The following is a 144,179-nucleotide window of genomic DNA, read 5'->3' as shown; positions in this document are numbered from 1 at the left end:
GATGGCCAATCATGCTTTGTTTCTTTATGCTCCACCCACTACTGTGATAGCCCCAAAGGGGTCAGACTTGCATATTTTCTTGAGAAATATGTTCATTTAAGACCAATGAATAAGGCCAAAGCACTCCGACCAGAAACTTTTCTTCAGTAGCCATTATGTGTCTCAACTTAGCCATGAACCCAAATGGGCAGAGTCGACTTAACAAAGCAGAACAGAGTCATCAACTTGTTGGTTAATTCTTCATCCATTTCCGGACTACCTCCCCGCCCCCACCCCCCCACCCCAGTGTGTCAGGTATAGCACAAGGCTTCAGGGAGTTACTGGTGAACAAGAGAAATTCTTCCTGGATCTAAAAGAGCCTCTCTTTTAATGTGGAGGGTCCTGTTAGCTTCAACATAATATTGGCCTGAATAAGGGCAAAGATATATAAGACATAACAATATACATAACACACGGGGATATGTAATATATAACAATATATAACGCATGGGATACATGGAAGTGTGGTTTAGGGGCTTTTTCTGTGAGCATAGATGGGGAGGTCCTCCAAAGGAGGTCCTGTTGGAGACAGGGGACAATATTATTAAAGACAAAGAAATGAGGCTAAGGAAATAGTACTGTGGGCAGAGCATTTGCTTTGCATGCAGTGGACCAAGGTTAGATACCATCACTACATACAGTCTCCCAAGCCCTTCCAAAAGTGATCCCTGAACGAAGAGCTAAGAGTAAGCTCAGGGGCTGGAACACAGTACAGCAGGTAAGGCATTTATTTGCCTTGCACGCGGCCGACCCGGATTCAATTCCCAGCATCCCATATGGGCCCCCGAGCACCATCAGGAGTAATTCCTGAGTGCATGAGCCCGGAGTAACCCCTGTGCATAGCTGGGTATGACCCAAAAAGGAAAAAAAGTCTCAGAGCACTGCTAGGTGTGGCCTCAAAATAACAACAACAACAACAACAACAACAACAACAACAACCCAAAATACACACTACACGGCAGCACTGTCCTCCCGTTGTTCATGAATCTGCTTGAGCAGGCACCAGTAATGTCTCAATTGTGAGACTTGTTGTTACTGTTTTTGGCATATCAAATACACCACGGGAAGCTTGCCAGGCTCTCTGAGAAGGATGCAGGAATCAAACCCGGGTTGGACGCATGCAAGGCAAATGCCTTATCCGCTGTGCTATTGCTCCAGCCCCACCCCAAAAATAGGATCCAAAAAACAGAGAGGCTTCCGTGCTAAGATTTAAGAGAAGATCATTCTAAGCAGAAAAGCCTGGACAGGCTCTCAGAAAAGACTTCGCTGTGTCCAGAGACAGAGAGAAAGCCAGAGTGGTCAGAGAAACAAGAGGTAAGTGAGAAAAAAGGGCAGGTGTAGAGATGCTGAGGGAGTCGGGGAGAAGTAGGCGCCTGACCTAGACCCTGAGGTAGGGTTGGAAGTGGATTCCGTGTGCAAAGGTTGTGGGAGGGGTTAGGGCAGGGGGACAGTCTTCTCTGCTCTGGTTACCAGAGAAAGGGATAATCTAGAACCAGGTAAGAGGCGGCGCTATGATCTGGGTGAAGAAAGTGTGTCACGGCTCAGAGCAGAGATGAAAGAAGAGTCAGCTTACAGGTACATGCTTTACATTGAAGCAAAGAATTTACTGAAGACCTGGGACTAGGAATAGCAGGGAAACGAGATTCAGGGAAATCGACATCCCGGCACCTGGGCAGATGTTGGTACCATTTGCTGAGACAAGGGGGTGGGCTGGGGGAATAGGTTTGGAAGGTGTGGAGAATCAGCAGCATTATTTGGCCACTCAAAGTATGAGGTGTTAGATTTCCCAAGAGGACAGGCAGGGAGATTCTTAGTCTGAACCTCAGGGAAGAAGCTGGCATTGGCCATGTGAGTTGTCAGCATGTAGATGATGCACATGACTATGTTCACTTGCTTTAACATCTCTGTAGCTTCAGATAACATGTACTACCATCTGCCCCAGGTTTCATGGAAGCCCGTTTGCTTTTACAAGGATAGCAAGAAAAAAGATGGGATGCAATGAGAGGATATGGCCTTTCTAAAGAAAAGCAAATTCTGGGCATGTTTTATGATGTCAGGCATTGCAAGGGTTCTGCTCTAAACCCTTCATCATAGTGCGAGTAGCTTGTTGGAGAACAGAAGTGCCCAGTAGATATCACATAGCCCATACATGCACAGCAGAACCAGCCCTTAGATCCACATGCTTACTTCCAGTGCATGCCCCTCAGCTCTGCCTCCAGAAGCTAGGATGGCTCACTGGCTGATCAATCAGAGTCTGGGGAGAGGTGGGCAGGGGCTGTGAAAAATACAAACCCAGGTCAGCTTTGCAAGCTCACATCTCACAGATAATCTCAACTCTGTTTATGATCTTCATTCATTGTTGTTCAAGAATGAGCAGAAGTTCTAGGTACAGCTTAGAATACAAAATGTTTTGTATCTTTACACCCCACTTAGTTTTCTAGAACAAACAGCACCAAACTTTAAAAAATTTGAATAGCTGCTGAGGAGTCGTGGGTGTATTCCTTGAATGCTCAAGGACTGCAGTCAGATCTCAGCCCCCAGGTCCCAAGCAACATCTTTCCAGGCTGAACAGGGAACTGTTCATCCCGGATTGCCAAGGCTATCAACCTCCTCAGAACAAAACATTAATGCCTTCTGGGAACTCGTTCAAGCTTCTCTGAGCTCCATGCGGAAAGCCTGGTGCGGTGGATCTCTCGGCCCTTTGTCAATAAGGTCGAGGAAAGAAAAGGTCCCGCACCGGTCCTCAAATAGCCACTAGAGGGCAGCAGAGACTAGGCGTGACGGGCGCTGCGGGCCGCGGAGCGGGGACCAGGGGAAGCCGCGGGTCCAGGCCTCCATGGGAACCCGCGGGTTCAGATCTCGGCTTGTGGAAACGAAATGAGAGTCAGGAAGAGTCAGGGATTCGCAAAGCTACCTACCAGTGGCTAGGTGGCAACGCCCCAGTTCCGTCACAGGGGCTCAGATCCAAAATTCAGTGATGCGGTCCAGATGCTTTTTCCTGCACGCAATTGACTGGGGTTGCATTCCCCGCACCGCCTATGCCCACGTGAGCCGCCAGGAGAGATCCCTGAGCACCGAGGCTCAAGCAGGCCCTGAGCACCGCCCGGGTGGACCCCTCCAAAGCCCCCCAAATCCAAGGCGCAATGGCAGGCGCAAACGTTCTGAAGCTCAGAATCTTTTTTTTTTTTTTTTTTTTTTTTTTTTGGTCTCGTTTTCCAAGGCTAGTCCAGCTTTCTGCCTTATCTGAATTTCAGCGTCCTTCTCTGTCCTGGGCAGGGATGCGATGCGGGTACGCGAACTCCCAACAGCCAAAGCTCCACGTCTCTCCTGTCTCTGGGAGGTCCCAATTGCTCCCAGGACTCCAGTCCCACAGCCTAGTCTCAACGTAAGAGTCTGCTCAAAGAGGGGAATTTTGTCACTCTCCGAAGATCAGAGGACATGTACCTTTTCAGTACAACTGGGACTTGCGGCCCCTGAGTCTCTTCCCAGCCATCTCCGTCATGCATGTTGGTTGGGGGCCTTGAAAGGGTCAAAGAGTGTTACAGGGATTATGGATACACACATACACACATGCGCGTACATACACACATACACACACATGCGTGTACATATACACACAGACATGCACACATGAATGGATATACATACAATGCACATGCATGCACATGAGCATGCACATAGACAGGCACACGTATGTACACACATATACACATGTTTAAGCTATTAAAGAATTGTTGGCAGGAAACAGAGCTAAGAGCTAACATGGAAAATGCAAACCTGGAGTCAGAGTATCAGTGTACCTCATCACCAGCTCACCCAGAAAATTAATTTCATGTTGAGTTGTTTTACTTAAAAGCTTTGAATGAAGGGCTCCTATGCGGAAAGTGGTGTGGGGGGAGAGGGAGGGAAGTCCCCCTCCAAGGGACTTCTGAAGTGTTTAGCACAGTCAAAGACTGCCTGAACCTCACTGGCTCTGGGACATGTCCCCCGACCTCATCGGGGCACACCTGGCTGTGGCTTATCCGGGTCTGCCTTCTACCCAGCAGCACATGAATGCACACAGATGACCAGATTCTCTTGCAAAGTGATTCTAGAAACAGCAGCTCCTGCACCAGCATGTAACCCGACCCAGGAAACATCCTTCCATCCCCAGCAATTCTGAAGGACAGCAGCAAGAGGGAGTCATGATTAGAATCATTCCTGTATCTAGCAAAGCAAAGGCCCCAGCTCTGAGCCACATGAAACTCTCAGCCCTGGCTATGCGTCAACCATCATGAGGGAACTTTTAAAAACACCAACTCCGTCTCCATCCAAACCCAATTTCCTTGGAATATCTAGGAGTGGAGCCCAGACCTTGGAAATCTTTTAAAGCTCTCTGGTGATTCCTCTGTGGTTGAGGAAGCATTGCTTTAGAAATGATCACTTGATCATTTGACATCCCGTTACTCATCGACTTGCTCGAGTGGGCTCCAGTAACGTCTCCATTCATCCCTGTTGCATGCTAGTGTGGCACAATGGCGTCTGTTCGTTCTAGGAACACAAAGAGCCTCAAACGGATCGTTAAGGGTTTTGACGAAGAAGTCTGACCATCTTGTAAGTGGGCGGCACGCAATCTTTTGACGTCCCGTGGAATCCAGTCAGTAATGGCTCTAGTCCAGCGGTCGTCTCCAAATCTCATTACGTGTCCAGCCCATCTGATTTTCGACACCTTGGCAAACGAGACAGTGTCCCTGATTCTTGATCGTCAGCGGAGGTCGGAACTCTGGATTCTTTCTCTCATTTGAGTGAAGCGTGATATTCCAAGCATAGCTCTTTCGATTCCTCTTTGGGAGACCCGAATAGCGTTCTCATCCAGTTTGCGTAGGGCCCAGGTCTCTGAGGCGTATTTTAATGCAGGAAGAACAGTGGAATCAAAGAGATGTGCCCGGAGCTGGAGGTTCTTCGTCCTCTTAGCTATTTCTTCAACGCTCTTCTCGGCGTTCCAAGCCGCTCTCTTCCTCCTGTGCAACTCAGGTGCCAGGTCATTTGTCATGTTGACTTCTCGACCTAGGTACACATAGCTGTTGTATTCGGAGATGGTCGTTCTGTTGAGAGCAAATGGAGCATCAGGAACGAGGCTGTATCTCATAAACATTGTCTTCGTGAGATTCAGTTGTAGTCCTACCTTTCCACACTCACGGTCGAAGCCGGCCAGCATTTGTGCCGCTTGGTTAATGTTTGGTGTTTTTAGAACAATGTCATCAGCAAAGCGGGGGTAGTGTAGTTGCCGACCATCTATCTTCACTCCCATTCCTTCCCATTCCAGTTGTTGCATAATGTTCTTGAGGGTGGCACTGAAGAGTTTCGGTGAAATGGTATCACCCTGCCGAACCTCTCTCTTGACATCAATGATCACTTCTTTGTAGAATGGTGAGATCCTGGTAGTGAATCCATAATACAGCTCACAGAGGATCCTGATGTATTGAGTCTGAATGCCCTAATTGGCTAGGGCTTCAGTCACCACTTTCATCTCAACAGAATCAAAGACCTTCTTTAAATCAATGAACGTTAGACAGAGCAGCATCTTGAAATCCCGAGAAACCTCAATGAGCTTGTGTGGATGTGCTCGATTGTGCTGAATCCTTTTTGGAACCCGGCTTGCTCACATGGTTGTCCTTCATTTAGTGTTCTGCCAATCCTATTCAGGATGACTCGAGTGAACAGCTTGTAGACGACAGATAACAGGCAGATGGAGCGATTGTTGCCAATGTTGTGGATGTCTCCCTTCTTGTACAGTAGTACAGTCCTGCTGGTTTTCCACTGGGACAGAACCTTGCATTCAGACAGGTAGCATGAAGGCAGTCAGAGTCGAGCCAATCTATTGATGTGTACTGATGGCAGGTTCTTCAGGTGTTCGGGTCTGATCTTGTCTGGGTCAAGTGCTGTTCACTTCTTTACCGATGAAATGGCGTGTCAGATTTCGGAAGGGAGAACATTGGAAACGACATATCTATCCTGCGGAATTTGGTATGTGGGCAGGTGGACATGGCTATCAAAGAGATCGAGTAGAAGTCATGGAGAATCTTCTCCATTGCCCTTCTGGAAGATGTGATAGATCTATAAGGACGTTGGAGGGCAGTCATCTTGGCGAAGGACAGGTAGGCATTTCGATTGCTTTTCCCGGCTTCTGCCGCATCGGCCAGCACTGCTCCTCTTCTCTCTTTGAGGTCTTCCTCGGCACTGCTTTGCAAGCTCAGACGTTCGCTTGTAGTTGCCTGAGACTTGCATCAAGCCACGTTGGCGAATGAGCTCAAGAGTTTTCGGAGACAGGCGTCTTTTTGTGGCCATCTCTCTCTCGGCATTTCTCACACAATCATGGAGGTGCTGAACCAGTCGATCAGATTCCTCATCAATGTTGTCAACGACGACATTGTCCCATGTTGCTGCAATAGTGCCAAAGAGCTCCCAGTTGGTGGTCATTCTGGGAGTTCTCTCCTTAAACTTTGCAGCCCTTTCTTCCCACTCCGTGAAGTAGAATTTTGCACGAAGGAGATGGTGGTCCAATCCTGTTTGGAATTTTGGGGCAACAGCGACATTGGTCAGGCAAAACTATCGATTGAATATGATGTGGTCAATTTCATTGTGGAACCATCCACCAGGAGACTCCCATGTCCAACATTTAAATTCAGCCTTCTGGAACTGTGAGTTACCATGGATGGTCTTGGTCAACATGAGGAACTCAGATAGTCTCTCACCCTATTTGTTCCAGTCTAGGCCATGGGTCCCAATGTGGAGTTTTTTGACTGATATTCTCAGTCCTATCTTGGCATTAAAATCACCAACAGTGATCTTGTAGAAGGTGTGATCTTTTTTATAGAACTTCTCCAGCTCCATGTAGAACTTCTCAACTTCTCCTTCATCATAATTGGAATTGGTGCGTAGACAATGAAGACAGAAACTGCCGGCTGTCAACCACATCTATTCAAGTGTAATCATCTGATTCAGGTTGTTAGGCATTCGAATGAATCAATGCTCATGGCCAAGTTCATGTTGACAAGGACACCAACACCACCAATGCCTCTTTTGTCGCATGTTCCAAGGAACAGTTCTTCTCCAGTGTCAAAAACGGCGTGATGTGATTGATGTGTTCTCGTCTCAGTCAGACTAATGATGTCATACTTGATCTTTAGCTCTTGTACCATCAGGTCCTGGATGGATGCATCCGATGCCAGTGTATGTGCATTGAAAGTACGGACAGTCATTTTTGTCCTTCTTCATTTTTGCAGCCTAGTTTGGCCTTGAGATTTTATCAGCCTCTCCTTCCTCATTCTTCTTAACACTGCTGTATTGATGGCTCTTTCAGAGTCAGGGGAATGAGACTGGTTTTGGCATATTGAATACCAATACTACTACCCATCCACCACCACGTTCCAGGATGCTTTCTGAACTGCATCATAAGACACTTAATACCCATCTTCCAAGATTACTGCACCATATTTGATAGGGCTCAAATATGGTTTGAACCATGGGAACATCTGCAAGGGCAATTAGAGGCTGCCCTAAAAGCCTCTCAGAGAGCCTGGCAAGCAACCGAGAATATCCTGCTCACACGGCAGAGCCTGGCAAGCTATCCGTGGCGTATTTGATTCGGTATTAGAAATTATACAACAAATAAAGCAAAATCACCCTCCAGGCCTCAAGGAGTGGCTGGTGCCACAGAATCCTCCAGTTTGCAATCCTGTTTCCCTACTTATGACCGTGGCTGCTCTTCACCCTTGCCTGGGAGGGTGAGGCTGGTACCCACTTTGCAGATAAAGCAGATTAGTTCAGTGCTACCTTAGGTCATGGTTGCGCAGCATGTGAAACAGCAGCTGACCAGGGATCCAGGCTTTCTGATTTCAGGAAATCACACTCCTGAGCAGCATGCAGAAAAGTCAGATTGGAGAAAAGGCTCCAAGCACTTTCTATCTGCTCCTGGGCAAGGATCAAGAGCTGAAGGCACCAATCAGAGGTGAGGGCGACATCGTTAAGAGTCTCGGTCCTATTGCCATCATGCGTGTCCACCAAGCACCTGGTGCCTACATGGATCAACTGCTTATTTGTTTAACAGTTTTCATTAAGGACTTTTCTAGGCAACAGTGCCTTGTGGCCAGAATAGTAAGTAGATACTTAAAAGATCACCTTGCCAGACACAACAATTGGTTTTGGGATATGCTAACAACCCTTAAGAAGAAGACAATTTATTGCACAGATTCTTAGGGTGTAAATAGCAGGGCCAACCTGATTTGCTGGCCATTAATTAACAGTCAATAGATGTCTGAGGGGCAGCCTGCATTAATGGAAAGAGAGAGACAAGTGCAGTGCGTGGCTAAGTGCTGGACCCAAACGCTGGGCTTTGGAATCCAGTTCTCTCTCTGGGTGGCTGTTTGGCCTTGTAAAGGCCGTGTCTCTGCATGGCATGGGCAGTGCAGCCTGCTCAGGAGTGGGTTGGCTGTTCCCTAAGAGACCTAGAGACACTGAGTGTTTTCTCCAGAGCGAGGCCTTCTGGAAGGAGGAACTATCCCGCATATCCAGATGTCCTAGCCATGCGCTTCTCCCTGTCAGTTGCTGCAACTTGAGCCTCGGCCCTGCTCCCCTTCCACACACCTGTGTCTGTCACCAGCTACATGCACCCCTCAGGCTCAGAGGGTAGGACGCCTGCCTGGCAAGTGCTAGGCTGGATTTCAGCCCCACCACAGGGAGGCTCTAGAGCATCACTGTGCTTCATACCCAGCTCAGGCCCTGCATTGCTCCAGCAAGTATTTTTACCACCAACGTGGATCTCTCCCTGAGCTCATGAATTCTTGAGAATTGTATGAGAGACTTGCAGGCAAAACTCAGATGCTTAAGAAGTTATACTTTAGCAGTTGGAGCAATAGCACAGAGGGTAGGGTGTTTGCCTTGCACGCGGCCGACCCGGGTTCGATTCCCAGCATCCCATATGGTCCCCTGAGCACCGCTAGGAGTAATTCCTGACTGCAGAGCCAGGAGTAACCTCCGTGCATCGCCAGGTGTGACACAAAAAGAAAAAAAATAAGTTACACTTTATTACACAGTTCAAAGAGACGGGGATGGGTTCCCGGGGTAGGACATCTCTCATTTGGTCTCATTCTCTCTCTCTGGTCCTGATCCTGGCTACCTCCAGGTCTGATGATGTGGCCAGGCTTCTGCCTCATTCTGCCATCCTCCACTGCTTGGTAGCCTGCTCCTGGTCCTATGCCATTCTCTATTTAGTAAAAGTATTTCTAGCCTGAAATCCTGTTACTAGGCCTCTTTAAGACTGTACTAGTGGTGCTGGAGCGATAGTACAGTGGTAAGGCATTTGCCTTGCACGTGGCCGACCCGGGTTCGATTCCCAGCATCCCATATGGTCTCCCAAGCACCACCAGGAGTAATTCCTGAGTGCAAAGCTAGGAGTAACCTCTAAGCATTGACGGGTGTGACCCAAAAAGCAAAAAAAAAAAAAAAAAAAAAAAAAAAGAAACCACCACTAGTAACATATACTAGTGGCATGTTTCATGTATCAAATGTTCCATGTACTAATAACATGATCCAGCATGTTACTCAGGTCTTTTGTGTTGTTTGGAATTGAACCTGGACCTCCCACAGGCAAAGCATATGTGCCCCGTCTTGCCCATTAAACCATCTCTCTGGCTCTTAAATTACTATTTTTTGTATATGACTTACATTTGTCCTTACTACATTGTGTCCTATCAGCATGATGATGAGGAAAATGATGATGACAAAGACCACTATGATGATGAAAAAGACTTCTGTTGTTCCTCAGGAATGGAGAACTGCCTGGCTGCTTCTGAGAGGTTTGCTTCAGGTGACTGTGTCTCTTCTGTGTGTTTGAAGGGACTAGAGAGAAAGTCACCACATGTCTCTGTGATCACAGATGTGGGTGAAGGGACATACAGTGTTCTCAGGACAGGTCCTGCAGCTTATGGAGGGCCAGAATCCCAGTTACCACTAAAATTACTCAGGCCTCTCAATGCCAGTCACTGCACAGGAAGAACCTTAGTTTTTGCAGGAGTCCTGGGAGAAAGGCACCAGTTATCACCCCCTTTTCCTGGAGTTTAGAGACCTCAGGGAATTTATTCAGTTCAATTGGGCTAACTCCAAAGCTAAGCTCTGCTCTCAGCCACCCTCCCTGGATGGGCCTCAGTTTTAGGGCTCCAGTAAGAACTGGCACATGTCTGCACATACTCAGATCCCTCCTCCCTCTACCATGTTGGAAACTTCACATCCTTTTGGTTTTCATGTTCCTTTTCTCAGCCTCTCTGGGAGCTGCCTGACTGGCTACCTTTAAGAGCTTATTTGTGTGTATTATACTTAACTACTCTCAAAGGTTGGGGATGATGGAAGAAGGGAGGAAAGGAAGAACTGAAATCTGCAGCCGCTACAGTCATTCATTCATTCAACATCAGGTCTGAGCTGAATACATGCCAGCTACTGGGTGCTTAGGGCTGGCAACCAAATGATGGGCAGATGAGATGCCTCTCAGCTTCCAGCAGTAGAGTAGGGGTGGCTGTGAGTGGCCTCGCCTGATGCTTGGGTATTTTGGAATAAAAGAAAAATATCTGATCTCACCTTGCTGAAGTTTCTAGGCAGAGAAGTGAGGCTGGGAAATCTTTATGGTGCTTTTACAATTTTTTTGCATAATTTTTTATTGGTTCATAGCTAGCAGCTTGAGAGAAAGTGAAGAAATGCATTTATAATACCGTGCTTTTTCAAAAGCATCTTAATATGACAAGCAACTAGAAATATTGCCATGCAGATGAGCAATAACATACTGTCCTCCAGTTGTTCATCGATTTGCTCGAGCAGGCCTAGAAAGTCTCCATTTTGAGACTTGTTGATACTGTGTTTGGCATATTGAATACGTCACGGGTAGCTTGCCAGGCTTTGCTGTGCAGGCAAAATACTCTTGGTAGCTTGCTGGGCTCTCTGAGAGGGGCGGAGGAGTTGAACTTGGCTCGGCCGGACTGGCTATGCACAAGGCAAACGTCCTACCGCTGTGCTATCACTCCAGCCTTAGCAATAACATATATTGAGTAAAATAGTTTTTAATAATGTAATAGAATATTAATAAATTAATACTTTAACGCAAGTACATATGTAAACTCTTTAAACATATTAACTTATAAGCTTTCATCAGAACCTGACTAGGTAAATACTAATACTTTTCTCATATTACAGTCTGAAAAATTGAAACACAGATTATACAGATGGCCAAAGAATATTCATTATCTATGAAGTGCCAGGTACTGTGATGGGAGCCAGAGCAGTGGAAAGAAAACACATTTTAACTGGAATACACAGCCCTATCACATTCAATGAGCTCTGTTGATTTGGGTCATCATAAGCAAAGTGAGTGAACTGTTAGATGATATCTGAGATCTTTTCAATGACAACCACCCAAATATTCCTTAGCTTAATTATAATTATTGCTATTATTACTATTATTATTATTATTATGAGGGAAGAATGAGAGAGAAGGAAGGGAAGCAGATCAAGACTGCTGAAGATGCCCCAAGAATGCCCATTGCTAGTATCAGAAAATGTAGGAGAGAACCAAGAAGTACTAGTTGAACAAAATGAATGCATGAAGGAAGTAACTGGTAGAGGAACATCAGCTGCTAGATGGGAGACAGAGAAGATTGATGCCCTATGGTATAGCAGCAAGGGAGAGAACTTCTAGTTCGGAAAGAAGTCAGGAGACCCTGCCGAGGGGAAGCCGGTCGCAGAGTCATAGAACCAGGCTTCGTGGTGGGGTGTCCAGAAGACAACTCTGGCCCTGGACAACTTCAGCTTGAATCCAGGCTCTGTTGCTCTGTTATGTGACTGCGGGCGCATCCTGCCAGATCTCTGCCTCCTTTTCCCTAGCTGCAATTTGGTGCTAGTACCCATTGTGAACAACTAATTTAGCCATTGTTGGCAATTTGGTGCTAGTACCCATTGTGAACAGCTAATTTTGCCATTGTTGGCAATCCTAGTTGTGGTGGGAGTGAAATGGGCAGTAATCCAGTCATCCCATTGTACCCAGCCTGGTTACTCCCAAGCAGAAAGAGTGCCAGAGGAGGTAAACAGTACACAAAGGATGCCTGACACACACAAAGGGATGGGAGGCCAGCCTTGAAGGAGGACACAGGTCACAGGGCAAGGAGCACAGGCATGCAGCAGCAGCCCCCCTTTAAAAAAGCCAGAAAGCGTTGGAGAGATGTACAGCAGGGAAGGCACTTGCCTTGCACGCGGCCTACCTGGGTCCCATCCCTGAGGTATTAAACTCTTTAAAAAAGCTAACAAGGAGATACCTCTGTCTCATTTGAGAGCAGAACCTGAGGAAATGAGCTTGTTTGTAACAAAGGAGCAAAATCCTTAATAAGGGATTAAGCACTGACTTCCAAAGGGACTGGGGGTAGGAGGGAAGGGGTTGCCCCTTCCCCATTGCTTGGGTCAGTCCTTAACTCTGTGCTAGTGGGAATTAACTAATGCCCCCAAATGACTGGATGAGCCCCATCCCATCTTGGCATCAGAAGCACGTGCTCTCGGATGCCCAGGTTCTATTTGGTTCACATTCTCACTCACTGCTGAGCCCCTATGGTGGCACCAGGCAACCTTGGTCTCACGTCAGCATGGGACAGAAGGCACTGTGATCTTCGTCTCTCTGGCAAGGAAATGGAAGCCCCCACGTTAACCAAATCTGTTGTCTTATCTGGATTGAAAGGGTCAGAGAAGAGTCTGCCTCTGAAGTCTTCCTTGTGTGTGGATACATCTTTCCTATTCACATTGGATTGGGTCTCTCCTTGGATTTTCTTAAAATTTACACCAATGGGTACACAGCTTACACAGAATATCCAGATATTCTGAATTCTTTCCCCTCCAGCCTGCTCTTCTTTAAATCTCTGTCTATGTGTCTGTCTTTCTCTGTTCTCTCTCTCTGTTCTTGGTCTCATTCTGATACACACACACACACAGCACACACACACACACACACACACACACACACACTCACTCACTCACTCACTCACTTATACTCACCCACATGGAAACTGAGCCTGATGGAGAATGCACCCATTCTGCAGCTAGTTCTGAGGCAGCCTGTAGTTCTGAACTCTGCCCTCCTGCCCTCCCTTACCCCTGCCACCCCCAGTACTTGTTCCCCAGCCTGGTTCTTGTCACAGTTCCCATGCCCCTCAGTCCCTGTCCTCCTCACTGGCCCATTCCAGCTCCCTGGCACATGCAGTGTGGGATTCTGCCTTTCACTGGGGGAGACTCCCTTGGCAGGGGCTAAAGAAGCCTGCCCCCTCATTGCACACTACAATTCCTTTGTCAACAAATCATCTATTGCTTTGTGACCATTGTTGCCTTTCACAAGGGTGTAGCCTTAGATTGTGGGCGTGTTTATGTCTTGTTCCTGGAGGTGAGAGTTGTGGCTTACTTTTGTTTTACCAATGACCTCTCTGTGTTTAACTCGCAATATGCATTCAGTACCTACTGGTGAACTTTTATGTCCATTTTCTTCCCCTTCCTGGGAATGGGGCAGCCTCATTAGCCCTCTCAACACATTCTGAAAGAAACAATCAGGCACACTACATTCTGTTCGTCCCAGGAAACCCTCCCCACTCTCTCCCCACATCCCCTCTAATTTTCTCCTTCCATCCCCCTCCTCAGTCAACTCAGCACCAGTTGAGCAGTTGCTTCCTTGACTTATCCTTTTCAGGACTTGCAGATGAAGAGTGGATGGGCGTGAGAGGGCATCAGTTTGAGTCTCTACATGGCGGCATGCTTTGCTGACTGAATGACCATGGGTCAAGCCTCAGGGCTCTTCTGATCATCTATTTCTCCCACACTATTATCTCCTGGGCTTTTGCCTCTGGGGTCATGCAATTAAACACAGCATTCATGGGTTGTCCATGTCAGTCTTCTTGACACTTCAGTCTTCTTGACACTTCAGTCTTCTTGACACTTTCCTAAACACTCATTCCTCAACTTTCCTGTCCTCACCTCCCTCTGATACTCGTCTGAATACTCTGAGTGCCGAGTCGTTGCCTTATTTTCATGTATTCATCTGATTACACTGATTGGCGGTTGCTCCTATTCACTGATGACGCTGACAGTGTGCTAGGGTCATGCTCCTGCTAGCTAGTGTGACAGGTTTCATCATTGCCCCTATTTGAAAAGAGATGGAGATTCAAAAAGTCATGTGACTGGCCCAGAGACACAGGGTTGTCGAATTCCAACTTATGTCCTTCCTCCTCCTCAGCAAGTGTTCCTCAATATCCTTTAACATTTCCACACTCTGCTTTTCCCATTACTCTTAGCTTCTTGAAATTCTTTCCTGGGCCTTTCTCCTCTTTCGGCCTAACTCCTCTCACTGAGCAATCTCACCAGTTCTTTCCCTCCACATGGAAATGTTTGTTCTCCTGAATTCCATCTACTATATTGGGGATGGATACAGGGTGTTTCAAACATGACAGGTCCTTTTTCCTGCAAAACTTTCTCTTCCTTTCAGGTTTCCCATCTCGGTAGAATGGCAAGAATATCTACTAATTGCCAAGACAGAAAATTCGGTTCAGCTCTCTCACCTCCCATCCATTCCCCTCGCCCAGTTTCCAGGACCCTTGATGACTTGACTCTTCCTCTTCCTCTTTCCAGTCTCGTTTCTTTGTTTTTCAATTCCCTGCCTTGACCCCTCCCTTCCTTGATGCTCATGTTGTGGTGATCTGGGGTGGCACATGTCCAGCTGTGGTGCTCACTGGCATCATACTTCAGGCTGTGAGTCTCTCCTTCATGCACACAGCCACCTGCTCACTGAGGCTCACTCTAATTGTGGTCCTCACTCACATGCCCACCAGAGTTCATAGTTCCTGGCCATTCTGCTTACACATCTTTTTACACCAGGGGTTGGATACCTTTTTGTGATTGACACAAGCCAGATGTCCCTTGCAGCACCGGGGAGTGCAGATAGTAGAGCTGCTGGCTCCTAGCAGCAGAGCACTCAGTACGTGTGGGACAGCAGAGATTGGAACTCATGACCATATGTTTTCAAAGCAGGCACTTGAAGCCACTGTACCATTCCTCTGGACTCAGCTGCACTTCTTTTGATGTCTCTTTTGACATTCATTCGGCAGCAGTAGAATGCTAAAGTGATCCCCCACTATCCCTGGATCTTCTATAAACCATTCCTCTAACTCTACATTTTCCTGTTTCTTACCCTTCACCTTCGGCTGCCAGAGCCCTGGTCGGGGCGGGGAGGAAAGCTCAACCCGCTCCCCTCCAAGGGGCCCCGGGAAGGAACACCCAGGCGCGGGGGCAGAAGACTGCACTGTTCTCGTCCGGGATCTGGATTTTATAGTCTCTGAGTCTTGGCCGCTGATGGGATTACACGGCGCCAGGGGGCCAGGTGGTGGGTGTGACCCCTGCCTACTGGAATTTGGAGGATCTGGGTGGAAGATGCTCGACTCCAATCCGAGTAGGCTTGGAAGTCTCGGCCCCGGAACCCGCGTGGCTTTGTCCCTCTGCCAGTACCTTCATGTGTGCGGAGAGTGGTCTCAGCATGGTGGTGGCTGGTCCTGGAGGTCTTCGGCTGCCGGAGCCCTGGTCGGGGCGGGGAGGAAAGCTCAACTCGCTCCCCTCCAAGGGTCCCTGGGAAGGAACACCCAGGCGCGGGGGCAGAAGCCTGCACTGTTCTCGTCCGGGATCTGGATTTTATAGTCTCTGAGTCTTGGCCACTGATGGGATTACACGGCGCCAGGGGGCCAGGTGGTGGCTGGTCCTGGAGGGACAAAGCCACGCGGGTTCCGGGGCCGAGACCTCCAAGCCTACTCGGATTGGAGTCGAGCATCTTCCACCCAGATCCTCCAAATTCCAGTAGGCGGGGGTCACACCCACCACCCTTCACCTAACTCAACCTTATCAGCCATTTTATTCTCATCTTAATAGTCGTTTCTTTGAGACTACTTCCCTAGAATAAATGGAATCTTCCTATTGGCACTCTTGCTTGGTTGCCTCCAAGTTTAGCTTATTTCATTGCAATTGCTTTTCAACGATTGATATGTCTCCTGCTATAGTACCTTGAACATCTAAGTGGCACCAAAACATAAGAAGTCTCAAAATATATTGAATAAATGAATGAGCTGCAAAATAGAGTTTTAATTATGATTACTTCTCTAGGGAGTAATTGTGACAATTAAGTGAGATAGTATATGTGTTTGTTTTTTTCTAAGCTGCAAGATTATAGAACCCCAATAATAATTTAAAAAATTACATGATTGATCTCCCCTTCTCTTTCCAGAATCTTGTCTGGACCTACCATATCCTCCAGCACCAAGACATCATGATGAGTCAAAGTTCCCTTGGGTGACTCTAGCTGAGACTAGCTTCATGCTCTTTTCTTTGAAGGCTACTTTCTGGTCCAGGAACTGCTCAGGACATGCTCCATATTATCTATCAGTTCCAGTCACGGCCTTACTTCATTAATGGCCAAAGCCTTTTATTTGTCCTCCCTACAACAGCTTGAATCTTGTTCAATGCAATTCAGTTATTCAGGCTGACTTTCCCTATGCTAGGAGCTCTTAGGGACTGCCTGTGCCCTAAGAATTAACACCTCAATCTCAACTGTCCTAACAGGCCATCTTATCTTCACTCACTCCAGAAAATTTGGGAGATAGTAACCAGACCTAAGGTTTTCCTGACAGAAGCTGGTTAGTGATGGAATCAAATACGGAAAGAGTTTAAAGCAAACCTTCAATCAATAGGTCATGGGGAAGAAAGGTTGAAATGCACAGAAAAGAGAAATAAGGAGCATATGTGAGGGTAGAGGTTGCTGGGTGAACCAGAGAGAGAGTGAGTGAGTCCTTCCTGAATAACCTCTGTTTCCCTGACAATGGTCCATTCACTGAAGCCGGAAAGTGTCTCTCCCTACCTCCAGAGGTGAATATTACATTCTTATCTAGGTTTACCCCACTAGGGACACACATTCAATGGTTTTTAATAATTCTGCTTGGAAACAGAGTCATAAGAACCATGCCTGAGCTCAGATGCTCAGGGTTAATCTAGAGATTTTTTTTTCTTTTTTAGCACCACCAGGGATGTGTTGCAGGAAAGCCAATCATTTTATCAACTGGCAGTTTCAAATGGAAAAAGAAAACCAGTAACAACAATTACAGTCCAGTGGCTCATTTATACAGGAAAGGGTGCAGGCATGCCTTCCTCTCCATTTCAACACCCCCTCCTTTGACTAACATGCTTTGTGACTTCTTGAAAACTGCCCTGGATGTTTATTAACCTGATATTACCTGTATAAACATGTGAGAAAAAAACATTTAACGTGATCTGCCCTGGACCATCCATAAGGCAGGAATGAACAAGCTCTTAATACCATAGAAGAGTGTTTACCTAAAAGTCTGAACCCAGGAAGCGGGCAAAGTTTTGATAAATGCATGTACATATGCTAAATTTCACTGTTATGCTCATTTGGAATTGGCAGATGAAAACTCTAAATGATGATCTAGGAAACACTACCATCCTGAAATCACCAGAGTCCAGGCATCTGCTTCTGTCCCTTTGTGTGTCTCTTACCTTGTGCAACTTTCACTCCCTTCAGTCCCCATGCTGGGTGTGTGTGTGGGGGGGGGGGGGTCTCCTTCCTGCCCCAACTCCTCTGATCCTGGTCCCTGGAGTGCAAGGGACCCATCTGACACTCAGGGTGTGAAGCTTACCTGCACCTTTCTCTGTTTCCACTGCGCAGTTTGGGGAAATGACAGAATTGTCATAATGTGTATGTTTAAGTCTCTGAGTTTTCGATTCAACAGAGAAGAAAAGGAGGGGCTCGTGAAGAGCAGGGGGAGCAGATGCATTTTAGAATTTTTGTAGATATTAGTCTGAGAGCCTCCGTTTTGCACTACCCCTCCTCCTCCCCAAATCCCTGCATAACAACTAGATAGAATGATGGGCAAGACAGTCAGCCCCACAGCATTCTCAGGATAATATCATTTTTAGAACAGACCCCCACACCCAATTCAGTCCACTACACTCCTGTGGTGATAAGGAGTCACGGGCAAGGCTGAAGGTCATGTAGGGAGTTTGATCTAGAACTGATTGGGGCAGCCAAGCCCAAACCACCCAGACTGGGCTGTGGGGGAGGTGATGGTCAAGGAGGCAGGGTCTGGGGCTCTGGGAGAAAAGAAGCCAGGGCCACGGAGGAGGATGCTTATAAGCACAATTGCACAGCGACTGGTCAAACTGGAGACATCTGGGGCCCACGAGGACCAGATGGGCATGGAATTGGACAGCAATCAAGCCCTGCCAGATTCACTGGGAGTCAAGGCAACCGGAAGAAGCTGAGTCAAAGACGCTGATTTGCAAACAGTGCAGGGCTCTGCATACAGAAGCTGCAGCTGCAGACTCAAGGACAGCATTTAGATTTATGGGATATGGAGAGGACTTTTGGTCAGCATTAGTCACCTTAGCCTGGCCTGGGAATCACAGCCAAGTCTAGATGAGCTGTATTATTCACCCTGATGATGCCAAGATGAACGTGGCTGTGATTGTGCGGACTGAAATCCACTGGGTATTTTTTCCATTAAAAAAATTGCTGGTGGTGGAAGGGAAGTTGGACCACGCCTAGCAGTACTCAGGGGTCACTCCTGGTAATGCTGGGGAATCCAACCAGGGTTGGCCATTTGTAGGAGAAGAGCCTTACGCCCTGACTATCTCTCCAGCCTTAAGTGGTCTAGGAATTTTGATCTGCTTCTTGGGCCGGATAACATTGTATATGCATAACTTAGTCAATGTGAGCAGAAGCAGCTTCAGAGACAGGGACCGTGGTGCCCAGACCTGTGAAGAAGAAGCCCACTACATTGTGGGTCAGAGCCCAGGTAGACGTGTGTTCTGGGGGTCGGGGATGGATGTAGGAAGTGAGAGCAGTAAGGAGCTGGAGAAGGTGGAAACTGCAGACGCTCTTCGATTCCTGCTCTCAGTGAGGCAGTGACAGAACGTGGGCTGCTGGCACAAAAATGGCCAACCTTGAAGCAGTCACATTGCCAGTGAACTCGGAAGATGTGTTCACCACTCCTGAGCAAGTCTCTTAATTTTCCATGTGTCAGGCTCAATCCACACTCTGTAAAAACATCTGGTTGAACGGGAGCTGCCTCTGTCCATCATCGGCGTGTTCTACCTGACATCCAGCAGCTGGATTCCAGCAAACATTTGGATGACGCATGGGACTTTTCATTTTCCATTCCGATCACAGAATCGTAGTCTCTCCAACTTGGCAGGAATTTAAAGGTCATCTAATCTCTGATATTTGGCATTCCCTCAAATGACCTATTTAGTATTATCGTGCAAATCAAACATGCAGATATGGCTACGTGTTCTGTCTAATTATACATATTTTTCTATTTAAACACATGTTTATTTTAACATTTTGTTCTCCTTGCTGTTTAATTGAATTGTAAATGAATCGTTTACAGGGTAAACTAGATTATTATATGTATGAAAATACAATGAAATCCTGTAATTAGCCCAGGCTTGATTTGAAACACACACACACACACACACACACACACACACACACACACACAGAAATTGCAGGTGCATGAGGATGTTTGAATCTTAGAGTTGTGTACAGAAAGCAGCCAGGAGGCAGTGTCCCCTTTGCTTCTGCAGCCACCTGCTTAGGTGGGTTGGGAAAGAGGTTTGCAGAAAAGCTCGCCTTCTGGTCTTTTCTCTTCCTTAGACCTGCCATTTCACCAGCTCAAGCCAGGTATCTCTTCTGAGGCTGAGACCAAAACAAGGCAAGGACAAAGAACTGGAATTCATTCCCTCTGGAGGTCCCTCTCAGCATCTGAGTCCTTCCCACCCAGATGGCCAAGGTTTCCTCTCCCCCACCCCCTTCCTATGCATAAAATTCCTTTAAAGACGCCCAGCCTGATCCAACTTCACTGAAGAGATGAGCTAAGGAAGCTTTCTGGCCCATAGATTCAGCTTCTGGTCTAATGCATGTGTTTGATCTCCCTGACAGTCTGCATGGAGCTCTTCATTTTTAACCAGTTGCGCTTTGAGCCATTGTCTCATTTATACTGGTTGGCGCCTTAGAAATGGGTATGGCCAAATTAAGATGTAGGAGCAAATGGGTAACATTTTCCAATGCTGAATAATAAGCGCACTGAGTTAAAATGATGGTCTGGGGAGAAAAACGAAGTTAGAAGGTCCAGGAGAAGGGTGGGGGGTTGGAGGGAGGGCGAAATGAGATGGTGAATCAATGAGGCAGGGAGATCAAGGAAGATGTTCTGGATGGCGGGAGATGCAGATAAGAAGGTTTTTAGGTTTGCAGTGATGAAAGCTTATAATGGGATGGAGGAGAGGTGCTAGTCAATCAATCAGTCAGCCAGGCAGAAGCATTTGCTTGGTGCCTAAAGTGCACAAAGGATTTTTGCCACTAAGAACTGCGGGGAGTTAGCCAGGCTGTAAAAGACCTTCTTGCGAATGAGTGCCGGAGACCTCCATGGAAAAAACAGCTTCTCAGTGTGCTGGAGAGGAAATAGAATCAGACTGAATCAGGAGAGAGGGATCCCCTAAACAGGAAGCAAGGCAACCACCTGCACCAAAGCAAACTCAAGCAGTCTAGAGAGCTCGAGTCCACTGAACACAGAATTCTCACACCACCACCTACATTATGCTGAGCACTTCATACATACCCTATGTTTCATATGGGAAATGTGGGTGAACCCAGGGAGACGGAATGTTTGGTGATAGGCCCTTTGACTTTGACATGAACTGAAGTCAGTCAATAGGCATAGAGAAGAAATGGCTGGACAGACTTTAGTGTTGAAGAATTTGGCATAACTAGCTGTGACTTCCTGAGCAGACCTCAAGGTATAGGATGTGGATTAATTGGCCATATGCTCTGATACAGGAAAGGCATTCGATGGACAATGATGGCTGTGCACTGGATTTGTATCTCAATACACCATCATAGAGTTGTATAGTCATTGAATTTGTCATCATTCACTTGAAATTAGGCTTCCCTAAATCTTACAGGGGAGAGTTTAAGATGTTCAGATTTTGAGCATGTGTGTGAAAACCGTAAGAGGTAACATGCTTCCTTCACAAAGGCTGGGCTTTAGATCAGCTTATTCCCAATTCGTGAAGGCCTTCTAATATCAGAGAGTTACCAAGTACCCCGCTGGGTATAAGTAAATTCTTAAATATCTCTGTTCTGTTTTCGGACCATATCCAGCAGTGCTTAGGGCTTACTCCTGACTCTGTGCTCAAGAGATCACTCCCAGCAGAGCTAGGGGGACCCTATGTGATGCTGGGAATTGAACCCAGAGTCAGCTGCATGTAAGGTGAGGGCCTTACTTCTCTGCTATGTCTTCAACCCTGCCAAATGTTTCTCTTTAATAGGATAGGCGAGTGTGGCCTCAGAGGGTCTATATCTACATTTCCATTAAAGTTAGAGCAGTGAAGATTTTGTCCTTATATCTCCTAGGAACAAACACTCAGGGTTTTAGTGTGGAGAAAGGGGAAATGTATTTTGAACTGGCCAATCTTTTCTTCAAAGGACAAATAGCCTCCCTCCTCCTGAGCTGAGGAAAGAGACATGAGGCTGTTCCTCTTGGCGGGGGCGGGGGGGGGGGAGAGGGAGGGGAACACACCTGGCAGTGCCCAGGGTTTATTCATGACTCTGTGCTCAGGAATTACTTCTGTCAGTGCTCAGGGAACCATATGTGGTGCTGGGTATTGAACCTGAGTTGGCTACATGCAAGGCCAGCACCCTCCCTACTGTCCTATTACTCCAGCCCTGAACTGTTCCTTCAATGAGAGAAGCCACATCTATGCAACCAGAGTCTGTTCTGTTGCTGAGCAGATGTTTTGCTCACCCTGATGTCAGCGGGGTTTGAATTTTGACTGGTAACCCCTGTTGTGTGCATAGTTCCATAGAAGTAATGTTTAAATAAGATAATAAGGTACTTTAAGGAATTAAAATTTGGGAGGGGGAGTCCCAAGCAGTATTCAAGGGGCTTGAGGGTGACTTGTGATGAGTCTTGGTCAAGTGGGCTTGATGTTTAAATGTGAGCTACTGCTCTGCTCTCAGTGCCAGGGAAGCCCTGCCAGGCCACACCTGGTGATGTTCAGGGGCTGCTCGATGCCAGGAACCTGAGTCAGGAACAGTTGCCCTAACCTTTCCTGGATTCCTGGTCCCTAAAAAGATTTCATTTTTAACTGCAAAAAAGACCAAATTGACACAATGAAGAGCACTAGGAAGCTGAATATGAAAGAGCAGCTTAGAAGACAGTCCTGTCTTGTTGATAGTCATTGGACTAGATAGGATCAGTACTGTATTCAGGACACTTGTTCCCCACAGAGACAATTTGTATGCCCCCAGTGACGGAGGGAACCCCAGGGAGTAGCAGTGCCTGGGAAGCACCAGCTCCTCGGACTCAGAGCTGGCTAGGGGTCATCTGGTTAGTGCCACTAATCTAGTTACAGATTGTCTAGTTAGTGCCACTCAAAGTGTGGTGCACACACCACAGAAGCTACACTGTTCCACTGCTCCAGAATCAATCACTGTTCCTGTATCTGGAAGCCCAGACCGAAGCTAGGAGAAGCATGAAGAAACTCTAATGGGATTCAACTTTTCCCCCATTTTGTTTTTGATGAAACTAATAATAAAAGATTGATGTTTGTATCTTGTAAATCTAGGCTGGGTGTGTTGGGGGGAGGATAGGGTATTCACTTCTTTTTTTGGGTAATTAACTTGTGCTCACAGAAGAATCAGTATGCAACACAGTACCAAAGGTAGAGCACAGACCTCACGAATGTGAGACTCTGGGTTTGATCCCTGACACCAGCATCGCTACACACACAGACACACAGACACACAGACACACACCCACACAAGCCCACACACACACACACACTAATAAAGGATTCAATATTGTAAAAAATTTTAAAACTAGTCCTTTACAACAGATAGTTTGAGGAGCACTTATTTAGTGCCACTCTTTCCACCTGTGAATTCTTGATTCTCCCTTTTTGTGGGTGGAAGCCCATTAATGAGTGGAGAAATTAATTTGTGTGGGTAGCAGCACTCATAAAAAATCAAATACCAAATATCAGTGTGCATGGGTGGTAGTAGCATAGATGTAGTTTGTGAAATGTTTATTCCATTTCTTTTAAAAAATATTTATTTATTAATTTTAATTGAAGGAACTGTGATTTACAAAGTTGTTCAGACAAGAGTTTTGGATAAAAGTGTCTGCCATAGAGGCAGGCTGGGGGTGGGGGTGAGGGATGGTGGGAGGGAAACTGAGGACATTGATGCTGGGAAATGTACACTAGTGGAGGCATGGGCACTGGAACACTGACTGAAATCTAACCATGAACAGTTTTGTAAGGATCTATCTCACAGTGATTCAACAAAAAAAAAATCTTTAAAATTAATTAATTAATTTTAAAATTTTCGTGAGGGAGCACATTTTTTCCAACCTCAATCCCAACACCAGTGTGTCCTTCCTTCCATCAGTGTCCCCCAGGTTCTCTCCCCCTCCCGAATCTGCCTCTATGACCAACTAATTTTCATCAAAGGAACTGGGTCCATGAAGTGGAGTAGACTGTCTCTTCAACAAAATGAGAGATTGGGGAGATTGGATAGCTCCAGTTTACGGCAGAGGGCATTGAGGCTTTCTGAGAATAAGCTTTAGCTAAGGAAGCTGCGGAGTGCTCCGGCTGGAACTTGAGCCCTAATGCTGCGGCCCTGAACTACTGCAACATCGGTGCCATGTCCCTGTCACCTGCCTTGCCCCATTATCCTGTCACCCGCCTTGCCCCATTGTCCTTCCTCATTCTACAGCTGAGGACTTTTTTTTCTTCAAAAGACGAAATAGAAACTTTTATCATTACTCCTTCCCATAAAAACCTGCTTGGCTTTCCCTTTACCCTCGATGCAGTCCAAACTTGTTACTTGCTCACGAGTTCCTTCCTAATCTGAACCCCTTTGGGCTCTTTGCTTGCCACATCACCCTTGGCTTCTGTCAGATTAAATTGTGGGCAAGTCTGAGGGTATACTTTGTAACATCGCCCACAAGAACTTCCATCCTTCCTCTTGCTCCTCTGTCCCACGCCTCCTCTGCACATTCAGCTTCTCAGCTCAGAGCTGTTCCTCTGAAAGCCGCCTTCGGGCACGGCCGTGGCCAAAACAGACGCCAGCCCGCTCCTCTGCATTAGCCTGGTGTGCAACTCATGCCAAGCCACTCCACTGAAACAAGCCTGGAAGGAATCTATTTCTGACTTTCCAGGGCTGCACTTTGCCTCCAGGTTGGGTCGTTAGAGAGCAGAGCTTGGGATGAAAACTCTTAAACTGGTGACTTATTGAGGATACACTTTCAGGGCTGACATGCAGGCTTGAGGAAAACAGATCAGAGAGGGAGATGAACTGTGGGATCTGGGGAAGCCCAGTTGCTCCCTAACTGATCCCAGAGGAGCTCTGGATCTTGGCGATAGTCCCACTAAAGGGCGGGGTACTGAGTTTTCCCCCAGCAGTTGCTCAGAGGCTGCCCCAGAGTGTAGAGTGGTTAAAGGCACAAGATCCTGGCATCCTTGGGGGAACTCCTGGCTTCCTCCTCCAAGTGTCCAGGGAGGGTCACAGGTATCTTAGCAGCTGGCAGAGGGTGACACCCCCAGGTGGTAGGAATTTCCTATACATCTGGCACCTGGAGGTTTTCGGCTGCCAGGGCTCTGCTCAAGGCGGGGAGGGAAACTCAACCCACCCCCTTCCAAGGGGCCCCGGCGAGGACAGCCAGGCACAAGGGCAGGAGATTCTGCGCTGTTCTCTTCAGGAGCTGGGTTTTATAGTCTCTGGGTCTTGGCCGTTGATGGGATTACACAGAGCCCGGGGGAGGGGGGGGCAGTTGGTGGGTGTGACCCCTGCCTACTGGAAGATGGAGGATCTGGGCGGAGTATGCTCAGCCCCGATCCTAGCAGGCTTGGAGATCTCAGCCCCGGGACCCCCAGCGCTGTGTAATTCCATCAACGGCCAAGACCCAGAGACTATAAAACCCAGCTCCAGGAAGAGAACAGCACAGAATCTCCTGCCCCGTGCCTGGCTGTCCTCGCTGGGGCCCCTTGGAGGGAGGCAGGTTGAGTTTCCCTCCCTGCCCCAGGCAGAGCCCCGGCAGCCGAAGACCTCCAGAACCAGCCACAACCATGCTGAGACCACTCTCCACACGCATGAAGGTACCGGCAGAGGAACAAAGGCAGATCCTCCATCTTCCAGTAGGCAGGGGTCACACCCACTAACTGCCCCCCCTCCCCACCCCCGGCACCTTGTAATCCTATCAATGGCCAAGACCCAGAGACCATAAAATCCAGCTCCCGGAAGCGCACGGCTGCATTTGCGGCCCCGCAACATCTTACTATCTCATTTTTACTTTGGACAACCTGGCAGGCTACCGAATGTAACCTGCCCACACGGCAGAGTCTGGCAAACTCCCTGTAGTGTACCCAATATGCCAAATACCAGTAACAATGATGGATCTCATTCTCCTAACCCTGAAAGAGCCTTGAATATGGCACTTCTTAAAATCCCAGGGCTAGGGCGAAGGAGATATTACTGGTGCCTGCTCGAGGCAATCTACAAACAACAGGATGATTGTGATCGTGATCATGATCTGGCACCTGATAGGCATCCCACTATCACACACTCAGTGTCAATGACTCGATTTTTTTGGTCATTGCTTAACTCCTCACTTACTTTTGGTTTCGTGAGTTTTCCAGGGAATGAAATCTACCCAGTCTTCCTGATCTTGCTATTTTTAAAGCTCTCCAATGTTTTTCCCCCAGTTCTCTCTCTTTCTCTGTGTGTATTTGTCTCTTTCTGTCTGTCTCACTCTCTCTCACCACTTTTCAGATGCTCAGGGAATGTTTTGTTAAGTACTGCACGCACACACTCCTGACCATCAGGCTCTCTACAACTTAATTCATTCCAAAGGTCTGCCTGGTCCCCTGAGTACACATATCTTTTCAAGCCAAGTAGGATTCTCAAGGAGAAGGTGTCAGTCATACCAGCAATCATGGGCAAGATGCTAAACCATTTGTCGAGGACAATTTGCTCCAGAATTCTTACCTATATTTGTCCTGTTCTGGAGAGCATGGGATTCAAATATACCTGTAACTTCTCCGTACCCCGCATACACAACATTCATGTTGAGGATCCTGCCTGTCAGTAGCTGTTGGGCCAGGCAGGAGCCTCAGCTGATGGCCAGGACTCTGCCTGGCTAAAAGCTGGTGGGATTCCTGCAGAGGAAAGTAGAGTAATTCCCAAAAGATTTCCTTTTGCTCAAGTGGTCTGCTGCAAAGTCCAATCTTTCTCTTGGGCATAGATTTAAACCAGTCAGACTCAGTCTTGAAGCCAGAGACAAGGTCTTACTTATTTTTATGTAAAACTCATCATCAGTTTTACTTAAAACCTATGAACACTTCAAACTCAGATGTGTAAATGTCCTTTCACACACAGCATCTCCTATATTCTCATAGCATCCCAGAGATCAAAGAATTGTTTCACTTAATCCATGGGGTACTGAAAACATCTGGAGGTCAAGTGACTCATCCCAGGACACATGGATTAGGTGCAGAGCCACAATTTAAAGTCAGGATTTCTGAGATCAAGAGTGATGATTTTTTGGAGCCACCCTGACATGAAGGGAGGCTGGAAGCCCTCGTTTGCTGTTAGTGAGTTAGGCTACCTCTGGCTTTTTATGCATGTCCGGTGCTCGCTTTCCTTAGTGTAGACAGAAGAATGCTAACTGAGCTAGTCAGTTTCCTAATGCACTGTGCCCACGAGGCAAGGCCACTGGTTTAGTTCTAAAAGACAAGTTACCTTTGTAACTTTGTTCTAGAGATTCAAGCCAATCCCCCTGCCTTTGAGAGCAGTAGTAAGAGGCAGAGCTGAGGAAAAAAGAATTTGAAAAGGTGAGGGGAACCCCTCATTCTTTCTAGGAAGTGGGACACAAAATATTGCTTTTATTTTCCCCCAGGAGGTTCAGAGAGGACATCCTGGGAATTACTTGCAGGAGACTCTAACTTCAGACCCACTGAGTTGATTTCAGTGAGTTGAATAGCTCTAGTCCCCAAAGGCTTCATGCAGGAGAGTTCTGCTAGGCTGGAGTGAGAGTAAAAGAGAGCCCAGGAAGAAGGAACCAGAGGAGACGTCCTGTCCAGCATGTCAGCTGTTTGAAAGTCACAAGGCTATTATTATTATTATTATTATTATTATTATTATTATTATTATTATTTTGCTAGAGATAACTTGAAGACTTTAAGAGATTGAAAAGTGTCAAGGTTCCAGTTGGCAAATTTGAGACCCTGAACCTTGAGTCAAACCTTCGCTCAAGATTCACAACTTCCAATTCTACAACTCAGTCGATGTGGCACCAGAGAGCCAACACGTTTACTGCTGATGTTTGTGTGACTCAATTCAATGAATGCTGAATGGCAGGCCTGCTTTATACCTACCACCCTGCATGGCCCTCGAGTAGGATGTTTGTTATCCACCTCTAGTTATCATCTAACGAATGAAATCACTGCAGGAGATGTCACTAGTCAGGAAAAAAAAAGTAAAAAAAAGTAAAGGCCCTCCTGTTGATCATTGATTTGCTCGAGCGGGCCCAGTAACGTCTCCAGTGGAGACTTTTGTTGTTACTGTGTTTGGCATATCAAATACGTCATGGGGAGCTTGTCAGGCTCTGCTGTGCGGGCGAGATACTCTTGGTAGCTTGCCGGGGCTCTCCGAGTCAGGAAAAAACAAGTGTTTATTAGTGAAGACTTTCTGGAAGATAAAGGGGGAATGCAAACTTTGACCTGATTCCTTTGAGAAAAAAACTTCATAGGAGGGGATGGAACTGGACATAGAAGGGTCAGTGGGATCCGGATCTGAAAGGAGAGGAAAGGGATTCCTCTACTGAATCCATTGATAGCTGGACTGTATTCTTGGCCTGGCAGACTTTCTCACTTTGCAGCTGTGACCAGCTGTGAGTCTCTGAACTTCCGGTCACTGGTGTCTCTGCTCTCTGCTTCCAGGAAAGCCTGAAAGTGATTGGAAGCTCACACTGAACACAGCACAAGAGGCAGAAGCTGGAGGACGATGCTCCCTCTGGCCCCACATGCTGCCCTGGGGATGCTTCCCCCAGTGACTCTTCAAAGGCCTGCAGAGACCAGCTGAGCTCTGCTTGCCCAAAGCGATGTTCAGATAGAATTTCCATGGTTTAGAGCCTTTGTGCCACACTTTAAGTTTCACAAGTCCTGAACTCAGTCCTCACCCTTTTCCTCACTTTCCCACCTCAACTTTCTGCTTGGGTGAGGGGCTCTAGACTCCTGTGAAGAGTGAGGCCCATGAGGTTCACCATGAACATGTGAGGAATCTAGTCCTGGCACCCACTCACATCCCCAACACCACCTGGAATGTGGGCACAACCCCAGGGATCACAACAAGTGCAAGTCTTGGCAACCTAATGAAACAATGCACAATGACATACACACACATGTACACACGTATGCACATGCATGTACAGGTACACATTAGACATACATATACACATATGCATGCATGCATACACATACACACAGGCACATGGGCTGCAGTGGCAAGAAGAAAACGGACAAAAAACTTGGGGAGGGTGCAGAGGGATGGGGGCAGGACTTTCCTTACACTTTTCTTGCATGCAACCAATCTGGGCTTGCTGGTTTTCCTGATCCCTGCCAGGAGTGATCCCTGAGCACAAAGCCAGAAATAAGCAGAGTCAAATGTGGCCTCCAAACAACCCACAAACCAAAAAACAAAATGCTTGGAAACCTGAGTATGGCTCATCCTCATGGGGATGCACAAGCCTTGCTTGGGCCCTGAGTTTGATCCCCAGCAACGGAAAACAAACAAAGAAGAATGAGCTTGTAGCTTTTTCCTTACCTGCTACTCTGGGGACAGGAGAAAGTCCAGCAGCCTGACACAATGGGTCATGGGGATTCTCCCCCTCCTGCCACTCAGACTGACCCCCTCCAAGGCTGTAGTCTAAGGGGTCAGTGATACAAGTCTTTGCACAGCTTCTGGAGACCTGACTGGTGGGAATCCTGTGTCTGTGGTGCAGGACCTGGCACCACAGGGTCCTGAGGGTCGCAGAGCCCAGTCTTCCTGCTCTCAGCCAGCTGGGAACGTTGAAAGGGCCCAGAATTGAAATGGGGAGAAGGTTGAGTCTCAGCTGTGCAGTCCTCTACCCAGCACCTCTGCATTCCTTCCCTTCCACATCCCTTGCTATTAGGTCTCTAGGAAGAAAAAAAGACAGACCCAGGTGTCTCTGGTACTGCAGTGCAAGAGGGGCACCGCATCGTTGGGCCCTGGCCTGAATCTCTAGCTTGGTTAGCCTGGCAGGCAGAGAGTGGGGGACCTGAGGAAGGAAGGAAGGAAGAAAGGAAGGAAGGAAGGAAGGAAGGAAGGAAGGAAGGAAGGAAGGGAGGGAGGGAGGGAGGAAGAGGGAGGGAGGGGAGGGGAGGGGAGGAAGAGGGAGAGGAGGGAAGGGGGTGGAAGGGGAGGAGGAAAGAGGGGAGAGGGTAGGGATGGGGGAGAAGAAAGGAGGAAGGGAGAAGGAAGGAAGGAAGGAAGGAAGGAAGGAAGGAAGGAAGGAAGGAAGGGAAGGAGGGAGGGAGGGAGGGAGGGAGGGAGGAGAAAAAGAGAAGAGAAAGGGAGAGAAGAAAGAAAGAAAGAAAGAAAGGAAGGAAGGAAGGAAGAAAGAAAGAAAGAAAGAAAGAAAGAAAGAAAGAAAGAAAGAAAGAAAGAGGCTGACAGCCACCAGAACCCCCAGCTCACCCCTAGATCTGTGCTGGCCCTGGCTGCAGCCAGCAAGCAGACTCTGCTGCCGGCAGGCCAGCGGAGTGCACAGGCAAAGAGCAGGCTGGGAGTGGCTCCAGGCGGGTTTGCTTTGATCTTGGCACTAGGCCCGACCCTGGCTGAATGTGGATCGTGTTCAGTTTTGTGCCTCGCAAGTGAAGCGTGATAACGAGAGCTGGGAGAGGATCTAAAGCCGGCGCAGCGATCCTGCGGGCTGGAGAAACAGATCGAGGCTGTGTTGAGAAGCAGGGGAGGGGGTTAAACGTGGTGAAAAGGAAAAGAGGTGCTGGGCGTCAACAACCCTGTGACTGTGACTTGGGCAACTGACTCAGACCAGGAGCGGCACGTGGTAGGAGACCGGGGGCCTGGAACGCCCCTCATAGGGATTGTGTCCGCCTCGAATTCAGGGAGAGGTCAATGGCACTCGCTTGTGAGGCCTGCCCAGAGATTCACATGCAAGTGGTACTTTTTTTTTCCCTTTTGGTGTTTGGGCTGCATCCTGTGGTTCTCAGGGCTTATACCTGGCGGTGAGCTCAGGGCTCACTCCTGGAGGGCTCAGGGAATCATATGGGGTACCGGGCTATGTGCAAGGCAAACATCCTACCCACTGTATTATTGTCCCTTCATGCAAGTGGTTCTGGGTAGGACAAAGCAATGCCTGGCGTCAGTGGACATGATGGGCCTGTCCTTGACTTCCGGGACCCTGAGTGCCCCAGCACAGCAAAATTCTACCCTGGTGCCCTTAAAGATGCAGTCACAGCCTGAGAAAAATGAGGAGGTTGTGCCCCGCAGAAGAAGGAAGGTGGGCAAATGCCATTCTCACGTGAGGTCGAGTGGATCCCTTCATTGTCACTTTGGGGGTGTGCTTCTCCCCTAGAGTCTTTCCTACAAGGGCCCTGAAACGTGGGGTTCAGAGCACTGGCCCAGAGTTGGGGCGAAGAGCACGGGCCTGTGCCAGTGTGCTTCCTACAGGTGAGTGCCACCCCTCCTCTGGGATAGAGCCTCTGGAGAACAGGATGTGGCCTGACTCCACATGACTGCCCTGGAGCCTTGAGACACCTGCCAGCACCTCCTGGCTGGATGAACAAACACACTCATACAATGGGGAGAACGCCAGCTGCGCTCCCTGGCAGAGAAACTCAGTCGTGAACTGGAGAATGGTGGAGCTGGACTCCCTGTGCTAAAGCAGATCCCTGTCTCCTCCACCCTACCACTGCCGCGACCCAGGTCACAGACTCCTACTGCTCCTGTGCCTCATCTGTAAAACTGGGAACAGTAAAAGCCCCCCTCATGCCCGCCCGCCCGTATATCTCAACAGACTATAGAGCAGCTTGAAAAATACAGGTGAAGCAAACGAAATAGTGCCTGGCTCTGCCGACTTCTTCACTATCATGGTCAGAGGGACCCATTGGCAAAATTCGGAAAAGTACTCAGTACGTCAGATTTGATTTCGCCTATCTCTAATCACTCAGCTCTCAGCTGAGGGAATGTACCAGATATTGGACATTTTTAAAAGACGAAAAACTGAGGGCAGGGAAGTCACTCAGTGGCCAGCAGAGTACAGCCTTGCCTGGGCAAGGCCCTGGGTTCAATCCCCTGGCACTGCCAAATGCAATTCATCAATTGATATAATCAATTAATTGATTAAACTGGGAAAACAGTTCGGAAGCCGTTCCTGGCCTGCTGCACTGCAGGCTTTCCTTGCAGGTTGGCCGCCATAATTTTGCTGATGCTCTGAGAAATCATACTGATCTCACGAAACTCTTCAGCCGGAGGATAACGCCTACGGTTCATCTTCAGGATCAGGATCAGCTTAGAAAATGTGCTCATGGTGCAGGCCTTAGGGAAAGATGGAGCCTCCGGAGAACTGCCTTTAGCATTGACTGGGAAGAGCACGGAGGGCTGTCATCTGTAGCTGTGGGCTAGATAGATAGGCTTAAACAAAAACGCAACAGGAGAGAAACACAGTCCTGAAGAAGCACACACCAAGGAGAACCTGTCCCGCACCACACCGGTTCCTTCCTGTCCTTTGTTACTCCCATTACTACTCAAAGACCCTGGTATAATTCCTCAAGAAATACTGGGAAATCTCAATGATTTTTTTTTTCAGAGATTGGACTTGTAGGTACAGAAAAGCTCTATGAGGCACCCTTTGCCCCAGGGTTTATAATCTCTTGCAGAGAGAAGACATTGGGGAAAAAATAGTTTAGAGGAGGAAATCCCAAAGTAAACAAACTGGGGGATGATAGAAGAAAGTTAGGATGGGGGTAGGTGGGGTGGGGGTGGGGGTGGGGGAGGGAATCACTTTGTCTGTCCTTCCTTGCATATGTCCTTTTGCTAACTCATTGAAAAGACACTGAAGACATGAAGGAGACTGCAGGCCTGCCCCCCTGGGTGCTGGGCTTTGGGAGAGAACCGGCAGGGATCTGCCTGAGACCAGCTCCCATGCATAGCAGAGGAAGGAGGAGCCCAAAAGCTTGCTTGATCCTGATTCCTCGGTGCAGGATGGAGTGCCAGGTGAACTCCTTAATTTAATCATTCCCTTTAAAATCTCAACAAGGGTCTTCGGGAAAATAGTAAGAGAATGGCTGAGGGGGGAGACAGCAGGAGGTAAAAGGAAGCCTCCAGTCAGGCAGGCCCTCTTTGCCCCTCACCTCTGCTCAGACAGACAGTAGGCCAGCGGTGAGTGTCTCTCCCCACGCGCATGTGGCTGCAGTTAGACACTAAGGAAAAATGAGGGGCCAGGGTGCCACTGAGGCACAGTTCTAGAGAGGCCCAGCCACAGGACTGGATACAGAGCAGCAGGGGACACAGGTGACAGGATTCCGGCTGCAGATCCCAGATCAGGAACAATTACCCTGGATAAGGAATGGAAAAGCGACAGGACCGGGCCATGGTACCCTGGAGGTGAGCAGACAGAAAGAGATGGGACCCGGACTTTGTAATGTGAACCAGGCATTGAGGGACAGGGTGAGCACTGTGGTCCATAGGTAAAAGGAAAGGCCTGGACGTTGGGTAGATACTCAGACTGTGGCCACTGATAACTGTGCCACAGACTCTAACTTATCAAGCAGCTGAGTTTGTATGCAAATCTTCCAAACAGTTTTAAAGACTCCACAAGCTCAGGAGTAAATCCACTTTTCGCGCTCACAGCAGCATTTAACTCAATCTGACGTTTGGGTGGACTGGAAAGATATGGGTATGGATGGCAAGTCTGGCAGGAAGGCTCTGGGAGGCAGCTCACAGATATAGAGATGAACGGGACTTTTTAAACATTTTTATTTTATTTTTATAAAGTAGTTCACAGGGGGCTGGAGTGATAGCACAGTGGGTAGGGCGTTTGCCTTGCACTTGGCCGACCCGGGTTTGATTCCTCTTCTCCTCTCGGAGAGCCCGGCAAGCTCCCCATGGCGTATTGGATATGCCAAAAACAGTAACAAGTCTCACTGGTGCCCGCTCAAGCAAATTGATGAACAATGGGAGGACAGTGCTACAGTGCTAAAGTTCACAGTATTTGATTACATTCAATATTCAAACACCAATCCCACCACCATTACACCTACTACCATATTTTAGATTTTCCATCTTGAACCGCAACCCCTGCCCCAGAGCAGAACTGACATACTTTATTTGTATTGTTTGTTATGAATAAACCGCTGAAAATGCTCCAAAGGAGTTTCCTTAGAGGAAAGTATGTGAAGATTGTTGTGTTTCACCCAAGGGCCATTAAGCCCTTCTATAAGAGATCACTATCATGTTGTTAAAGGTTGAGGCTTGTGTGCTTATATTTATATTTGTGTGTATATATATCTGTAAAAATAATTTTTCCTCAAAGATTGGTTGCCTCCTACTTTAAACCCCATCAAATGTGGTGCACTACTCTTGGAATATGAGTAGGGTGAGGCTTGGTCCGAGTGTGTGGAAAGCAGCTGTGAGCATGGTGGCGTGAACATGACTTTTTTTTAAAAATTTTTTTTTATTAGTGAAACACCATGAGGTACAGTTGTAGATTTACAATTTTTTGTGCTTGGGTTTCGATTATACAATGATCAGATACCCATCCCTCCACCAGTGCCCATTTTCCACCACTATGGATAATATCCCCCCCACCCCCATCCCCCCATCCCCCACTGCCTCTGTGGCAGGGCAATCTCCTGTGTTCTCATTCTCCTTTTGGGTGTTGTGGTCTGCAAAAGAGGCATTGAGTGGCAAACATGTTCAGTCCATAGTCTACTTTCGACATGCATCTCCCCTCCTGGGAGGACCCTCCAAACACCCTTTATTTGGTGCTCCCTTCTCTATCTGAGCTACTCTTTCCTCTAGAATGCCCGACTGGCCACTAAGCTATGGAGTAATCCTCCTGGTGCTGATCTCAGCTATTCTTGGGTATTAATCTCATATTTTGCTACTTTATATCCCCCAGATGAATGCAATCTTTCTATGTCTATCCCTCTCTTTCTGACTCATTTTGCTTAGCATGATACTTTCCATGTTGTACCACTTGTATGTAAATTTCATGACTTCATCTTTTCTAACAGCTACATAGTACTCCATTGTGCAGATGTACCAAAGTTTCTTTAACCAGTCATCTGTTCTTGGGCATTCAGGTTTCTTCCAGTTTCTGGCTATTGTAAAGAGTGCTGCAATGAACAAACAAGTGCAGATGTCACTTCGACTATACATTTTTGCCTCTCTGGGATATATTCCCAGGAGTGGTATTGCTGGGTCAAATGGGAGCTCAATTTCTAATTTTTTGAGAATCGTTCATACTGTTTTCCAGAAGGGCTGAACCAGTCGACATTCCCACCAACAGTGAAGGAGTGTCCCTTTCTCGCCACATCCGCGCCAGCATTGGTTGCTTTTGTTCTTTTGAATGTGGGCCAGTCTCTGAGGTGTGAGATGGTATCTCATTGTGGTTTTGATCTGCATCTCCCTGATGATTAATGATGTAGAGTATTTTCTCATGTGCTTTTTTGCCATTCGGATTTCTTCTTTGAGAAAGTTTCTGTTCATTTCATTGCCCCATTTTTGGATGGGGTTGGATGTTTTCTTCTTGTGGAGTTTAACCAGTATTTTGTATATACTGGATATCTACCCCTTGTCAGATGTGTATTCGGCGAATATCCTTTCCCATTCTGTAGACTGTCTTTGTATTTTGGTCACTGTTTCTTTGGAGGTGCATAAGCTTCTTAGTTTAAGATAGTCCCATTTATCTATCTCTGTTTTCACTTGCTCGGCCAGTGGCGTGGCATCTTTGAAGATACCATTAGCTTCAATGTCACGGAGGGTTTTGCCAACTTTGTCTTCAATGTACCTTATGGTTTCTGGTCTGATGTTGAGGTCTTTAATCCATTTTGATCTTACTTTTGTACATGGTGTTAGGCAGAGTTCTGAGCCCATTTTTTTGCATGTAGCCGTCCAGTGATGCCAGCACAATTTGTTAAAGAGGCTTTCCTTACTCCGCTTCACATTACTTGCACCTTTATCAAAGATTAGATGATCATATGATTGAGGGGAGATGTCAGTGTATTCAACCCTGTTCCATTGGTCTGCAGTTCTGCCTTTGTTCCAGTACCATGCTGTTTTAATTATTACTGCTTTGTAGTACAGTTTGAAGTTCGGGAGGTTGATTCCTCCCATTTTCTTTTTCCCAAGAATTGCTTTAGCTATTCGTGGGGGCTTATTGGTGAACATGACTTTTATTTTATTAATTCTTGCATGCATTAGAGCAAACATTTTAGGTGAAGTATCTGTTACGTGCTTGAAAGATGAAGAAGGTGTCACACCTTCCCTCAGTCAGTTTGTAGTATAAGTGGGGAAGCAGTCACTGTATTTCCTGTGTGATAGGTGTCTGTATGAAGCGGCTTGCAGAAGGTTGTCATATTCCCCAGTAGGGAGTTTGGTTTTAGTGGGTGACAAAGAAGCCATGAGTGTCCAGGAACAATGGACCACAACATACAGGAAATACTCTAGAGGCCGTGTGCCTAGGCAGAGGGTAAGTGATTGTTAGGAATCAGATCTGAGAAGCAGTTAGAGGTCCTTCTCTGCACTCTGGAATTCACTCAGCGCCGGAAACCAGTGCAAAGTTTCAGGGGAAACAGCACACCATTCTTACATCTGGAAAGAGCGATAACAAAATCTGACATTTTTTAGAGCCAACTGTGCTTGGTAATCTCAGCCTCGCAGTAACCTTTCTCATCTCCAAAGAGGTGACTAAACTTGGGACTCAAGAACCAGGCTTGGGATTAAAATTCAGAAAAAGAATTTGTCTTCAAGGTCAAACTCTTAACCATAGACAGTGCTGCTTCCTGGGCTGTGGGACGGGAGGGACACAGCATCCTTTAAATAAGGGACAGTGAGAGGACAACACAGTGGGGGCCCAGAGAGAGAAAGAATCTCAAAGCTGTCCAGGAATTAGAACATCTTCTGGTGTTGGGATGGAATGACCCAGGCTTTCATTCCTATAACTGTACTTTTTTTTTATAAATTGAAATGAATTATTTTTATAAGAATTTTTATGTTTTATTTATTTTATTTTATTGTTTTTCAGGCCATATCCAGCAGTGCTCAGGGCTTACTCTAGGTTCTTTGCTCAGGGATCACTCCTGGAGGACTTTGGGATGCTGGGGATCAAACCCAGGTTGGCTGCTTGCAAGGCAAATGCTCTACCCACTCTACTATCACTCCAGCCAAGATTGCTGAATTTAAATAAGTAAAGTAATAAGTAAAGGCCCTCCCGTTGATCATCGATTTGCTTGAGCAGGCCCAGTAACGTCTCCATTGGAGACTTTGTTGTTACTGTGTTTGGCATATCGAATACATCACGGGGAGCTTGCCAGGCTCTGCCATGCGGGCGAGATACTCTCGGTAGCTTGCCGGGCTCTCCGAGAGGGGCGGAGGAATTGAACTCGGGTCGGCCAAGTTGGCTGCGTGCAAGGCAAACGCCCTACCGCTGTGCTATCGCTCCATCTGGCAATGCTCAGGGGTTACTCCTGGCTCTGCACTCAGGAATTATTTCTGGTGGTGCTCCGGGGACCTTGATATGGGATATCAAGGATCGAACATGGGTCGGCCGAGGCAAATGCCCTCCTTGCTGTATTATCCCGCTGTATTTTTGCTCAGGTCCTGCGCAAGAATGTTTATGTTTTAGATGTACAGTGTTACCTTTCTGTACCCACTGATTAAAGAGCCAAATTCCCTCCACCATTGTCTGTGTATCCCACTCTCTGCCCAGCCCACTTACCTCCTCAACTCAGTGGTGTTGTCCTAGTCTAAGAGGCAATGTACAGCAGAATTCTCTTGCTTCCTTTCTTCATACTCCACATTGGTGGTCATTGGCAGTGGTCTTTCTCCTTCTGACATTTTCTCACATCAGATGACACCAGTTCCATCCCTGTTGTAGCAAAACAGAAGACTTCATTTTCTCTTATAACTGAGTATAATTCTATTGTGAGCACATATATCATATTTTCTTTGTCCACTCATCTGTTGCTGGGCAATTGAGTTGTTTTCAGAGTTTGGCTATTGTGAACAGTGCTGCAATGAACATAAGTGTGCATCTATCTTTTCAAAACCACACTGTGTATTCTTGAGAATGCGGATTCTGGATCCTATGGTAGTTTCATTTACAGTTTCTTGAGCTGTCTCCACATTGTCTTCCACTGAGATTGAAACAATTTACATTCTTCCCCACCCTGAATGAGGACCCCCTTGATCTCACACCCTTGCCAAAACTTGATTCTGGACATCTTTTTGAGAGATGTCAGTCTCACTGGTCTGAGGTGATATCTCATATATTGTCTTGATTTGCACTTCTCCAATAATCAGTGATGGCTAATACCTTTTAATAAGCTCATTTACCATCTGTCTGTCTTCTTTGGGGGAAGTGTCTGTCCAGCTCATCTCCCCAGTCTTTGATTTTGATGAAGAACTCCATCTCTCTTGGAGACAGGGGCAGCAGGAGGAAGGACCAAAGTGAAGGAGTGGGATACAGAGATAGAGTTGAGGTAGTTTTGGGCTTTGTGATAGAGAGCTTAGCGATATAGAGATACACAGTTGGAACTCAGGAGCCACATCTGAGCCAGAGAAGACTAGAAAACCTGACTCTTGGCTGGGATCAGGGTGGCAGTGAAGGTAGCAGACAAAAGGAGCACTGAGTTCCTCAGATTGAGAAAGCAGAATGACCAGTACAGCTTTTTCAATGTCAGGACTCTAACATGCCTAGGTTTAAGTCAGAAATTCTTTTCAAGGGGCTGGAGAGCTAGTACAGTGGGTAGGACACTTGCTTTGCAAACGTGGCTGACCCAGGTCTGATCCCCATCATCCCCTATGGTCTCCCAAGCACCACCAGGAGTAATTCCCGAGTGCAGAGTCAGGAGTAAACCCTGAGCATTGCTGGGTGTGACCACCCCCTAACAAAAAGAAGTTCCTTTCAAGCCTCCTCTGCATTCTGTGGTGATAAAGACACGTCCGGGAAACTTGGTCTGCTCCCCTATGCATGTGAGAGCCTGGATTATTCTGTTAAGCTTTGCAAGCAGCAGGAAAGGGAACTGGTCCTAAACTACCGTCACTCTCTCTGCCCCCTGGATATCATCTTTCCTGGGACCTGAAAGTCTGCTTCTCTAGACTCTGGGGTCTCTGTCCATGTCAGGACCTCTAGGCCTTTGCTGGCCTCAGGTGGCGGTGGGCTGACACTCTGTCTCATCGCTTAGGCCATCTGGGAATGCCAGATGGGCAAAGGATAAGAAGAAATATGGAGACGTGAAGTGGGGTGGGAGATGCTGATAATTGACATTGTATCCTGCCACCTGATAAAAATAATAACTTGGAAACTCCAGTTCACACAACATGAGCCAGGGGCTAATGCAATGAGGAGGGTCAGCAGAACAGGAAGCCCAAGGAAGCCCATTATGGTCACCATTGGGTTCCGGGGTGGGGGAGGCAATATCATTTAAATGCACATTTACTGCTTATTGGACCCTCATCGTGGCTCTAACATTTCGCCTTCTTATCCCTGTTTCCCAAAAAGAAACCAAGAGAAATGACACAAAACTGATCACATTCTTTAGTTATAGCAAAGGGAAGAGCAAGGGCTTAAAAACCTTGATTTTCAGATAAAACTTTTAAGAAACAGAAAGATCCCCCTGGTGTATTCTTCACCCATGGCACATCTTCCCCCACCCCCCGTATCATGGTCCCTCTGGGGATAAGGTGCTTTAAACATCAGAGCCCAAAGGTGCTTTTTGGAAGCACTAGCTTGAAGAAGATCCCTCTGGGAAACAAGGTCTCTCTGTCTTAAAGCCTCCCTCTGGATCTGGGAAGAGACTTCCAACAGCTCCCCGTCAGCCTTCACTGGGTCCCTGTGCGCCTTCGCTGTCAAGGCTCCGTGGAAAGCGCCTCCGCCAACAGACACGCGGCCTGTGATTCATGCTGAATGAATCCCTCTCCGCAAGCACTGTCAGCACCGCAGAGTCAGGTGTAGCTCCCTGCGCTTTAAATAGGCACTTGTTCACATCCTGTAGGCTCTCTGGGAACTGGGTTTCAAAGGAGCGGTTTATCATTTCTCAGTAGCATGAGCGAGGGGGTGGATTTGCAGGAAGGAGGAGGAAGCACTGATGGGGGAGGCAGGGAAAGAGACACCTCCTGGAGCTGAGCAGTGATGATCAAAGGAGAAGGGTGATGCTCACTGTGGAGTGGAGATTTCCCTAAGAGGGAAATCGCAGAGAAGGAAAGGATGCGAAGGAGCAGTGGTGGGTGAGCACTCTCTGGGGAGCACCAGAAGCGTCTATGGCCACTGGAGAGCTGCTCTTTAGGCTCCTGGTCCTGCCCTCTTCTGCAGAGGTCCCTCACTATCTTTCTGCTCTGATTCCTCGTTTTTCTCCTTCCTTCCTCTTCCATCACAACACAAGCCATGCAGCAAGATTCACCAGCCACTAAGATCCTGTTTTCCAGAAATGTAAAATTAAGATCCACAAAAGTTTGTTGATCTGTATTTTCAATCAAACTGAGAACATTGTTCAGGGAAAACTCATTCGTGGAAAGAGAGTAGTAGGAGAGGAAGGAGGGTTAGCGGGAGAGAAAGTGAGAGAGAGGAAAGAAAGGAAGGGGAGAGGGAGAGACAGGGAAAGAAGGAGGAGAGAGAGGGAGAGAAAGTGAGAGAGAAAGAGAAAGGGAGAGAGAAAAATAGAAGGAGTGAGAAGGGGAGGAAGAGACAGGGAAAGAGGGAGGAGATAGAGGGGGAAATGGAGAGAGGAAGAGTAAGGAAGAGAGAGGGAGAGAGAGAAGGAGAGAGGAAGAGAGAGAAAGAGAAAGGGAAACAGAGAGAAGAAGATAGAGGGAGAGAGAGGGAGAGAGAGAAGAAGAGGGAGGGGAGAGAGGGAGAGGGAGACGAGGAGAGAGTGAAACAGAGCGGGAGAGAGAAAGGGAGAGAGAGAGAGGGAGAAGGAGGGGAGAGAGCAAAGGGAGAGAGAGGAGAGAGAGGGAGAACGAGGGAGACAGGGGAGAGAGGGAGAGAGGGAGAAAGGGAGAGAGAGGGAAAGAGAGGGAAAGAGAGGCGGAAAGAACAATTTCTTCTGGCTTTCCTAATCATAGTTCTAGCTCAGGAGGAGGCTTCCAGAACTATTCCCATCTCTGTGCTAGGGATGACCCCTGGCAGGGCTTGTGGTCTAAAGATTTGCACTCAGGCTGGTGGGCAGCAAGGCAGGCACCCTGACCCCTGGAGAGCCGTATGCAGCTCAAGAGGTCTTCCATTTCATCTAAATATAGGGAGAGATTTGATCTTCTTGAAATCCTGAAGCAAAGAAGTCAGCAGAGGCCATGATGTATGGCTTAGTGGGTGCAAGTGGGGCATCAGATGCATTGAGAAGGTTCAGCTTAGAGGGGGCCAGGAGCACTTCCCCTGGATATGGGAGAAGGAAAGAATGAGTTTGAATGAATGAACAATGAGGTATTAGACTCTAGGTGATATCTCTTATCACCCCGATGTCAGTAACATCATGCATCACCTGTTGTTTTGTTTTGTTTTGTTTTGTTTTGTGGCCATACTAGGTGATGCTCAAGGGTTACTACTGGCTCCACACTTGGGAATTACACCTGGTGGTGTTTGGGGGACCATATGAGATGCCAGGGATAAACCCAGGTTGACCACTTGCGAGGAGGCAAGCCCCTTACCTGCTGTATTATCATTCCAGCCCTCCTTGACAAAGCTTTAACCCAAAGATATGAGTCTTCATGAGAATCTCTGAGGCTGCAGTGGCCTTGAATTTCTCTGGCCCTGATACAAAAGTGGAATTGGGAAAATAGTAGCCTCTCATTCCAACCCTGGCAATGCAAGCTCTGAGGCAAGGCCATGGAGTTAATGTTTAAGTGGAGGAATCAGATGTACAGTCTTTCTCCTCTTCATATAAATAGCTATCCAGTCATTTCATCTATTGTCCATAATTCTTCATTCTCTTGCCACCCAGGAGGGCAAGAAATAGAAGTCACAGGTGGCACGATTACTTCCTCACCTTTGGATGGTGACTGGAATGCTATGCTCCATCACCTGTCTACACAGCCCCAACCCATCTCTGGAATTCTAGAAACACCGACAATGATAAGAATAATAACAGCAATAATAGCACATTAGCAAATGCCTCCCCAATTAAGTCAGCATGCACAGTGCCTAGGACACTGAGAGCCTGGATTATAGATGGACTTCAATAAACATGGGTGTCACCATTGTCTTCCTCCTTGCTCTTTATCAACACCATTATCACTGCTATGTGGTGAGGAATTATGCTATGTACTTTTATATTGATCTGTTTATTAAATATATTTTTCTGATAATAAAAGAGTTAATGTTAGTTATTTTTAAAATTTAAAGCAAGAAATGAATAAACTAAGAAAGATAAGTGTTACGTGGGGAAAGCACTGGATTCAGACTTCCTAGGTTCTGAGACTAGAGAGATAGGTCAGGGGGTAGGGCATTAGCCTTGCATGCAGCTGACCTAGATTAGATGTCCAACACCCAATATGACCCCTTGAGCTTGACAGGAGTGATCTCTGAGAGTAGAGCCAGAAGTAAGCCCTGAGCACCCCAGGTATGGCCCTCAAACAAACAAACAAATAAACAAACAAACAAGCAAACAAGCTTTCTGGGTTTACATTATGGCTCTCCTAACTGTGAGCTGATAGTATCAGTAAATAATTGATACTAACTGTGACTCCAGATAAGCTAGCAAACTCCTCTGTGCCCTTTGTGTCAGCATTTGTTTAATGGGTCCCCAAATAGTCCCTTTCCCTAAGTGTTCTTGGCAAAATTTTAATCAGATGATATGTGCATAAAGTATTAAACACAACGCTAAATACAAAATAAGTCATTGATAGAATATGTGGTCATTGTTGAAATTATTACTGCCTCTTTAGAAAATCCCCTGTGATTTACATCTTAGAGATGTAATGTTTATAGCTCTTGACATATTTTTGTGTACATGTAAAACATGGGATCTCAAATGTTTATTCCACATCTTCATATTCACTTGACAAATATTGAGCAAGTAAACTGAAGCAACCCTACAAATCACACAAAGGTGCTACATTTGCAGCCTCCCCAAAGGCTGTATTTCCATACTTAGTGGGCCGGAGAGATAGCATAGCGGGTAAGGCATTTGCCTTGCACGTGGCCGACCTGGGCTCGATTCCTCTGCCCCTCTCAGAGAGCCCGGCAAACTACCAAGAGTATTCTGCCTACCCGGCAAAGCCTGGTAAGCCACCTGTGACGTATCCAAAAAACAAAAAATAGTAACAAGTCTCACAATGGAGCCGTTACTGGTGCCCGCTTGAGCAAATCGATGAACAACAAGAAGACAATGCTACAGTGCAGACAGTGTTCAAAGACGCCCTCCCAAGGTTGGAGCAAAAAACATGGGTCAGCAACCTATTTTGCAGGACTCGATAGCAAAGAGTTCTAGAGAACCGTACAGAAGCTGTTGCAAAGACCTAACTACTACTTTTGTACTATTCCACCAGAGTAGTACAAAAGCAACTGTTGACAGCATGAGAAGGGATGAAATGACTGTGTTCCAATAAAACTTTATGCATGAAGACCAAACCTTGAATTTCAAATTATTTTCACATATCATGAAAGAATTTTATTTTCCATTTTTCAAGCACGATTTTTAAAATGTAAAGACCATTCTTAGTTTACAGACTGTATTGCACAAAAATGCTACAGGCGGGATCTGGCCTGCAGGCTGGAGAGTGCCAGCTAGCTTGTCATTCTGGAGCCTGGCTAAAAATTAGAGGGGCAATGAAGTGTAGAAGCAATATCTTAATCTAACCTTCCTGCCTTCTCAGTGGGAAGTACCTTCTCCTCTGTTTGAAGTGCATTATCCCACTAAATCTGTTGAAATTTTACCTAAGGTTTAGATCACATGCCATAGTCTCTGTGAAGCCAAATTCCCTTGAAGAAATAAATGCGCCTCCCTCCTCGAATTCTCTCCAAGCATCCTTTATAGTACCACCTACTGTCCTTTTTCTCTCTACCACAATCCCTACTGGGCCCCAAACTCCGTGTGAGTTCCACTTATTTGTTATACATCTGGCGCTAGTATAGCACTTGGCAACAGAGAAGCACTGAGCTGAGTAACTGAGTGTCTCTTTCACCCCATTGGGTACAAGGAAAGGAACCTACTAAAGCTAGTCAGGAGGAGGGAGGAAGGGCTTATTCAGAAGCAGGAATATCTTGAAATGTCTAAATTCAGGGGCCAGAGAGATAGAATAGGAACCAGGGTCCCTGCCTTACAGCCCACCAATCTGAGCTTAAATCTCTGACACTTTGTGTGATCCCCAAGCCCTGTCAGGGGTCATCCCTGAGCACAGCGTTGGAAATAGTTCTGGAAGTTTTCACCGGAGCTATAATTATGATTAGGAAAGCCAATAGCAAGTGTTCTCTCTCTCTCTCCCTCGCTCTCTCTCTCTCTCGTTCTTTCTCTCATCTACAACCTCTTTTTGTGGATCAGTTCTATGATTCCCCCTCCCCTCGGTTTGGGAGAAAACACAGATCAACAAATGTTGCTGTGGATCTTAGTTTTACATTTCTGGAAAAGAGGTCTTAGTGGCTGGAGAATCTGGCTGCATGGCTTGACGTTAAATGCCAAAATTTATGGTGAGCAGTCTTTGGAAATGGCGAGAATGTATCAGGCAGTCACTTCAAAGTGCCTCTGATACCCTGAGCTTCATTTCTCTCCTGAGGGTTGGAGCAGTGCCACTTGGGCTTAGCGCTATCTCCTTCACTCTCTAGATGGTTGTTTCTTTAGAGCAGGAACAGAATCTTGCTCCTTTGGTTTCTCAGCCTTAACACTGGGTCTTGTATACAACAGGTGAAAGCAAATGTTTACTGAACCCAGCTGGACCTCATCCCCCAGTGTCAGTGAAAATTTCATTTTCGCAAAAGGCACACATCCCATTGCTGGGCACCAAGACATGGGGCATAGAAAATGAATTTCTTTTCCCTGCTTTCATTTTATTTTCTGACAAAATTGTCTTTCATTCAGATAATTGCATTATTTCTATTTCAGGTTTACAGAGGTCAAGCAACCTTAGGTCCAGATGTACTGTGAATGCAGCAGTCATCATTTCGGTACAATTATCTTCTTCCAGCTCTGCAGGGCAGAACAACTCAAACTGTGGAGCCAGGCTAGTAAGGAAAAATCTTATATATTAGTGTTTCTCTCTGAATTAGTCTGACGAGAACTCAAGGCCAGTCTGTGCCGAGATGACCTTGCTGAGTTTAGTGGTCTTGGTACCTGCTGCCTAGCTGGTTTCTATGCAGACCCTCTGCCCACGAGCCAGCTCCAAGGAAGTCCAGCCAAGAGCAGTCAGGAGAAAGTGCTTCCCTGGCTTCTCCTCTAAGTCTGGGGCTTCCTCACATCGCTTATTACACCTCCTCTTACCTGTCCCCTTGGGGAAGAGTATGGCTCATTGTTTACCAGAACCCTGGTCCCTATGGTAGCTCTGCTGCTCTGCTGAGCTCCAAGCTTCACTCATAAGCAGCTCTCCGGAAAGGGCTGTTCCAGGCATGTCCCAAGCAAATGCACAGCATTCTAGTCTGCGCCTTCTCTACCTTGACTGACACCAATGCTTTAGACCTTGGATCAGTCAGTTCCATTCCCACGTTCCAATTCCATGGCAGGGAAGCAAGCAAAACGACTTCTCTACCCCTGTAAAATGCCAGTTGATTTTTTCTTTTTTCTTTTTTTAAAATTTTATTGAATCACCATGAGATAGTTACAAGCTTTCATGTTTGGGTTACAATCACACAATGATCAAACACCCATCCCTCTTACCAGTGTACATTTCCCACCACCAATATCCTCATTATACCCCCCCTCCTTTCCAACCCTTCCCCTGCCTTCATGGCAGACAATATTCTCCACACTCTCTCTCTAAATAAATAAAAACTGTTAAAACGTTGGGATCATTCAGCATAGTTATCCCTAAGTCTATCCACATGAGTCTATTTTTTTGATTTATTGTAGTCGGAAAAAAATGAAGAGGTTATATTTTGAAGGAAAAAGCACTCCAATTCTTACTACACTCATGGTCTATTTTGTTTTTGATTTTTGGGTCACACCTGGCAATGCACAGGTGTTACTCCTGGCTCTGCACTCAGGAGTTACTCCTGGCGGTGCTCAGGGGAACATATGGGACTCTGGGAGTTGAACCCGGGTTGGCCGCGTGCAAGGTAAACGCCCTACCCGCTGTGCTATCTCTCCAGTCCCACTCATGGTCTATTTTTATCTGTCACCTCTCACTAGAGTCCAACAATGTAAGTCTCTTTTTACTATATATATATATATATATATACATACATATACACACACATATATATTATTGAATCACCATGAGATAGTTATAAGCTTTCGTGTTTGGGTTACAATCACACAATGATCAAACATCCATCCCTCCACTAGTGCATATTCTCCACCACCAATATCCCCGATATAACCTCCTTTCCAACCCTCCCCCTGCCTCCATGGCAGACATGATTCCCCATAATCTCTCTCTACTTTGGGGCATTATGGTTTGCAATACAGACTCTGAGAGGTTATCATGTTCGGTCCTTTATCTACTGTCTCCACACATCTTTCATCCCAACCGATTCCTCCAGCCATCTTTTTCTTAGTGATCTCTTCTCTGTTCCAGCTGCCTTCTCCCCTTTGCTCATGAGGCAGGCTTCCAGCTATGGAGCAATCTATCTGTCCCGTTTATCTACTATCCTTAGGTGTCAGCCTCATGTTATGTTGTTTTATACTCCACAAATGAGTGCAGTCCTTCTATGTCTGTCCCTCTCTTTCTCATTCATTTCACTTAGCATGATACTCTCCATGTTTATCCATTTATAAGCAAAGTTCATGACTTCATCTCTCCTGACAGATGCATAGTATTCCATTGTGTAGATGCACCAAAATTTCTTTAACCAGTCATCTGTTCTAGGGCACTTGGGTTGTTTCCAGATTTTGGCTATTGTGGACAGTGCTGCAATGAGCATATAGGTACAGATGTCATTTCTACTGTGCTTTTTTGCATCCTCAGGATATATTACCAGAAGTTGTATTATGGGGTCATATGGAAACTCAATTTCTAGTTTTTGAAGGACTGTCCATATTGTTTTCCAGAAAGGCTGGACTAGTGGACATTCCACCAACAGTCAAAGAGTGTTCCTTTTCCCCCACATCCACACCAGCACTGGTTGCTTTTGTTCTTTTGAATGTGTGCCAGTCTCTGTGGTGTGAGATGATATCTCATTGCTGTTTTGATTTGCATCTCCTTGATGGCTAGCGATGTGAAGCATTTTTCATGTGCCTTTTGCCATTTTCTTTTTTTTGAGGAAACTTCTGTTCATTTCTTCTCCCCATTTTTTGATGGGGTTGGAGGTTTTTTTTTTCCTTGTAGAATTCTACTAGTGTCTTGTATATCCTGGATATTAATCCCTTATCAGATGGGTAAATATTCTTTCCCATTCTGTAGGCTCTTTCTGTATTTTGTTCACTGTATTTTGTTCTTTTGAAGTGCAGAAGCTTTTTAGTTTGATGTAGTCCCATTTGTTTATGTTTGCTTCCACTTGCATGGTCAGTGCCATTTCATCCTTAAAGAAATTTTTAGCTTCAATGTCGTGGAGAGTTCTGCCTACATTTTCCTCTATGTACCTTATGGATTCGTGTCTGATATTGAGGTCTTTAATCCACTTTGATCTGACTTTTGTGCTTGGCATTAGACAGAGGTCAGAGTTCATTTTTTTGCAGGTAGCTATCCAGTTTTCCCAGCACCACTTGTTGAAGAGGCTTTCCTTGTTCCACTTCACATTTCTTGCTCCTTTGTCAAAGATTAAGTGGTCATATATTTGGGGGTCTGTGACAGAATATTAAACTCTGTTCCTTTGGTCTGCAGGTCTGGTTCTAGTCCAGTACCATGCCATGACCAAGTAGGATTCATCCCAGGGATGCAAGGATGGTTTAACATTCGGAAATTGATCAACATAATCCATCATATAAGCAAAAGAAAAGAACCATATGATCATGTCAATAGACGCAGAGAAAGCATTTGACAAGATATAGCACCCATTTATGATGAAAACTCTCAGCAAAAAAGGCATTGAAGGAGCTTTCCTCAATATAGTCAAAGCCATCTACCACAAGCCCCTGGCAAATATCATTCTCAATGGAGAAAAGCTAAAAGCCTTCCCTCTAAGATCAGGTACAAGACAACGTTGCCCACTTTCGCCACTCCTATTCAATATAGTACTGGAAGTCCTGGCCATTGCAGTTAGGCAAGAGAAAGATATCAAGGGAATACAGATAGGAAAGGAAGAGGTCAAACTAACACTATTGCAGATGATATGATACTATACTTAGAAAACCCTAAAGATTCTACAGAAAAGCTCCTAGAAATAATAGGTCAGTTTAGTAAAGTGGCAGGCTACAAAATCAACACCCAAAAGTCCATGGCTTTCTTTCTTTCTTTTTTTTTTTTAGTTTTTTATTAGTGAGACATCATGAAAAAGTCCATGGCTTCCTTATATACAAATAATGAAAGAGAAGAAATAGACATTAAAAATACAATCCCATTAGTACTTCAGAAAATCAAGTACAATCACATTAGTACCTCAGAAAATCAAGTACCTCAGAATCAGTTTAACCAAAGGGGTGAAGGACCTATACAAGGAAAATTACAAAACACTACTTCAAGAAATAAAAGAGGACACTAGTCAGTAAAGGTGGTTTTGGTTTCTGCCCATTAATGTTGTAGTCCTCAATTGTCTGCCCATCTCTCCCCATCCAGGGAGGAGCACAATTGGAGTTATAGTCACCATGTGCTCACCGCGTACAAGCCTCATTGTTCTGAATAAACTCAATCTTTGGGGCTCCTTCATGTTTCGAAATGACCCTATAGGAGAAAAGAAGAGGAGTTTTTGGATCCTAAGGAGGAGTGTTTGAATCCTAAAACATGAACCTAGCCCAATGCTTTTCTGAGAAGGTGGAATTACAGCCTGGATTTTTTGGGGGGGCATCATTTCAAAGAGGATGTTTATACAATCATATCAGTTCTCTAAGAAATCAGGTATGGAATACTGTGTCTTGGCGGGTTTGTGTTTACAAAAGAACAATTCAAATTAGAAGTCAATAAATGTAAAACAAATATTGATACAATTAGTATGCCTTTTCAATTACCAGAAAAACTGATACCAAGAGAGATCATATAAAACAGCAAGAAAGAAAAGCGTTTGGGGCCAAACTGAAGTAAGGTCGGGTAACTTAAATCTGTAAATTGTGTGGCCATTTGCCAAATACTTGATCTTATCAAAATGGCATGATGAGAGCAAACACACCATCTGACGTCTGTTGATCACTTTCTCTCCTGTTTCTTTCAGTGTCACTGATACCAACACATGTGAGCACACAGTACTGTTGAGTGCAACTCCATCATATCACCCATACTCCGTGTGCTCCGAGCTGTACCAATGACATCATATTAGCATTCATTATTTCTGTCCATCTTCAAGGGTATCCTGAGAAGAGGGGACTAGTAATAGCCTTGTTTTACAAGTGAAGAAAGGAAATCTCAGAGGTGGCTGGAGAGATAGTACAGTGGATAGGGTGCTTGCTTTGCACACGGTCGACCCAGGTTTGATTCCCAGCATCTCACAGGGTTCTCTGATCCTCCACCAGAAATGATCCTTCAGTGCAGAGGCAGGATTAAGCCCTGAGCACCACTAGGTGCAGCCCTCCCCACCTTCCCAGAAGAAAGGGAAACTCAGAAAGCTTGAGAGTTTGAACTAGATCAGAGTGACAGAGCCAGTAAGTAGATGACACTGTCTGCCTGACTCACAACATGAATGCAAACCCATACCTGACACTGTGCCTGGAGCTGGATTGAGACAATTCAATGAGACTGTGAATGGAAAGAACATGCCTGACACCCAGTTAATGCCGTTACTCTTTTTAATTTGTTTGTTTTGGTGCTGGGACCATACCCGTGGTGCTCAGAGCTTACTTCTGGCTCTCTGCTCAGGAATCACTCCTGGTGAGGCTCAGAGGACCATCTTTGGTGCTGAAGACTGAATCCAGGTCTGCTATGTTCAAAGCAAGTGCCCTAACTGCTGTATTATCTCTCTGGTCTCAGTATTGTTAATCTTCCTACTCGTTATTCCTATTGTGTATCACCAGTTAAAATGTGTATAGCACTTTACTTTTGATAAACTCTTGACAAACTTAGTAACGATTTCATGACAATTTATGAAGTATTATAGAACTGTGGTTCTGAAAGATTAAAAAAGTGGCCTATGGATGTTTGGCTTATATACACGCCAAGAGAGGAACTCGGATCTTTTTCACTCCAGAACCCAGCAACTCACTTTTGCCTTATAATCATGGGGTAGAGGTGGCAATATTGTGATATTATTCATTTAATTTATAATTAGGAGAGGTGGCTTTGGATAAGGTGAGTTCTAATCTTGCCTGCCTCTAAATTGCTGCTTTTATCTGGGTAAATTTTGAAATGTGTTTCTTGACTTGCTGCTTGGCTCTCTTCCTTGTCTCAGACAATTCATCTTCCAAAATGTGGGGGAAAGAGAAGCCCCTTTCATCCGATTGCCCCAGCCCACCCTGCTGATTAAATATATATATTGGAATAAAGATGTCGTACTAGGAACGGGCTGGATTTTCTAGGGTTCATCTGTAACTTGGGTCTTTGGAAAGCTGAATGTTTTGCCCTCATGGAAACCATATTTTAAATGAAACACAAGTCCATACACCCCATAGGTACCTGTTGCTAGCAGATACCATATGAGGGCAAAAAAAGGGTATGCAGGAAGATGAATAGAGCTCTTTTCCTGTCTTTAGTCATAGACTTGCCCTAGAATGAGACACAAAGTAGCCTGTGTTCCTTCAGTATCTCCCTATCTTTTCATGGGCGATCACTGTGTGTTCCCTCAGCTTTCTCTTACCCCCACATCAGACCTCACATGCCCAAGAATCTTCCAAATTCTAAAACCATCTGCATCCCCCCACCCCATCGTTCCTTTCCAATTCAATCTGAATTCAGTGCTCTCAAGAAAGTAGTTTAATGAAATGATTCACGTAAAAGCAAGAAAGGCTGAATTTCTCTTCCTCTTTAGCCCTGTTTGCATTTTTTGAGATCTTGATAACATAAGTGAATTTGCAATCTGTGGGAATTCTAGCAACCAAAGAACAAAAAGTGGGAAATAGTTATGACAGAGAAGTACTCTGTCATAACAGGAGTGGACCAACCCAGGAAGGGACTTCCTGGCACCCTCCCTCAATACCAACCCTTTCATGAGAAGACACCACCTATATATACCCTAACATACATCTTGTCAGTGATCTTGACTTTCAAGCTCCTTATTAATGGACCTCTCTTAGAATGAGAGTATTTCAAAGATGTGGAGGTTCTAGAACAAATTCCATCAGCTCTCTTTAAAGTTGAGAAACATGGGGCTGAAGCAATAGCACAGTGGGTAGGGCATTTGCTTTGCATGCAGCCAACCCAGGTTCAATTCCCAGTATTCCACATGGTCCCCTGAGCACCGCCAGGGGGAATTCCTGAGTGCAGAGCCAGGAGTGACCCCTGTGCATCACCAGGTGTGACCCAAAAAGCAAAAATAAATAAATAGATACATTAAAAAAAATAAAGTTGAGAAACAGGGTTTGCCTAGCAGATATATTCCCACACTGGAAACACACTATAAATCCAGGTCTTCACTCTACCAAAGGCAGTAGTTCCCTCTAACTCTATGCTGATTATTCAGAACCCTTGTCAAATAAGCTTAGTTACAGCGTCAGGACTTTTCCTTATTCTCTTTTCCACTTGGATCTTCTTATTTTTCTTTGGAGTTGGCAGGCAGAATCCGGCAGTACTAGAAGTAAGAGCATTTGTCCTAGAGACCTCTGTGTTCGGACCCAGAGGCGGAAGATTCCCTGCTATACCAAGGAAGCCCTAGAAAATGGGACAATCAGGGGTGGGGGGACCCTCAGACACGTTTTCCTCTTCATTAGCTTTTTATTGGCAAATCAGGAGATTGGAGGCTGTGTGTGAAAATATGAGGATTATTACTGCTGCTCACTTTCTCTCCTGAGCTGGAGCCTTTAGCTTGGAAATTGGAGCCACTCTTTTTGGAACAATCCAGTCATGAGAATCTGTCTCAGGTAGGTGAATGGCTGGGACTCTGTTTAACCAGCGCTTCCGGCCAAGTGCGTCCAGTATAGGACTGAGACTTTGTGCCTCAGCTTCTTCATCTGGAAGACGGGACTGTCAGAGTTGAGAACTCCTGGGGTTGTCTGGTATTTTTGGCAAGTGCATAATAAGCACCATCACTGCCATCACATTGTGAGCACTCTGGGGGTACTTTAGAGATTTTTTTTCTTTTGGGGTCATACTCAGTGATGCTCAGGAGTTACTCCTGGCTCTGCACTCCGGAATGACTCCTGGTGGTGCTAGAAGGACCATATGGGACTCTGGGAATTGAACCTGGGTCAGCTGTGTGCAAGGCAAACGCCCTACCCACTGTGCTATTGCTCCAACCCTGCTTTAGAGACTTTTGTACAGAAGGAAAGTGCAGGCCTGGTCCGTGGCCTCCTACCCTGCCTGGTACCTCCAGGTTAAGCTGATCCAGGAAATAGTTCTGACCTGGGAGGTGAGTGCAGGTGAGTTGCCACCTTCAGGTGAGGATGCTGAGTCAGTCCCCTGTCCAGGGAGGTCAGATAGTGGTCAGAGTGGGAGGGTCCAAGCCTAGTCCTGGGGTACAGAAACAGTGCACTTGTACTGCTGATGGCTTGGGGCATCATGGGGGAACTTGGGTGAGGACAAATGTGGGGTCCTTACTGGGGGACCTCACACAAGTGTTTCAGCCTCTCCATCTCCCTCACCTCAGCCAGCAGTGAGTGGAGAGGACCTTTATAAAAAAAAATGTCTGAAGCACAAAGGCTTACGGAAAGGCTGAAAATCCAGTAAATACTTCTTCTGAAGTCATTTTTTCTGTCATTTTTCACCATGACCATCATCGTGAAGATAGACTGTCCTAAGGGAGATCCTGGATAGAGACTCTGACCTGGAAGCGACTGAGCCAGAACCCAGATGGACCTTGACGTGGTGAGACTCAAGGCCTGACAAGCCACTGGCTAATACTGGAAGGAAAAAGCCAGCATCTATTTTTACCTCAGCCCTATGAAGGAGTGAGTGGCATGTGTCCACCTCGTTTCTAATCTGGAAGGGATGGTTCTGTGGAAACGAGTGGAAGCAGCGTCATGGGGGAAAAGCCTCACAGGTGAGGTCTCTACTTCCATTCATTCTAGTCCTGCCCAGAGAGCCTCACTGTAGCCTGGGGAATCGGTGTCCCCACAGCCTGCTAAAAGGATGACTGTCACATAAACCTTCTGTCCTTCCCCCATTGCCACTGGCCCTGCTGATTTCATGCTCCCTGCACCTTTTGCATACCCTAGTGCTCCTTCTGGCTAATATTTTATGCCTTTCTTTGCCATCTCATTTACTTCACATGTTTCAGTCTCTGAGCTTCCATCTTTCTTCTGCCCTTTTAATGCAGAGGCTTTTTTCCCCTCCTTCCTTCCCTCCCTCCCTCCCTCCCTCCTCGGAGCCCCCACCTTCCTCCTCCTTCCACACCAATCAAATTCCTGCTTGTTTCTTGCCATATTCATGATCCTACCTCATTCCTAGAAAACAGCTCACAGTCACCCCCCAGCCCCAAAGACGCCCACCCTCCCTCCATAAATTCCAGCTGCCTGGCAATCAGTAACTTTAGCATCACACTTCACAGCTCTCAGAGTTTACACTACTTGTTACTACTCTCTGTGCTACTGCTCTCTAGGGTTTCTATTTAAAAACAAAACCGAAAAAGCAAAAGCTCCGCTTTAAAAATAGCTTGGGTACAAGTTGAACCCACAGTTAAGTTTACTTGCACATTTGCACATCTCGAGGGTTTATTTGAACAAGTAGCCCAGGTCTGTGCGCCATTATGCAGCCAAGAAAGACTGGATCCTTCGGGAATGAATTTCTCTCTACCCAAACCTTGAACATAAGCCTACGCTAGGTCTACCCACTCGCTCACCTCCCGCACATGAGACTTGGCTTTCCCCTTTGTGAAGTCATTGCTTTTTCTCTCCCTAGAGCTCCATCTCCCTGAATGCATGTGAGCACGTGTGTGTGTTTGTGTGTGTGTGTGGCACCCCTGTTTTTCAAAAAGGCTCAGCTCTCTTCTGCCATTTTACTAGGACATAGAAGGCATCTCTCTCTCTCTCTCTCTCTTCCTCCCTCCCTATCTCCCTCTCTCCCTGCCCCCCACTTAGCCTAGGATTTTTCCTGTCTCTTAACTCTCCCAGTGCAGTAGCAACTAGCTGAGCTGCTTGTGTGCCTGTGTGTGCGTGCGCACGTGTGTGTTTGTGTGTGTGTGTGTGTGTGTGTGTGTGTGTGTGTCTGCGCGCGCAGCTAGGCCAAGCCTGCAAGCCTGCTTGTCACTGGAGAGTTTGAGTTTGCATTCAGAAGAAAGGAGGAGGGGAGATGTGGGGGGGAGGAGGGAAAGGTGGAGGGGGAGGAGTGGGGGGGCAAGGAGAAGGGAGGGAGAATGTCTTGTTTGTGGCTTGTCAGCAATTGCTTGAGACAAGCTTCCATGTGTGAAAGCTACTTGGCATGAATGCCTGGGCCGTACCAAGTGTCACAGCAGCGAGAGGGGGAGTCAGAAGGAAAACAGATCAGACCAGAGCAGACAATAGGCCCCTAAAGTGTTCCCCCTAAGTTGCTTTGATGTTGTCCTGGTGTCTTGATACCGGGAGGCCAGGGATTGCAGGAAAAGGGTCTTTTTTGTCTTCAGTCACTTTCCCCCCTCCGTGTCTGAAATGATTTTCCAGAATTTCTGCTCATAAAAAAGGTAAGAGCCCCAACAATTGCTTCTTCGGTGGCAGGCTTGCTCGCCGAGCCTGGAAGCGGGGGTCTCATTCCTGCGCTGCCCTGGACGGGCGCCGGGCTCCTGGAAGTCTTTCGAGGAGCTCCGGGCTGGGCATGGCCCCTCTTTCGAGGGAACCCCAGTAACACGATCTGTGCCTCTGGGTGGGTGGGGGAGCAGGGGTGGATGGCGAGGGGCGGGCGGAGAGTGTGAGGGGGGAGGGCGCGAGGGGGAGGCCGGGGAGCCGAGCGGGGCGCGAGGCGGCGCGGGTCCGGCCAGGCCGGGGGGTGGGCGCGGAGCCGGCCCCCGCCGAGCCCGCGGGCTGCAGAGTGCGGGCAGCTTTGTGCGTGGCCGCGTGTGCCGGTGCGTGTGCGCCCCACGCTCCCCGGCGCGCCCCGCGTCCCCATCACCCGCTCCCCGAGCAGGCGCGAAGGGAGCACAACTCCGCCGCGAGACCCTCCAGAAACTTTTCCCTTCGCGGGGATTTCTCCGGGAGATCCTGGGAGGGAGCCGCGGGCCGGACGATGCCTCGGTCTCCCCCCAGTCTGTAACGTGCGGAGAGCCGTTCGGGGGATGCTGCTTGCCTCTCCTGGGTCTGGCCAAACCCAGCAGATCACTGTGTCTAGCGCGTGCGGAGAACCTTCCAGCTCTCCGAGGCTGTGAAAGCACCAAGTGCAAGTGTTCTCATTCTTCCAGCTCCTTCTCATCATGATAATAAAACCGTCATTAAAGACACCCCGAGACAAATAGACGAGGATACAGACCAAGTGCCTCTGCATTTCTAAGGAAACAAAAAGCCTTTTTCCACCTGTTGGCTTCTGTCCTTTCCCCTTGTGTCTTTGCACGAGATTTATTGGCCGATTTGTACAGAGAATGGGGTGGGAGGGGTAGGGTTTTCCCCTTTCCTCCTCCCTATACATATTTTTAAAAAAGAAGGTCAGTGGAAGATGCTTGAGAGAGAAAATGTGCCTCCTGCTAGAGTTTATTTAAGACCTTGTGTTTTCCGGCCCTGGCTGAGCAAGCAGACACTACTGTAAGCCCTATGTTGCAGGTGAAAGATTTTTATTGTGGCTTGTAGAGATTAAATGAGATTTATTTACAATTAGTGTTTATCAGAGAGTAGAGAGCTTACTGTGTTGGGGGCATGAAAGGGGATGCTGGTGGGTTTGTGCTCAAGCCCTGGGCTTTTTCAAGTAACATCTTGAGAGATGGGAAGAGAGAGTGAACATCCCCGCCGAATATTCTTTCCTAAAGCAGAGGAAGGCAACCATGTCTGCTCATGCTCTTGAATTGTGGAGTTCTTTGCTTCTCTTCTAATGCAGCAACTCCAAGGCTGCTCCGAGGAGTCTCTGTGGCCGTGCTCTTTGAATTCTCAGGGGGAAATTTGGCTTTCTGACCTAATTCAAGGTTTTCTGTGACTCTGCCACTGGTCCAACAAAATCTGCGCAAGTCTGGGCGTCGGTGCCTCCTTCCTCTGAACTGCAAATGCTGTGATAGCTGGATGCGTGAGCTAGGCGGGTCCAGGCTGGGAAGAGTTTTCTTTTTGCCATGGGGGCTGGAGATCCTGACTTCTGCACGTGGGGAAGGATGGCAGAAAGATACTGGTCAGTCTGGACCAGGTTCTGAAAAGAATCTCCCCCCTTCCCCTGGAATAGAACCATCTTATATTTTAAAACTTAATTGTTTTCTACACTCCAAGCAGAGTTTGTCTCTGGCAAAATTTCTGGACTCACCATAGTGCCTAAATATTAGAATTTCAGGACACCAAGAGAAACAAAGGTGATGCATCAAGTTTTGAAGGAGACTGAAGTCCAGGAAAGACCAGCCCTGGCCTGAGTGGGGTGGGGGTAGGAGGCTAGAACCCCATACATTCCAACCCTGGTGTTCAAAGACTCCCCTCTAACCAACCTCCTGCTTTTGACTTTGCACAACCCAGCATTGGGTAGGACACACACAGGCACCTCTGAAGTTGCCTTGCTGAATTCCAGCAGCACCTCAGGCCTGTGCAAAGGTGCATGCACAGAGCTAGCAAACACATGTAGCACCTGGATTTGTGTGACTTCTTTCCAGTGTTCACTTGGTTATTTCACTCCTACTTCAGGGGCATTTCTCTGTGTCAGGCACCTGACCCATTACTGTGGATGGAGGAAAGAAAAGTAGGCGTGCCCCTGCTCTCAGGTGCTGGCAATCAACATGAGCCACGTAGTCAGGCAGACTGACAACTATCATATCAATAGTCTGGATGGAACAACCTGCAGATGTTAGAAGACGCGGCATAACACTGTGTGCATGAATGACCTAAAGTTTGTAACTAGGCATAAGTTGGCTGTCCTTTTATTTTTCTGAAAGAGTTCTTGCCCCAGCCAATTTCAAGGTTACTGGTGGCTTTCCCACTCACACATAGTCCAGCATTTCTAGAGACAGTAGGAAATCCTCTCTTGTTTTTTCCTTTCTTTCTGTTTATTGTTTTAGGGCGGTACCCAGCAGTGCTCAGGGGCACACCAGGCTCTGTGCTCAGGGGACCATGTGATGCTAACACTAGGACTTGTGTGTGCTTTATATGTCCCTGGTCCCAGAATTCTCTCTTTCTCTCCACACAGTGCAAGAGAGACACAAATAATATCTGCTGAATATACTGTTGACTAACTTCATAGTCCTTGTGAACTGGCCTTTCTAAGTCTCCCTCTGAGTGACTCACGTTGGCTGCGGTCCCTGTTCAACCCTGTTGGGCCTGGGAGGAGATCCGTTGAGATTCTAGTCTCACTTGATCCATTCTGCAGTTCTTCCAATTGATATTGAACACTTGGCTGCAGGGAACACCACTAATGCCACTGTCATTTGAGATCCCAAAGACAATAGTGTAATGAAATGGCTTTTCCCATCCCTCCTAGGACACGTGCCTGGAAAAGGAAAAATAAATGTTAAACCTCTTCCCTGAGTCCAATTTTAGTTGGTTGTTAAAATCTTAGTGACTAGAAGAGACCAAAGGTAGGAGTATTCCTGCTCCTTGCACCCTTAGTGGTCTTCCTTGGAGAGAATATTTGGGTACAATGCCAATCATTTTCACAGGCCTTTCATTGGCATTAATTCCCAGATCCCCATTTTTCACATTATTTTTCTCGCTAGTATGCAGAGGAGGATTGTCTTCAGTATTGTCAATCCAACTTTTTTCTTTTCTAGGTTAATTTAGTAGTTGAAAATGAAGACAGACATGCCCACCCACACAGAAATCATAGGTTTGATGCTAATACTTTGTGAACCCACACAGGTTGTGTAGTTAAGTCGTGTGATGAGCAAAACAAGAGTCATTTTGATCCACCCAGTTCTGTTCCCAGGCACGCAGTAAGTGGCACAGCCCACAGTGTAGTGACAACTCTCTCCTGAGCTCCCTGCATTTGGCACCTGTGGCCACTGCTTTCCCCTGGGAGCTGTACCACTTCATTTGCATGTCTTTGATCACTTCCTACACACCCCCACCATGTGTTACTCACTGGGGTGCTGCCTCTGGGGGAGGTGCTCTGAGTGGGCCTTGGAAGAGGGATCCAAAGAGAGGAGTAGTCTTGGGGGGGGCGGTATGTTAAGAAGTAAACAAAACCAGAATCTGGTTGGAGGGACTTTCAACATTCAACAGACTGGGAGCAGTGAACTCCTAGCATGTCTGTCTTGCCGGGAATATAGATGAAGACTTTTCTTTCTGTTCACGAAGAAAATGATGTCATTTAGAAAGATGTGATGACATTTGAAAAGATGCAGCCTGTGGATGCTATATATGGATTAAAAGTCTGGTACTTTCAGGATCTGAGAGATAGCTTAAGGGAATGAGTGCATGCTTTTAAGGCAGGAACCTGAAAAATATTCAGTCCCTGGCACCCCTTAGTCTCCTGAGCATTGAGCTGGGAGTAGCTTAGAGCACCACTGCTGTGGCCCCAAAATTTAAAAATGCAAAAAATTCTATAAGCTTTAATCCTACAAAAGGTAAAATCAGCATAATATTCAGGCACACCCTAACTCATTGGTTATAATGGTTGGTTAGAATATATTGGTTAGAATATAACTCATTGGTTGTATTCTGCCTTTGTAGAAAGTTTTATGGAAGGGAATTTTGGGAGATCCCTCCCATAAGAGACAAACGTAAAATGGAAAAACAAAATTTTCTCCATTTATCCTTGACATTGCAGTGAACTTCAAAGTGATGCCCGCTCAATCCTCTCTTACAACAACCATGTGAATTAAGTTACTGTGTTGTCTGTTATATTTGAGTGACTACATGGTTCACAAGAAAATACAAGGTAAGACAGTGAACTGAGGACAAATGTCTCCAAGTCTTTCTTGAGAAACAAAGAAGGAAGGCAAGACCGTGTTCAGGGCAAAGAGATTGTGGGCTGGAGCGATAGCACAGCGGGTAGGGCGTTCGCCTTACAAGCGGCCAACATGGCTGACCCGAGTTCGATTCCTCCGCCCCTCTCGGAGAGCCCGGCAAGCTACCGAGAGTATTCGATATGCCAGACACAGTAACAACAAAGTCTCCAATGGAGACGTTACTGGGCCCGCTCGAGCAAATCGACGATCAACGGGAGGGCCTGTGTTAACATGTTATTAAAATAATGGCTTTAGTTTTGACCCCCTTTTTTTGGTTGTTGTTTTTTGTTTGTTTGTTTGTTTTGCTTTTTGGGTCACACTTGGCGATGCACAGGGGTTACTCCTGGCTCTACACTAAAGAATTACTCCTGGTGGTGCTCGGGGGACTATATGGGATGCTGGGAATAGAACCCAGGTGGGTCGTGTGCGAGGCAAATGCCCTACCCACTGTGCTAGGACTCCAGCCCCTTTGACTCCTTTGTTGAAAGACTCAGATTTACTGTTGGAAAAAGTGGGAGTCCCAGTTCTCATTTTAAGATGGCAGTGTGTGTGTGTGTGTGTGTGTGTGGTGTGTGTGTGTGTGTGTGTGTGTGTGTGTGTGTTGCATAAGATTAAACCCAGGACTTTACACATGCAAGTAAGTGTTCTACCACAGAGCCACACTCCCAGCCCAAACTAATATTAATCTTATCAAAGTGCTATAGAGCAGGTTGTGGTTTGGGTTTTGCCTGTCCGTGACCCGGGACTCCCCGTTGACCTGTCTGGCCCTCTTGAGCATGGAGAGAGACTGGCTCCTCCATCTGTCTAAGGATCCTTCTGGCTCTGTTATTCAATATTTCCCTGATGCCATAAATCTGATCTTTAGGTCAGCTTAGACCTAAAGAACGCCGGCCCAGCACAAGAACGCCGGCAACCACAGGGGGATTGTTAGAAGTTTTGTGGCTATTTAAGATCCATTCCTTCATCTGTACAAACTATGTTGATATTTTGAAGTGAAAAAGCACAATAGGAAAATGTGGGATTTTAATTTATGGATTTGAAGAGAATTTGCCAGTCAGCATGCAGGCACATGTGCAAGGAGACTAAAGAACCATTCTCAAAAGAATAGCCTGTTCTGAATGCATGTCTTTCCTGGATAATAAGTATAAATTTAAAATGGACAGGAACTGGGTACATCTCTTAGCTTCAATGTTCTTCCATGTTTTTTCATAAAATTCGTGATGTTCCTTTCTGTGCTATGCTTAAATGTTTTGAGACTGCAAGAGACCAGTTTAAGCAACTCTAGGACTGGTGATATGATACAGCCTGTATGTTTAAAATGATTCCTCTGAGAATGATGGAAGCATTGATATGAACTCCTAAAAGATATTACTGAAGACTTGCTGATATGATGCTGCATGCATATAATATATACATGTATGTGAAACATTTTAGTTTGTTTGGGATCCATAGAAAGTGGTACATAGGGCTTACTTCTGACTTTCTAATCAATGATCCTCCTGGTGATGCTCCGGAGACCCTATGAGGTGCCAGGGGTCGAACCCGGGTCAGCTGTATGCAAGGGAAATGCCCTACCCACTGTATTCTCTCCAGCCCATGTGATACACTTTTAAAGCATGAGTAATAAACTGCTTCTGGATTGTGGCCAATGTGGGATAGAGTCTAGAGAGTGAATGATATCTTCATTAATCATGTCCTCTATGAGTAATTCCAAGCACCATTCATTTTGAAAATGGTTAAACCTTTGAAAATACATAATTTTAAAACTTTATATGAGTTTCTTTTACTTCCCTCCCTCCCTCCCTCCCTCCCTCCCTTCCTTTCTTCCTTCCTTCCTTTCTTCCTTCCTTCCTTCCTTCCTTTCGCCATACTTGATGGTATTCAGGGCTTACATCTGGCTCTGCTCTCAGGGATCACAAATGGCAGGCTCTGGGTACCTTATGGGGGATCGAGAATCTAAATTAGGTCAGATGCATACCAGGAAAGTGCCCTACCCATTGTACTATCTCTCCAGCTCCTGTGTGGCAGTTCTTATTTTTTTACAGCCTAACAATTGCTTTTTTTTTTTTTATTGAATCACAATGAGATAGTCCCTTACAAAGCTGTTCATGATTAAGTTTCAGTCATACAGTCTTCCAACACCCATCCCTCCACCAGTATACATTACCTAGCACCAATGTCCCCAGTTTCTCCCTCCATCATCCCTTTCCTCTCCCTCCAGCTTGCGTCAATGGCAGGCACGTTTTTTTTTTTTATCCTTTTGGGCGTTGTGGTTTGCAATGCAGATACTGAGAGGTTATTATGTATATCCCTTTAGCTACTTTCAATACTCAGTGCTTGTCTACTGTGGTCATTTCCAAATATTATCGTCATATTGGTCATATTGTCATGTTTCGTATCTTACCTACCCTCTGCCCCACACATACATGTGGTATATTCCAACCATGACCAGTTCTCCTGGCCCCTGTTTTTCCTGGTATATGGCAGTTCTTAAGGAGGTTTTTAGAACCCCACAGTAAGCTCTTTCATCAAGTTTTTAGAGGTATCCTCTTGCTTATAGCGAGGAATACCAGTTAAAGACTGCTTTGAAGATCAGCAAACCACTAACTCTCTTTGAATTGATTGTAGTTCTGTCTGAAGAAAAATATGATAAAAGTATTTTCAAACTTTCTAACCGGGGGGAGAGAATTTTGAAAAAGTATGGCACTGTAGCACTGTCCTTCCATTGTTCATCAATCTGCTTGAGTGGGCACCAGTAACTTGTGAGACTTGTGAGACTTATTATTACTGTTTTTGGCATATTGAATATGCCACAGGGGGCTTCCCAGGCTCTGCCGTGCAGGCAGGATACTCGCTGTAGCTTGCCGGGCTCTCTGAGAGGGACAGAGGAATTGAACCCGGGTCGACCGAGTGCTTTAAAAAGTATAAGTTTACAAAATCGTTTCTTTATTCTTGGTTTCTTAAAATTTGCAGCATTGATAACTGGCTTAATTTCATAATAGTCCCTAAGAAATAGACACAGAAAAGAAATGTATTATTGACTTTAAAGATGGGAAACTGGGAATAGGTTATTGAAATGTGTTATCAGCAAGCTTTTTGGAATGCAAAATATATACTCTGCAGAAAACATCAACTGTCTAGTCAATGATAAATTACAAAGAAAAAACTATATATTTTTCTTTCTATTTTTTAATGAACTATTAATTATCAAAGATCTTTTTACATTATCCACTCAAAACCTCAAAATGTCTCTCTCTAATCTACACTTTGGGGAGCTTTAGTAACTTCCATGCACTGTTTTCATTAAAAGAAAACTTCCATAATTACTCTTTTTTTCTTAAAACATGCCCAGGGGCCAGAGTGATATTAAGCAGGTAGAATGCTTGCCTTGCTCACAGCCAACTTGAGAATTCTGTCCCCAGAACCGCATATGGCCCCCTGAGCCCACCAGTAATGATTCCTGAGAGCAGAGCCAGGAGTAAGCCCTGAGCACAGCTAGATATGTCCCCCAAACCAAAATAAATAAATACATGAAGCCCAAACTAAGAATTAACAAAATTAAACAGAGATAGCCACACTATCGCTTGCTCAGGAGAGAAACTTATGAATCTTGAGGTAGTTTTATCTTGGCTAATTCTACTATCCTTGTAATTTGTGCAGTTGGAGTATTTTTGAGAAGAAAAATATTGCATGTATCTGTAGCTAACAGACATTTGGGATGTGGGTCTAGGGTACATTTGTGGGTACACTTCCTTTTTGAATACCCAGATTGGCAGTTTACTGTAGAAGTCCATGGTTTTTGGGGTGGATGAGAATGCAGGATAACCTAGAGAATGCAGGATCTGGTGCCTCTGTAATACTATCATGTGTGGAATGTCCTTCTGTCCCAATTTTTTTGTTTGTTTTTCTGTCTTTGGTTTGAGGCTACACCTCACAGTGCTCAGGTTTTACTCCTGGCTGTGCACCAGGAGGGTTTACTTCTGGCTGGCTCAGGGGACTATATGGATGGTAGGGATTGGACCCAGGCTGGCCATGAGTATGGAAAGCACCTAACCCACTGTATTATTATTTGGCTCTCATCTTCTGTCCTGTCTTTTCCAAGTTCACTGCCCCTATTCCTTTAAGTCCCATCATGAGCACTTCTCTTGAAATGCTTCTTGAACTAAACAAGACTCTGCTCCTCACCTCCTGGGCAGGTGGCCCACTGTGCTGGAATTGGCTGCCTCCTGCTATAGGCTGTGACTCCTGCATACCTCCCAACAGCCTTGTGTGTGAAGATACGTATGCATGGATTCACATATGTGTTTTGGCTTTGGGGTCATATTTGGCAGTGCTTAAGGATTACTTCTGGCTCTGCTCAGGGATCACTTCTGGTGGTACTCAGGGACCATGCTGAGTCGACTACATGTAAGTCAGGAATCTTGTTTCCTGTACTTTCTCTATGGCCCTATAGAGGAAATAAGACTTTTCTTATATTCTTGTTCTTATACTCTTCACACCCAAGGACTAGGTGAAACAGAGTCAGTGGTTAATAAACGTTAATAGATGGTGTTCATAATGAAATATAGCTTATTATTAAACTAACCTAAATATTAAAAAGAATGAGTTATAAGTATTGATTAACACATTTATTTCTCACACATAAAAAGGCCATTTCTAAGTGTATTCACTCTTTTCTTCATTTGCAAAGGTTACCCATTCATAATGAAGTATGTTGTACTTCCCCACATTCTCCCCTTTTCTTTCTTATTTTCAGATTTTCTCTTCTATAACTTATTTGTTATGTTTATCATTTGGGGGATTTGTGGTTCTCTTATCTAAGAATTGTTGTTTTTGTTGTGTTAGGTATAAAACCTGGGTTCTTACATGTGTGAGGCCTGCATTCTACCACTGAGCTACTGCCTCAACCCCATTAGAATTTATTTTCTGTGTCAAAAAATCACAGATGAGAATTGAATTGGTGAACTTCATCTTGATATTTAAGTAGTTGCTGAAAAGAACTTTTCTCTATCTCAAAAAAAAAGGTGAAAATAAAGAAATTCTTGGAGAAGTCTAAACAAAGGGTAGTGATATTTATCTTCTAAGAACCTGGAATTGTGACCCGTTTAAAACAAAATAAGGGGGCTGGAGTGATAGTACAGCCAATAGGGCATTTGCCTTGTATGAGGCCGACCTGGGTTCAATTATCGGCACTCATATGGTGCCCCCCAGCACCACCAGGAGTAATTCCTGAGTGCAGAGCCCGGAGTAACCCCTGAGCATTGCTGAGTGTGACACACCCAAAAAAGCAAGAAAAAAAATGAGAATAGTATCATTTAATTTTCACCTTTAAAAAAGACTTAGGTATTTAATACTCCAGAAACAGACTTTTGGTTGCAAAAACAATCATGCAGACTCACTGAAGTTTCCTCAAGAAAAACATTCACCCAAGAATGTTCGAAGATAGAACCTGAAATCAGAATTGGAAATCTTGTAGTGCTAAGGCAACTATAGGAACAATCTTCTCTTGGAGTAATTGCATTATCTCACAGGGTCTTTGCTTTATTTCGGTTCATTTTACTATGGGTTAGTTTAGTCTCTTCCATGTATTCTCAGTCACCTCCCACGGTCTCATAGCTATTGCTTATACTTAGATTTTGCTTCTTTCACTTTCTGCCACCCTCATGATCTCCCCATCCTACCTCCTTGTGTTGTGATAGTTTCTTTCTCATGACCTTTTCCTTATATATTTTTTAACTTGAAATTTCCTCCACAATTTTTTCTTTTCCTCAAAATTCCATAATTCATATTCCCCAAAACAAACCCGATTAACCAAACATCTTTCCATGATTTCTATGATTGTGTTTCATAGATTCTTGACTAGCCTCTGGTTGGAGTCATCCAAGGTTGGAAATAGACCTATAGTTTGTGATGCTGGGACAACGAGATATGGAGGTGGGTGGGGAGGCAGGGTGTTGCCACTTAGTATGGAACTGGGTTACCTTTCAGTAGGAATTCTGAGAAATATTTTTTTGTTTCTTTTGGTTTGGTTTGTTAGTGATGCTTGGAATGGAACCCAGGGATATGCTCTTTGAAATACATGCCAGGCACAGGTTCTTTAGTGGGGATTTTGGAAGGGCCGTCTTTCCTTCTGTGTATCTGACAACAAAGATATTTGACATCTAATATAAATCCATAATGGAAAGCTAGGAAGGTTATTAAAAATTAAAATGTTTCATAAGTTACACTTAGTATAACCATGATAAGAAGATCAAGAGAGAATAAATAGCAAATTTATAATCAGAAAAGAAATTAGGAGAAGGAAACATATTAGAGTTAGTTCTTAGATGAGTGATATCATTTCATGCAGTTTTTTATAAAGCAAGAGTTGGTGTGTAGTGAAAGTGAGAATATGTTGACAGGAATCACAAAAGCTAGTTTAAAAGCAAGCATAATCCTGGGATTGGGGACGGGAGCGCATAATCAGGAAGGCTAAGCTCCTCGGGACTTTCCGGGGGTGCTTTCTTTATTTCCTTCCTCTGCTTCCCTCTTTTAGACTTGATTCCTCTTATATTTACTTTCTAAAAAGATATTAGTCACCATGGACTGATAAGGCTTTGGACTGGTTATTTATTTTCTGTGAACTCAATGTACTCATCTGTAAAATATGAATAATGATTTTTATTTCAATAATTTATTATAAGAATTAAATTAGATGCATATTATTTTTAAGTGACTGGTACACATTACCAATAGAGCATTACTAATATAGATGCTCTGTTGATTGTGGAAATTATTCTAACACATAGGAAGAAAAGAAACACTACAAAGTGTTGAGTAAAATTTTGCTTTTTGCATCATTTATTCATTATAATAATCCTGAAGTACCTGCATTATTATTTCTACTTCATAAATGAGTAGAATGCTACAATACTTTCTACAATTACTGTAGATTTCTGCAATAATAATAATTGCATATTTGTAAAATACTGAGTTTAAACCCTTTCATTGTATTTCAAGAGACACTATTTAGACCAAGATAGATGCTATTTATGTCTTCATCTCAGACTGGAAGAAACTGAAGTATAGAGATTTTTCAGTTGCCCAAAGATTTTCAGTTTGCCCAAATCATAGCTTACATGTGAATGTATTTGAGCATGGATCATTCTGACTCCAGAATTTTCTAAAATCATGTAATTGTTGAACATGAGTGAACAAGAATCAGATTGTTTTTAGGTCAGTATTTCTATAGTCACTATCTGAGATTTGTATGGATTAAGGATAATGGCATGTTCCTGCACATGCGTGCACATGTGTGTTCAGCTACATATGAATCTTGGTACCATTGTTCATATACACACACATACACACTTCAATTGCATATGAATATTGGTGCTATTATCCAATAGAAATGGCTACATTTAGGAAAGGGTATAAAAGAAAGCATTAGTAATTAAAATAGTTCCAATAAGGTCTTTTCGTCATGACAAAATGATTTGACAAACATGTACTGAACATCTGCTGTGTATTGAGCAATGAAAATTAGCTTAACATTATAGTGAATACAGGATGCATAAGACCAAATCTTTACCTTTAAAGTGATTTTATTCTGGGAGAGGGAGATAGAAGCACACAAGGATTATCAAACAAACAGAAATGGATCAAAGAACTGTGGGAGTTGAGAGAGAGTGAACAATTAATTTGGTGGTAAAGAGAATGGTGGTGGAAGAAAGTGGGGGAGGCTTCAAGTAGGAAAGTACATCTGCAGTGGTCTTTCAGGAAACAGATGTAAAAGCTCTCCAAATCTACCATACTTACTTTTTCTTCACACCAATAGTTTTATGAAGTACTACTGTGGTAACATATTGACAGATAGTGCTTTCAAAGATTAGGTTCTTTTTTGGGGTAAGAGACACCTGGAGGTACTCAGGGCATGCTGGCTCTGTGCTCAAGAATTCCTCCTGGTGAGAACAAAGGGGAATGCCCTGCCACAAAGGCAGGGTGGGATGGGGGGTGGGGGGGGTGGCAGGGTGGGAGGGATACTGGGATCAGTGGTGTTGGAGAATGGGCACTGGTGGAGGGATGGATATTCGATCATTGTATAACTGAAACCCAAGCACAAAAATTTGTAAATCTACAACTGTACCTCATGGTGTTTCACTAATAAAAATCTAAAAAAAAAATTTCCTCCTGGCAGGGGTGAGGGGACCATATGTGGGAAAGGGATCAAACTCGAGTAAGTAACATGAAAAGTAAGCACCTTATTCACTGTACTCTTACCCCAAAGATTAGATTCTTATTAATCATAAATATGCTGGAGTTTTCCTGCTCCATATTCCTTTTGAAGGAGTCAGAAAATGGAATTTTCTATTCTGTGCAGCAGAGGTTAGGGATCCAGCAACACAACATATGACAAAATAGTGCAATGCCAATTAGGGATTTTGTGTGGCTACGTAGTCCAGTAAGGTGAGTCACTTATCCACTGGCCAGAGATTTTAGTCTTTAGTTGGAAAGGCCCACTTGTTTTTACATACAGTACTAGACTTTCTGAAAAAGTTTTAAGACAGTTCTAATTTAGAGAATCTTGACCTGACCTCATAAGTATATTCTGATGAACCTAGTCTATGTGATATGACTGTTGTTTCAGTTTGTGCATTGAATTGAGTTTCTACATCCTACTCCTGTTTAAAGAGGCCAAGTGGATGTCTTCTGTATATAGACATTATTTCCTTGCAATAAGAATACTCATACTCATCATTACAAGGCAGAAACCCAAGGAAAACAATACTGCTTTTTTTTTAGTTTGCTTTTCTGCACAAGTCCTCTTTTCCCCAGATCTGTCGATAAACATTGATGTCACCCCTCCTTTGAAACCTAGCTTAAATGTCACATTTGAAACAAAGTCTCCTTCAATTCCTAGAGCCTGGGGAAATCTTTCAAGCCCCCACAGTGTTCATGTTACCATGCAATTTTCTTAAAGTGATCATAATTGCTATGTGTTCACTATCACAAATCCCCTAATAGGTGATAAACAAGAGGGTAGAGCTTTAGGGTCTATTTATCTTCACATACCCCAGAACACCCAACAGGTTCACTGTTCATAGTTATCTGTACTCAGAGATGTTTATTAAATGAAGCTGAGCTAAATTGTTGGCTTCAGGGAATAAAGTGATAGTACAGTGGGCAGGCTGCTTGCCATACCCATGACTGACCCAGGTTCAATCTTTAGCACTCCATATGGTCTCCCAAACACTTCCTGCGGAGATCCCAGAGTGCAGAGCCCCAGGAGTAAACCCTGAGCACCACCAGGTGTGGCCCAAACACCAAAAAATAAATTAAAATAAAATGTTGACTTAATTGGCTTGGCTTTGTAAATAATAATGTTGATATCTGATTCCTTTTCCCTTCTAGATAAGGATTATTGCTTTTTTAAAAAAATGGCATCTTAACTGATTTTAGGATAAAAGAAACTATATAATATAAACAGTAATTCTAATTATTATTAATAAGTATCATTAAAAGAGCATGAACTGATAGAGTTATTTCCTTTTCTGGGTTTTGCTGGCAGAGCCGGCAGGCTTGATAAACTAACTGGTCTTTTCCATTCCTAATATCTACGATTCTTTGAAATTTTATGTAGACAAGTGCAAGCTAATGTACACTGGGAGGAACAATTGAAATAGCTCATACTCACTGATGGGCTCTGAATTACTCTACTTGTAAGTGCTCAGGAAAAAGATCTTGGATTCATTGTGGATTGCTCAATGGAGACATCTGCTCATTGCGCAGCGGCAGTCAGAATGAATGAGATATAATAGGCTGCATTAACTTTGAGAATGGGATAAAGAATAATGCAGAAAATAACATAGCACACATAATTTGGCATTGACTATTTCTGTAATTACAATAAAACATTTTAATGATATACATTGATGTTATGACTTCACCTTAAAATCAGAATTCGGCATTGGGTTCTTTCATTTCAAAGAAAACAAAGCAGAAATACAAAAGATCCAGAGAAAAACAGCAGACTGTCTCTAAGACATTCAAGGGGTTTGCCTGTAATGAGAAACTGAGAAGACAAGGACATTTTAATTGGGAGTGGGGGTGGGGATGAGATCTTATAAGTTTATTTGAAATTAATGAAAGTTTTAGAAAATTGCTAGAGCTAGCTTCTGATTGTCCTTGGTAATGGAGGTCAGTGATAGGCAGTATAGTTGAAGTTCCTGATAATCTTCAACCCTCATTTTAGCTATTAGTTGCAGTATCCAGTCCTGAGAAAAATTTTTTTTTTATTTTGTTTTTGGGTCGTCCCCAGCAATGATCAGGATTACTGTTGGTTCTGTACTCAGGAATCACTCCTGGCAGTGCTCAGTGGATGGATGAGTGGGTGGGGCTGGGGGGGTCTTTTCTGTTGTACAATCTCTCCGACCCTTTGTGAAAAGTTTTAAGAGATGAACAAATACAAGACTCCTCTGTCTGGGATTTGGAGATTAAATGGCCTGTGGAAATGACAACATGTATGTTGTGACAACAGTATGCACAGAGGACTTTGAATCAAGAGACCAGACTAACTCTTATTCTCTAAACTTCTGCGAGATCTAGTTCCCCCCTCTGTAAACAGTGATACTAAGAATGTGTATTTAATGCGTTTGTTGGGAGAATTCAGTGAGCTCATTGGAAGCAGTCAGCGGGTTGTGGTATCTGATGTTGATTGCTGGTCTTTAAGTGTGCCCACTCTCCCATTTGGCTTCTCCATCTCAAGAGCAGAGGCTCTTGGTACCCAGTGCTTTTGACCATAATTTTCCTTCTCTGGAATCTTTTACTGCTTATGTTCATGGCAGGAGATTTTAGAAGAGGTCGAAAATATTTCCTTTCCTCCAGAATCATGTGCCGCCTTGTCTACTTCCTTGCTTCCAGAAAAACCTTAAGATCATTTTCCATGTTTTTATTAAAGCACGGCTATTTAAAAGTCATCTCCTGTGATTTTCACACTGAAATGAAACACATATACACATTTGTCCTCATTTTCCAGTTATAGGCACCGAAACCCGTACAGCTTGCATAAGGATACAAAGCGAGGGCAGGATAGTCAAACCTTGGGTGTCTGCTCCTGGGTGGACACTGACTTATGTCATTATATTGACCATCTCCGGGGAAGTAACTGGCCTTTCCTTATTTCCCTAGGAACTCCGGCTCCTTCCTTTGGCACATAGTTTAGGACTCACCCCCTGCCCCCCATGGAGCCTATGCTGAGCCCTCCAGGAAGAAGTAATTTGTCTGCCTGTATTATAACTCATAATGTATTATTATGTTAACAGTGGTAGACACTCTTAGGTCCCAGTCAACTAATAGTTGGTGTATTAGTTGAACAATTCAGTTAAAGTAGGAACTATACAAAATGAAGTCATTCCTTAAGTCTTTATTTCAACTTAAAATTTTGTTTTGATGTGAGGCCAAGGCCCCTCTTTTGAGTTTAAGGCCTCCCTTTACCATCCTACAGTCTGGTTCTCTTGTGGGACACACCCCCTAAGGCTTTTACAATTAAAAAAAAATTTTTTTTTCTTTTTGGGTCACACCCACTCTCCCAGTGATACACTCCTGGCTCTGCACTCAGGAATTACTCCTGGCAGTGTTCGGGGGACCATATGGGATGCTGGGAATCGAACCCAGGTTGGCCTTGTGCAAAGCAAACACCCTACCTGCTGTGCCATCGCTCCAGCCCCTTTCACAATCATTTTGTCTTCATTTTTTTAAAAGTGGAATAAGATCTCAGGAACATTTGTGAGGCAATCCAATTTTTCCAGATTTCCTGATACATAGCTGACAATCCCAGATCTAAGCTGACAGCATGCCTTTTTGTTGTTGTTGTTTGGGGTTTTGCTTTTAGGGTCACACCCAACAAAGTACAGGGGACCATGTGGCACCAGGATCCAGTGGGTCCTTTTAACTGACTTTGCAACCGGACAGCACATATTCCTAGCAAGTATCTTTTTAATGTGCCTTTCCCAAATGTTCAACTTACCCCTATGGGAAAATACTTGTCTCTTCTGCACTCCTGTCTCATTCCTTTAAGTCTGTATGATGAGGCTAGAAGAACCAACCAGGATAAATAGGTTTGAAAGATTCACGTGGGCCTGAGGTGAGCAGGTAACCCCATAGGCAGATAAACAGAGTGTGGGCCTTACACATCTCCTAGCTGGGACTGTGAAGCATGCTGAGGACCTACTGCCTTCCCCAGAGGAAAGAGATTGAGGATTAACCAGTTAAGGGTAGGTCACTAATGAGAGTCTCAGTTCATATGACTTCTGGTCTATATCTGTGACCTAGCAGATGACCAGGTGAAGGCCCCTCTCTCTCTTTCTAGTAAGCTCATAACTGAGTGCAGGGTTGGGAACACAGCAAGTTCACAAGCTACCTAACTGACCACACCAGTGAAAACTCAGCTTGGCCACTATACACCTTTCAGTAGAGATGCAGAGCAGCTATCCACTATTCAGACATCGGATTAAAAAGAGAGAGGAAAAACTAGCAAATTAATTTTGAATATTTATGTATGATAAAGAATATCAAATAGAAAAGTGGAACTCAGTTATAAAGATGTGACTTCTCTGCATTACAGAATTCACCTAGACCATTCACTCCAGCAAGATAATGAGACAAGACAACATGATTGATAATATTTTCTACAGAATCAAATATGTTCTTATGTGATGAAAAAAAAAACCCTGCACTTATAACCATGGTATCTGACTACAAAAAGCCACTCAGATAATTATGTTCAGAGCTAGCCAGGTCAAGAAAAAATTTTCCTTACTAATACATCCTTGCAGTTCTGAGATTACTATATTCATTTTTGTGACAAAGTAAAGCATCTTGACTTGAGCTCCAGAAAAGGAAAAAGTCATCTCTGAAGGATATTAAACTTGTCAAAGACACTCTGTGGTAGGAAGTTGGTTTGGGAGATGTGAGTGGGTGATGGCTGGAATAGTCTCTTCCCTAAGATAAAGCCAGAAAATCCATTTAGCCTTGTGTTTGATAAATATATGAACCAAAAATATAACAAGCAAGCAGAGTAGGAAGATTTCAGGAAATTTTCATGACCACAGAAAATGGGATGAAACTCTGTGTGTATGGGGGGGGCATATAGTCTAGAAATAATCCTCCATAAGTTCTCATATGATCCAGAGTATCTATTTACATAGAAAATCTATAGGCGAGTTCCAATTATTAAGTCTTGTTCCTGTTCTTCCGTTTGTAAATTAAAACTCTAACCTAGAAAAGAAAGAATGGAATTGCATTGTATTGAACACTCATTGTATGCCAGTCAGTATGCTAAGTGTTTAATATATATTAACATTTGCCTTTGATTATAAGTTTCCATTGATTTTTGTAAGACCCACATTACTTTAGGTGCCACTAAGAAAGAAAGAAAATAAACCACTCCCAATTAAACTATGCTATACCATCAAAGTGAAACTACATCTTGATTTCAGAGCTATTAAAATGGGAAAAAAAGAAAAGAAAACTGCATCATAGAATCAATGAGATATGGTACCTTATTTAATCCTCCACACAGCCTTAACCTGAGTATTAACATTGCCACAAGAAGGAAGCATGGATCAGAGAGATCAAGTAAGTTGTCTAAATTTGAATAGTACGCAAATGTCAACGTGGGGGTTTGGCCCAAGTCTCAACTCAGTGCCCTTGCTATAGAGCACGAGGCTGCTGATTGAAATCAGCCCTTTCTCTGAGTGCAGAGATTTTGCAAATTTTTGTATTCTACTAAAAGCTTTTGCCTTAGACTTGTACCCCAGAGACATTTCCTGGAACTAACTGACCAGAGCTGGAACCAGTGGCTGTCATGGATTGTAGAAGGAAATGTCAGTAGTGTCTCTGGGCCTGTCTTGTACTTGGGACTTGAGCCCTGATAACACTCTCCAGAGGAGTTTGGAGCTCTAGGAACCAACAGGCAGGCCCACTTTGTAGCTCAGGACATCTTGTATGAGTTTTGCTTGGATTCAGAAGTCCTTGGGTCTGTGCAAACTGAGAAAATTGGCTTTCGTGTCTTAACACAATATACTCCTCCCCATATTTGAGAATCGCTATGAGAGCCCTCTAAGTTTTATTTTCTCCAAGTTGAGAATTCTGAATTCTGAGTGTCCTGTTAACATGACATGGAAATTTCTCTCTCCTCTCTCCTCTCTCTCTCTCTCTCTCTCTCTCTCTCTCTCTCACTCTCTGCAAATAAAATTCTAATCTGTGCCCCCTTTTAGAGAGAAGCATTTAGAAGTCATTACTCAGCTCCATATGGAGTAAAATAAATGTCTTCTTGTTTTAGATATTGTACTTCTCATGGTACAATTGTGAGTACATCTGATCTCCCAGCACCCATCATAGAAGTGTAAACTCCTTCCCTGAGTCTTTTCTTTCTTTCTTCCACTCTCTTTCTCCCTTTTGCATCCTAACTGCTATGATGGCAACCTGGACTTTAGTCATTTACAATTTAATCACTTAAAAAATCGATTTTGCTAGAATTGACATTTTGAGAATGTTTCAAGTTTGGAGGTTATCATTATTGTTCCTTTCTGGTTTTATTGGGAATCTCTCCCAATATTATAATCTACAAATGGGGTTTTAAAAGTGTGCTCTGTTGCTTTAACTAAATAATTGCTGTTGAAATTAACTAAGACAAGGCCTAAGACTGAGCCCTCTGAGTATAGGAAATCTCTTGGTTGCTAAACTCCCAATACACCAGACTTCTCCATCATGCTCCATTATTCCTCTACCTTACCTATAAAAATATCAGGTGCTTCAAAAGTAGAAAGAGACGAAGAAGAAAAGTGCCTGCTATAGAGGTAGGCTGGGAGTAGGAGGGTGGCAGGAAGGATATGGTGGATATTGGTGGTGGGAAATGTATATTGGTGAAGGGATGGGTGTTGGAACATTGTATAACTGAAACCTGATCACAAAAACTTTGTAACTATATCTCAAGGTGATTCAATAAAAAAATTTTTTTTAATATCAGGTGCTTATTCCGTTTCATTTAACCCATACAAAACTTCTCTATGTAGCATCATTTTTCCTGTTTGACAGTTAGGGAGACTGAGCCTTAGACAGGTGAAGTAGCTAGCCCAGAATTGCCTGTTAAGGTCAAAACAAGATTTGTATCTGCTTTGTTTCCTTCTACCCTATCATGGCTGGACCTTAGGGAGTGATAATGAAAATATACCCTCTTCATCTTTACCCTGGAGAAGCCCAGACTAGAAAGAAGATGGGATTCACACCCTTATCTTCCTATCAACATTTCTCAGAAATAGGAGCAAAAATAATGTGAAAAAGTAGATTCTTTCCTTCACTCGGCAATTGAATAGTGGTTGACTCTTGAAGTTAGACCTAGAGACTATAGAGATTTTTAGAAACTGGTTATCTAACCTTTTGGTGATAGTCCCTCTGTTTCTCTACCTTTTCTCTCTGTGTGTTCTCTCTCTCTCTCTCTCTCTCTCTCTCTCTCTCTCTGTGTCTCTCTGTCTCTCTGTGTCTTTATCTCTCTCCTTCTCCTTCTCTCCCCTCACCTTCACCACATATACATGTGTCCACACTTAAAATCAGAGTTAGAAAGCCTTGAATTTATTTCCTTTCATAGTACATGCTGTGAGAACTTCTATCTCAGAATAAGGCCCTGTTGAAAGTAGGAAAATTTTTTAAAAAAATAATTAAAAAAGATGATACAGGGAATTACCCCTGATGCTCCAGTCACAACTGGCATCCATCTTGCTGGCAGACAAGAGAATATGATGGCATTGATGGGACTTGTGAGGGGCCCAGTCCTGGGTGAAGTAAATCATCACTGAGGAAGTTTTGACATTCACATTTCTCTAGACTTTAGTGGATCACTTAATCTTCCGAGGTTGACCAACTTTTTAACTTCTAAGAAGTAATAAAAACAAGGCATCATGACTTCATAGTGACTTCATGATTCTCAGACATAATTAATAACAGAGAACTTGTAACTCAACAATGGACTAACAATACAAATAATTCAAACAACAACAGGAAAATGGGTTGAGTTCTAGTAATCCTCTTTCACAAATAGAGTCCAGGTTGAGGCCAGAGCAATAGTGCAGTGGGTAGGACGTTTGCCTTGCATGTTGCCTACCTGGAGTCAACCTCGGCTTCCCGTCGGATCTCTCCCCCACCCCCAAGCCCACCAAGAACAATCCCTGAATGAAGAGCCAGGAGTAAGGTTTGAGCATTACCAGGTATGTTTCAAACAAACAAACAAACAAACAAACAAAAAACCCAAACAAAAAACAAACAAAGATAGTCAAGGTCAGAACTTGAAACAAGAGAGAGCAGAAGGTATTGTGGCCTCCTCAATTCAGCTTCCCAGGCAAGGGCTCCTGTTTTCTCCAGATGCAGAAGTATTTGTTGGCTGGGGTGAGTTGTTCCAGTACCTTTCTTCCAAAACAAAGTCACTGAAGATAAATGAACTCACCAACACAATTGATTGAGGTAAACCCCAACACACTAATTCAGTCTTTCTGGAATGCTAAAATAGTACAGCGAAGAATTAGGGAATTAGCTGAAACTTTTATCTTTTTTTTTCTGAAAAGGAATTGCTCAACTCAAAATTAATTGCTAAGGGAAATGGTTCTACATAATTTCCCATAAACCCACCTTGGGGAGAAGGACTGTGGGTCTTGGAGAACCACAGACACGGAATCTATGTCCTAGGGCACTGTTAACACAGTGCATAATTTTCAGCAATTCCCAAGTGACTTTTTTCTAACATCTATTCCATGTAAAACAATGGAAACCTATTTCCATGCTTATTTGTGTTTCCTGGGAGCTCTTGTGAAGATTAAAGGGCTAGGCCCTCCTCATTCCCTCTTAGGAGTATTCATAATTTTCTAAAATCATTCTATTGAGTAACCAGGTCTAAAGATGAATTTCAGTTTATTTATTCATTCTCCATTCACTCAACAAATACTTACCAAGCACCTCCAGCTTACAGTGTCCTCTGATACTGAGATGCAAAAAAGAAAAGAAAAGTCATTATCCAGAATGTGCTAATATGTGGAGAGACATGTCTACAGATATCTGTAATACTATGTCATAAATCATGCAATAAATGCTTTTATTTTAATGAATTTATTTATTTTGTGCCACACCTGACTATGCACAGGATCACTCCTGTCAATGCTCAGGGGTCTTTATCTGGTGCTGGGGATCGAACCCAAGTCAGTCACATATAAAGGCTAATGTTTTACGTGCTGTACTATCTCTTAGTCCCAATAATAAATGCTTTTAAAGGGTCCAGACAAAATTCTGGACAAGGGTTCCATCTCATCAGAGAGTGCAGAGAAAACCTCATTAAGATCTTATGATTTAACTTCAGGGATTGGGCAGTAGAGGAACCCATCAGATTAGGAGAAACATCACTAGACCCAGGCAATGGCTTACAAAATAGAGCATGTTCTTAGTCTTATCAAAATAGAGCATGTTCTGAGAAAACCAAGTGAACCAGAGGCAGGGCATAGGAGGAATCCAGGCAAGTAGGAAGAGAGACAACCACTCAGGTTATATGGTGGAGGGTTTTCAACAATAAGTTAGAAAATTACAATATAATTATAATTATAGTATGGTTTCTTGGGCAGTGGGGAATCACTGAAGGCTCTTGAGCAGAAAAGTGACATAAGCAGAACTTCTGAAAGAGTCACGTCTATGAGGCAGACTGTGAAGGAGTATGACAAGAGAATGGAAGATCAGTTTTAGAGCTGAAGTCATTCTGGTGAGAAGCAGTGAGACTTGAACTTGAGCAATGGCCGTGAAAATATGAAAGTGAGGTTGGGTTTCAGAAATGCTACAGGCTGTCTAGTTGGATATGAATGGAATGGAGGTGGAAGGTGGCTCCCACATGATGGATAATTGGTAAAATGCTGATACTCTCCAAAGAAGTTGGTGCCTGCACTTGTGCATTTGCACATGTGGGTTTGGGCCAGGGATGACAGGATTAGGAGTAATCTTTTTAAAAGGAAAATCAAATCTCATTGATCCCCTGTTTCATAATACCCAAATGGCCTCCCATTGCATTAGAGTACAATCCAAACTCTACGTGAGTTCTCCAGGATCTGCCTCCTGATCCCCTCTAACCTCCCTTCTGAACACTCTGCTTCTGCTTTTGCTGCATTGACCTTCTTTGGTCCAGGTTTATTCCTGCCTCAGGGCCTTTGCATACTTTCTCCCCTTTCCCCAGCACACTGTGCTCAGTCATTTGTGCTCAAGTCTTTTCCCAGAGACACTTTCCTAACCAATCAGTACCAGGCCCATACCCACTTTCCATCACAGCTGCTTATTCTTCCTACCCTCAATGGAAATAACCTCAGATGTACACTTGGAGTCTATTTCTGTGTATCAAGAGTAATCTCTAAAAGTATACCTTATTTAGAACTATACCTTGACTTTTGTGGTTGATGTTTTTCTTTTTTTGTTTTGGGTCACACCTAATGGTACTCAGGGGGATACTCCTAGCCCAGGGATCACTCATGATGCTGGGGATTGAATCTGGGTTAGGCACATGTGAGGCAAGTACCTCCCCCCTTCTGTACTCTCTCCAGCCACTATTTCTTGATTATTGAAACAAAGACAAATATGTATGAGGTAATTTTGTAAATAGTTGTCCAGTGAATTCATGATTAAAAGGGTTCTTTGTCAAAAGTGTTCGGTTTTGATGTAGACATAACATTTAGGTAGCACTGTAGCACTGTCCTCCCATTGTTTATCGATTTGCTCGAGCAGGCACCAGTAACGTCTCACAACCAATTATGAGACTTGTTACTGTTTTTGGCATATCGAATACGTCACGGGTAGCTTACCAGGCTTTGCTGTGCTGGCGAGATACTCTCGATCGCTTGCCAGGCTCTCCGACAGGGGAGAAAGAATCGAACCCGGGCCGGCCACGTGCAAGGCAAAGGGATAAAAAAGATTTGAATATGAAAGGACTAAGGTTTGACATCTGGCTCATGGGAAATGAAAAATCAAGTAAAGTATTCCAGTTCCTGGGCCTTTTTGAGCAAAGGCATTGCTTCACAGCATCTGCCTCAATCAATCATAATGATAAAGTCATTTTTGAAATTTCTGTTTGAGAATTGCTCGTGGAATAGGCAACATCTTAGTAATAGATAAATATATGTGGAGACCAGAGAGTGATAATACAGTGGGCAGGTGCTTATTTGCATACGGTTGACACTTTTGTATCCCAGGCACCCAATGTGGTCCCCCAAACCCCTCCGAGACCTGAGCACAGAGCCAGGAGTAAGCCCTGAGCACTGCTGGCTATGCCTCACACACAAAAAAAAGGAAGAAAAGAAAAGAAAAAGAATAACCATTATTCATTAGGCTCTTATTTTTAAACTTTATCTCACTTTATCCATCTTACATAGTGGATAAAAATTTTTTTCTTAATTTTGCAGTTGAGAAAACTGAGGCTCAAAAGCATTAAATCCCTTAAACAGTGTCAGATCTGAGGTTCCAGCTCATTCTGAGTAACTGCAAAGCTCCCGGGCTTAACTGCTTCATAGCATCCTCTGTGATAAAATGAGGGCTTGGAAGAGTTGTGAGGGAGAGTGGAGCATGGAGGGTCAGAATCTGTCTTTTTCTTTGATTGTGAATACAATTTTTGGAAGCATCCAAAAGTTGTAGAACACTATAGTGATTGCATCACTAGACAGGTGTGTGATCTCAGAGCAGTAACTTTCCCAATAGAATTCTGTCTCCAGGCTAGAGAACTAGTAAAGTGAGTAGGGCGCTGACCTTGCATGTGGCTGACCTGGTTCGATCCCTGGTACCCCATATGATTTCAAGCCCATCAGGAATGATCCCTAAGCACAGAAGTAGGAGTAAGACCTGAATACTGCTGGGTGTGCCTCATCCACCAATGAATGCTGTCTCCTAGAGCTGGTTAGTCAAGTCCAATCTGTGAAACTCATGGCACATCATGGTAGGATATAGCTTTTCTTTCCTTTCCTTTCTCATAGTGATAAACCATGGGCCAGAGGGTGAGCTTAAAGGACTGAGGTATTTGCCTTGCACACAGCCGACCAGAGTTCAATCCCCGGCATCTCATATAGACCCGCAAGCACCACCAGGAGTAATTCCTGAGTGCAGAGCCAGGAGTACCCTGAACATCGCTGGGTGTGACCAAAAAAAAAAAAGAAAAGAAAAGAAAAGAAAGAAAGAAAGAAAGAAAGAAAGAAAGAAGAAAAAAAGAAGGCTGGTGGCCTGAGGGTTTTGAGTTCAAAGGACTGAGGATAGAATTGCTCCCTGGCACCCCAGACATCTCCAGGAAAGCCCTGACAAGTGTGGTCGAAACACAAGCAAATAAACAGAGTCACAATTACTTCTGGGTTCAGAATTGAGGGTCTACATGTATTATTGAATCTCTTGCCTTGTTTCACTTTTTCCTATTTTTATCTTCTGTAGGAGTATTATCTAGTTTGTTATTATTTTGATGAGGAATTTAGGCAAGAGGGGTGAATGGGAGGCTGCATTGTCTATGAAAGCAACTGAAGTGACATAAAGACTTCACTACTGTTGAAGTCTGTGACCCTGGGCAAACATCTGGGTCACCAATGTTGCATCTGCAATGGGAGATAATCCATCTTCTGCATCAAGAGTTGATAGTGCTACAAAAAGATTTTATATATATATTATATACAAAATGTCTTTATATAATGCTATATATAACATATATAAGGCTATATTAACATTATAAAGTTATATATATACAACATATACATAATATTACATAAAGTTATATATGTGTGATTAGATACTACAACTATCAGTACAAAATACGAGTTGATCCTTTCTTTCCTATCTTTAGACCTAAAGTTTAACTTCAGTCACAGTGCTCTCTCCCTATTCAGCATGGTAGGCAATAGTCACACGGGGCCATTTATATTTAAATTAATTAAAATTTTAATAAAATTTTAAATCTGATTCTTTAGTCCTATTGGCTTCAATTGGAGTACTTTGTAATAGCTAATGATTACTATGTGGAAAGTATAAATAGGGAGCCTCTTCATCTTTGCATTCAGTTCTGTTGAGTAGCACTGTTGTTGATTTTCAAAAGTTCCATTTATCTGAGCTCTCTATTATCCTACACGCCCTGAGACCATGTTTGCTGTTACTCTGTTCATAACCTGATGTATTTGCCAATGCCTATATAATAGAATATCAGAGATAGAAAGAATGTTTGCCATTGTTTCTCCCAACTTTCTCATTTTATACATGAGAAAATTTGAGTTCAAAGCGGGGAGAATCACTTGCTTGAGGCTCTACAACCTTTTCACAGTAGAACTATGAACACGTGAGTAATGGAGTAGACTCAAGTTCTTCTTCAGGGTGGCAGATACGATCCATCTCAGAAGGAACTACGCTTTGACCCAGATTTACAAGTTGCTTACTGTAGTCATTGGCTGTCATTACTTGGGCTTAGTTGGTGCTGCTGCTGAGTCCTGTGTCACAGGGTTCTCCCTTCTATGTCACCTGTTCAGTTAAAACAAGGCTGGTGGTTGGTGCTGGAGCAATAGTACAGTGGGTAGGGTATTTGCTTTGCACACAGCTGACCAGAGTTCAATCCCCGGCATCTCATATAGACCCGCAAGCACCACCAGGAGTAATTCCTGAGGGCAGAGTCAGGAGTACCCTGAACATCGCTGGGTGTGACCAAAAAAAAAAAAAAAAAGAAAGAAAGAAAGAAAAAGAAAAAAAGAAGGCTGGTGGCCTTAAGTACGAGACTAGTCCATCATTCCAAATGGAAATGAAGTCCCCCACAAGTCCCCCTTACTTCCTCTTTCCACTCACTGAAGTCATGAGCTTGACTGTAGAGTACTATATGGAATTTTGATTGTGAATTGTTGTTTCTCAGACTTATATGCAGTATGGGTGTAAAAGGATGACCAGCTTTGGGTGCATAGTAGGGGCCCTGCAAATATTGAATTTCTCTCCAGTTCTACCCATTCATGCTTCATCCTCTCACCAGCTGCCAGTCTTTCCTAAATAATCAACAAAGCACTTATAAGTTTCATCTTCTAGCTAGAACGAAGATGAACCTTGTTGCTTTTTTTTCTTTTGTTTTGTTTGGATTTGGGGCCATACCTGGTTGTGCTCTGCTCTTACTTCTGGCTATGCACTCAGGGATCACTTCTGGTTCAAGGTGGTGAGAGACTTGGGAGACCAAATTGGGTGCTGGGAATCATCAAACCCTTGTTGGCTATATGCAAGGTGAGCACATTACCCACTGTACCACCTCTCCAGCCCTGGCTTTTCATTTTTATCCCTTATTTTATTCTTCACTGAGTCCTAGAACTAAGGACCTAGTATATGAACAGTCATATTACTGTATGGGAGGGGACACCGTTTTAAAAAAATTTTCACCAAGACCACAAATCTGGTTGATATAAAACCATTTCTAGAGAACATAGGATATGTTTGAGGTAGGTTGTCCGCCTGAAGGTTCACACTGGGTGTTTGCGGTCTCTTTTCAGTGTGTGTGGACTGAACACTATGGGTTCCTAGTAAGTGAAATGGCCACTTTTCTGGGAAAAGGTTTTTAGCCAAGAATAAAATATATGTAGAGGCAGAAGTGGCCTCAGATTTTGGGGAACATAAAGCTTTTTCAACTTGGGACATCCTTCTGATGAAAATAACTCCTTTTCCTTCTCCTCCTCCTCCTCCTCTCTCTCTTCTTCCTTCTCTTCCTCCTCTTCTTCCTTCTCTCCCTCCTCTTCCTTCTCTTCTTCTTCCTCTTCCTTTTCCTCTTCCTCCTCCTCCTTTTTGTTTTTTGGCCATATTTGGTGGCACTCCACTCAGGGGTCACTCCTGAAGAGCTTGAGGGACTATATGGGATGCCAGGGATCCAACCTAAGTTGGCTGAGTGCAAGGCAGATGCCCTACCTCTCCAGTACTCTCTCTCTCTTTCTCTCTCTCTCTTTCTCTCTCTCTCTCTCTGAAAAACATCATCTTGAAGGTGACTTCCTTAGGTAAGGGATGGTGCAGGGTGAGTGTGAGAGGGAGGTCCTGAAGCTTTTGTTACCATGGCTTCTGTCTTTCACATGTGGCTAGTGGGAGGCCTCACCATGACATTCTCTGTGTAAGGTTCTCCCCATGGAGCAGAGAGGGAGGACTAGGTAGAAGCAAATTATGAAAAGATTTCAGATTTGCTCCTTATTGAGTTAAGCCCTTATTAACTAACCTGGTGTGAAAGTTAAAGAGGTTGAGTCAAGTTCTGTGGAAATGGGCCAGGTGGTGAGGAAGTGGGAGAGGAATGAGGCCTGCCATCTTTTAATGCTCAGGGGTTACTCCAGGCTTTGCACTCAGAAATCACTCCTGATGGTGCTTGGGGGACCATATGGGATGCTGGGAACCGAATCCGGGTCGGCCGTGTGCAAGGCAAACGCCCTACCCGTTGTGCTATCACTCCAGCCCCCTGGAAGACCACTCTTTTTTTTTTATTAGTGAAACAATATGAGGCACAGTTGTAGACTTACAAATTTTTGTGCTTGGGTTTCAGTTATACAATGATTGAATACCCATCCCTTCACCAGTGCCCATTCTCCACCACCACTGATTCCAGTATCCCTCCCACCTCCCACCCCCTCATCCCACCCTGCCTCTGTGGCAGGGCATTGTTCCCTTTTGTTCTCTCTCTCCTTTGGGGTGCGTGTTCATTGCAGCACTGTTTACAATAGCGAGAATCTGGGAAAAACCTGAGTGCCCGAGAACAGATGACTGGTTAAAGAAACTTTGGTACATCTACTCAATGGAGTACTATGTAGCTGTTAGAAAAGACGAAGTCATGAAATTTATATACAAGTGGTACTACATGGAAAGTATTATGCTAAGCGAAATGGAAGACCACTCTTTTATGCAACTACTATCTGCATTTTTGTTTGGTTTTATTTTGTTTTGTTTTGATTTTCTTTGGTTTTGTTGGGGATTAGTTTTGGTTTGGAGCCATACCTGGCACTACTCGGAGCTTATTCCTGGCTCTGTGCTCTGAGACCACACCTAGCAAGGCTTGCCAGGTATCAAACCTGGTTCAGCCATGTGGAAGACAAGCGCCCTACTCACTGTATCTCTCTGGTCCTTGTTTGCAATTTTAGTGACTTGATGAAAGAATATATGATCTTTTTATATTCCATTTTTCTTTAAAAATATGTAACCCCTTCTGAATCCTCCCTTCTATTTATACAGTTCCAACAAAGAGATTTTACAAATCCATTGGCTTTGATAATGATTTTTTTAAGTAAACTAGTTTTATTTTGATAATGACTTCTTATATGAGTGAACTTATTGACTGCACAAGCTATGAAATCAAGCTTAACTATTCAGAAGTTTTGTTTCCTTTTTAGGCCTCTTAACAGACTGCTTTATAATAACAATAGTAATTTCAGAAAGAGAATTATCTACTCTGGCTTTTGCAATCATATACGACTTTTTTTCCAAAACTTTCTTATTGAATTGACACTTCACCTATACTTTGTATATGCCAAAGGGACATTTAGGAAGGACTATCAAAATGAATTCTGCTCATTTATTTTTTAATCAAGTGAAGCAAGAGAAAATACTTCATTTCTAAGAACCACATATACTCAACAATGAATGGTATTTAAAATCAGTATTTTTTTAAACATCAAACAGCATGTAACTGGTAACTGGCCCTCAGTCATGAAGGATGTCTAACTATGCTGAAAGAAAGTATGTGAGGAAATAATGTAGACCATAAGAAGTGAAAACAAGTAGTGTTTCTGTATAATGAAACCTAAATCCCTCTTGTTCTGAGACCTGTAATGCACCCCAATTTAGGAGCTATCTCTTCCTCCTCCTAATACAGAGATCCCTTATCTAGGTCCAGTGTGGCGTTGCCAGTGACCCAGCAGGTCTGACTGCCTTTCTGTTCAAGGGCCGACTGTCTGTTTCCAATTTTATGTCCCATTTCAGCTCCAATATCCGCATTTTCAAATTGCATGCATACTGCTCTGTAATTCACTCACACAAACACCAGCAGAGCCGGTGTCCTCTCCTGGACAAAGCAAGTCATCTCTTTCCTCCTGTAAGTCCTGTATATGGAACTTAGAGAGGTAAATGAACCCTTCTATCTCAAAAGCTAATACCATTTTTAGCCATGTCCAAGTTACTTTTTCACACTAAGAAGTTCTAGTCCTAATACTTCTTCTAAGGGGACTCTATCATTGAATTGAGGATTCTTTTTTCTTTAAGGCAAAACTGTGGTCAAATTATTTCCTCAGAGATGTAGTTCCATAATCTTGCGAGGGTATAACCCAGCAGAGTAAATTCTTCTTTATAAATGCCCTGCCATCTAATCCTGCCAAGGATGCTGAGTTTCATGGAATCACAAAATAAATAAATAAATAAATAAATAAAACCCCAACCAGGTTCTGAATCATTTTACTTGGAGCCAAACAATAAAAATGAACAGTTTGTGCTTTCTACACACCACCTGAGGGGGAGCCTTTGACTTTCTCAAATATAGTAAAGGATCAGATGAAATAGAGGTCTAATTCTGACAGGTTATTAGCAGTCTTTTCTCACCTTCTTCCCTCTTTCCTACAGATCTGGAATTATTATACTTTAGAACATCTTTGCAGAAGGAGTACTTTCTGTCTAGACTGAAGCAGAGGGAATTCCAAGAGAAAATACATTTTTATGTGCATTGTGTGTATGTTCTTCCACTTCTCTGGGACTGTTCTATATGTCTGTCCTCTTTCTCCTGTGATTCCCATCCATTCACTTACTTATTCAGTCATTCTCTGAGCACTTTCTGCCACTTTAGGTGCTAAGGATCTCTAGATATCATAATATAAATGTCTTCCCTTCTGGGAGCAGACTGAACTATGTAGTGATGAATAAACAGTTCAATAAAAAATGGGAAAATTATTAATAGGAGCCTAGAGAAGGTAACATAATGCCAGGCAGTGGGGGGAGTGGGAGAGGGAGAAAACTCAGTGTGGATTTGCAGATTTGCAGGGGCCTCTGGGCAAACAAATGGAGAAGGGTGCCATCTAAGAAAAATAGCATATGCAAGAACTCATGGTTTCAGAACCAAATTTCTTAGCAAATAATTATTTTTTTTTGAAATGAACTCTTCTTGGAGAGCATATGAGGAGATGAGCAAGGGAGCAGAGGGGCAGGACTTGTGTGATGACAAGAAATTAAAACTTTATCTTGTGAGTTCTGGGGGTTTCCTTTTTGTTTTGGGACCACACTAAGAGGTGTTCAGGGCTTACTACTGGGTCTGTGCTCAGGGATCACTCCCGGTGGGGGCTCGGGGTCCCTATGTGGTGCAGGAGATAGAACCTAGGCTGGGCATGTGCAAGGCAAGTGCCCTGCCTGCTGTACTATTTTTCTGGCACTATCTTGTGAGTTTTGGACAGTGCTTTGGAATAGAGCAAGGCTGGAGGTAGTAGGTGGAGGGGGCATCTATAATGAGAATGAGGAAGAAGGGATATGTTTAAAACATTTTGGAATTGTAATCTGCAAGAATTTTAAGTATGTTGAAGATAGAATCTCCGCAACAATATGGGTATGAAGGAGTAGTCTAGAGCACCGATCCCACCATGAAGTGGGGAAGGTGGAAGCTTTGCCCTGGTAAGGATCCAGTTTTCAATTTTTTTTGGTGTGTGTGGGGTACACTCAGCAGTACTCAGGGCTTACTCCCTGCTCTGTGCTCAGACCTCATTTTTGGCGGTGCTCTGAAGACTGCCAGGAGTCCAACCAGGGTTAGTTGTATGCAAGGCAAGCACCTTATCCACTGTATTGTCTCTCTGATCCCTCAAATTCTTACGTACTTATTCTCGCCGCATTTTACTTTTCTCCATCATTCTATCCCTTTTGCCCCTACTTCATGCTCTCACTTTCCCTAACAACATTATTGACTGATTTCTCTCCTGAATTGCAGACACATTTTTAACTACTATGGACACTGTAATATTGATCTTCCATAACCACCTGGAGCAAAACAAAATACATTTACTTTCATCTTAAAAGCCTAAACCTGCATCCATGTTTTCTGTCCCAGTTAAGTAAGAACCACCTTTCATCCAGGAAACCCCAGTAGAAAGTTTGAATTCATTGAAATATTTTCTCTTACCTTCTACATCCAAAGAGTCAAGAGCTCTGTTGCTTCCTCTGTTAAAATGAGCTGGAGTGATAGTGTGTTTGGGTGTTTGCCTTGCACAAATTCAATATCTGACATCAGATTCAATACCCAGAATCCCATATGGTCTCCTGACTACTTCCGGGAGCGATTCCTGAGCACAGAGCCAGTATTAAACCCTGAAAAATATTATATTTTTGCCAGGTGTGGACAAAATAATAATAATAATAATAATTAAATATTTCTAGTTTCGGTATTTTTTCCTCTGGAACTTCTTATTTAGTGTTTTCTTCATTTTTCTCATAACTATGAGCATGTTTCTTCATATAAATACTGAGATTCTTGAAGTAATGTTATTCTCTTATTTCATCTTATAACTCGTCCTCTAATACAGAACCTGGTAGATGTGCAACATGTATTTGTTGAATGAATGAATGAACAAACAATACATTTTCTTATCTGACATTTGCTTTATTATCCAGATGCTCATGAAACCCCTTTCTCTGCTGGTGATTCTGTCCTCTTGTGTTCTGTATGCCTACTAACCTACCTTCTTCACTTTCACTCTTGTTGAGTGACATGTGACTTTTGTCTGAAGAAGATCATATGTATTAACCAGTCAATTATGGCACCGCATCTCCCCCCCCCCCCATTTTTTTTTTTTGCTTTTTGGGTCACACCCAGCGATGCTCAGGAGTTACTCCTGGTTCTACACTCAGGAATCACTCCTGGTGGTGCTTGGGGGACCATATGTGATGCCGGGGATTGAATCCAGGTCGGTGATGTGCAAGGCAAACACCCTACCCTCTGTACTATCACTCTGACCCTTCTTTCCCCTTTCCAATGGAGAAAACATTTCTAAACTAAGGAGAGTGATAGATGAATTAATCTTCAGTGGTGTTAAAGGAGTAGATAATTACTAGAGGTCCTTATTGTCATTGGAATGTCCTACCTTTCCAAAGCTCCTCTAATATGTGATTCAGAATAGGAAACCATAAGTGCCACTTGAACAAATGAATGAATGAGTAAGCAAGAGCGTCAGTGCTGAGGAAAAATGGGAACCAGACCACAATCCCCAATTTGAAAGATGCTCTGATACCAATAGGGAAGATCATGGTAGACCTTAAGCTAAGGCTCTTCTTAGAGAGGGTTTAACCCTTTGATCACAGAATATATGAAACACCTACTGTACTATCACTGCAGCTCATTTTAAAGGAGAAAACAACAGACCTCTTGACTCCCCAGATGTTAAGGTAAGAGGAAGTGTCTCACTGAGCTCAAACTTTCTACTGGGGCAGCGGCAGGGGTCGGGGGGGGGGGGTGGTCCTGGATGAAAGGTATGAAAGGTGGCTCTTAACTAGGACAGGGAACATGGAAGCAGGTTTAGGCTTTTAAGTGAAAGTAAATGTGTTTTGCTTTGCTCCAGGTGGCTATGGGAGGTGTGTTCACATTCTTTTTCATAGATACATGAGGGAAGTGCTTATCATTTGCAGGGACCGGTGTACTCCTTAATGGGGACTAGATGGATATGTACAGACTTAAAGAAATTGACTCCATTTGGGGTTCATCCTGGCCTCAAGGGGGTGGGGAGAAGAAAAGATGGGATATGGACTACCTGGCGTCTTTACTTTTGGTGACTTATTGGTTCCTCTGTCATTAGCAGTGTTGATCTTGGACTGCTCAGAGTCTCACTTCAATGAAGCTATTTCTCAGACACCTTTAAATAACAGGCCTTGGCTTTTGGCAACTTCACTGGTATCACCCTTCCCTCCCCCGCCTCCTGTGGGTAAAACAGCAAGTGTAAAACATTTTTGGTTTCCTCTTGCCTTGAATGAAGCAAGCTTTTCTGCAGAGGGACATGGTTGAATGGCAGATGCCTATTTATTTCCATTAGGAATGGGTGTGACTGAGAGGAGAGACTCCCTAACAAGACCTGGGTTCAATTCCTGACTGTGCCTTCAACAGCTGGAAAGGGGTTTTGTTTTGTTGAAAGTGTTCTGTTTATCGGGCTTTAGCCTTCCTCATCACTAAACTGGGTGATGTGCTATAAAGTTTAAAAAATTCATCTGAAACAGTCTACATGGTGAACATGAACACTGCTATTTTCTAGGAAGGAGGGAGTCTGTTTGCTTAAGGTCATACCCCAGTGAGAGACAAACCTGCAAATAGATACATTTCCTAACTTCCTCCCTATCATGGCCATGGCCCTTTCCCAGCAAAGAGAAGCAGCTCAAGAAAGATGGGGGTTCAGTTCAGAAGCAGGGCTGAGGGTTGGGGGTGGGAACTTGAAAAAAAAATCCTGTGATTTATAGAGGGTTGATATGTATAAGAGCTCTCTTAGGGGCTCTTAGTGGGTCTGGCATTTGCCTTGCATGTGTTTGACCGGGTTTAATCTCTGGCATCCCTATGGTCCCCAAAGCCTGCCAGGAATGATCCCTGAGTGCAGAGTCAAGAGTAAGTCCCAGGCACAGCCAGGTGTGAACCCCAACACTCCCCCACAAAAAAGAGATTTCTCTTGACTTTCATATGTTTTATTGTATTAATCTTCTCTGAAATGCTATGTGGAATGGATGTGAACCCTGTGCTAGAGATGAAAAATTGAGTCAGAGGTAAAGTGAATAATCCACCCAATCCAGGTTTTAGCTGACTGACACCCCCTCTCCTGTCGCCACACACACACACACACAAACACACACACACACACACACACACGTTGGCTCCACCTGTGATGCTTGTACAAAAGTGAGTTCAGGGTGAGTAGAGGCTGCAGGGGCCCTAACAGCTGGTCATGATTTGTGCGGGACACTAGCCCTCGCTTGGACAGCATGTTCGTGCTCCTTGTTTCACTGATGGGCAGGATCTGTGGCGACAAATGAAGCCCACCACCTCTGGGAGCAGAATTCCAGAGGCATGAGCTCCCCGTGCACCTGGATGGTGTTTAATTTCCGGGGTTTGAAATGCCAGAAAAAGTCCAGGAATGATAAAAATCACCCTGGTTTTTCTTATGAACTCCTAGAAGTCATCTTTGTTGGTATAAATGAGATCATTTAGCCTAATTAGTTCCAAGCTTAATTAGCAGTAATTATCCCAACATGGGAGTAATATCCGAGCAGGAAGTGCCGAGTCCTCGATTAGATGGATCTCTAATTGGTGTTACAATATTGTAATTAAAGCGTCTTTGGACGCCTCTGCCGCAGCACGCGATTTGTTTCATGTCTGATTAAACAGAGAGACCCAGCAGACTTTGAGGGGGCCTGGACTTGACATCTGACTCACATACATGTTAACCCTGTGACAAAAGAGATTTGGGGGCCTGCCTCCCCAGGTGTGGGGGGCACAAGACACTGCTGCAAGCCAGCTGAGTCCATGGTCTGTCCAGCCTCCACCTCCAGCAGTGCGCATAGGGGACCCTGGCATTGGGCTGAAGAGCTGTTTTGTGAGTTTGCCATTTCTGTTTTGTAAGTTTGCTTTACACATAACCCCGAAGGAATAAGCCCAAAGCTCAAAACAACTTTTATCGCGCACTTACTATGTGCCAGATACTGCACTACAAGCATATGATAACCAAATTCATGAGATTCTCAGGGCAAACCTCTGAAGGAGCTTGATGAGCCACATTGTACAGATGAGGCTCTACAGAGGAGGGAGCTTCTTCTCCAGGCTGACCCCAGAGCATCCTCCCTGTCTTGCAATGGCTCCTGCACGGGGCACCATGACCCCAGATCAGGTTTGCTCCCCGGCACCTCCTGGTTCCTATCTCTTTTGCACTTGACCCAGTGATCTAGCCTGATTCTGCCTTATTTGCTGCCTTGCACAGCCGCCAGCAGCTCCCAAGGGAAGCAGCACCAGCAAGGGTTTAACAGATCAAAGCGAATGACTGGTCAGCAGTCACCCAGCTAATAAGTTGGGTGATTCAAAATCAGCTTGGTGTGCTTCTGTGTGTTTGCCACGGTACCATGCCTCCTGGCTTCTTTGTGTTTAAAATCCAGTGCAGGTTCTCGGTTGTACAAATAAATGGTATATATTTAGGGGAAAGACTCCAGAGATGGACTTTTTCCCTCTTCTCATGTCATAATGCTGGATTACAATTTGCATTAGACCCTTGAGCGCTTTATCATATTCATCTATTTTTTTAAAAAAATTATTTATTTATTTATTTATTTTTATTTATTGAATCACTGTGAGAACAGTCACAAAGACTTTCAGTTCAAGTCTCGGTCAATCATACAATGATCAAATACCCGTCCCTATTTTAATCCTGTATTTCCATTTAGAGATTTTACATCTTTTGCCAATCATATTCAAATGGTTGGTATTTGGCTTTCATAAGCCTTGGGAGAATTAGATAAACCAAATAGAAGTTTTTGTCCACTTGTATAGTGCTTTTTAAATTTTTTTTTGATTTTTGGATTATATCCCACAGTGCTCAGGGCTTACTCCTGGCTCTGTGCTCAGAAATCCCTCCTGGTACTAGTCAAGGTACTATATGGGATGCTGGAGCTCAAACCCTGGTTGACCGCATGCAAAGCAAGTGTCCTACCCGCTGGACTATTACTCTGGCCCCAGCTTTGCTTTTAAAAAAAATTATTATAGTTCAGGTGACATGTTGGGCTGGAGCAATAGCACAGCGGGTAGGGCGTTTGCCTTGCAAGCAGCCAACATGGCTGACCCGAGTTCAATTCTTCCGCCCCTCTCGGAGAGCCCGACAAGCTACTGAGAGTATCTCGGCCGCGTGGCAAAGCCTGGCAAGCTGCCCGTGATGTATTTGTTCTGTCAGACACAGTAACAATTGTCACAATGGAGACGTTACTGGGCCCACTTGAGTAAATCGATGAACAACGGGAGGACAGTGACAGTGACAGTGACAGGTGACATGTTAATAATAGTGTCAGCATTTATGGTTTTAATGTCCACAGTAACCAGACCTCAACCCCTCAAAGTACCTAAAATCCTCCACCAATGTCATTCATCTTTAGACTCTGAAAATAGATTTTTCACGTAACAAGCATTCTCAGAATCTGTATTTTATGAATTCCTACTATAGTTTGAGTACACCCCAAAAATGCCCTGTTATTTTGAATAGTGACAAAATTCTTTGTTTGGTTTGTTTTGCAACCACACCTAGCAGTGCTCAGGGCTCACTCTCTGCTGGAGTAGGCTGTGTGCAAGGCAAACACCTTAACCTCTGTACTATCTTTCAGGTTCCTGTGACAAAGTCCTTAGGGATTTTCATTCAAATTAACTTTGCTTAATTTTTTTTTAAATAGAGGCCCACAGTGTGCCATGGGGGAATACTTGGGAAGCTGGACCATAAGGAATCTCACACTTTTTGCTCTTTGATATTTATCACTGCTGAAATCACGAAAGGAGTTTAGGAAGATTTTAATTTATTCGCTTAATAGATTTTGAATGGGGCTGGAGAGATAGCACAAGAGTTAAGGTATTTGTCTTATATCCTTCTGACTCCAGTTCGAATCCTGGCATCACATATACGCCCTGATCCCCACCTGGGGTCACTACTGAGCACAGAGCCAGGAATGACCCTAGGGTATGACCAAACGCCACCCCCTACCCCCCACCCTTAAAATAAAGATTGAAACAAAAGATTAAAAGAGATTTTTAAAGATTGCCCAGAGCAAGAGTACAGACCTCTCCACTTGGTGTATCCCTCCGCTACTTAAAACTGCTGTTCAGGTAAACATGATTACAATAGTGTTAACTTTCATGATGTTGGTGAACAAATTTGTGTCACCAAAAGGATAGTATTTGATGCATACTCTGCATTATCAAAGTGAACTAACTTACTTCGTAGTAATATGACACTACAAAGGACTCAAGCCCAGTGCTCTGCAAGGTGATTTGTTTTTGCCTGTTTGGGCCACACCTGGTGGTATGTGGGGACGCTGTGGTGTGGGGTTTGAATCCACAGCTTCAGTGGGTGAAGTGTATTCTCCAGCCCTTGGAGCTTTTTTGCACCCCCAAGGAACAACTCTATTTTTCAATTTGCTGAGTTATTTTGTGTGGGACTTAAACCAAGGGCCTCACATATACAAGGCAAGGGTGCTACCTCTGAGCCACACCTCACTCTAGTTGCTGTTTTACTGACCAGGGGTCACGTGCTTGATTGTGATGCTCACCCGGGGTCGGACATCTGGTGGTAGGACTCCTCCTACATGTGGTGCAGTGCTCTTCAGCATATCATGCATGTGGCTGGGGTGCTCCCACATTCTGGTCACAGTGCTTACAAGGGGTCACAGTGGCATGTCATACATTCTCATCAGTGGGTGCCCTCTGGCCTCTGAACTGGTTACACTTTTGTTCTGGAGCTTATAGGGACTGACTCTCTTTCACTGCAGTGCCCTTGCACACCTGGTTAGGGTTCAAGGGTTGCACACTCTTCTGCAATGCTTGCATCGCATACAATCAGGCCACCAGGGACGATGCTCAGTGCATGTGAGCATCACTGGGGATCAAATCCATAGCTTCGAACTCACACCTTCAGTGAAAACAGTGGACCTGTTTTCTTATAAAGGTATTGGTAACATTGTGATAAATTCTGAATTTTGTTGGTTCTGGGGATGGGCTCCCCAGCAGTGTTTGGGCGATGCAGGGGTCAGAGATGTGGTGCTGCCAGGCCCATGTTGTTGGGGGCCTCACAGGCATACCCTGTAGCCCTCAGGGAACCAGTCAGTACCAGGAACCAAACTCGGGACCTTGTGCATTGCAGGCACATGCCTCTGAGCTCTCTCCCCAGTCCAGTATCCTGAAAATAGAATTTCAGCACTAAAGCACTGCCAAACAGTGATTGACTCGTGACAGTAATGGCTTTATCAAGTATAAGTCTCAGGTCTGCCCACTCATCTGTTCTGACTCACCCTTCGGATGATGTGCCCATATACTTGTTTGCTCTGTACCAGCATCCTGAGGCTAAGGTTTTACTCACTGTTGAGCGCTTAGAACAGTGCTGGCCTCTGTCAAGAGAGTAGTTAGCACAAAATTAAAGATGAATTATTCATGTAGATCTAGTACAAGTCATCAAAAGAGAAACATCTATTTATATAAAGAATAGCAATATGACATTCTTTGGGTTAAAAAGCCTATTTTAGTGTGAGAATCATCCACAAAACTTCCTGCACTTAAAACACTGAAATCTGGGATTTTTAAATTCTGGTTTTAGCTTTGGCTTTTAAATACTCATAAATGACCTAATTATGATGTTTAAAAAAAATTGGGGCCTGAAGTGATAGTACAGTGGGTAGGGCACTTGCCTTGCATGCAACAGACTCAGATTCAATCCCCAACACCTCAGATAGTTCCCTGAGCCAGCCAAAAGTGATCCCTAAGCACAGAACCAGGTGTAAACCCTGAGCACTGACAAAGGCTTATTATTTATTATTATTTTTTGGTGCAAATGCAAAAAAAATTGGATTTGCATTAGGATAAGTAACAGAGGCCGTGGTGGAAATTGTTGCCATCTGAGTATCTGGGGTTCTGTGAGAGGGTGAGCCAAGGTCATCATCAGCTCCTCACAGTTTATATTTAGCTTCGATTGAGCCCTGTACATGTGAGGCTCTGTTGAAAATCTGGTGTCCTGAGGAGCTGTCCTGGGTTCTTTATCTCATTCTGCTGTCCTGGCTACTTTATCTCGTTCTCTTTGTCTCCTTCTGTATCTGAAAGATTTGCTGAAGTTCCAGAGACTTTTATTTTCTCAAGGACTCACCTGGCACAGAGAGAGACGTTGATGTTTATTATTATTATTATTTTATTATTTAATGTCCATGGAGAGCCCTCGTGGCTCTTGATCATAGATTGGGATTCTTCTCTGAGATGTTCCTCAGTAGAAAAAAAGGACCAAAGCAGAAAAATTTTCTGGAAACATCATTTATTACCACCGTTAACTTTTATCTGAATTTTGAATGCTATGTTCCATGAAGTCTAGACATGCCTGCGTGTTTTGTGTTCCTGTTTTTGGCTTAGAGAACAGAAGCTGTAGAGCTGGAGTTAGCGGCCCCAGTTTGGGACTCTATTCCTTTTCTTTTCCTTACTGGCAAGGTAATTTTTTGCTTTGTTTCTTCTTGATCCTTCTATTTGTAATGAGATGAGGGACAATTGATCTTTAAATGTCTCTGGCATTCTGCCACTCTAGGCATTGGAATTATGTTCCCAGAGCTTATTTACCTGTTCTGTTTTTATTGTTTACAAAAACTTTTTTAAACCTTGAAAACAAGGTTTGAATAAACACGATTTATAATCAAGATGATGGCTTAAGTGAGGCATTTTACCCTGTCAGGACAAACTCTGAATATTTTTTAAAAAATATTAAGTCAATTGATTGCTTCCCCTTTTACACTGGTTTAAAATTAGAAAACTCTCCCCTCTATGAAATCATCCTACAGTTTGAATCTCTTGCTCAAGAAATATCTCAGGCTGGTTCCAGGCCAATTTTTCTTTAATCATCACAATATTCCTACGCATCTACTGGCTGAGAATAGTTCGTGTGACTTTCCCCCTTATTTTTCTTTCACCACTAGTAAGTTTAAACAGTGCAGTTGTCTTTGAGGGCAGGCCAGGCAATATTCATTCTATTAGGTGCCCTCCTCTCTGTGCTACATGGAACTTGGAAAATGATGGGTGAGTTTAACTGACTTTCTGGCAATTTCTACCTATCATATCTTTCAGATCTTTCAAATCCTCCTCCAAAGAAATCTTCCTGAACCAACTCATTTCAGATTTAGCAATGCTCTGTATCTGGCACTCTCTGATAGTTCTGTCCAGGTGGTCTGTATTATAGTGACTTGTTCTAGTCATTCTTGAAGTCTCTGTAAGGGAGAGGTGACTGTCCCAGAGTTAGGAAATTTGGGCTCTGTTTCTGCTATTTTACTGGTGGAGTTGCCAAGGATTGTCATTCAACCTCCCTCAGTTTCAGTATTGTGGTTGAATTTAAAAGACCAGAGAGGAAAAGACAGATCAAATGATTCTAACCTTGGAATTCTGAGTTGTGGTATTACAGTGCTCCATGCAGATTGCAGTCTTCTCAAAAGCAAAGGTTTCCTTTCCCAACAATATGGAATCAATATCCAACTTGACATAGAGGATGCTTAATAAATATTCCCTTAGAAAAATGACTTCTGTTCCACCCTCTGGCAGGGGAGCCTCCGAGTGCCCCTGGCATTGCCAATGCCTTGCATCAGGTCCTTCATGGACCAAGTTGGGAAAGGCTATTCTGGATTCTGCCATCAGCAGTCAAGCCCGGTACACAGCGTTAATCTCAGGTTGATGGGGATACCCGAGTGGTTTGCCTTTTTAAGTAAATATATTTATAGTTTGTGTTACTGTCCTCGGTAAGATCATTTTCTTGCAAGCAATGAGAGCTGTGTATGATATGGTTGAAATTCCGGGGCTGGGCTGAGAGGCGGAGCTCACGTGACGCTGCGCTGGGCCCTTTATCCTGCTCCCTCTGGAATGCTAAGTCTGGCAAATATTAACTCGTACCGCTGCAGCAGGCAGCGCAGAAGGTGGTCTGCCCACCTTCCTGAGCTCACCGTTTCGGAGGTCTATTCTGATTTTCCTTTCCTGAGCTTGGGAATGATTTCTCTCCCCTTTCATTCATTCTTCATCCCTCCCTTAAAAACTAATGGAGCTGGTTTAAAGGGTTGGAGTGGAGGCTTTAAATGTGGGTCTGATCCTGACACCCCATGGTCCCCAGAGCACTGTACAAGGAGTGCCCCTGAGCGTGACTAAAAAAAATTGTTTTTAAGAGCCAAACAGGGCCGGAGAGAGTCCAACAGGGAGGGTGCTTACCAGACTTAATCTTCAGCACTGCAGAGGGTCCCCTGAGCCCCACCAGGAGTGGTCCCTCAGTGCAGAGTGTGTCCCAAGAAATTTTAAAATTACTTTTTTAGAAAAGCAAAAAAAAAAAAAGACATTCTATTTTCTCCTTTTGTATCCACTGAGAAGCCCTGAAGTTCTCATTCACTTCATCCTTCCCCCAAGTTGCTGGCAGAACTCTGGCATTTTCCAGAAGCTTCTGGAAACAGACTCCTGCAGGCAGCTCTGGAAAGAATCGATGGTTGGAGCATCAATTTGGGAGCCTCTGCGCGCTCGAGAAGCTTCCCTGCAGGGAGAGGAGCAGGCACTGTTTCACCAGGTGGCTGGGAGTGGTGGAACAAGTGGCTGGAAGGAGCTGCCGCATGGCACTGGAGTGTATGTAAAGAAAAGAGTCGCAGATCATGGGGAGGAGCTGTGGTTTAGGTTAAAACCGCAGAGGAAGTGGAGCACGTTACCACCTTCCTCTCTGTGGGCAGAAGAGTGTCCTCTGGCTCATCTCATGGGCTCTGGGAGGCCGGATCTTCTCCAGAAACAGGCTTCTGCTCTGCTAAGGAGAGCACACGCTCTGTGGTTTGTGGTCTTGAAGCCTTCAGACTGGATCTTTAACGTAGGACTATGACCTCGGGTGGCTGCGTTTCCAAACCTGTTGTCCCAAGTAGGTTTCCCATACCTAAAACAAAAAGAGCGAAAGCCCTCTAGGAAAAGCCCAGAAATTTCTCCTCATTCTTGCTTTTCCTAGCATAGACCTTCTGACGAAGCTCTGATTTAGCAAAGAGAATTGTTAGTCTCAGCGTTCTCCTAATAGCTACCTTAGTGAGGATGAATTTAAAGCCTGGTTTCTTCTTTCTGTTATCTCTAAACTCCTTAAGCTTTTGAGAAGAGGGTTCCCCCAGCCCCACCGGGGATGGGAAGGGGGGATGAATGAGAGATGAATGTAATTCTTCCCATTTTATAGGTGGGAAAACTGAGGCTAAGGCAAACCTGTCCATACTCTGATCTTCAGACCCATTGGATGTATTGCCCGGCCCTGCTTGCACCTTGTGTCAGGCTTCCCCAGGAAGTTTGGTTTTAGAATGTAGGCCACTGATGCTACAAATTTGGAAGTAAGATTTGAAGCTAGGCTCTGCCTGTTCTTATCTCACTACTGTGGGCAAAGATTTTGGCCCTTCTAGACCTCATCTGGCATGACAGTTGCTTAGGCAATGTCTCAATTGTTGGCGAAAGTCCTCCTTACTGACATCCCATAGCATTATAGTGTATCGCAGGGCATGCAGTGAACACCCGCACAGACAGCCACATACTCTGGGTGTAGGGCTTGGATTCTAGATGAATCTGTGAAGAGTTGAAGTCAGCCTGAGGGAAACTTCCAGTTCCCTTTAGGTTCCTCTAAGCTCATCACTCACTGCCTCCTGAAAATGTCACTTTCAACACGTACAAGAAAGAAGCTGCTGCTCATCAGGAAGAAGCCCAGGTTAGAGGGAGCGTCTCCATATAGCTGAGATAGGATTGCTTGGGGTACTTGTTATTTGGGGCTGAAGGGAATGTTGGATGGGGACATCAGGGTGGCCTCTACCTCTCCAGAGTCTTTTCCTGGCTAAGCTCAGGGAAGGTCAGTCATTCCCTGTCTCAGCTGCTTTTGATCAGAACTGATTTTATTCCCTCCTGTGTTGATTATGCATGATTTTAGACTTTAGTTGCCTGGGTCTGTTTTTCATTGCAGCTTTGGTCCAGATTTTACATCTAGGCTGCATTTGAAAGGCCACCCCACCTCCTTTTCCTTCTCTTTCCTTGCATGAATCTCCGATCTGGTGTTTCTTCCCCCCTACCAAGTTTATTTTACATATAACTGTATTTGCCTAATTGTAGCACTGTCCTCCCTTTGTTCATCGATTTGCTCGAGCAGGCACCAATAACATCTCCATTGTGAGACTTGTTACTGTTTTTGGCACGTTAAATACGACGTCATGAGTAGCTTGCCAGTCTTTGCCGTGCGGTGCGGGCGAGGTACTCTCTCGGTAGCTTGCCGGGGCTCTCTGAAAGGGATGGAGGAATCAAACCTGGGTTGGCCGCATGCAAGGCAAATGCCCTATCCCTCCGGCCCTTTTGCCTAATTACAAAAGTAATGATTACTATTGTAGAGAATTAGAAGATAAAAATAAAGACCTGTGGGGGCATAAGAGATAGTACAGAGGGTAGGGACTTTGCCTTACACATGGCCCATCCAGCTTCAATCCTTGGCATCCCATATGGTCCCCCAAGCCCACCAGGAATGATCGCTGAGCACAGAGCCAGGAGTAATCCCTGAGCATCACTAGGTGTGGCCCAAAAACAAAAGCAAAAAAATAAAGACATGTGGGTCCAGAGGGTAGAGTGGGTGGGTAGGTTTGATCCCCAGCACCTCATATAGTCTTCCACCAGGAGTAAGCCCTGAGCTACCACCAGTTGTGACCCAAAAACCCAAACCCAAAGCAAAACAAAAAATAAATATGTACTTTACCATGAATCTTATGTACAGGGTGCCATCCACATTTACTGCATTTTCTCAGTTTTTTCTCTGTGTATGTGTTTCTGGCTGCATAATTGGGACGTAAATATATTTTGCAGAATCACTCTATGCATATTTTGTATTCTGCATCACTTTTCACATCACAAAATATTTCTTGTGAAAGATTTATGGCTGCATCATAGTTCACTGTATGAATTTGGCAGGGTTTGTTTAAAACGATCCTCACTCCGCTGGCTGTTTAGATGATTCTTTGTATAAATATCTGAGTTCCACATTTCCTTTTACCTTATAAGTAATTCCTATGAAAGGAATTATTAGGAGAGTTACAGAAAAGAGTAGAAATTTTTTCTTTAAAAAGTATTTGTACCTTATGGTTTCAATGCCTATGAGTGTCCTTTGAAATGCTGCTCTAAGGACCAGATAGACAACACAAGTTTAGTGGGGAGGATGTTTACCTTGTAAGCAGCTGATCCGGGTTTAGTCTCTGGCACCCCATATCACATAGTCCCCCAAGCAGCTCCCGGAGTAATTCCTGAGTGCAAACCAGAAGTAGCCTCTGAGCATTGCTAGATGTGACTCCAAAAGAAAAAAACAAAACAAAACCAAAAATATGCTGCTTGATGTAGAGTAGCAAACTGATTTTCTGAAATGTTTCTCTATTACAGAGAAAACTTCTGCCCCTGCCAAATCTGTCCCCTGGCCTGTATTAGTACAACCATGAGCTTAGAATGAGTGTTACATGTTTGAACAGTTGAAGGGGATAAAAATCAAAGAAAACACTTTTCATGATACCTAAACGTGCTGGGGAATTTATGTTTCAGTCTCCATGAATACTTCAGGAGGAACAGAATCCTATTCTTTCATTTACATATTGTCTGAAGCCCAACAGTGGCAGTACCAGTACTGAGTAATTGCAAGAGAAACTGTATCACGAATGAAACCCCAAATCTGGTCTGTCAGCCCTTTGCAGATCTCTCCTTCCAGAGATGACCCTAAAGGTCACCCGTGAGAAGAGTCATTTGCTCCTGCAATGAATGTTGGGAATTTCTTAGTTTTTAAGCATGTTGATTTGGGCAAGTCAAAGAAGATTCCCAAATGTTTACCATGTACCAGCCTTCCTAGCAATTCACTCATTGTTTCTTTACCAGTTAAAACAAATTTGTTCATTAATTTCAAATGTTTTTTCCATTAATTTTCTGAGTATGAAGCATTAAATTTTATAAAGCATTAAGCTGACTTGGCTTCAGTGTCTGTCACCCCATGTCACACAGTCCCCTGAATAGCACCAGGAGTAATTCCTGAGTGCAGACCAGGAGTAATCTCTGAGCATTGCCAGATGCTTAATGCTTAAAACTGAGTATTAAGTTTTAATTCAGGTATTTATTTTTACCTGTTAACTTGTATAGGATCTTTATATACTAAAAAGTGTTGATTTCTTTTTAGTTAAATTTATTTAAATCTTATTAGGAATACTTTTTGTTAGGCTATTTTACTAGTTTGTAGTTTTTTATGTATGAAATTTTATAATTCTGTGTACTCTAATTGAAGATGAATTCTTAGAATATCTTTCCTTCATAAAAAGTCAAATATCCATCAATACTTTCTTATAGTTTTTCTTAAAATCAGATTTGTTTCTGCACTTGCTATTTAAACTTCATCAAAAATTTTTATTATGGGATATGAGATAAGGATCTTAACTTTTTTCAAACAGTAACACAATTATGCCAACTTTATTCATTGAATCAGATTTTCTTTCCTCACTTAACTATGATATCACCTTTACTAAATTATTATATATCCTGGGGTGTGTTCCATTTGAAAGTTGTGTGTGTGTATGTGTGTGTATATGCGTATGTGAGTGTGTATATGTGTGTACGTGTTGCTGAATCCTCATAGAGGACCCTTCTTTTTCTCCTAATCCAGGTTGGATACTTTCATATATACATACATATATATATGCATATATATATAATTTTTTTCTTCCTTGTGCTATATTTACAAATGCAGTTTTCAGCAGCATTGCCCCTTCTCTGGATCAACATGCCAGGAATGCAGTTAGAAATTTGTCTCCTAAGAGTGCACACAAATGGTCAAGAACCTTCCTACCAAACCAGAGACAAAGGGCAGGGCCAACCTCACACATCCACACCCTATGAACCCTGCTACTCTTTTGTAATCACTCCAGGTGCCAAAGGCTTTAGCTTTCATAAACTGAGGAGGTTGAAGGGCTTCTGGCCAAATAGTATCAACCAGCATAAAAAGAGCAAATATCTGGAAGGGGTTCCCAGAAGAGCTATTACATGATGCGCAGCCCCTAACATTCTGTTAACAGCTCACCCCAACCGACCTTGGTTCACAGTGGAGCGATTTCATTTACCAGGTGTGAAAATTGGATTTCACCACCAAGGAGGGGAATTCTCACTCACCAGATCTGCTCTTTCGGGGAGTGGCGCTTGTGCTGGGTTCTATTAAGAGATTTGCTGTGCGTGGGACGTATAATTAGGAATGTGTGCCTTTCCAGCCAATTTGTAAACTTTGTCATTTTAGAAAGGCCATTTTCTCCTTTCGGTTCTTCCTTCTGGCAGCACTCTTTGCCATGGGGGTTGTGCGCATCGGATCTGAATATTTTATATGGCACCATTCTGCCAAAGGAGGAACCTGAGGGGTCTGGCCAGAGTAGGGCTCAGGGGAGGAGGAAGCACTGCAGTCTGGAGGCTGAGAAGGAGATGAGGACAGAGAAAAACATTGTCCTGTTGATTGCACTTGCTGTCTAGTGCTGGCCCAGATAGACTTATGGAGGGACAAGGTCACTCTGGGACTTTCTAATGAGAGAATTCCCTTTTTTGTTTGTTTGTTTTGGGTGACACCGGACAATACTCAGCTTACTGAGGCTCTGCACTCAGGAATTATTCCTCCTGGTGCTGGAGTTGGGGGTGGGGATCATATGGGATTCTGGGAATCAACCCTGAGTACAAGGCAAGATTTTGCTGTACTATCTCTCTTGGCTGCTAATGAGAGAATTCTTGAAAATCAAGTATTTAGATTTCATAATCTGATTTTGAGACCATCTACATAGAAAGCAAGTTAGTGACTGGTGAATTGCACCTACTTGTATTTATTTATTTATTTTTGCTTTTTTGAGTCACACCCACCGTTGCACTGGGGTTACTCCTGGCTCATGCACTCAGGAATTACTCTTGGCTGTACTTGGGGCACCATATAGGATGCTGGGAATGCTATCGTTCCAGCCCCGGAACCTGCTTTTTTAAAAATCTTCTTAGAAGATACCTCATTTTCCACTGCTGTGAAGGACGTAGCTGGGTTGATTAGTGTAGAGATTTTGGAGCACACTTTGTTCTCACAGGGTGTCTGGGACTTATTTATGTATGTACATGCTCTGCGCTCCCCAGAGATTGGGGAGGGGGGCTGTGATACGTTTTATCATCACCTGCTTCCCCCAAGAGAACAGAGCTCTGGGGAGAAGAGGCCTGTCCAGGTTCACAGCTCAGTGCTCCTGCTGCCTTGTTAGGGGATTCTGGACAAAACAAGGATAAAAGCCAACCGGAAGCTCAAAATAAGTGATCCCAGTGCTCTGGGTCTATGTCTTTGTGGCCCTTGGTCCTTCCCTGTCCCCAACTGCTGTGATCCCACTGCGTTTCCTACTGCCCATTGAGAGCCCTGGCAGTGTGTGTGGCAGAGGGTGTGTGTGTGGGGGGTGGGGGTGGGGTGGGAGACGATAACTCATCTCCTCCCCCCACTGCTGTGGCTAACTGTGGCTTGTCACCCAAATGTCCCTGTCCCTGTGGCTCTCCCTCTTTTCCCTTGAGCCTCACCTTTGCAGCAGACTATTCCTTGGCCCATTGAGGCCTCCTGTCCCCAACACTGGTGCAGACTCTTAACACTGCACAGAGCCCACCTCCCTGCTGAACCTGAGAGGTCAGTGAACTCACAGAAGTCCCAGGTACCCTCCTCTACTCCCTCCAGCCCCCACTCCTGGATTCCTTCACCTGGATTGCCTTGCTCTGGTGTGGGGTGGTGCAGTTTCCTTACCTAGCTATGGCATACCTTTTCCTCCCTGTCCTACCTCCAGTTGCTGACATTTTTCAGGAGTTTTAAGTCCTGGCTCCAAAGTCACTTCCTCCAGGAAGCCCATGCCAATTACTCCAGATGGAAAGCATGAGAAATATGCACCCCCCCGCTCCGTGAAGTCCAGCCATACCCTACAATTCCAGGCTGCTCTATATAGTTTCCAGCACCCCCATGCTGTTCCAGGCACCACTGTCCCATTTCAGGCACATCCTTGATGTCTCGGCCACCTTGTGCAGTTGCAGTTCCAGGAGTACTTGCCCACCTGTTTTTCAAAACGGTCCTTCCTGCAGGCCCCACTCCCTGTTGCTCCTCAGTGTCGCACCCATCACACCCACAGTTACATGTCCTTTCCACCCCATCCAGCACTGGAGGGACTGACTTTACTAGAGCTGCTCAGCCCTAGCCAAACTGGCTGCCCAATTGCAGAAAGGCCTGCTGCAGGGGCACCGCTATCCCCCACTGTGGTCAGTACCTTTGCAATGGCTCCCAGCATACCCCCCCCCACACACACACCTCCTGTATGCTCTTATTCTTCCCACAGCAATGATGGAGCACAGTCTTGGAAGATTTTGCCCCCTCTTCCCTAAGCCTGGTTCCTTTCCCTGTGGCAAGAGCTCAATAACTGTTTGTTTAATTGAACTGTAGGGCGTCGTGCTCAGCTAGCTGCTAAACAACCCCATTTAAGGGGTTAACTAATAACACCCAGTGAAGCTCTTCTCCTTTGGGGGTATTTGCATCTTAATGGGAATCTTAAAAACCCTCGGCCAGCCGCAGTCTGCAGCTGGATTGCTGGCGGCTGGGAGGCTCTTTAGAGGGGGCTGGGGGTAGGGGATGAAGCAGATAGGGAGAAAGTTCTTCCAGTTTAGCCATCCCTCAGCTGTCTGTGGCACGGACCCCACCTGGGGAAGTCTGGGGGAGCTTCCCAATAGAATAATAGTGTTAAACATGTACTTGTAAAGAACATCAAATTGCTGAAAAGCATCACAGACATGGTATATGTGCTGCTTTATGAGATCATCGGTTCAAGAAAAGGAAAGGTCTCCTGGCAGATGCTCGGGATTAGGGATTTAGTTGTGGTGATGAGCACAGTGATATCTGGGACCTCTGAGTAGCCTCAAGGTGAGAGGAAAACCTCCCAGTGCTCCCTGGACTGGCCGCCCAGCCGCTCTGCCCACCCACTCCCACCCCTGCTTGCATCCCGGGTTTCTCTGAGCATTGTTCCCCCATGGAAATCTAGCCTTGGTCTCTCCTCTGCATTCAGAGGCGGCTTCTCTGAGCCTCTGAAAGATGAGGGACTGGAAGCCTAGTGCTGTTTTCTACTCCTTTTTCCTCCATCTTGAGCCCCTGAATTATTTTGTTGTTGTTGTTGTTGTTGTTGTTTTAACCTTTTATCTTTCACAGCCAAGGACAGTAATCTAAATATGCTTAATTTCACCAGAAATGTGAAAGGAGCTACATAAAGGACCAGAAAAGATGTCTAGTCTTTGGGGGAGGAGGGTGTGAATGGAAAAGGACCCGTAGTCTCTAGCCTGGGAGGATCTCCCCCAATTCTAACCCAGTTCTTGGGGTGGGGTATTGGGGAGAAGGAGGTGAAGAAAGAGGAGTGAGAAGAGAAGTAGGCAGAAAGGGAGGGGGAGGTGAGTGGGATTAGGGAGAGGAGGGGGGGATGGGGAGGGAAAGGGGGAGGAGGAAGAGGGACAAGGGGAGGAGGGAGAGAGGGTGGGGGAAGGGAGAAAGAGGGCAGGGGGACTGAGGGGTGGGGAGGAACTGGAATTTCTGGGAGCTCCTTACAATGGTCTATGTAGGGACCAAAGTGCCGGATTCCAGGGCCTCTAGGAGATGCCCCATCTTCTTGGTGGTGGAGTCCCTGTCTAGCAGAGCTGGTATCTCTCCTGAAACACTCCCTAGCACTGATGCTTTCTTTGATTTGGGTCAAAGTGTTTGTGCCCTTCTCTGCTCTGCATCAAACACATTCAGCCTGTTTCTAGTTCCATCCAGCCACATAGAAGCCTTCTCCCCAGCTAGATGTTTGCCCAGGCTGGGGGGACCAACCTTTGCTCCCAGGGGCTGTATGCTGAGAGCAAACAAGGGCATTTGAGCACGTGCTGCCAGGGGAGCCCCAAAGGGCTGAGATACTAAAGGTTCTGCCCTTCTCACCTTCTATGTCTTGTCTCCAGACAGCTCATTCCTGAGCTTCTGCCGCTATGCCTCCCCTTCTATGTCCAGCGGTTGCCTCTAGTTCTCAAACCCAACTCTCTCTTCCTTCACAAATTAGATTTACTTTTCAAGAATAAGCCTAAATGAGGTGTAATGTGGCTACTTCACTCAGGCTCATGGGTCACTCATTTCAAGTCCCTACAACTATGACCAAAGGAGACTTTAGAATGTGTTCTTTTAGAATTGGAGTTCATTATTTAGAATGTGTCCTTCATCTCCCAAAGATCCTTCATAACCATTTGCAGTTGATTCCCAAACCCATTCCTTCCCGTCCCTAATGTCCCCTCTATAGGTTAAGCCCATCTTTTGTACATTTCACATAAATGAAATCATCCAATATATTTTTTGTTTATTTGGGGGCCATATCTGGCGATGCTCAGGGGTTACTCCTGACCCTGCACTCAGATCTCACACCCCATGGAGCTGGGGAAACCATATGGAATACTAGGGATTGAATCTGGATTGGCCGCATGCAAGGTAAGTGCCCTATCCTCTGTACTATCACTCCAGCCTCCAATAAGTTCTGTTTGTTTGTTTGTTTGTTTGTTTGTTTTTTAGATCACAACTGGGGATGCTTAGTGGTTACTCCTGGCTCTATGCTCAGAAATTACTCCTGGTGGTGCTCGGGGATGCTGGGGTTAAAACCTGGGTGGACACATGCAAGGCAAGCACCCTACCCACTGTACTATCACTCCAACCCCAATGTGTTCTTTTATATCTGGTGCCTTATACTTAACACAGTGATGTCAATATGTATCACATGATAGCAGGCATCAAGACTCAATCTTTGTGTTGCTGTGGCCCGTGGCCTGTGATATATGTCTACAGGGTTTTACTTGTCGTCCATCTGTTGATAAACACTTGCATTGTTTCAGCTTTCAGCTACTGGGAATCTGCTGCTTTCAAGTTTCTGCCAGGCATGCTTTTAGTTCTCCTTCTCTCGAAATGGAATTACTGGGTCATATGCTAAACTTGGGTTGAACTTTATAAGAAATAACTAAACTGATTTTGGAAAGTGACTGTTTACATTCTCGCCAGTAGTGTATTCTGTTTCTCCTAGTTCTCACACTTGCTTAGTGCCTAACTTGGGTGTGGGAGGTCTCTAAAGCAGTGCTCACGGGTGCCTGAGGGCCACTCCCAGGGACACTCAGTTTAGCTGGCTGCACAGTCAGTGCTGGGGACCACCAGGGGCTACCCAGCTGTTCTCAGTGGCTCATCAGACCCGGCTCCCCACTAAGCTATCTCCCCCACCCCAGTATTGATCTTTTCTCTTTTTCTCCTCACTACAAAGTGCTATCTCACCACAGGCTAGCATTGTGGAACCTTTCCCACTTCTGGCCCTTTTCCCCTTTCCGACCTTTGTTGTTTGTTTTGGGTATCACACCCAGCAGTGCTCAGTATTACTCCTGGCTCTGTGCTCAGGGATCATTCCTGGTGGGGGTTGGAGGACCACATGGGGTGTCAGGGATTGAACCCTGGCCAGCTTCATGCAAGGCAAGTGCCTTCCCCTCTGTGTGATGGTGCCTGCTCTCCATCTGTTTGATGGCAAGATGAAGCTGTGCTGTCCCTCCTTCCTCTCTGGTTCACCTGCTGCTAGAGTGAGTTGCCACGGCCCTTCCTCACATCGTGCCTCTATGGCCGCTCTTCAGCGCCCTTCACCTGCCCTCACCTGGGTCTGCATCAGCCCCCACCATCATTTTTGCCCTCTTCCATCTGCCCTTTGTGTCTAACTGCCTAACTGCTTCTGTAGTTTCTTCCTGTCAATGTTCAGGAAAGCAGGTGCAGGTCTGAGCTCTCATCTAGGGAGCCTCTGGATTGTCACGTGACCTGGAAGTAGTTCTGCCAGGATACTAGCAAAGACTTCCTTATAAGCTGGTCCTAAGTCCAATAACAATCCACACACAGCCTATTTGGCAGTGTCAGGTGTGTAGGACAGGGCACTAAGTGTGGCTGGCGTGATAATCTTGATGATCACTGGGACTATTGCTATCACATGTGCTGCAGGTATTTGTCAGACATCTTAGTGGTTATCTATAAGGTCATTTCTGACTGTAAGGATAAAAATACATTGAAGAATCCTATGCAAATTGTGGCACTGTGGGTTTCTCTTGTTGGAGGACAGATAGGCAGTGAGAGACAGCAGTAAGAGCCTGGGCTTGGCCACCAGCGTCACTTAATCACTTAATCACTTAAGTTTCCATTAGTCGTCGATTTGCTCGAGCGGGCGCCAGTAACGTCTCCATTTGTCCCTGTCGCGTGCTAGTGTAGCCCAATGGCATCTGTTCGCTCCGGGAACATGAAGAGCCTCAAACCGATCGTTCATGATCTTGACAAAGAAGTCTGACCATCTGGTAGGTGGGCGGCCACACGGTCTTTTGACATCCCGTGGAATCCAGTCAGTAACAGCTCTAGTCCAGCAGTCATCTTTAAATCTCATTACGTGACCAGCCCATCTGATTTTTGACACCTTGGCAAATGAGACAGCGTCCCTGATTCTTGATCGTCAACGGATGTCAGAACTCCGGATTCTTTCTCTCATTTGAGTGAAACATGATATTCCAAGCATAGCTCTTTCTATTCTTCTTTGGGAGACCTGAATAGCGTTCTCATCTTGTTTGCGTAGGGCCCAGGTCTCTGAGGCATATGTTAATGCAGGAAGAACAGTGGAATCAAAGAGATGTGCCCGGAGCTGGAGGTTCTTCGTCCTCTTAGCTATTGCTTCAACATTCTTGAAGGCATTCCAAGCCGCTCTCTTCCTCCTGCGCAGCTCGGGTGCCAGGTCATTTGTCATGTTGACCTCTCGACCTAGGTACACATAGTTGTTGCATTCGGAGATGGTCGTTCCGTTGAGAGCAAATGGGGCGTCAGGAACGAGGCTCTTTCTCATAAACATTGTCTTCGTAAGATTCAGCTGTAGTCCTACCTTTCCACACTCACGGTCAAAGTCGGTCAGCATTTGTGCTGCTTGGCTGATGTTTGGTATTAATAAATCAATGTCATCAGCAAAGCGGAGGTGGTGTAGTTGCCGACCATCTATCTTCACTCCCATTCCTTCCCATTCCAGTCGTCGCATGATGTTCTCGAGGGTGGCACTGAAGAGTTTCGGTGAAATGGTATCACCCTGCCGCACCCCTCTCTTGACGTCAACGATCACTTCTTTGTAGAATGGTGAGATCCTGGTAGTGAATCCGCAATACAGCTCACGGAAGATCCTGATGTATTGGGCTTGAATGCCCTGATTGGCTAAGGCTTCAATGAGCGCTTCCGTCTCAACAGAATCAAAGGCCTTCTTTAAATCAATGAACGTTAAACAGAGCAGCGTCTTGAACTCCCGAGAAACCTCAATGAGCTTGGTTATCGTGTGGATATGGTCGATGGTGCTGAATCCTTTGCGGAACCCGGCTTGCTCGCATGGTTGTCCTTCATCTAGTGTTCTGCCAATCCTATTTAGGATGACTCGAGTGAACAACTTGTAGATGACAGACAATAGGCAGATAGGGCGATAGTTGCCAATGTCATGGATGTCTCCCTTCTTGAACAGTAGTACGGTCCTGCTGGTTTTCCACTGGGACGGAACCTTGCATTCAGACAGGTAGCGAGTGAAGAGCCGAGCCAGTGTATTGATGAGTACTGACGGCAGGTTCTTCAGGTGTTCAGGTCTGACCTTGTCTGGGCCGGGTGCTGTTTGTTTCTTTACCGACGAAATGGCGTGTCGGATTTCAGAAGGGAGAATGTTGGGAACGACATATCCATCCTGTGGAATTTGGTATGTCGGCAAGTGGACGTGGCTATCGAAGAGATTTGAGTAGAAGTCATGGATAATCTTCTCCATTGCCGTTCTGGAGGATGTGATGGAATGAAATAGACCACATCATATTCAATCGACGGTTTTGCCTGACTGATGTCGCTGTTGTCCCAAAATTTCGAACGGGATCGGACCACCGTCTCCTTCGTGCAAAATTCTACTTCACAGAGCGAGGAGAAAGGGCTGCAAAGTTCAAAAAGAGAACTCCCAGAATGACCACCAACTGGGAACTCTTTGGTACTATTGCGGCAACATGGGAAGATGCCATTGTTGACAACATTGACGAGAAATACGATCGACTGGTTCAGCACCTCCATGAATGTGCGAGGAACGCCAAGAGAGAGATAGCCACCAAAAAATCGCCTATCTTCGAAAACTCTTGAGCTAATTCGCCAGCGTGGTTTGGCGCATGCCTCAGGCAACCGCAAGCTAAAGTCCGAGCTCGCAAAGCAGTGCAGAGATGCGATCAAGGAAGACCTCAAAGAGAGAAGAGCAGAAGTACTGTTAGATGCGGCAGAAGCCGGGAAAAGTATTGTAACGCCCGCCTGTCCTTCGCCAACTACAAGACCAAGATGACTGCCCTCCGACGTCCTGATGGATCCATCACATCCTCCAGAATGGCAATGGAGAAGATTATCCATGACTTCTACTCAAATCTCTTCGATAGACATGTCCACTTGCCAACATAGGGCCACCAGCGTAGCACCCAAATTTGGATGATGCTGTTACATAGTTAGTTGTGAGCCTTGAGCCAATCATTTAATGAGCATTGGATTTTCTCATCTATAAAATGGGTGTCACCAGAAGTCACATTCAGGCTGCTACTGGAAGGAAGGTGCCTGTTCCATAAACGGTACCAGGTAAATGAAAGTTTTTTTCTTCTTTTTGGTTTGGGAATCATAGCTTGTGATGCTCAGAAGCTACTTTGGTACTTTGGGCTCAATGCTGAGTAATCACTCTGTGCTGGCGATTGAATCTAGGCCTCGGGGCAGGCACTCCTGCCCATTGAACCATCTCTCTGCATCAACTATAGCTTAAAAAAAATATCATTGTGGCCTCCAGAGATAGCACAGGAGTTAAGGCACTTCCCTTGCACAAGGCTGACCCACATTTGATTCCCAGCACCGCATATCCATTCCCTGAGTGCAGAGCCAGGAGCAAGCCCTAAGCACCATGGGTATGGCTAGAAATAAAACAAAAATCATAGTGTATCTTTTTTGATGCTTTCTCTAAATTGTTGTTTCCGGCACCACTCCTGAGCCCTGCACTGAGATGAAGCAATAATGTGGAGTAGTTAGAGACTTTCACCAGAGTCTGACTTGGATTTTTTGGGTTTTTTTAAAAAATTAATTTGGGGGCTTCCTGGGAATGCTCAGGGAGTACAGGAGCTCTCCCAGCAATTCTCTGGTAGGGTGACTGACTCAGTGCTCAGTTCCAGTGGTGCTGGTTCTACTAAAGCTATACATTGTACTGTGTGTGTGTGTGGGGGGGGGGGGCAACAGGGGACGGGGAGAGTAGTCCCAGGGGAAAACTATAGGGAGGGGCATCCACTTTCAGGGCTGGAACTCAGGTCCTTGACCACTGAGCCATCTCCCTGGCCCCTGGCTTGGGTTTTGATCTCAGTTCCCACACAGCTGTGTGACTATAAAAGAATTCCACTCTCCATGGTGTATCCTCTGTTGTGCTGGGTGGGAGAGAACAGTGACTCACACTGCTGGGTCATTCAGTGAGTTAAGCAGACCATATAGGCTTGGCCCTCAGAACCCTGCTGGCTCCTCATCCCCTCCTGGAGTTGCCCCATTCTATGCCAGCATCTAGATCAGCTGTGGATTCTTTGTGAATGTGTCACTCACCACTCCAGGCTCTACTCAGCACGTGTTTCTGGAAGTTTAAGCTTAGCGCTATGTCTCTAGTACAATTTAGGAACCAGCTGTCATTAAACTTGACTTTTGTTTCCTCAGTGGCACTCTGAATTACTGAAACACTGTTTTGACAGCCTTTCAGGAAATTCTCACCTTGTTGCTATTGGTGCTGGACACATAGTAGGTGCTTATTGATACTTGATTGATGAATAGTGATTAGGAAAGCAAACCTTGAAAAACCATTATGAAATTCTAAAACCAGGTCCTTCTTCATGACTTTATAGTCCTCTTCCTCAACACGGCTCAGGACAGTAAATCACTTCCTGCAAAACTCAGCAGAGAAGGGCAGAAGGGCCTGGTAGATGGTGAGTCTCAAAATCAAGCTCAGGACTATTGAAGTTAGTGACTCTCATCCTCACTGACACAAATGACCTTGTTTTTGTTTTCCTCTTCACTTCTTGGCATCTCTCTCCAGCCTCACCCCCTCCTGCAGTCCCAGAGGACTTGCTGCCCTCACAAGCTCTCCAAGAAGTTCCTTCTCGTTTGAATTTCTGGGGAGTGTTCTCCAAGCTTCAGAATTAACCTTTTTCTTCACTCCCTTCATCTCACTAAAATTGACAATTAAGAATGACAGAGGTCTGGTCAGATTATTGTTAAAGTAAAGCAGAGCTGGAGAGATAGGATAGGGAGAAGGGGCTTGTCTTGCCCACAACTGACCCCAGTTTGAGCCCTGACACCACATTTGTTGCCCCAAGCTCACCAGGAGTGATTCCTGAGGACAGAGCCAGAAATGAGCTCTGAGAACTGCCTGGTGAGGCTCAGAAAATGAAACAAAAAATAAAATCGGCACCAGAGCAACAGTACAGCAGATATGGCTCTTGCCTTCAAGGCAGCTGGGAATCCCACAGGGTTCCCTGAGACCTGCCATAGTGATCCCTGAGCATAGAGCCAAGAGAAAGCCCTGAGCTCCACCACATGTGGCTCCAACCCCAAAATAAATAGATTCTATTTAAAAATAAAATAAAACAGTCTAACCCTTTATTGTGTTACACTTCCCCAGGGCTCATGGGAGTGATGCTTTTAATCCAATCGCATGACTTTCTTTCTTGCTATTGTTAATTTATCAATTGGTTTGTAATAGCATGGTTTTGAGGGTTTCACTTCACACCCCTGTGTGTAATACTCACCATATACACCATCAAAGTTTCAGGGCTATTTACCATAACCAAGATCTCACTCCCCATTCCTCGTGCCCACGCCCCCCAACCCTTCCCTCCAGCTAGCCATCATCATGCTTTAGTGTCTTCCTAGTGAGTTTTGTAGGTTTCATGAACGTGACTTTCTAACAGTAGAATTTCTAACAGTAGAATTTAAAGGCTGGCATCAGCATCTCCTGAAGGTTTACTCATCAAATTTCACACTGCTCACATTTATACTTCTGGTCATTTTAAGAAGATAGATAGGGAAGAAAAAGAGCAACGCCCAGTCTAATCCCTTAGATGGTGCCAGGGGGGTGGCAGGGAGGGTGGAGAGATCCTAACTACAAAGATTCACCCTCAGCATAGCAGGAGCACAGCAAACATAATGGAGAAGTGGAGAAGTCCACCAAGTTCAGTGAGTAACAACAATGGCCCAGAAAACTTACTTAACCAACAGACTATTGGAAGCAGCAAAGTCAAAAAAGGAACTTACATACAAAAGAAGGTCCATAGATTCATAGCAATTATATCAAATGAGACTCTACAAGTCATAAGAGAATGGAAGAATATAGTACAAAAACTCAAGAAAATGAACACTTCACCAAGAACACTTTATCCAGCTAGATTATCATTCAGTTTGAAGGAATGAAGCAGAGGGTCAGGAAAAGGCAACAGTTTAGGGAATTCATAATCTATCAGTTTTACAAAAAGTGTTAAAGGAGCTTCTTTAAAAGACACTACAAACTTCCCAACAGATGGCATTGAGTATCACACTCACTCATGGTGCTTATGGCTGACTTCTATTAGATTAAGGACAATATATTAGGGTTGAAGCGATAGCACAATGGTAGGGCGTTTGCCTTGCACGCAGCCAACATGGCCGACCCGAGTTTGATTCCTCCGCCCCTCTCGGAGAGCCCGGCAAGCTACCGAGAGTATCTTGCCCACACGGCAGAGCCTGGCAAGCTCCCCGTGACGTATTCGATATGCCAAACACAGTAACAACAGAGTCTCCAATGCCAGTAACAATGATGGGTCTCATTCTCCTAAAGAGCCTTGAATATAATCTCAAGGCTAGGATGAAGGCGTTACTGGGGCCTGCTCGAGGCAATCGACGATTAACAGGATGATTTGTGATTTTTGTGAATTCCATGTTCTCTCTTGCACATGCATTTCTCTCTTTCTCCTTATGTCTTTCTAGATTAATTTAATAAAAAACTATCTTGCTTCACTAAAAAAAAGAAAAAGAATAATAAAAATAAAAGATGGAGTTTGGAGATTTGAAGAGATAGTGGATAATATTTGATCTGCTAATAAGTGTTGAAAGAGGCGTTTTCAATGGCCTTACTATTGCCCCTAAAATACATTCCACAGTGGGATAATTCAGAGACAACCAGGTGTAATAATAATCCCCAGTGATTATTGAACACTTACTCTGTGTCAGTCAGTGTTCCTGCCACATAATCTGCACTGTTCCTGGCACATAATCAAATTATTTCTCATATTATCCTATGAGTAAGATAATACCATTATTCTACTTTATGGAACAAACTGGGCCCAAGAGGCAGTAAGGAATGTTTCTTTCTAAATTTTATTTTATTTTTACAGTTGTTCACAATAATTCATTACATCTAATATTCAAACACCAATCCCACTACCATTGCACCTTCCCACCACCACATTTCAGATGTTTCCACCCCAAATCCCGAATCATGCCCCCCAAAGCTTGGTACATCAGTAGTGTAGAGTATGAGAGGTCCAGGAATTCTAAAAATTAGAATACGATTATACAGCAGATTCAGTAAGTGATGTTTCTTAGGTTCCACAGCTCTGCAAGAGTTGGGATTTGATGGTTAGTATTTGATGGTATTTAGTACAACAGGCAAGGTGTTTTCTTTGCATATGGGCAGCCTTGGTTTGATCCCCAGCACCACCTGAGAGCACCACCAGAATGATTCTTGAGTGCATACTCACGAGTAACTCCTGAGTATCACCAGGTGTGCCCCTTCCCCCAAATATTTGGAATTTGAAACCAGGTGGTCTGAATGAAAGTCTCTGCACCCCAAGATGGTTCTGTTGACTTGGGAATTCCCTCTTGTAAGCATTTTGGGGACATGGAAGTGCCAACTTCATGACAAAAGCCTAGGTGAAAGGAGTCTCCTCTCCTTCATCCTTCCATCCCCTCTTCCTCTTCCTCTTCCTCCTGCTTCTCCTCCTCCTCATAGCAGACAAGGTATGGTGCTCAGTGGGTACAGGTCATGATACAAGGTGCTCGGAAGAGGTTGTTAGCCCCAGTAGTGTCTGACTTGACCTGACTCCTGACTTCCTCAGGTTGCTTCAAATACCTCTGCATCCAGGAAGTTGTTACCTTGCCAAGTCCTGAATAATGTACCTCTTCTGATTGCCCATTTACTTTCTGTCCCTACTTTGCCACTTTGTTCTTTCTTTCTTGTGTTGTGCTTATTTATATCCCTTGTCACAGCTGAGCCTTTGCACATTGTTGAGCCCTTTCCTGCCTAACACCTACTCATTTGTTAAGATGCTGCTTGAGGTCGGCTGCGTCTCCCGCTCCCGTATCTTCCTTCGATACCTTACCTCAGTGCACCCCGTACACCTGGTATTTACCCAGAGCGTAGCACTTATGATTATTAATTATCCATGTTTACTTTTCTGTGTTCCTAACAAGGTAGATCCCAGAGATGAACTTAGGGAACAAGTATGCTCATTTAATTCTTCAGTACTTACTAAGACTTTCACTTATATTGAATTTGTGCCAGTTATTACTCAAAGTATATTATTTGGTACACAGGTGATTCACAGTGAATTTTAATCTCCATTTGAGACTGATTACTCTCTGACTACAGATTGGATACCTGATTCATTTTTGAATTTTCCCCAATGTCCTACACCTAGTAGATTCTTAATACATATAGCTATTACCTATTGACAGTGAATTAAAAAGAAGGAAAAAATTCTATTTTTAGAATAATGAAAAACTCTGGGAACTACCTGAAAATGTAGATCATACTAAGTTTGTGAAGTGAGGCTGTGTTTTAAAGTTAGTGATAAAAACATCCAGTATTGAAATGAAGGAGAAAAAAAATGGCATGTTTCCACTTTTGCTTGATGATTAGCCAGATGTAAACCGATATCCAAATCTGAGTCCAAATGACTCTGACCAGCAATTCTCCTGGTATGCCATATTGTTGAGCTCTTAGGGAAAAGGGCCCTGGTGAGAGCCATAAAAATCTGTAAGACTTAATCTGTTAAAGAATTGACCATGGGGAATTATAATATATGTATACAGGTCTTTCAGGATGAACTGTCTGGAAAAACTCCCAAAACTGATAGAGGAGTTTGTGCAGACTGGAAGCAAGAATGTCTATCAGGAGGCTATTACAACATACCCAACTTAGGTGCAGAAAACAAGTTACTTAAGGAGTAACCTATGGACCTCGGTGTCTGAGAAGCTCTGTAGATAGACTGAGATTTTGGGTCAGGATTACTTCAGAGTTGTTTATCTCTCTGCATATAGAGCTGAGACTTTATTTTGTAAGATGGTGGATTTGATTTGGGGGCAACTGGTTAGAGAGAAATGCAGCATGTAGGGGATGGAGTCATAGTACAGTGTGTAGGGCACTTGTTTTACATGCAGCAGACCCAGGTTCAATCCCCAGCACCCCATATGATCCCCCAAGCCTGCCAGGAGTGATTCTTTACTGCAAACTCAGATATAAGCACTGAGCACCACTGAATGTAGCTCACAAATTAAAAAATTTTTAAAAATGCGTAGGGAAAAAGAAATGCAGCATGTACTCTTACATAAGAGAGGCCCAAGTCACTGGTGGAGGAATGGGTACTTGATCATTGTATAATTGAAACCCAAGCACAAAAATTTGTAAGTCTACAACTGTACCTCATGGTGTTTCACTAATAAAAAATTTAAAAGAAAAAAAAAGAGAGAGGCCCAAGCTAGATCTACAAAGAAGCAGAAGTTGACTGGTTAGGAGAGAGCGAGTGAGCGAGTGAGCAAGCAAGTAGAGAGAGAGAAAGAGAGAGAGAAAGAGAGAGAGAGAAAGAGAGATCTGAGAGAAGTAGAGAGAAATCATCTAAGTACCTAGGATTTCAGGGAACATTCACAATTAGAAGACAAAAGGAAGAATCTTAATCAATAATGAAGACAAACCTCTGAGTGTATCTAAAGGAAGTGAAGTCACTATCTCAAATGGATGTCAGCATCTTTATGTTCATTGCAACATTATTTACTGTAACCAAGTATGGTCAGTGACCAGAGTGTTCATTGACGGATGAAGGTGGAATAAAGCAATCATATCTATGTGATAGATTACATTTTGTCAAGGAAAAAAGAAAGGAAATTCTGTTGCTTCTCAAAAACATGAATGAAACCATGTACTAAGTAAAGTCAGACACTGTATCTCTGTATCACTGTCTTCCTGTTTTTCATCAATTGCCTCGAGCAGGCCCCAGTAATGTCTCCTTTGTCTTAGCCCTGAGATTTTAAAAAGTGCCACATTCGAGGCTCTTTCAGGGTCAGGAGAATGAGATCTATAATTGTTACTGGTTTTTGGCATATTGAATACGCCACAGGGAGTTTGCCAGACTCTGCCGTGTGGGCAGGATACTTTTGGTAGCCTGCCAGGTTCTCCAGAGTAAGAACTAGAAGTCAGACAAAGACAAATTCTTTGTGATCTAATTTATATGTGAAATCATTTTACAAAAAGAAACAGGTGAGCACCAGAGGTGGGATGGGAGGTAAAGGGAAATGGATGGTGATCAAAAGGTAAAACTTCCAGTTATAGATAAATGAATTCTGGTGACATGAAGTACAGTGTACTGGATTCCATGGGCTGTCAAAAGACCGCGTGGCTGCCCACCTACCAGATGGTCAGACTTCTTCGTCAAGATCATGAATGATCGGTTTGAGGCTCTTCATGTTCCCAGAGCGAACAGATGCCATTGGGCTACACTAGCACGCGACAGGGACAAATGGAGACGTTACTGGTGCCTGCTCAAGCAAATTGACGTCTAACGGGAAGTTAAGTGATTAAGTGATTAAGAAGTACAGTGTAGCAACTACAGTCAACAGTATTGTATTAGATGTTTAAAAGTCACCAAGAGAAGGGGTCAGAGAGATAGCACAGTGGGTAAGGTGCTTTCCTTGCACACAATCAGCTTCATGTTTGATCCCAGGAACCTCATGGTCCCCCAAACATTGCCAGGAGTGATCCCTGGGTATAGAGCCAGTAGTAAGCACTGAGCACTGCCAGATGTGGCCCTCCCCTGCTACAAACAAAAAAGTTGCCGAGAGAATAGATTTTAAAATCTGTTTAAAATCTCTGGTCACACACACACATGCACGCACACACACACACATATACACACGGTAATTGTTAATTGTTGACTTAGTCTGGAAATCATTTTGCAATGTATACATGTGTTAATGATTTTTTTTTTGTTTGTTTTGGCACCACACCCAGCTGTGCTCAGGACTTACTTTTATAGCATTGTGTGTCCGTTATCTTTCAGTGAAACTGAGATGAAGAAAGACAATCATAATGTCCTATCTTGAACTTTATAAGAGATTCAGAAAAGATAGTCATTGGGTGGGTGTGATAATTAGCAATACTGTAAATCAGCCTTCTTACACCTGTGAACTGGCATCTGTCCTGCATACCAGCCCACAGGCGCCAGCAAGGTTATAACTAAGAGAGTAGACCAGTGGCTTTTAGCCTTCCTACACATGCAGATTAGTAGTTAAAGACCACTGTTGTAGGTTACTCTTTGGAATATAGGAGAAAGAAGGGGGGAAAAGGAGTAAAAGTGTAAGAAAGATTATACCAAATACACTGAAGCAGAGGGCCTGTAAGTCCAGGGAGATCACTGAATCTTTCAGAAGGGAGATGTTTCCAAGATGAGGTATAGCAACAAAGAAATGAGAACAGAAGTATCAGAGGGTCAAATACAAAGATAAATTGCTAGAAGAAAAAAATATGATGAATGAGTAGAAATATACAAAATTACTATAAGAAAGAGGATAAGGTTGGTTCCATAGTGTAGATGTGGTAGATAAAAATCAGAATAAAATTGTGTGAAGTATAAGATGTTGCACTGCTGCAAATGTGGCCACGTGGTCCAGGAATAGATTCACTCATGGGTAAGGATCATCCAGATCATCCAGGCTCTGCACCAAGCTGTTTAATTTGGGGCAACCTGGAAGGGGATGAGTGAGGTCCCCTCCCCGCACCAACGGAGCCAGACCTGGCAGCCAAAAACCTCCAGAACTCAACAGCCACCATGCTCACTGCTGTCTCCACATGCTCGGATGATCCTCACCCATGAGTGAATCTATTCCTGGACCACGTGGCCACATTTGCAGCAGCATGACATCTCATACTTCTACCACTAATATACATACATACCACTAATATACCAAGAGTAGTATACCACATTTGATGGGATTTAAAGTAGAAGGCAACAAATCTCAGGAGGAAATATTTATACACACACGTAAAATCGCACAAGGTTCAACCTATAACAACATGTTACTAATCTCTTATAGAAGGGCTTAATGGTTATTGGGTAAAATAAAAACACTCTTCCAAACTTTCCTCTAAGAAACCATTTTTGGATAATTTTTAGTGGATTATTCATAACAAGCAATACAAAATAAATTACTTTGGTTCTGCTTTGGGAGCAGGGTTTGGGGTTTGGGATGGAAACATTTGAAATATGGGTAGGGAAGGTGGGAAGGTGTAATGTTGTTTGGATTGGTGTTCAAACATTAAATGCAATCAAATATTGTGAAAAACTTTCTGTCACTGTCACTGTCCTCCCGTTCATCGATTTGCTCAAGCAGGCCCAGTAACGTTTCCACCGTGAGACTTTTTACTGTGTTTGACATATGGAATACATCAAGGGGAGCTTGCCAGGCTTTGCCGTGTGGGCGAGGTACTCTTGGTAGCTTGCCCGGCTCTCCAGGAGGGGCGGAGGAATAGAACTCGGGTCGGCCATGTCAGCCGTGTGCAAGGCAAACGCCCTACCCATTGTGCTATCGCGGTGAAAAACTTTATAAAAATTAAATTAAATTTAAAAAAATTTGGAGGTAGTGAGGATTCATGAAGTGCCAATCAAAAGTCCTTCCTTTGGATTTTCATCATGTGCATTTTGCTTAGGATCCATTTTCTTAGTTTAATATTTTTCTTTAGTTAATTTTTGGCAGGAGTGGAAATAGAAATGCGGGTACATCTCAGCATTAGGAATTTCTATGGCTGGAATGATGGCTGGTCAGGGATTCCCAGATGACCACGTGGCTTGTGAGAGGGCGGTGGACACAAACAACAGCTCTGAAGGGACTGGGTAGCAATTGCAGAGAAGCTGAGGAAAGATGGATTGTGTATCATGGAGTTGGGGCCGCAACAAAGCCAGGACCTGGCAGAAATGAGATATGTATATCAGAGGGTCAAAATATGAATTGATAGAGGAAGGAAATGAGATGAACAAATAGAAAGACACATAAATTACTGCTGGGAAAGAAGAGCAAGAAAAGAAATAATGAATTAGTGAGGAGTGAAGAGGATAAGGGGGTGTGGGACCATAAAGACAGATGAGAAAACCTGGGCAGGTATGAGGATCCAGAGGTTTTGGGAGAAAATATACCGAGCACATAAAGCATTAGGCTGTTTCCTGTTCGCCGTGATAGACTATGGTTGAGTCCAAAAGCTGAAGAGGAAACTCGGCACTGATTTGTTAATCAAGTCAGAAATCAAGCCAGAAGTCACAAACTTGACTTTTAGAAGGAAAATGAAGGAGACACGACCACAGCCAGTCTGAACACGAACATAAATGGGATGCACTGAGGTGCATCACAGGACCCAAGCATCACAGGGCAGAACTGACCATTTTCCTAAGACAGTGCCTCTGCTTTGCAGGCTGTGAAAAGCAGATATACTGTGATGACTCAGGAGCTCCACGGGCACATCAGATGATAGTCTCAGGGGAAACTGCAGGATGGAAGAAGCTGGAAGCTTAGATTTCTTCCTTATGAAAGACACACTTGGCTTTAGAATTTCCCGGAAGTGATGAAATTCTGGGATCCCTGCCCATCCTCCCCAACGTGGGTGCCCCCTCCCCCATCTCAAAGGAATAGGCAGAAGCCAGGAGGAGAAATTTCTTTCTTCTTTATGAACAACCTAAAGAAGAGATCCTTTCCTGACTGTTGTATTCCATCAAAATAGTCAAAGCCCAGACTGCATTCCCATCTAACCTTTCATCTCCAGTCATAGGTGACTGCAGAACTCTCCAGGGTTGAAATTTGCCCATTTTGGTTTGGACAGTGAGGTAGGTGATTGGTGAGGAAGATAAGCAGCAGGAAATCTTGGACAAAGGGAGGATTTTAGCCACACAGGAGTCTTAGGGTCTCTGGGAACCCCACCTGGCTGGGTGGGCTCAGTCCTTCTGAGTTTATCCTTTCTAAGGCATAGCTTCATGTTCTCTCCTGCAATAATGCTAGGTATGAACACTCCTTGAGTGTTAGAACAGTGAGGTGATATGTTGGATTTAAATTTTAGTTCCTCAAAATGAGCATCTTCTGGGCAATTTTGTTTTTATTTTTTGGTTTTTTGGGTCACACCTGGAGATGCTCAGGTGTTACTCCTGGCTCTTCACTCAGGAATTATTTCTGGCATTGCTCGGGGGACCATATGGGATGCAGGGGATCAAACCTGGGTCAGCTGCATGCAAGGCAAATGCCCCACCCACCATACTATTGCTCTGGTCCAATCTAGGCAATTTTAGACTTCTAGCCATTGAATTTGCATCTGTAACATTGGCACGGGTGCTTCCAATCCTGCAGTTTAGATACGGATTCATCAAGAACTGAGGGAACAAAAAGTGTTTTTAAAACCAGAGTTTATGGTTTTGAAAAAGTGGGGCTAAGTTAGGTCATTGATGTTGTGACTAGTTAAGGAATTAAGAAGCCAAACTTGTATCGTCCATGTTTATATTACAGTGAGTGCTTGTCATCATTATGAGAGGCAAATTCCAGAAATAAAAAACAAAAAAGCAGATCTCTTTGTGTCAAAGCCTTTATATTTTTAAACTATTTTATCATTTAGATGAAACAAATAATTTATCTTAGGATTTCTAGGGTAGCAGAAATAATCTGAAGCTTTGTATATAGGATGTTTTAGTACAATTATTTTCCATTAGCATTTATGTATATGCAGGGTGCTAGATCTTTATACAGAAAAACAGATGGAATTTTCCCTCAATTGAGATCAAAATGCATGAAAGTTGGAAAATTCAGAGGTCAAAAATTATAGTAAACTATTTAGTGGAATAAACATTTATTTTTTAGTGAAGCAAGATAGTTTTTATTGAATTAAACTCACTTTAATTTAGAAAAAAAAAAGTGTTCAAGAGAGAACATGGGCTTTTCCAGAGTGGAAAAAGCCACAAGTAAAGAGACACAGAGACAAGCAAGCGAGATCTATGTCTTCAAGAGAAGACATGGGTTTGAAAAGCATGCCAATAAATAATATTTTAAATGCATATCTGTCTTGTGTAATGTAGCAAACTTAACAGGAGCGATAGCACAGAGGGCTGGAGCGATAGCACAGCGGTAGGGCGTTTGCCTTGCACGCAGCCAACATGGCTGACCCGAGTTCGATTCCTCAGCCCCTCTCAGAGAGCCCGGCAAGCTACCGAGAGTATCTCGCCCGCACGGCAGAGCCTGAAAGGTTCCCCGTGATGTATTCGATATGCCAGACACAGTAACAACAAAGTCTCCAATGGAGACGTTACTGGGCCCGCTCGAGCAAATCGATGATCAACGGGAGGGCCTTTATCTTTACCTATCTGTCTTGTGCAATGTAGCAAACGTAACACTGTGTAGACTCTCACCACTAGATTACATGACTCAGTTTGCTTAAATTCTCAGTATTACTGCGCTTTTACCATAGTATTGTGAATTAAATAATCATTTACATTCTTCTTCTGGTTCAGTAAATTTAAACTTTGATACATGGTTGAGTGGGGTGTAATGCCTAGTAAAATGGATATTTTTGCACATGTATTATTGTTATAATAAGCTTTATTTGGCAATTTCTGAATAGAGGTGAATGGGAGTGGAACATCCCAGATTAGTGCTTATTTTACTAGTGGAGGTTTCCCTTTTAGATAAGGCCTGTTTGTGAATCTCTTCTTTCACCTCCATTAACAATCCCAAATGTCTCTCATGTGTGTGTGTGTGGATAGGAGTCGTTTGCATGTTCATACTTGGCTTTATCCTGCCTTTCCCCACCCCATCAGATCTTAAACCTCTGTCAGATCTATCACTCGCCAGTCAAAATCTTACCCCAAAGCATTTTACTGTAATTATTTTCTATGTAGAACCCTCAGTTGATTTTAGATTTATGTTGTTTCGACCTACTTTTGTCTTTTTTTCCTTTAAATTCTATCTTCAGTCATAATGGAAGACAAAGAGAAAACATCTTGTGGCGGAGAGAGCAGTTTTTCATAGGATCTACTTGGGGGTGGGGTGAGGAGGAGGGAGCTGGGGGGGTGGAGGGGCGGCATGGTACCCAAACTCCTACTCTTGCCAAGAGTTCTAAAGGGTTTGGAAAGCAGCCTATGCAGTTTATCTTTGAGGACCCTCCTGTACCATCTTTGACGGCATTCTTTGTTAGGAGCTTGCCCCCAAGGAAGGATCCCAGTGTTCACAGACAGGGGAATGGACACAGAATTAAGTGTCCTGCCTAAGAAGAGCATAGGTGAGAGAAACAAAAGCAGGAGAGGGAGTCACTTCTCAGGGCCACGCAAGCCTATACCCATCATTTCCAAGGAGAATACACAGGACCTATCGCACAATCTTAGCAGGCCGGTGCAGAGTTGCACAAACCTTAGATCCAGGCTCTGCCAAGCACAGAGGTGTAACCACCGCGTGTTTGTGAGCGGCGGAATTTTTTCCTGGGGGCGGGGAGGCGTTGGGGGTGCAGGAGTCTGGAGTAGACGGCTCTGCAACAGCATCTGGTTAGGGCAGCATCCTGGGCCTCTAAAATAAACCAGGAATAGAGAGGAGCTGAGCTTCCTTCGGCAACACGCGCTCGCCACGACGCCGTCATTTTCCTCACGGGAGGGAAAAGTGTGGTTTAATGGTCCGCCCTGTGGCTCTGCAGGGGCGAGTGCCGGGGTGCCGGGTGCAGGGGCTCTGAGCCCCGCCAAGCCGTGGCCCCGCGGAACGCCGGGGGGTCGCGACGCCGCCGCACGGTGGGGAAGTGTTGGCGAGATCTGGGCAGAAGGTGCTCCCGGGGCAGGAAGGCGCGACGACGACGAGTGCCCGGGGCTGGCGGGCAGCCGCCGTGGACCGAGCCTGGGGCCAGCAGCACGTCCGCAGGGCTCGGCGAGGAGCGGCTCCGCAGCGCGGGCAGGAGCGCGCAGCCCCGGGCGGGTCCGGCCCCGGGCAGGACGGCAGCGCCCGGGCGCGGAGTGCGGCCGCGTCCCGGTGGGACTGGGGTCGCCCAGAAGACCGAGGACTAGGCCCCGGCCGGGCAGGAAGGACGCGGGAAGCGCAGGCAGCTCCCAACTGGTTTCCATCAAAGATGGCCAAAGACCACGCTGCCCTTCCCCCTTCCGCGCCTTTTCCAGCCCCTGCGGGGGGTCCCCCGGTGCTGCCGGGGGCGGCGGGGTGTGCGCGCAGCCCGGAAGGTGCGGAACCGAAGAGACCCTGGGGGCCGCACCTCCAGCCCCGCGCCCAGCCCTTCGGGGAGCCTCAGTTCGGAAAGGGGGCTCTGCCTCTTTAAGGCGGGGAGTGGGTGTCCCCCTCCGGTCCGGTGACGAACCGCAGAGGGCCGCCGGTGGGCGTGTCCATGCAAAGAAGGGGGCGGAGCCGCAGGGGCGGCCCCGTAGTAAGAGGTCAGCAGGAGGGGCGGGTCTGGGGCGGGGCGGTGGGCGGGTCCGGGGCGGGGACTCGCCGGGGCGGCCGGGGCGGGGGAGGAGGAAGCGGCCGGGTTGGTACCATCGCGCGCCTTCCGGGAGGGGGACGGGGATCTGCCGGGGGAGGGGGCGGGCCCGGCGGGCGGCGGCGGCGGCGGCGGCCCGGGCGCGGGGCGGGCCGCGGGGGAGGGGCCGTCTCCGCCCGCGTCCGAGGCGGGGCGGGCGGCCCCTTCCGCGGCGCGGCGCGGCGCGGCGGGGGCAGGGCCGGGGAGGGCAGGGGCGGGGCCGGGAGGGGGCCGGAAAGGGGGAGGCGCCGGCGGACAATGGAGCCTATGTGGGCCTGCGGGAGTGGGACGGCGCCGCCGCCGCCGCCGCTGGCCCGGGCCCCGGCCCCCCGGGGCTGAGCGCCGCCGGCACCGCGCCGCCCTCCGCGCGCCTCCCGCCCCGCCGGCCCGGGGTGAGCGCTCGGGGCGGGGAGCAGCGGGTGGGGGGCGCCCGCGTGCCGGGAGCGGGCTGGGGCCGGGGCGCCGTGCGCGGCGGGGGGCACGGGTCGAGGTCGCGGATGGGGGGGTGGGGGCGAGGGGTCGTCCTTGCGCCGGGCGCGGGGAGGTGGAGCGGCTCGGGGTGGGGGGGTTGCAGGCTCCGTGTCCCGAACCCTGTTTGCAGAGGTTCAAGGAGAAGATGGGACGGTCTCAGGGCCGTAGGGTGCCGGGGCGCGAGGCGGGGGGCTCTGAAAGGCGAGGGGCCTCGCCTCGCGGAGATGCGGAGGAGAAGGGGACTTTGCAGGCCGGTGACTTGTTGAAGGCGGGGGTGGGGGGCAGAAGCTGTGGGGAAGGTCTGAGTTGTAAAAGGCTCCAGCAGGTGAGCTGCTGAGGTCCAGGTCCTGAGCCAGGAAGGGAGGGGTGGTCCTGGGCACGACAGGGGTCGCCCGGGGCTTAGCAGTTGCAGCCCAGGCTCTGGCCTTTGAAAGTTGCAGACTATTAAGATGTCACTGGAGAGTATGGGGCGAGGCTGGTGGAATGGAGATGTCCCGAGCCAGCAGCAGACTCGTGGATAGGTTGAGAGGGAAGGACCAGAGGCCTGTGAATGCTGCCTGCAGGCTCAGAGGCCAGGCCTGAAGTGTCCTGTAGAGCTGGTCTGCAATAAGGGCCGCACCCACGAGCCTTAGGAGATAGAGGAATGATCTAGAGCCTAAATGGGGGCCCCGTTTGGCATTGGTAAGTTACTAGAGCCAGTTGGGGAAATGGGAGTGATGGTCTCCTGGTAGACTGAGTGGGCTAGGGTGGGTGCAGAGGAGTTGGACTTTGTGGAAGGCACACATGGGTGGATGCCATGCTGTGGGGGCATAGTTACATGTCTATGTAAGACTTGTGTTTGGGTCTTGGCATGGTGAGCCTTTGATATATTCGGGAACGAAGTTCTCTCTTAGGCCACCGATTGGGGCTCCCATGCCCCCAGCGGGCTTCAGGAGTTAGGAGGGAGCATCAGGAGTTAGGGGTAGTGGGGAATCGGCTCTTGGTGGTTGAGATTGTGTGAGTTAAGAGACCTGATTGATTGTGGAGATGGTGCCACCGAATTGTCCTGTTGATCTTATTTCAACCGGATGCTAGTGATTTGGGAAGTTTTAGCCAGGGTGAAATGTGAGTGTGAAATGGTATTATGCTCCGATGTACAGATATAAGAAAGACCTCCTTACTCTTCAAAGGTTCCAAGCCATTAATGGCAGAGGTAGGTTAATAAAAAGAGAAGTTAGATGGCATAAGGAAGCTTGGAAGAATAAGGGTTCAATTAGAGCTGCCCAAAAGCTATTTGGCCTACTGCCCCCTTTTCAGAAAAAAAGAAAAGTAAAAGAAAAAAAGTCACCTGTTAGCTCCTGGAAATCTATGTTCTTTAAGTGAAACGCAACCCTTCTCCATTCCACATCTCTGCTGCCTCTCATCCCACAATCATTCCAGCAGAGTAGGGTGTGATTGCCCACTTAGGAAATATTGCTATTTTGTCATAACAGTGTTGGATATACAATGGTGTTCCAAAGGGTGTCTCTCTCTGGCCCACCACTCTCTATGGTAGATAAGGAGGTCATGAACTAAAAAATGAATCATTTCCATTCTGTTCTCTTAGAAGGCAACGTGTGTAACTTGGCTCTTGAACTCAGGATTCCTGATCTGGATTCCAAGATGACTTAACACAAGTGAAAAAGTACTTTCATGTGTAGGAATTTGCTCTATGGGCTATGGGCTACAGCCTTCAAAAGAGTCAGTGCCTGTGAATCAATAGAAAATGCTCTCTGACATGTAGGGGAGAAAAGAGATTTCACAAGCATTATAGTCGCAACTAAATATTTGATTATGGTACCTCAGAATAATAGTGGTCCAAGCCTTGAACTAAGAATCAGGAAGTTGGTTCTCTCATCGACTTCTGTCTGATTTTGGCCAAATCTCTCACGTTTATCCTCCACTTTACTCCTTTGTGAAGTGATAGTACAACCTGACCACTCATAATGCTCTGTAGTTTGTAAGAAGTGAATGCTTCTCTGCAGAGTGCTTGGAACATCTCCGGGAAGGAGGTGATGGAGTTCAGGGTTTTCCCTCGCTTCTCCAAAACTGCTGTCCTGGGAGCATACCTATGCAGCTTTTGGTGATAGAGCCGCACACCTCATAGGGGAGCAGAAGGGAGGACTTGCTGCATCTGTATTGTTCTCTTGTCAAGGTTTGGGTTTTCTGTAACTTTTGAAAGACGATACCTCCTCCCCATGTAGTGGTAGGACTAATAGTGATGACAGTTATGGAAATGCAAGCAAAGGTCCCCATGGGAGCGGACTTTGTGTGCCTGTGTGGTGAGTGCTAAGCCAGGCTGATGCCCACGCAGAGTTCGTGTGACCTTGAACATGGTCGTTGGCTTCCTGATGGCTTGGTTTTCTTGAGGGGGTGGGAGGCATGTATGACCTTTGGGGTCTGCCCTGGGGGCTGCAAAAAAACTTCCTGTGCTCTAGGTTCTTGGTCCTTGGAGTTCCATGTCCCCTGTAGCAGGCTAATGTGACACCATCACCCTTTAAAGGTGTCTACCTTTTGAATGTGTGGCTTCAAATGTATAGAATCACAAATGACTTGGAAGCAGGTATCAGGGTATAGTTTCGGAGGGGAGATGAGTGTATTGTAAAGTGGGGTAGCTGTTTTGTGGCCACTCTTAGGACATGGTCACGGTGTTGCTGACACGTCCAGTGGTGGCACTCACATTCTCGGGTGAAGAATGTGAGGTTATTGAGTCTGAAGATCCAAGTTTTCCCTGACAAGCTCAGTTGTGCCCCGGCTGCTCCCTTGAGTGTCTCTGCAGTGGCTGTGACCTCCAGGCTAAGAACCTTTGCTCTAGCACAGGCAGTAAGGCGTTTGCCTAGCACATGGCGGGCCAGGGTTCAATCCCTGACACCCCATAGGGTCCCCCAATGCAGTCAGGTGTGATTCTTGAGCCCAGAGCCAGAAATAAGTCTTAAGCACCACCAGGTATTCCCCAAAAGCCAAGAATTAAGAACAAAAATAAAATTACCCTCCACCACTTGGTTTCTCAGAGTTAAGCTCTCAACTGGCCTCTTGCATTTTAGGCTTTGCAATTTATTTTCTGCTTCTCTGTTATTCTAAAAGCAGGGGCATAGAGAAGATAAGAGATAAATGTACCTTTGGCAACTTGGGGTGACTATTCTTAGCTACAAAGAAAGATAAAAACTGATTCCAGTGAGAGTTTTATTCTTTCCTAACCGCATCCCTTCCCCCAGCCTTCACAGAATAGCTCTGGGTAGTGCTGTAGCTCCTCCTATCTTGGATTGTAGTACTCTAACTCCTGTACCTTTCACCATCTTCCTGTCTTACTATTCCTTCTTCCAAGCCCTCTTGCCTACACAGCACTTGGGGAGTGGATGGCTTTCTTCGCGGTCAGCATAAATTAGAGTGTGAACTGTTTTATTCTTCTCATCTCTGTAGGACTGAAGGCAGGACTAGCTGGTGTTGCTCCTCTTTGACTCCAAAGTTCCTCCTGGGAGGACAGAGATCATTCTGGAAAGTTCCTCTGTGTCCCAATGTAGAAGAGAGAGCAAATTCGACATCTTGAAAGGTAAAGAATATCACGATCACGTAACTTCTGTAATTCAGTTGGCGTGTTAGATTTTTATTTCTGTACATGGGATGCTTGTAAGTCCAGACCACACTTGTTCACTTGAAAGTGTAGACACCACTTATCCGTTACTGTAGCAGTTCCCAAACAAAGGCCATCCAGTCAGATGCAAGTCACAGCGGAAAGTGCAGCTGCCTTAGACTTCCCTGTACACTCTTCCACTTTCCTAAGAAGAGAACTCAGGTATCACCTTAGCCTCATTGGAATAAGTCCCAGCTTCACTGTACTTTCTGGGTCCACAGCGTTCCTGTTGGGTAGTGGGTGCTGGTTTAGTGACTCTGTTCATACACTTCAGAGACAGGGTTTAATTAGCCTTGTAATAGGCTTGTTGTGTTTGGGGGCCACAGACAGTGTTCCTGGGGTTGGTTGGAAATTGAGGGTTTTGTAGAGAAGGGGCATTTTTGCTGAAATTTTGCTTTGGATAGCCATTATTTAAAATGGTGATGGTTAAAATTCGTTTCAAGTGCTTAAATGTTGACAGCTCCTTGGTCGGCTTTAGAAATTTTTTTATTTGTATGCCTAGAGTCTGTTAGCTTGGAAGACAATGGATGTATTTTCACCCTTTGAATATGAAAACAAGCGCTGGGATTTTGTTTAGACCAAGTTTTCTTACATACCCGGGGTACGTTTTATTTGCTCTCCATGTTGGGGGATGATTAGTTCTTCCTGCTGAGCACTTTTCTTCTCAGAGGAAACCTTTTAGTAGTTGGCATGCGAGAAGTTAAGAATGAGCTAGGAATGGAATCCTGAGGCCTTTTAGTTCCACATTCTAAGTTTGCTACTATGCCTTTTATGGCGTAGTGGTCATAGCATAGAAATGAAATTTGTTAAACATGACATAGTTGTAAGCTTGACTTCTTGCAGCAGGAAAGTGAAATGGAGCACCAGGAGAGTTAAAATCGAATTCTAGAGGTGATTCCCAGCCTGGTCAGATAAATTCTAGTGAGGAACTCATTTAAAACATTGCAGTGATCTTACAGCCTCATCTTAAAAATTCCTAAGTAATCTGGCCTTGCAGCAGTCTGGGATTTGGTCCTCCCTTGCAGTTTGAAATCTTTGTAAATTTTAGGCAGAGGGGGCGGCCCTGTGTCATAAGTCAGGCTTCCAAGGGCCATTTGGGGAACAGCTCTGTTTGACTCATAGCTTGAGTGTCAGTCAGTGTTCAGTTCAGGGTAGTGTTTGCCATACCTCGAGCACCAGTGTGATGATCACAGGGATCTCTGGCTGGGCTGATCAGCCTGGACTCCTGTGCCGTGGTGGAAAGGGGGTTTCCTGGCTGCGTGCTCGCCAACCAGCATCTCGGCAGAGACTAGGGAGGAAATCCCAGTGCACATCCTGGGCCTGCGACCACCTCAGATGCATCCTGAGAGTCTCTCTGGCTCCCCATGATGGTCTGCTCCCAAGTCTGCAAGTCTGTCCTAATGAGGAATGGACAGAAGCAAGACTGTGAGGTAGTTTTTAAAGAGCAAATGAATTGCTTTGGCCACACCCTGTACCTGCCCAGGGGATCACGTGATGCTGGTCCTGGGGCTCCTACGGGTGAGCCTGCACCCCATCTCTCTGTGTCCCAGCCCAGTGCTTCCAGGCCTCAAAGTTAAAAAGTTGAAATTTGTACTTAGTTTTTTTTAGTACGCAGTTGGGAAGGAAGGACAGTCAGATGGGCCTGGAGAGATCTGCAGCATGAGTAACACAGTTTGTCATGAATGAAGTCGATTCCTTCCCATGGGTGCTTACAGTGACCCCTGAAATGCACTGTATGACAGAAAACCTCTTCTTCTAAGGTACTTAGCAACAAGACAATACTACTTCAAGTAAGGCATTTGCCTTACACTCTGCTTATCCTGGTTAGATCCCCAGCATCCCATATGGTCCCCTGAGCCTGCCAAGAGTGATCCCTGAGAGCAGAGCCAGGAGTAAGCCCTGAGCACAGTCGGGTGTGGCCCCAAACCCTCCACCACCCCCACCACCCTCAAATGATATGGTTCGTTTTGTCAAAAACCCACTTGGAAACCTTTACTTTCTCCCCCCGCCCCCCAGGTGAGGCCCTTCTGAGAAAGGGGCTCCTGGATGGACCCCTGGGCTGCTGCCTTTCCAGAATGAGCTCTGCAGAGTCCTGACCCGCGGGGTTTCGGTGAGTACCTGGTGGCGTCTGCTTAGTTGGTGTCAGGGAAGTCCTGCCATTTCTTTGGCAGGTTCAGCACAGCAGGCTTTCAAGTGAGTGCCTGCAGTCCTGAGATGCACAGTTGGGACCTGGTACGTGGGAAGAGCGAGGCTTGTCCTGCCAGTGAGGCCGACATGGTGTGTGGCTTTCGTGTCACATGCCATAGGAAGGGAAGGTGCAAGGTGCTGCCATACAGAATCACTTTCCTGGAGCTGGGGTGTTTTTTCTTGCAGGACACTCCCCCCAACCCCACCCTGCTAAGGAGTTAGCCCTTCAGTGACAGTGCTCAGGTGCAGTGTGGGAGGTTGTCCCCTTCATCAGAGGAGAGCAGGGAAGGAAGGTGCCTGCAGGGGGAGGGGTTCTGAGATGGAATCAACTTCAATTGAGGGATTCTGGGGGCCGGGGGTGGGGGTTGGGGGTTCAGGTGACTTTCCTGTGCCTGGCTCTGCCGAGCAGGTTCCAGGCAAGCATGAACTGGGAGCTGCAAATGTGGAGAGTTGCTGGGATGAGCCAGGTAGTGAGGGGCAGTGAAGGTTTCTAGAAGCAACAAATGACAGCACTGGGCAGAACAGGGATAGCCGACGGGGGAGGAGAGGGCAGAGAGTGGGATCTGGAGGCCCAGAGTAGAGGTTTCCAGAAGGAGTTTGGTGCCTGGAGTAGGAGACATGGAGGGCAGTGGCCAGCAGCGACCTTAGCAGAAACCCCCAGGGGGTGCAGCCGGGTGCAGTGTTAAAGGGGTGAGCAACAGGCTTGAGAAGCCTCATCTGACTGACCCCCTTCTCACTTGCTCAGAAGGTGGAAGAGGATCCAGAGCTGGAGTTTGTTCAGCATTTCTTTAAAAGTGGACGCTGGTTAGAAGCATCCAGAAGATTCAGGAGATAAAAGGGATGCCCCAAGTGAGAGTACACAAAAAGGCAGGGGGTGGAGTGAGACCCCTCAGGAGGGACTGACGGGTGAGGGGCGGTTTTGGGGTTCTGGGTGAGGCCTTAGGCCTGCAGCCGTGTTGGTGAGGATATTCTTCTATTAGGCTGGGCAAGGCCAGAGGCGGGGAGTGGTAGGCAGGGGCAAGTGTGAGGATGTCAGTCAGGATGGGGAGTGGAGGAGAGCTTTTGTCTAAGTCACAGTCCTGGTGCTCACCAGTGCTCCAGTGGGGCTGCTGGGTGCTATGCTTCGACTCGGCTCAGAGCATGGCCACAGGGCCTGGCTAGGCTCTAGCTCTCCTGCTTCTGGGGAGATCAGACAGACTTTCAGGGCTTTGGTTCCAGGACCTCAGTGGGGTGGAAGAGGTATTAGCCTTCTGAAACTGCCGTGGGTGGGTCACTTCATGGACAGTGCCTGGTAGAGCACCAAAGGAGGAGAGAGTGAACTTCCTCAGTTATTCAAGGAAAGCAGAGAAGGCTGGAGAGAGGGTACAATGGGGAGAGTACTAGGCTTGCATGCAGCCACTCCAAATTTCTACTCCGGCATCCCAAGAGTGATCCCTGAGTGCAGAACCAGGAGTCTATCCCCAAGCACAGCCAGGTGTGGCCCCAAACAACAGAGAGAAAAGCAAAGAGAAATGTTGTATAAGTCCATCCAGGAGTTTGGAGAGATAGTTACAAGGGAAAGTCCATCTCTTGCCCAGATAATTAACCTTTTTCATTGTTGAATGGGGAGGTGCTGAGGCGGGGGGGGGGGGGGGGGGGGGTCCCTGAGGATTGAATCCTGGCCTCTTGCAACCAGGCAGGTGCTCTATCGTGTGCTCAACCATTTGAGCCCCAATCCCTAGTTAACCATTTGTGGGAGGTATTTTCTGATCCTTAAAGCTAAACGGTTGAGGGACTGGAGAGATAGCACAGCGGATAGGGTGTTTGCTTTGCATGCGGCCGACCCGGGTTCGATTCCCAGCATCCCATATGGTCCCCTGAGCACCGCCAGGAGTAACTCCTGAGTGCAGAGACAGGAGTAACCCCTGTGCATCGCCTGGACCCAAAAAGCAAAAAAAAAAAAAAAACCCTAAATAGTTGAGCACCAATTTTAAAAAAAGTTTTTAATGAATCACCATGAATGTTGTTCATGATTGAATTTCAGGTGTACAGGGTTCCAACACCAATCCCTTCTTCACCAGCATCCACTTCTCCACCCTTGCCCCCAGTTTCCCTCTAGGCCCCCCACCCCCTGCCCCTTCCCAATGGCAAGTACTTTTTTCTGTTTTTTTTCCTGTTAGGCACTGTGGTTTGCAATATTGTTACTGGTACAGTATCATGCATATCACTTTACTTCCTTTCAGCCAGTCCTTGTACCGAGTCACCCCTTTCCTCTTTGTCCCTCCCTCAGAGACACAAGATTCCGGCTAAGGGCCTGTTCTCCTGCTCTTCCTTTCCATTGCTTTTTGACATTCGTTATTCCCTACTATGCTCCTTTACATCTGGCATATGAGTGAGATCAGTCTGAGTCTCTCCCTCTCCCTTTGACTCATTTCATTCAGCATGATACTCTTCAGATTCATCCATCTCTTGTTCTGGTTGAGTAGTATTCCATTGTGTAGATGTACCATAGCTTCTTTATCCAATCATCTGTTCTTGAGCACTTGAGTTGTTTCCAGATGTTGGCTAATTGAAAAGTGCTGCAATGAACATAGAAATTCAGATGGCTTTTCTGCATTGTTTTAGGGCCCTTGGGTCATTTTCTCAGAAGAAGAATAGCTGAGTTGTACAGAAGCTCTATTCCTAGTTTTTTTGATATATTCCAAAAAGGCTGGGCCAGTTGACAGCCCCTCCAGCAGTGAATAAGGGTCCTTTTCCCTCCTCACATCCATGCCAACATTGATTATTGTTGTTCTTTTTTGATGAGTGCCAGTCTCTCCTGTGTGAGATAATATCTCATTGTTAATTTGATTTGCATTTCCCCAATGGTTAGTGATATAAAGCACTTTTTTCTTTTGCTTTTGGGCTATTTGTATTTCTTCTTTGAGGAAGTTTCTATTCATCTCTTTTCCCCACATTTTTATGGGGTAAGAGGTTTTGTTTCTTTTTTTTAAAAAAAGTTCTACCAATGCTTTATGTATCTAGGGTATAACCCTTTATCAGATGAGGGGTAGTCAGTTATCTTTGTATTCTGGTCCTTGTTTCCATTGAGATGCAGAAGCTTCTTAATATAATGTAGTCCCATTTGATTATTCTTGTTCCCACTTGCTTGGTTAGTGGCTTTTCATCCTTAAAGATACCTCTAGCTTCAACATCATAAAGAGTTCTGTTTATGTTTACTTCTATATACCTTATTGATTCAATTTTGGTATCAAGGTCTTTAATCCATTTTGATTAGAATTTTGGTGTTAGAAAAGGGTCTTGGTTCTTCTTCTTCTTTTTTTTTTTTTTTTTTGCATGTGGTGACCAATTATCCCAGCACCCTTGTTGAAGATGCTTTCATTTGAGCGCCACTCTTCAAATATAGAAACCAGTTTTCATCTTTGGAACTCTTTGGGAAGATATTTGACCGGATTTCTCCCCCCCCCCCCCCCGCCCCCTGGTGATTCTGAGTATTTTTCTGTATTTAGAATCAGAAAGACTACAGCCAGGGTAACTTATTTCAACAGCTTCCTTCTATTGGGGATTGCAAGTCTGGGTCTGATTCCCCATCACTAAGTGAGCCAGCAGCCAGCATGCTTCTTTCAGTCTCTGCGGTCTCTCCACCTATACAGTGATGCAAAGGAGGCGGCTGAGAGAGGGAGGAGGGTCAGAGGGCACCAGTTGGAAATCTGGGGGCAGCCATCCATGCCCCCACGTGCCCACCATTCATCCATAAAATGCCTGTTGATCAAGGTTGGGTGAATCGTGAAAGTAAGAAACTGTAGATGCTCTTTGAAAGTAAAAGTATTTCATGTTCTCAGTGTTAAAATTAGAAATGGTCTTTGCTGCCAGCTCATTGGAGCGGCCTGGCAGATGAACGAGGTGACTGGATATTTGCCCTAGGTTATGAGTCCCCTTGCAGGAATAAAACACACATGGCAGGTGTCTGTCCCAGGAGAAGCTCAGTAAGGCAGGGAGGGTCCAGCTGCCTTCTTCATGCGGCTGAGAATCATAGATCACGTTGACTATAACAGAAAAGCCCAAGGTCTTGTCTCCAAAGGACGTGGTTTTCTCTGGAAGGCGGAACGTAAGTGTTAGACTGTTCAATATGACTTGAGGTTGAGTGTCAGAATGTGTGGTGCAGACGGAAAGGACCAGAAGCGGCTGCAGCAGCAGCGTGAGGAGGTGCCGACGGCCTGCCTTTTTCCTGAGGCACACGTATTTCTGATGACTTGGGCTGTATGAGAGTCATTTGCCACCTCGCTCTTGCCAGTAATTCCCAGTGTTTGGCGCGAGGTTGCAAAAATGGTTTATGATTCTGTGTGTTCGACTTGACAACCACAATCAGTTTTATAGTCTAAACTTGGGGGGTTCAGGGAGCTGAAGGCAATGGAGGATAAAAATACCATCTTAAAAATAGTCAAGATTAAGATTTTTCTTAGGATGCTTTCTCCTAAAATCAGTGTAGAAATACTCCACCAATTATATTCTGATTCTTTTTCCTGTCTTCTCGATTTAGAAAAAAAAAAAAGATGATGATGATGATGATGTAATTGTATGTAATCAGACTTGACATAAATTCCTTGCAATGTCTCAGACAAGATAGCTGGGACTATTGGAGATTCCTAAATGAAAAAATAAACATTTCACCACTGGCAAGAATTACACTCTGGGCCAAAACCTAGAGTATAAACGATCCTCCTAATTGTGGTCCTATTTTCAAGTCTCAAAGTCTATGTAGGCGATAACCCGCAAACTACTTCTGCATTCCTTTGATCATTTGGTCTCTAATCCTGCTTATTGTGGCTTTGTCAGTCCTGTAACTCCTTCAAATAAGGTTGCAGTGGGCAGGCAAGGTTCTGGCGATAGGCAGCCCATCCTGGGACAACCTGATGAAGGTGCCAGGGATGACAGGGTGTTGGTCTCTGCGCACTAGTGTTGGCCTCCCTCCACAAAGGTTTTTCTCATTTGTTCTCAGTCTAAGGTTGGGAATATTTTCTTGAGCTTTATGCTTCACATTAGCCTTGCAGATTGATTCCAGAAAGTCGCTTAGCCTTCGAGGCTGTTCTTGGGACTCCCACGTCACAGGCCATTGCCATGCTTGCCTGTGCTGCCATTCCCGCCGTAAGTGGCCAGCACAGGCACCCTGCGCTCAGCATGTTTCAATTGAGAGACCAGTGTTGAGGTGGCAGAACCAACTATGTTGGGTGTGGGCTCGATGGCTGCCTATAGGAGGGCCTCCTCTCCACCTCCATGACCCTGGAATACAAATACAGATTAATCTGCCACTGTCAGACAGTGTGCCACTGTCTGAAATTGGGATGCACTTGTTACGTTGAGGGGCCACCATTTGCCATCAGAGGTGAGACATCATGTTTGTTGCCACAAATGTGGAATACTCGGAAGTTTTGGAGCATCATTTTGAAAAATGAAAGGTGGACGTTTGGGGGCTTTTGCATTTGTAAGTAGGGAGCTGGAAGGGAGCTGCCTCTGACCTGTTCACCATGGCTTTGGACACAGTGCTGGAGGCGAGGCCCTGTAGCAAGGCCCAGTCACACTTCTGTTGCTGAACCCCCAGCCCCTTCGGGCAGCATCTAAACATCACATCTCTTTCACCTCACGGGGGGCCAAGGGTGAGAGGGTCACTGCCCACCCCAGCCCTTTCCTGTCTCTGACTCTCCTGGGCTCTCTCCCCTCAGCGCGCCCTGGAGATGCGAGAGTCTCCTTTGGAGGCAGGAGGCACACCCCCAGAGAATGCTGGAGCTGCCGCGGGGAAGGACCCACTTCCACAGCAGAGAAAAGCAACGAGGAAAAAGGAGCTAAGGGCCGCGCCCAGCCAGCGGCGGCCCCCGCCCCTGCCCTCAGCAGCCGCCCCTGCTGCCGCCCGCCCTGTCCGTGACTGCCAGCTCAGGGCTTCGATCAATGCATCCCAGTAACCCTAAAGTGAGGAGCTCTCCGTCGGGAAACACACAGAGGTGAGGGTGTGCCTGGCCCTGCCCCACGTGGCTCCCAAACAGTCTCCGTGCCCTTGGTTAGTCTGTGCCAGGTGTCCACTGATCACTCCTCCAGCCAGGACCCTCCTGGTCTTGCCCGCCTGCCACCCTGTGGCCTAGGTGCCAGTGAGGAAAGAGGCTGGCCACAGAGCCTTTCCTTCTACCCCACACACTTCACTTGCGTCCCCTCCTCCGGGGGTACAGGCTCGTGTCCCTGGGGTTGGCATCACAGAGACTCTCCCTCATGAGCCCGTGGGTCCCCGGCCTAGACCTGCCGGCACTTTCCACCCTGGCTGACAGCTGCTGCTCTTCATGGCCGGCCAGGCAGGATTTTCATCCTGACGATGCCTGTTTGTTTACTCAGAGCTGTGCCTGGCCCAGAGTTGCTCCTCTCTGCACATAGAAACCCCCGCTCTTTACTGACAGACGCCCTGGAGATGGGCCCCATGTGACACCTAGGTCCCCTGCCACCAGCTCGGAGGTGGGAGCTGGGCAGAGGAACAGGCAAGGGCTGAGGTGGCCCACAGGGTGGTGGTTCAGTCCTGAGCGGGGATCGAGTCCCCATCATCTCATGGCCTCTGGTCTCTCTCTTCTTCCAGTAGCCCTAAGTCAAAGCAGGAGGTGATGGTCCGGCCCCCCACCGTGATGTCCCCATCCGGAAACCCCCAGCTGGACTCCAAATTCTCCAATCAGGGTAAACAGGGGGGCTCCGCCAGCCAGTCCCAGCCGTCCCCCTGTGAGTCCAAGAGTGGGGGCCTCACCCCCAAAGCACCCCCTGGCCCAGGTGGGAGCATGGGGCTGAAGAATGGGGCTGGAAATGGTGCCAAGGGCAAGGGGAAAAGGGAGCGAAGTATTTCCGCCGACTCCTTTGATCAGAGAGAGCCTGGGACCCCCAGCGATGACGGTGACCTGAAAGGTACGTCTACAAGCTCTGGGGACTCAGGGGCACCGGGGCATGCCGGGAGCTGAGACCTCCCTCCCGTGCACGACTCCCCCAGCTCGGGGGGTGGGGGACAGAGCACATGGGGCCCTGGTGAGGAACACAGACTCTGGGGCAGGCCATTCGGACAGGGACAGTGGCTACTTCATTGCACTGGTGGCTGGGCCACCACCCCTCCTTACCCTAGGTAGTGTCTCTGGCCTCTCCTCTTCTCCCTCTGAAGGGTCCTTCCAGGCTCGGGTCTGTCTGGGTGGTCAGGAAGGGACCTCCGGCGCTAGTGGGGTCCATTGAGGTTTTAGGTTTCCTTTCTAGTCTAAAACTCCAGAGAATCCAGCAGGGAATGTACTAGCCTTGCACAAGGGTGACCCAGGTTTCATCCCCTGGATCATAGCATCTCCTGAAACCCACCAACAGTCAGCCCTGAACACTGCTGGATGTGGCCCAGGAAACAAAAATAAGTAAATAAAACCCCACATGTCCTTGACCCTTGGGCTGGAGCGATAGCATAGCAGTAGGGCATTTACCTTGCATGCAGCCAGCTGGCCAAGCCAGGTTCGATTCCTCCGCCCCTCTCAGAGAGCCTGGCAAGGTACCAAGAGTATTTTGCCCGCACAGCAGAGCCTGGAAAGCTCTCACGGTGTATTCGATATGCCAACCACAGTAACAACAAGTCTCACGATGGAGACATTACTGGGCCCACTCGAGCAAATCGATGAACAACAAGAGGACGGTGCAGGACAATGCAGTGCTATGTCCTTGACCCTTGGTCAGATCCTGACACTGGTATTCATGGAATGAAAATGCGACCCCTCCCATCCTCCTATCCTGGTTAGCTATGGGAATCCCGGGGCCTCTCCCTTTCTCTTTCCTTTCTCCCGTGTTTGTGCCCCCTTGCCAGGAACACCCGTGCAGTGCTGGGCTCTGGGGCTTCAGTACTAGCAAGACAGAGGCGGCTGCAGCCCTCAAGGACCTGAGTGGCTTGGGCAGTCTGTCACTGGGCAGAGCCATAGTTGAGCCTCCGAGCGCTGAGAGGAGAAATGTTAGATGGACTGTGGGGGCAGTGAGCAGGTTTTACCCAGGAGGCAGGTGGGATCAGGCACACGCAGGCCTTACCCTTGGCCCAGTCCAGACCTGGAGCCACACACTTGCCCAAGCACTGCAAGGTGAAGCCCCTGACACTGAGCAGCCGTCACCAGATGTGGACCTGGTCACCACAGGCTCAAGCCCCTGACACTGAGCTCTTGACATGGTCTGTCGCTTGTCACCGGGATAGGTCCCCTGGCCCCCTCACCATTTGTGAAGTTCCCCCAAAGGCAAAACCAAAGGAGCCAGAGGCATCCAGGTGGCCAGTCCAGGAGGCGCTAGGAGGGGTTGGGGAAGAAGGGACATGGACGCAGGTGTCTGGGGAGTGAGTGGGAAGTCAGGAGGGCAAGAGGCGGAGGTGCAGGGGGCTGGATGGAGCAGGCACTGGCATGGTGCTCTCTCCTGGGGGGTCTCTGGTGGGCTTGTGTCGTGATGCTGTAAATGCTGGCAGCAAAGTTGTCACTCTTCCTAGAATGTGAATCTTCTCCTTCTTTTAGAATGTAACTCTGCTGAGCACATCAAGTCCCAGGACCCCCAGCCCACTCCACATCCGATGACCCCATCCAGTGCTCCAGCCCCCAGGTCTTCCACCCCTTCTCATGGCCCGACCACCGCCCCCGAGCCCGCAGCCACGCAGAAGACCCCTGCCAAGGTGGTCTATGTGTTTTCTACTGAGATGGCCAATAAGTAAGTTGATGGTGTGGCTCCATGGGTGTGGGTTGGGTGCCTATGATAGTGGGTTCTGTGGGTGTGGATGGGCACCGTGATGGGCTGGCTTCCTGGGTGCGGGTCTGGACACCTGTGCTCTTCTACTGCGGAAGGGCCCTTTCTTGCCCACTTTGGTGATCACCACCCAGAGTGATGAGTCCAGGAACACTTCCCAGAGGCCACAGGCCGCACTGCTTCCTTGATTTCTCTTCCAAGAATCTTGTTTTGCCTCTAGTTAGACACACAAACTTTTTTTTTTTTGCTTTTTGGGTCACACCCGGCAATGCACAGGGGTTACTTCTGGTTCATACACTCAGGAATTACTCCTGGCAGTGCTCAGGGGACCATATGGGATGCTGGAAATCGATCCTGGGTTGGCCATGTGCAAAGCAAACACCCTACCTGCTATACTTTCGCTCTAGCCCCACACAAGCTTTTAAAACCACAAAATGGATGGATGGCACAGTGCACAAGGATGGGGAACCTTGGTGGTCTAGCTCAGATGACCAGAGTTATCTGTCCATGCGAAAGTGAGGAGAGCACCAAGGAGAGGAGCCTCTGGTAACGCTGCAGACATATTTTTGTAGAGGTGATCCCAGTAGATGAGTGAATTGATAAAATTTGCTTTCTGATCAGACCTGTGGAAATGCCCTACATATTTCAGGCTTTTCTTCCTCAATGTGAGAGCCTTGGCCTGACCCTCAGTGCTCCGAGAGCCCACGCGCTCTCAGCCGGAGGTTGTGATGAGACTTCTCTAAAACGCCCTCCACATGAACTGGGTTGAGGGGAGAAAATCTTGTTTTATTTCAGGGCTGCTTTGGAACTTTGCTAAGGGCTAGGTTTTGATTTTAGAGGGTAAATGATAGGACAAATGATAGCCTGTATCTATTGGTCTTCCTTCCATTCCATTTTCCCCGCGATTCTTTGCACTTAGCCTTTTTACATCTGGAGTTCAGGTACTTTGGAATGACACTCAGTGGGCTAGAACAAGCACATGTGTTCTCCCTCATGTCTCTGCAGAGCGGCAGAAGCTGTACTGAAAGGCCAGGTCGAAACTATCGTCTCTTTCCATATCCAGAACATCTCTGACAGCAAGGCGGAGAGAAACACAGCCCCTGTGGTATGTGGTTAGCGACGGGAAGCAATATTCGGCAGCTTGGCGGTATCTGTAAAGGTGTAGGTAGGAACTTTCACTGATAGGGAAATCATCTCGATGCTGTAAGCTGCGTTCTGGTCATTGAGCCTCATTCTGCGGGTGTGTCTTTGTAGAGACACCAGTTGGATTTGTCTTTTCCCTAAGAGTGCTGGCAGAGAGATGAATTTGGGGGCGGGGGCAGTGGGGGGACGTGAAGGGAGTATGTGGGAGAGTCTCAGGGCAAGAGGCACAAGTGAAAACAGAGTCATCCGCCATCTTAGGGAGTCCTGCTTCTCACCATCTCTGGTGCTCCCATGAGGTACAAAGGAGGGAAGGAAGAACCTGAAGGGTCAGCTCCCATCTCCCAACCTGAAATCCTCCTCTTTCTTCTCCATTGCCTCTGTGATACAAAGTCTTTGCCCAAAACATGGACCCTGGCCAACAAAACCACATACACAGTGGTATCAGGAGAGAAATGGCTCCCTCCACACTCCATCCAGGAGCCCAAATGACCCTTGACTCTGTAGAACCATCGAGGCTCGTTGGGGCTTATCCATCTCTCTGCAGATGGATGTTCAGAGACTGAGGGGAGTATCGAGAGAGAGAGAATATGGGTGCACGGGACTCCCTCTGTGGGTTCCCATTGCACGTTGTCCCAGCAGTGCTGCACGGGTCGGCTCTGTGGGAATCGGAGCAAGTGAATGCTGAGCAGTGCTCTCTGGGCTGTGCTAGTTTTAGCAGCGCCAAGGGCCGGATACAGGACCCCTGTGTCCTGCTGTGAAATACTGACTGCACCCATGACACCCATCATGTGTATGTGTGTACTTTGCCCAGCACTCAGCCTGGCATTGGTCCTTCATAAATTATTTCAGGTCAGTCCACCGCCAGCACCAAGAGCGGTCTGCAGCCTGTTGGCAGGAACGGATCGGGAGATGCCACAAGCTACATGGCCTCTGTCGTCCCACAAACATGTCCTGCCCATACATACTCTCAGACTGTCACAGTCTGTGTACAAATTTTTATCGAATATGAAGTTGGTGATCACAGACTGAAAACAGAAATGAGAGCTCTCAGTCCCCTGGAAACTCAAGGATCACCCCTACACCCCACCCTACCCCAACCTACCACCGCCACCACCACACCACACACACACACACACAACTCATGCACAGGAGCCCCACCTGGTGCTTGCTGTACTGTGTCCCTCACCCACAGAGACCTGTGATTGGCAGTGAGTCGACCTGACATTGGTTCTTTCAGGACCAACAGGAAGGGGTTAAGTGCATCCTCCCACATAGAGAACCGAATCTCCCTGGGTCAGAAGTGCATGGTGGGCATGGGGCACCAGGCCTGCCTTCAAATGCATGCCTCTTAGTCCAGCCGAATATTCCCCTTGCTGCTTGTCGCATTGTGGAAACCTAGTGTTCTGCAGGGGAGGTGACTGCCTGCCACCCAGCAGAGAGGCATGGGCAGCGAAAGGTCCAGGTGCAGGGGTTTGTTCATGAACTGAGTCTGTGAGCCGTGAACTGAGTCTGTGAGCCGTGAACTGTGTCTGTGAGCCATGTCTGAACCGTGTTCATGAACCGTGTCTGAGCCCAGTGTCAGAACCGTGCCCATGAGCCATACCCGTGAACTTTGTCCATGAACTGTGTCTGTGCTGTGACCATGAACTGTTGCTGTGAACTGCATCTGTAACCTGTGTCTATGACCTGTGTCTGAGCCATGTGTAGGAATCATGTCTGTGAGTGTCTTAGCCATGTGTAGGAACTGTGTCCATGAGCCATGCCTGTGAACTGTGTCCGTGAGCTATGTCCATGAGCTGTGAACTATGTCGTGAGCCATGTCTGTGAGCCCTGTCTGTGAACTGTGTCTGAGCCATGTCCATGAGCAGTGTCTATGAGCTGTGTCTGAGCCATAATAGGAAATGTGTCTGTGTCATGTCCATGAGCTGTGTCTGCGAGCCCTGTCTGAACCGTATTTGTGAACTGTGTCTGAGTGTTGTGTCTGTGAGCCGTGAGCTGTGAGCCATGACTGTGAGCTATATCTGAACCACATCTAGGAACCTGTGTCTATGAGCTGTGTCTGTGAGCCATTTGTAGGAACTATGTGTAGGAACTATGTTCATGAGCCGTGCCTCTGAGCCATGTCTGAGCCATGTCTAGGATCTGTGTCTGTGAACTGTGCTCATGAGCTGTATCTGAGCCATGTTCATGATCATTGTCTGTGAGCTGTGTCTGAGTCACATGTAGGAACTGTGTCCATGAACTGTGTCCGTGAGCCGTGTCTGAGCCATGTGTAGGAACAATATTTGTGACCCGTGTCTGAGTGCCTTGTCCATGAGCCATGTCTTGAGCCGTGAACTGTGAGCTGTGTCTGAGCTTCATCTAGGAACCATGTTCCTGAGCCGTGTCTATGAGCTGTTTCTACGGCAGTGTGCTCTGTGTGTGGGTTTCAGGACAGGAAACGGGTCCTGTGGCGCTCCCTGTGGGCTTCTATCTGTCCATTCTCTGATGCTCTCTGAATCTCTTCTGTCTTCAGAACACTCAGTTGCCCACCCTCCGAAATGACCCGAAGCCTCTGCCGCAGCAGCCTCCGGCTCCAGCCAGCCAGGACCAGAATGCCTCCCAGAACCCCAGACTGCAGCCAGCACCGCCTGGACCGGCCCCAGCCCCCAAGCCCACTGCCGCCCCACGGCCCCTGGACCAGGACAGCCCAGGGCTGGAGAACAAGCTCCTGCCGACCGCCGGCAGCCCTGCTGGCCCCACACCTCTCCCCCCTGACAGCACGGGGCCCAGCTCGACCCCCAACAACCGTGCCGTGACCCCCGTCTCCCAGGGAAGCAGCAGCTCCTCAACAGACCCCAAAGCACCCCCGCCGCCCCCTGTGCCCGGTGGGGAGCCCCCAGCACTGGGTGAGAACCCCGACGGGCTGTCTCAGGAGCAGCTGGAGCATCGGGAGCGATCCCTGCAGACGCTCCGAGACATCCAGCGCATGCTGTTCCCCGATGAGAGGGAATTCCCCGGGGGCCCGGGCGGGGGACCCCCGCAGAACCCTGGTGCACTGGACGGCCCACAGAAGAAAGTTGAAGGGCCCATACAGGCCATGATGGCGCAATCCCAAAGCCTGGGCAAGGGCCCCGGGCCCCGGACGGATGTGGGAGCCCCCTTTGGCCCCCAGGGACACAGGGACGTGCCCTTCTCTCCCGATGAGATGGTGCCACCACCCATGAACGCCCAGCCCGGGCCCCTGGGGCCCGAGCACCTGGACCACATGAGCCCCGAGCAGATGGCCTGGCTGAAGCTGCAGCAGGAGTTCTATGAGGAGAAGCGGAGGAAGCAGGAGCAAGTGGCGGCGCAGCAGTCCTCTCTGCAGGACATGCTGGTCCACCCGCACGGGCCCCGGGGCGTGGTGCGAGGGCCGCCCCCGCCTTACCAGATGCCCCCTAATGAGGGCTGGGGGCCTGGGGGCGCGGAGGCCTTCAGTGATGGACTCGGTGTGCCGCACACACTGCCCCCCAGGGCCATGGCGCCCCACCCCGGCGTGGCCGGGAGCCAGATGCGCCTCCCCAGCTTTGCGGGGATGATCAACTCAGACATGGACGGGCCGGGTGTCCCCAACCCTGCATCGCGGCCAGGACTTCCCGGAGTCAGCTGGCCCGACGACGTGTCCAAGCTCCCAGACGCCCGTAACTTCCCACCCGGTCCCAGCGTGTTCAGCGGCCCCGGGCGAGGGGACCGTTTCCCCAACCCCCAGGGACTGTCGGAGGAGATGTTCCAGCAGCAGCTGGCTGAGAAGCAGCTGGGTCTGCCCCCGGGCATGGGCCTGGAGGGCGCCCGGCCGGGCCTGGAGCTGAACAGGATGATGCCAGGCGCCCAGCGGCATCTGGAGCCCGGGAACAACCCCATTTTCCCGCGGGTCCCGGTGGAAGGCCCCCTAAGCCCCTCCAGGGGCGACTTCCCGAAGGGGATGCCCCCCCAGCTGGGCCCCGGAAGGGAGCTGGATTTTGGGATGGTCCCCAGCGGGATGAAGGGGGACGTGGCACTCAACGTGGGCCTGGGCGCCAACCCTCCCATGATACCTCAGAAGCTGCGCGAACCTGGCCCGGGTCCCGAGGAGATGCTGAAGCCGCGCCCCGGTGGCCCCGAGCTGCTGCCCGCTCAGCAGAAGATGGTGCCCTTGCCCTTCGGGGAGCACCCGCAGCAGGAGTACGGCCTGGGCCCCCGGCCCTTCCTCCCCGTGTCTCAGGGGCCCGGTGGGGGCTTGCGGAGTCTCAGAGAGCCCGTGGGGCCCGACCAAAGGACTAACAGCCGGCTCAGCCACATGCCACCTCTACCTCTCAATGCCCCCAGCAGCGCCCCCAGCCTCGGCGCCGCGCCCCCCGGCCCGCGCGGCCTGGGCCGCAAGCCCCTGGACATCTCCGTGGCCGGCAGCCAGGTGCACTCCCCAGGCCTCAACCCTCTGAAGTCACCCACCATGCGCCAGGTGCAGTCGCCCATGTTGGGCTCCCCCTCGGGGAACCTCAAGTCCCCCCAGACTCCGTCGCAGCTGGCGGGCATGCTGGCGGGCCCCGCTGCTG

At 46.0% G+C, this 144,179-nt stretch overlaps 1 protein-coding gene and 1 long non-coding RNA gene across 8 annotated transcripts in view; both read left to right on the top strand.

Moving 5' to 3' along the window:
• Positions 1-54,179: 54,179 nt before the first annotated feature.
• Positions 54,180-129,667, top strand: LOC130031395 (uncharacterized). Of its 3 annotated transcripts, none has more exons than XR_008793686.1 (3): positions 54,180-54,377; positions 127,347-127,476; positions 129,574-129,667. It is a non-coding gene; the product is annotated as an uncharacterized LOC130031395 (long non-coding RNA). The 3 variants fall into 3 exon arrangements; XR_008793685.1 differs by lacking the exon at positions 54,180-54,377 and adding an exon at positions 123,728-123,829; XR_008793687.1 differs by lacking the exon at positions 54,180-54,377 and adding an exon at positions 124,918-125,100.
• A 5,857-nt stretch (positions 129,668-135,524) lies between these two features.
• The window catches only part of BCL9 (BCL9 transcription coactivator), a 14,189-nt gene continuing 5,534 nt past the window's right edge, over positions 135,525-144,179 (top strand). For 2 of the 5 annotated variants that reach the window (XM_056122702.1, XM_056122700.1), the window contains exons 1-5: positions 135,525-135,719; positions 136,337-136,653; positions 138,258-138,447; positions 139,489-139,588; positions 142,142-144,179. The exon at positions 142,142-144,179 is cut by the window's right edge and continues 198 nt beyond it. In XM_056122702.1, coding sequence (XP_055978677.1) covers positions 135,667-135,719; positions 136,337-136,653; positions 138,258-138,447; positions 139,489-139,588; positions 142,142-144,179 — 2,698 coding nt within the window. In that variant the 5' untranslated portion in view covers positions 135,525-135,666. The remainder of the gene's footprint in view (positions 135,720-136,336; positions 136,654-138,257; positions 138,448-139,488; positions 139,589-142,141) is intronic. The other 3 variants (XM_056122704.1, XM_056122701.1, XM_056122703.1) reach the window with 3 other exon arrangements.

Source organism: Sorex fumeus, unplaced genomic scaffold (assembly GCF_029834395.1).
Source record: "Sorex fumeus unplaced genomic scaffold, SorFum_2.1 ptg000047l, whole genome shotgun sequence".
NCBI lineage: Eukaryota > Metazoa > Chordata > Mammalia > Eulipotyphla > Soricidae > Sorex > Sorex fumeus.
The sequence above is the reverse complement of the archived record's forward strand: the minus strand, read 5'-3'. Positions and strand labels throughout refer to the sequence as shown.